The 136,973-nt window shown below is 53.2% G+C and overlaps 14 protein-coding genes and 10 non-coding genes across 25 annotated transcripts; 10 read left to right on the top strand and 14 right to left on the bottom strand.

Moving 5' to 3' along the window:
* Nucleotides 1–10,688: 10,688 nt before the first annotated feature.
* On the top strand, nt 10,689–26,034 carry LOC131206707 (talin-2). Its single transcript, XM_058199377.1, has 10 exons — nt 10,689–11,509; nt 11,577–12,080; nt 12,217–12,308; nt 12,540–12,628; nt 13,075–13,738; nt 13,803–17,846; nt 17,916–18,106; nt 20,860–21,501; nt 22,028–23,184; nt 23,700–26,034. The coding sequence occupies exons 1-10, from the start codon at nt 10,689–10,691 to the stop codon at nt 24,289–24,291; spliced, it is 8,796 nt and encodes a 2,931-aa protein (XP_058055360.1). The 3' UTR covers nt 24,292–26,034.
* A 655-nt stretch (nt 26,035–26,689) lies between these two features.
* LOC131210433 (protein melted) lies at nt 26,690–31,177 on the bottom strand. Its single transcript, XM_058203686.1, has 6 exons — nt 31,064–31,177; nt 30,756–31,004; nt 29,525–30,684; nt 27,764–29,468; nt 27,514–27,696; nt 26,690–27,442 (listed from the first exon to the last, which is right to left on the bottom strand). Exons 1-6 carry the CDS (start codon nt 31,166–31,168, stop codon nt 27,368–27,370), a joined length of 3,477 nt encoding a protein of 1,158 aa, XP_058059669.1. The 5' UTR covers nt 31,169–31,177; the 3' UTR covers nt 26,690–27,367.
* Nucleotides 31,178–32,916: 1,739 nt separating this feature from the next.
* LOC131215721 (leucine-rich repeat and death domain-containing protein 1-like) lies at nt 32,917–33,864 on the top strand. The gene has a single exon (XM_058210114.1). It carries the CDS (start codon nt 32,917–32,919, stop codon nt 33,862–33,864), a length of 948 nt encoding a protein of 315 aa, XP_058066097.1.
* Nucleotides 33,865–35,192: 1,328 nt separating this feature from the next.
* On the bottom strand, nt 35,193–37,806 carry LOC131215463 (acyl-CoA-binding protein homolog). The gene is made up of 3 exons (XM_058209856.1): nt 37,696–37,806; nt 35,857–35,903; nt 35,193–35,734 (listed from the first exon to the last, which is right to left on the bottom strand). Exons 2-3 carry the CDS (start codon nt 35,863–35,865, stop codon nt 35,486–35,488), a joined length of 258 nt encoding a protein of 85 aa, XP_058065839.1. The 5' UTR covers nt 35,866–35,903; nt 37,696–37,806; the 3' UTR covers nt 35,193–35,485.
* Nucleotides 37,807–38,382: 576 nt separating this feature from the next.
* Nucleotides 38,383–40,611, bottom strand: LOC131215720 (Bardet-Biedl syndrome 1 protein homolog). The gene is made up of 4 exons (XM_058210112.1): nt 40,601–40,611; nt 40,197–40,465; nt 38,673–40,138; nt 38,383–38,451 (listed from the first exon to the last, which is right to left on the bottom strand). Exons 1-4 carry the CDS (start codon nt 40,609–40,611, stop codon nt 38,383–38,385), a joined length of 1,815 nt encoding a protein of 604 aa, XP_058066095.1.
* A 23,720-nt stretch (nt 40,612–64,331) lies between these two features.
* Nucleotides 64,332–90,336, top strand: LOC131215719 (uncharacterized). The gene is made up of 7 exons (XM_058210111.1): nt 64,332–67,969; nt 68,051–68,130; nt 86,553–88,409; nt 88,472–89,321; nt 89,398–89,560; nt 89,618–89,822; nt 89,890–90,336. Exons 1-7 carry the CDS (start codon nt 64,332–64,334, stop codon nt 90,126–90,128), a joined length of 7,032 nt encoding a protein of 2,343 aa, XP_058066094.1. The 3' UTR covers nt 90,129–90,336.
* On the top strand, nt 78,299–81,338 carry LOC131215015 (reticulon-4 receptor-like 2). Its single transcript, XM_058209385.1, has 2 exons — nt 78,299–78,461; nt 78,531–81,338. Exon 2 carries the CDS (start codon nt 78,624–78,626, stop codon nt 79,686–79,688), a length of 1,065 nt encoding a protein of 354 aa, XP_058065368.1. The 5' UTR covers nt 78,299–78,461; nt 78,531–78,623; the 3' UTR covers nt 79,689–81,338.
* On the bottom strand, nt 79,693–81,420 carry LOC131215012 (uncharacterized). 2 transcript variants are annotated; one of them, XM_058209382.1, is made up of 2 exons: nt 81,333–81,420; nt 79,693–81,265 (listed from the first exon to the last, which is right to left on the bottom strand). In XM_058209382.1, the coding sequence occupies exons 1-2, from the start codon at nt 81,338–81,340 to the stop codon at nt 79,750–79,752; spliced, it is 1,524 nt and encodes a 507-aa protein (XP_058065365.1). In that variant the 5' UTR covers nt 81,341–81,420; the 3' UTR covers nt 79,693–79,749. The 2 variants fall into 2 exon arrangements, with proteins under 2 accessions (XP_058065365.1, XP_058065364.1); XM_058209381.1 differs by having other exon boundaries at nt 79,693–81,268; nt 81,333–81,381.
* LOC131215013 (uncharacterized) lies at nt 81,461–83,074 on the bottom strand. The gene is made up of 2 exons (XM_058209383.1): nt 82,955–83,074; nt 81,461–82,891 (listed from the first exon to the last, which is right to left on the bottom strand). Exons 1-2 carry the CDS (start codon nt 82,981–82,983, stop codon nt 81,487–81,489), a joined length of 1,434 nt encoding a protein of 477 aa, XP_058065366.1. The 5' UTR covers nt 82,984–83,074; the 3' UTR covers nt 81,461–81,486.
* On the top strand, nt 83,191–85,034 carry LOC131215011 (uncharacterized). The gene is made up of 2 exons (XM_058209380.1): nt 83,191–83,326; nt 83,403–85,034. The coding sequence occupies exons 1-2, from the start codon at nt 83,310–83,312 to the stop codon at nt 84,949–84,951; spliced, it is 1,566 nt and encodes a 521-aa protein (XP_058065363.1). The 5' UTR covers nt 83,191–83,309; the 3' UTR covers nt 84,952–85,034.
* Nucleotides 83,470–86,374, bottom strand: LOC131215014 (uncharacterized). Its single transcript, XM_058209384.1, has 2 exons — nt 86,312–86,374; nt 83,470–86,239 (listed from the first exon to the last, which is right to left on the bottom strand). Exons 1-2 carry the CDS (start codon nt 86,326–86,328, stop codon nt 84,985–84,987), a joined length of 1,272 nt encoding a protein of 423 aa, XP_058065367.1. The 5' UTR covers nt 86,329–86,374; the 3' UTR covers nt 83,470–84,984.
* Nucleotides 90,337–92,346: 2,010 nt separating the features above from the next.
* LOC131205252 (hairy/enhancer-of-split related with YRPW motif protein) lies at nt 92,347–96,184 on the top strand. Its single transcript, XM_058197270.1, has 3 exons — nt 92,347–92,579; nt 93,298–93,512; nt 95,397–96,184. Exons 1-3 carry the CDS (start codon nt 92,347–92,349, stop codon nt 96,182–96,184), a joined length of 1,236 nt encoding a protein of 411 aa, XP_058053253.1.
* Nucleotides 96,185–98,121: 1,937 nt separating this feature from the next.
* LOC131210171 (protein PAT1 homolog 1-like) lies at nt 98,122–102,242 on the top strand. Its single transcript, XM_058203384.1, has 2 exons — nt 98,122–98,620; nt 98,701–102,242. The coding sequence occupies exons 1-2, from the start codon at nt 98,122–98,124 to the stop codon at nt 101,112–101,114; spliced, it is 2,913 nt and encodes a 970-aa protein (XP_058059367.1). The 3' UTR covers nt 101,115–102,242.
* Nucleotides 102,243–102,436: 194 nt separating this feature from the next.
* Trnay-gua (transfer RNA tyrosine (anticodon GUA)) lies at nt 102,437–102,530 on the bottom strand. Its single transcript has 2 exons — nt 102,494–102,530; nt 102,437–102,472 (listed from the first exon to the last, which is right to left on the bottom strand). It is a non-coding gene; the product is annotated as a tRNA-Tyr (tRNA).
* A 496-nt stretch (nt 102,531–103,026) lies between these two features.
* Nucleotides 103,027–103,120, bottom strand: Trnay-gua (transfer RNA tyrosine (anticodon GUA)). The gene is made up of 2 exons: nt 103,084–103,120; nt 103,027–103,062 (listed from the first exon to the last, which is right to left on the bottom strand). It is a non-coding gene; the product is annotated as a tRNA-Tyr (tRNA).
* Nucleotides 103,121–111,822: 8,702 nt separating this feature from the next.
* Trnav-aac (transfer RNA valine (anticodon AAC)) lies at nt 111,823–111,895 on the bottom strand. Its single transcript has one exon. It is a non-coding gene; the product is annotated as a tRNA-Val (tRNA).
* Nucleotides 111,896–115,244: 3,349 nt separating this feature from the next.
* On the bottom strand, nt 115,245–121,401 carry LOC131205430 (uncharacterized). Its single transcript, XM_058197517.1, has 3 exons — nt 121,354–121,401; nt 116,248–117,140; nt 115,245–116,187 (listed from the first exon to the last, which is right to left on the bottom strand). The coding sequence occupies exons 1-3, from the start codon at nt 121,399–121,401 to the stop codon at nt 115,245–115,247; spliced, it is 1,884 nt and encodes a 627-aa protein (XP_058053500.1).
* A 1,767-nt stretch (nt 121,402–123,168) lies between these two features.
* Trnay-gua (transfer RNA tyrosine (anticodon GUA)) lies at nt 123,169–123,311 on the bottom strand. Its single transcript has 2 exons — nt 123,275–123,311; nt 123,169–123,204 (listed from the first exon to the last, which is right to left on the bottom strand). It is a non-coding gene; the product is annotated as a tRNA-Tyr (tRNA).
* A 201-nt stretch (nt 123,312–123,512) lies between these two features.
* On the bottom strand, nt 123,513–123,655 carry Trnay-gua (transfer RNA tyrosine (anticodon GUA)). The gene is made up of 2 exons: nt 123,619–123,655; nt 123,513–123,548 (listed from the first exon to the last, which is right to left on the bottom strand). It is a non-coding gene; the product is annotated as a tRNA-Tyr (tRNA).
* A 2,537-nt stretch (nt 123,656–126,192) lies between these two features.
* Nucleotides 126,193–126,337, bottom strand: Trnay-gua (transfer RNA tyrosine (anticodon GUA)). The gene is made up of 2 exons: nt 126,301–126,337; nt 126,193–126,228 (listed from the first exon to the last, which is right to left on the bottom strand). It is a non-coding gene; the product is annotated as a tRNA-Tyr (tRNA).
* A 241-nt stretch (nt 126,338–126,578) lies between these two features.
* Nucleotides 126,579–126,721, bottom strand: Trnay-gua (transfer RNA tyrosine (anticodon GUA)). Its single transcript has 2 exons — nt 126,685–126,721; nt 126,579–126,614 (listed from the first exon to the last, which is right to left on the bottom strand). It is a non-coding gene; the product is annotated as a tRNA-Tyr (tRNA).
* A 4,292-nt stretch (nt 126,722–131,013) lies between these two features.
* Trnay-gua (transfer RNA tyrosine (anticodon GUA)) lies at nt 131,014–131,191 on the top strand. The gene is made up of 2 exons: nt 131,014–131,050; nt 131,156–131,191. It is a non-coding gene; the product is annotated as a tRNA-Tyr (tRNA).
* Nucleotides 131,192–131,397: 206 nt separating this feature from the next.
* Trnay-gua (transfer RNA tyrosine (anticodon GUA)) lies at nt 131,398–131,539 on the top strand. Its single transcript has 2 exons — nt 131,398–131,434; nt 131,504–131,539. It is a non-coding gene; the product is annotated as a tRNA-Tyr (tRNA).
* Nucleotides 131,540–131,874: 335 nt separating this feature from the next.
* Trnay-gua (transfer RNA tyrosine (anticodon GUA)) lies at nt 131,875–132,045 on the top strand. Its single transcript has 2 exons — nt 131,875–131,911; nt 132,010–132,045. It is a non-coding gene; the product is annotated as a tRNA-Tyr (tRNA).
* The last annotated feature ends 4,928 nt before the right edge of the window (nt 132,046–136,973 follow it).

Raw genomic sequence — 136,973 nt, 5'->3', positions numbered from 1 at the left:
GACGGCATACGATTGTGTCAGCATTCTCCGGCTCATACCTTACGTCCTGGCGCGGCGCGGGTTACACGCGCGGGCGTGTAAAGTATTCGAAAACTTTCCGCACCGACGCGTAGGCGCGATTGTGTCCGTGCTGGAGGAGCGCTTTGAGGTTATCCCAAAAACCACCGAGTCGGACCCGGCGGAGTTGGGCCGGAATTTTGAGCATGGTATTTAGCCGAGCTTTCGTTGCGAGTGCTTTGAGGGTGGCTTTAAAAAATCGATCCAGAAAAGGCAGACGACGTGTCGGCTGTTGTGTGTGTGCCACTTTCTTCGTCGACTTTCGGGCGCATCAAAACTGAACCAGTGTCGGGGGTGGGGGCCTGCATTTTAATAAAATCGCGACCCAATGGTGTCTCGGCCGAGTGTTACTGGCTGGTTCCAAACTGCATTCTTGAATTCGTCCTGGCACCAGCTGGCGGTGCCCAGGCTTCCGGAGCTGGCACGGGGAAGGACGAACCGAGGAGGAAACCCATTTCGCTGTCGCTGACAGCCTTCGCCCGTCGGGCGATAAATGACCAGGCAACTGCTGGGTCGGTGTCGGTGGTCGCCTCCGGGCCGTGGCCGGCCCGAATGCTGCGGCTGCAGATGATGCTTTTATGTCGCCGGAGATCGGAGCCCGCGGCCAATCCATGTGTGTGCGGTGGTGTCAATGTTTTCTGCGGCTGTGGAGCGCGGCGGGGCCATGTTGTTTGAACATTAATCCCAGAAAGCAATTGTGCACTCGATCGGGTGATGGGAGAGAGCGGCACATATGAATGCCTGCACCCAGTGCCACCCACTGGCTGGCCCCAACTAATTATGTGGAGCTCTCTCTCTCTCTCTCTCTCTCTCTCTCTCTCTGTTGGCCGCTGTAATGGGCAATAACACGAATGGGCCATTGAGTGTCTGCGTGCTGTTTGTTTATTTGTAGTCCTTTTTCCAATCACCACGGGGATCAACAAAAACAATGCGTGATGGTTGATAAAAATAATGCCCTGTCCCAGTCCACCAGTTGTTTTGTGTCCAATTAGTTGGAGTTTTGGGCGCTCTGTTTTGGCGTCACAAACAGACGGGTGAAGGGGTGCAGCATGGCGCAGCGGGCCCTAGAAAGGGCGTTAACTGGTGTCAATCGGGTGGCAATAAAGTCAAAGTCAAGCGGTGAAAAAAATGGGAGAAAACATAAGAACCCCAAAAGCGCCCCAGCAGAAGACATAACTCTTTGCCTCGAGCCCCGTAGCTTCTCGAAGGCTCCTGTTGTTGCCTCCTTTTTTTTTCTTCTTGCCCACTCTCGAGTGTGGGTGTCTGTTGCAAATTTATAGGCTATCGAAATTGTGTTGTGTGGCTGTAACTTCCTTTTTTCTCCGGCTCGTTGGCCGGGGGGTTGAAATATATGTGGGGTGCAGCGATTCGCTTGAATCGACATTTTCGACGGTCGGGAAAATGCTTACCGAAGCTTTAAAGCGCAACCGAGAGAGCGGCAATGAGGGACAATTCGCATCCTGCTGCTGGTCCGCATGCTGTATGCAAAAGCGTTTCCATCGCATCGATGCGCATCGCCCACCAGGCGCCTCCATTAACGGCGGGCGGCTGGGTCTGAAAACGGAACGAGAAATTCGGATTCGGAATTATCCGGCGGATCTTTTTTCTTTTTGTATGGCTGCAGTGGGGAAATCCGTTAATCTCCCTGTGAGCCACAGCTTGGGGTTAATGAATTAGAACACTCGCTTTGTTGGTGTACCATCGATACTGGGCTGGAACTGGTTGATTTAAATTATTTTTCGCTCCAGGAAACTGGAAATTAAACACGGGGCCGCGCGCCCTATTCTTCGTTCGATCAAATAATTACACAAGTTCACTGAAATTTGCTACTCTCTACTCTATGCTCTCTTACACTCAGTACACTTGCGGACCAAATGGCCTCAATACACTCATCATGGCCGTGGGCTAGTCGCTCGACTGTTACCGATACGGATCTTGTGAGTGACGAAAAGTGCCATAACTTTACCATAATTATCCCACTGTTGGGTGTCGCCCGCAACAAAGAAATAATCCCAAAAATTTTCCCATCTTGGCTGGAGGAGGATCTGCCAATTAGGACGATTTCTGAAACTGGGAACAAGAAATTGATTTCCTTCTGCCCAACATCGGCATGCACACACAGGCGCTATGCGCTTCTTCCACCTCCGGGCGGAACAACTTGGCAACAACAGTCCACGTGTGCTGCGGCTCATCGATTAAGTGCGCCCCCATGGGCACTATTCCCATGGAAAACCCATACGGGAGGTGCTGGCAATCCCAATGGAAGGTTGGCTCTAATTAGGATGATTGAACTCATGAGGGGGCGACCCGATGGAACGTCGTCGGGGATCAACTTTCGTGTGCCTGCTGCACGCTGACGGACATTACAAAAATGTGACATAAAAGCAGGTCACACTCCGGGCTGGGCCAGCCCGCCGACCATCCATTCAATGCTGTGGCTGGCGGATGAATTTGGTATCTGTTTCTGTGGCTAAAAATATGCATCGGAGCGCGTGTGCGAAGAAGAGGGGATGTCCGGTGGAACCTGGGAAGACATTTGAGGCGCCCGTTGAGGCTGGCCTGTCACTCTGACAGGATGCCGCAGACATTACACAGCGACACCGATTTCTTTCGTCATCGATTACCTGTACCATGTGCCATCGGTCGCTGCTGGTGCGTTTCCAATGGCAACGGTTCCAATCCAAGCACACCCAACCGGGGAACAATCTTCATTTCTGTTCCGAAGTCCAGTAATTAAACCCTAGCCTATAGCGGATCACATCGTCGAAGAGGGTGGTCAACGGAGGGAAAAGGACTGCCTGGACACGCTCCTAGTCTCCCCGCTCTCAACGGAGGCGACAGATGACTTCACGAGTTCCGATTTGGGTAGGGCGTGCAATTCTAACCACAACAGATGATTGGCAGCCATATCTGATTCTGGGGCGCCTCGAGGAACACCGGAACTCACTTTTAATGCAAATACCTGTCTCCCCGTAGGACTGGCGTGTGTTCTCGATTAAAGTCGTACCGTGATTGACGTAAAGAGTTCTGCCATCGTCACCATCACCAACGGTGATCCGAGGAGGTTGTGCCGGGTGCTTACCATAGCAACGCCATCGAAGAGCAGTGTGCTGTGTCCACGGCAACTAATTGACCTGCACGCTCGAACAGTGGAGAACTGTGAAGAAATATGATTATTTTCGGCTGGACGCTGGCTTAGCGTTTATTGTTTTGGCTTTTTCTTTCTGGACTTGATTGGAGTGATTAGGGCAAACAAATGATCAGCTAATCTAAGGTATTTTCCTGGAAATGCCGTGGAATTAATCTTGGGTTACACCTATCCTGCAGTTCCCCAATTTTGGCACTACCAATCCAATCCGACCCAATTCGGTTCCCGTAGCTCCTTCCGAACCCCAAAAAACGAAAGTTCACTTCGGGGGAGATGTCAGGGATACTAGGGAGCTGTGCAAATAGCGAAGAAGGCGAAACAAAACAGATCTCGGTCAAGTGACAACAGCGAGCTAGCGGCCGGCGCCGCCGACAGACCGAATGACCCGGACCAAAATGATTTTAAAAGGATTATTTTTCCATTAAGTCCGGGCTCAAAATTGAATTCATTTTAATCAATGGAAACCCAGCGGTGTTCGGTCTGCCACCGGTTCTGGTCTCCTGGTCCAGGGCGTCCTGGTCCTGGTCCTGGCGTCCTACAGGGACGATCCGGTCCCCCGATGTCGCCGGAGATTGACATGCTGTGCACGCACCCGCATCGTCCGTACATTGTCGATGATTTTTCCGTTCCGTGTGGGTTTTTCCTTCTTTTTTCCGCGCCTGGCCCGCCTGGGCCCGCTCTGTGTGTGAGGGGACAAAAAAACCTGTGCAGCTCTCGCTCGCGCACTGTGCGAAAATGTGTCAATAATTATCGGGTCAAACCCGATTGGGTTTTGATACGCCACCGCCAGCAGGCATCCGGCCATTCGCTCTAATAATGGGGGGGGATTTAAGGTGGTGGCTGAGCTAAGGAATATCGGAGGTTCTTCTTCGTCCCCCTCCCCCCACAGTTCCCGTTTCGGGATAAGGCCACCCAATTAGGGCGGGCTACCGGCGGGCGGTATCGTAAGGATCGAACGGTGGCGCACCATGAAAAGCTCATTACGGATTGTCTAACTCGTAATTGAATGATTCTACATTTTTATTCCTTCGCTTATCTCATTAGAGGCACAAAAAGGGAGAAGAGAATTCGACTCGGCCTCTGGAAACTTTTATTCAATTAACCATAGACACCCCGGGACTAGGTGGAATTTGTTGGAAAACTTGCCGTTTTAAACTTAAAACGGATGCAAATGCAGGGTAAAGCAAACGACTCCGAAAGGAAATGTCGCCCCAATGACCGTCGAATAAATCATTTACACGCCACATTGGACGACGCGCCTGAACGACTCGGTGGAGCGCATTTATCCCCGCCATTTTTAGTGTGTCTGCGTGCGTCAGCTGGCCGTGGCAGGCGATTCCGCTGCGAAAAGAAATATACAGCGCGAAATTTCGCGGAAGAAGGTTACCCAATGGTCGCCGCGATGTCTGGCCAGCAGACGCGAGTTTCGCGAAATAAATAATAAGCACAGTACGCAGAGACCACTCGCCACTTGCTTTCGGGCCGCCCAATCTGTCCTCAGTCTCATCGTTATGGTTCCCCGTGCCGACGCAGCCGTCGCAGGTTTTAGCTACGCCAGGACTGCAATGTCTGACGGTCAAAAAATATCGGCCGTCTGTGGAAGTCACCCCAACGTACCTTTTCTATAGGTCGGTCGGTACAGTACGTAGCGTCCGGAGCGTCACATAATACACCCCGGCAGACACTCCAGTTAAAACGTGGTGCCTCCGGAGGAGCCAACCATTTTTAATCCTCCTTAAAACACATTCCTTCTGCCGTGGCTTTTACGTACCGCTATCGTACGCCGTCTCGAACGCGGTCCTCTGTCGCCCCGAAGGATTTCCACGAGACGGTAGACAACTGGCACCACTACGCGCGACACTGACACACTTCCTTGGCGGACTTGCACTGGCTGGCGGTTTGGCGAATTTTTAATCCGTAATGGGGCGCCCAGAATGCTACTAGAGCACCGGAGTAAGGGCTGAAGCAACCGACGACACTTTCGGTCTAAACGGACCCCAAAAAAAAGGTATTGAGCTGAAAGGAATTCCATCACATCACTCCATAGTCGACATTAATTCCGGTCGAAACCGTCGGAAATGACATTAAAAGAATTAATTAAAAGATAGAGCATTAAGCTCGAGTCTCTTCGCTGAAAGTTTACCTCCGAAGCCGGAGCTTCGTTAGAATCCTGAAGGGTTGGACTCAATGAACCCCCTGGAGTTATGGATTCCGGACCCGACCCGTGTTGGCGTGTGGAGATCACTTGGACGTAGGATTTATATCCTAGTCTTTCAATCATCGGCCCCCGCCCCCCGCATCACATTGTAAGTCGTGACAAAGTGCCATCATCGCCTAGGAAACATTAGTGTCTTCAATAAAGCAGGAAGCCACGGTTGAAGAAGGTGCCCAATAAGCCCACGAGCGCGCCGGAAACAAATATTTTCGATTTTCGGTTGGATAATCGTCTCGCCGGAACCACCGGAACAAAGACAGAGAGAGAGAGAGAGAGAGAGATTAGGGACAGACACGAAGGACGGCTTCCGTGTCTAATGCCATTCCGATTGCCGACGTTGCGCTCTGGCTTGTATTAGTATTAGCGCACTGCCTTGTATGTGTACCGTGCGCAGAATCGGTCAGGACACAGACATGCATGCGACCAGAACGAACAGAAAGGGGACTGCTGTTGCTGCTGCTCCTGCTGCATTTTCCACCCTTCCCGGTGCCGGATTTTCCACACACTTTGGCACGCTCGCTAGTGTGTGCGTGCGGGTCGCGGGAGAAATGGAGAAAGTCGCGGCCGTGGTGTTGTTCACCCTTCGGGAAGCCCTTTAGGCACCCTCAGTTGATGCTGTGACACCGTGGAAGGATAACGTGCGCCCGTGTCCGTGCCGGAATCGACCCTTCGCTGCCGTCCGTCGAGTCAATGGCCGGTTGTGTCGTGAAAAAGTGAGTTTTGTGCTACCAGCAACCGTCGGCACCGGGGGTTATCGATATGTGCCGCAGGATAATCGTTGGCCAAAAACGGATAATGGAAACGGAACTCCGACTTATTAGCCATCAATGCGCTTGGCGTAGGCTGCCAACATACAGGACACTTCGCGGGGGGAGGGCGACGGAAGGATTACGTTCCGTGTGTTGGTGCGCGACTCGGGTGTGTCATATTTCACCAGCGACCACCCCACCAGGATTCGGTTCGGTCCGTCGGCTCTCTCGCTCTCTCGCTCGCTCTGTAACTCATTTGCGTTCTCGTTCGATGTGATGGATTTGTGGCACGATGGGACGATGGGACACGGCTCTTAAAGTGTGCAGGAACAGAGTTTTTGACCGAATTACACGACACGCCGTCAGAGAAGGGTGGTGCTGGTGGTGGGTGGTAGTGTAATGGTGGCAGCAGAATGCCGCCCGCTAAACGGTGAGTTGGTCTGTGTGTGTGTTCCATTACCCGATTGAATAATCTTTCACTGGAACACTGGAGTTTACAATGCTATCGCTCCTTTTCCGAAAAATCTCACATCCGTTCGGTAAACAAATCACAATCCGTCTGCGATCGCTTTACTGCTGCGGGGTCTCTCAACCGGGGTTCTAATGGAAATGTTCCTACAAAGAGTTCAATGAATTTCCTATCGAAAATACAAAGATTCTGTGGGATTTCTTTCTCTTTCTTGGTGTGTGTATGGCCGACCATTTCAGTGTGCGCCCTTTTCCATAATCGGTTTCCGGTGGCCCAACGACAGCTTCAGGAAAAATAAGGGAAGAAAGAAAGGTGAAAAGGGGGTCACTATTTGTCTCGCACATACACTCTCTCTGAAGCTTGTTCCCTTTGGTGGAATTGTTCACGTCCGGTGAACGACAAACCGTTTTCCAGGACGCACGCAACCTACTACCTATTCGGCGAGGCGGCCTTCCGCTCGGCTTGTAATCGTTCGTTTCCCGTCGTCGCGCGCCACACTTTTTCCGACTAGGAGTTTCCGATCCCCCAGTTGCCGTTTCGCGTAGGGAAAATTGTGATAATTTCTGCGTTCCCTCGGTTCGTGGGTTTCTTTTATCTTTCCCCTGTGAGGATGAGTTGCGATAAACGAGAGTTAAGCCTAGCGGTCCCAAAAACTGCCTAAACGATGTATCAAAATATTCAACTCAGCTCCAGTGTCTGTGTACCTTTCATTATCTTCGAACACCTTGCCTTAATGCTCGCCGGTGGCGGGCATCTAACAAAAAGTCAATACTGTTGATACCGTAACGGGAATCACCTCGGTTCCCCGTCGAAATGTGTACCGAAGGCGTCCGGTGCGGTAAATTAGGATTAGTCACAATATGTGTGGCCTCCATGTCCTGATGTCCTCCAGGATGTTGCGTGGCTTGCAGAGTCGATACACGCAGAGCAAAACCCCACCACCAACACACGTAACCGATTGGGAGCGATCAGAGAGACAGGTGTGTAAGGACCGTAAGGACTCACGCACGACACACTCAACAGGTTGATCGATGTGTGTACCGATGACACGTTCCACTGCCATCCTTCCCGAAACTTTCCCCATTTCGTATGCTGCACCAAATCATACATTTGCCGCCATCGGTGCCGGGCCACTTGGGGGTTGAAATTTTAATCAACCGAACCGAAACTGGAACTCACATAAACATATCATCATCGGGGGGCGATATGCTGTGAATGTGGATCACCATCATCGGGACATCAAAGGGGGTTCACGCGTTGATTTCGCAAAAGTGGCCATCATTGGTGTTGAGTTTTTTTTTGATGAAATTCTATATCTGATCGAACGTTAGGGTTCCCTTTTTCCCCCAAATGCCAATTAATACCTGTTGAATTTGTCGGCCCAATATTATATCGAGTTACAAGCCAGTTCGTGATCGGTCGTTTCTAATAAGCACAGAAAGGACGAAACTTATAGTTTTATGAATTCCGGCCAATATCATAGAACCACTACTTTTTATTTAAATACTAAAGTCGACGATTTGTTGGTCCATGGCCGGTCCGGTTTCAAAAGGAAGGACCTAAACGGTTACAAATCAACCACCCATCGTCTGATGGGCTTATGTTGCCTTTCGCCAATCTTTCTCTCTCGGTCGGTGGCCTCGTCAAGTACTTTCATTGTCCCCGTGCATCCTGACGGACGGATGTAGCCTCCTTTCCCCGGTCTGTGAACCGGAAGCGGAAGAACGGAAGTCGTGTGGCCCCGTCGGCCACTCGGCAACAGTCTAGAACAGAGAAAGAGAGAGCGAGCGAGTTATCTTCTGCACAATTGTAGGGGATTATTATCCCTTTCTGCTATAGCCAGCCAGCCTGTGAGCTTTGAAACATCAACCACATTGCGCCATACGGCCGCAGGAGTTCCTCGGTCGTCTTCTTCACCTTTCACCAGCGAGAAGGTGTCTCTGACTGACGCTAATCTTTCACCTGAAAGCCCCTCCGTTTGCAGTCTCATCCCGGAACGAAGCGGAGGAGGTCCCTTAATGTGTGTTGTTCATGTTTCAGTGTGAAGTCAACCGCGCCCCACATATACACGGCGCAGGATGGACTGTGGAGAATAATGGGAAAGGCCCACAGACCACAAAGAGTGTCACCAGCCAGCCAGCCAGCCACATGCAATTTCAGCTTGTGTTCAAAGCGAACCTACAATGGGCCAATAAGAGTGGTGGCCCGTAAGGAAAAGAAAAGCCATTCGGGACCATAAAGGGTGGACTAAGAAAATGCCGGCACGGCACTTGCAAGATGCTACACCGTTTGAAAAAAAGCCCCCTTTAATGGGTTCTGTTTGCGGACATTCTTTAAATGGAAAAAAAGGCGCTTTCCATCGCGTTTATCGGTTTTCGATATGTTTTTTCCACCCCTGAAGCTGAAGACTGAAAGATGAATGACAGGGAAAGGGAGCGAGGCCCCAACCGTGGGGGTGGATACATCACCTTCAATCAACACAAATCGGAATCGCGTGAGAAAAGCGGAAAAGCTGCTGCATCGGCGACACTTTCTCGTGTTACGTTGGTGTTGGTGTGTGCGCGCAGGCGTCCTTTTTCCGTTGCCATGGCGACGCCAGCAGTGATGCTGATGGGGTGACGCCAACTTACACTGGCAGAGAGGCATCAGCATCCTGCTCTCTCTCTCTCTCGCTCTCTCACTGGGTGGCTTTCACTGCACAATGGCTGCTCTGTACGTTTCTATTAATTTCTAACAACCGGAAGTGTGGCACGCTTTGGTGACACTCCGCGCGTGATGAGCCCGCAAATCGAAGTAACACCTGCCGTGGGAAGCCTCTGTCATCAATCGCCTGACGGTTATCCATCTGTCGTTGCGTCGTCGTCGGTTTTCCTGCCGTTAGGCGGATTGTTGAAAGATGAATAATCGTATTAAGCCGCCCAATCGATTGCTCTCTCGCTCGCACACTGTGCGGTGTCAGATTAGGCGAAATGAAATTAATGAACTGTGGCTGAGGCACTGCCGACGCCAACGCGTCGACATCCGGTGGGAGATATCCTGGCTTAGCCGCTGGTGTGTCTGGCCGGCGCCCCGAAATCCAATAGAATAATAATAATGGCGTGCCATTTTTCAGCCCGGGGTCGATAAATGATAATGAGGCACCACCGGGCGGCTATCGGGGCGGTGGAGAACATACCGAAGGTCCTGTCTTCCCTGTAGCAGCAGCAGCCAGCACCGTCAGTATCGATTTCTATCGAACGAACGCTAAGCGCCTTTCGCGGGCCGGTCGATTTATGGCCTCCCATCTCCCGCCTGTCGCCGATGATGTGGTGGAACATATTTTAATGTAACGACTAATTTTCCACTTCGCTGAGACTCTCATCTGGAGGGCAACACACTGCCACTTCACGGATCACGAGATGAAGCGGGCAGATTGTTTCGATTGTTGCCACTCTCTCTCTCTCTTACTCACTCACCGAACTGGTAATGCGCAAATGTGTCGCCCGGCTTAGGAGCGTCTCACGTTTTGCTTATCGCAACACGGAGGGGGTCGAAAAAAAGGAACGTGACTTCGATAACGCTTCGTGACTTACGGTGCACTGCGGCGGCTTCCAGCGATGTGGCGCAATGCCAGTCCCAGAAGGCCACCGCCTCATCGCCATATTGATCTGTGCGCTCCAAATCGGTGATTGTCGGTCACATCACGGACACAATAAAACTCCACTCCTGGAGACCACGCGAGGCCGATGACAGCTTTTGCAGTCCCATTTTATCCGGAACCCATCCCCTCTCGGCACTTGCTCGCCCCGGTTGCGGAGTGGACAATAAACATTGATTTATGACCCTTTCGGATCTGCTGCAACCCGTTGCTGTGTCAGCGAATTTATGAGGCACAGTGCGATTTCGGACATTCCAAGCGACAACACTAACGGGCCTGTCTGCATCTCTCTCTCTCTCTCTCTCTCGTTACAGGGGCGTCGTTAAGCGGGAGACCACCACCCCCAACACGGTTGTTGGTGCCACCCGCCCGGGAAGCAGGAGGAGAACGTCAGCAGCAGCAACACCTCCGAGATGGCGGCGCTGTCGCTGCGGATCAGCCTCGAAGGGGGCCGGGTGACGAAGACGATCCAGTTCGACCCGAACACGAGCGTGTTCGATGCGTGCCGTATCATTAAGGAGAAGTTCGCGGAAGCGGTACAGGGCCAGGCGCAGGAGTTTGGCCTGTTCCTAGCGGACGACGACACACGGCAGGGTGTGTGGCTGGAGGCGGCCCGCAACCTGGGCTACTACATGCTGCACAACCTGGACGTGCTCGAGTACCGGCAGAAGCACCGGACACTGCGGGTCCGCATGCTGGACGGTGCGGTCAAGACGATCCTGGTCGATGACTCGCAGCCGGTGTCGCAGCTGATGGTGGTGATCTGTACGAAGATCGGCATCACCAACCACGAGGAGTACGGGCTGGTGCGCGAGGATGCGGAGTCGCAGAACGAGAACCAGCCGGACAATCGATCGTCCAACACGACCGGCACGCTCACGTTGCGGCGCACCAGGACCCAGGAGAAGGAGCGCGACACGAAGATGGAGAGCCTGCGGAAGAAGCTGCGCACGGACGATGAGATCAACTGGGTGGACGTGGGCAAAACGCTGCGGGAGCAGGGCATCGACGAGCAGGAAACGGTGCTGCTGCGGCGCAAGTTCTTCTACTCCGACCAGAACATTGACTCGCGCGATCCGGTCCAGCTGAACCTGCTGTACGTGCAGGCGCGCGACGCCATCCTGGACGGGACGCACCCGGTGACGCAGGAAAAGGCGTGCGAGTTCGCCGGCATCCAGGTGCAGATCCAGTTCGGAGACCACAACGAGGCCAAGCACAAGGCCGGCTTCCTGGAGTAAGTAAGCCAAGCGCGCTCTCTGTGGACACCGCCTAATCCGTTCTCTTTCCCTTCCCACCGACAGTTTGCGTGAGTTTCTGCCCTCGTCGTACGTGCGCACGAAGAACATCGAACGGAAGGTGTTTGCCGAGCACCGGAAGCACATCGGACTGTCCGACCTGGACGCCAAGTATCGCTACACGAAGACGGCCCGCGAACTGCCCACGTACGGGGTGACGTTTTTCCTCGTCAAAGAGAAGATGACGGGCAAGAACAAGCTGGTGCCGCGGCTGCTGGGCGTCACCAAGGACTCGGTGCTGCGGTTGGACGAGCTGACGAAGGAGATCCTCAAGTCGTGGCCCCTCACGACGGTGCGCCGGTGGGGTGCGTCGCCCAACACGTTCACGCTCGACTTCGGTGACTACGCCGACTCGTACTACTCGGTGCAGACGACGGAAGCGGAGCAGATCGTGCAGCTGATTGCCGGCTACATCGACATCATACTGAAGAAGAAGCAGGCGAAGGACCACTTCGGCATCGAGGGCGACGAGGGCTCGACCATGGTGGAGGAAAGCGTTGCCCCATCGAAGTGAGTATTCCGCTCGAGGCGGCGGCCGAGGCGGGCGGGCGCACCGGAAGCTGTGCCCGTAATATTTAACTGCCGTCGAAACTGATGGCCATTCTGACGACGGTGTCTTTTCTTTTGTGCGCACCACCCCCCACAGGGCCACCTTCCTGCAGCACGAGGAAACGAACAAATCCGGCAAGGTGGAAACCCATTCGATCGCCAAACCGGCCGTCATGCGCGGTACCGACGGTAAGTGCGGGCTACGGTTTGTGCTGTGAAATCCGGCACTAACCTCCGTTAGATTAGGTGTCCGTCTATTGTTATAGCAAGTCTTATACTTTAGATTTTCTTTCGTTTATCTTATTTCCTGTTGTAAACATTATTTGGAGTTTACTTTCTTTTCTGTGTGCATGATTTGATTATGTTTTCTTTCTTTTTTCGGGTTTCCTGGATATCGTTTGTGTTTGTGTGAGTGAGCAGGTGAGCGACCGTACGGTACGGGCGAGATGCAATCGGTACAGTACGGTGCCATCGTCGGCCAGGTCAATCTGGCCCATCAACCACCGATGGTGAGAATTTGCTTCGGTTTTCCTTTTTCAATCTCTAATTTCTATTAAACTGCCTTCCTGGCTTCACTAACTAAACTTATGCGTCGATATACGAATGGATTGAAGACGCCGATTCCCCCCCCTGTACGTGGAACTGATTCAAATAGCAACGTTTTTTCTCTCTTTGTTCCATTTCATTTCATGCTGCTCACCATGTTGCCCTCTAAATCCAAATTACTAACCAAATAACCGGAACCAACCTTCCACAGACGTAGGTGAATTACAGTTTATGGTTTCGATCGATTTCGATTCGTTTCGTTTCATTCAAGCAAACAAACTACTAACGCCCCAAAAAGACACTCACACACTCACACAGTCACACGAGGCTTTTTTAACGAAAAATCCCACTCCGTCCTGTCCACTAATCGATTACCTCTTTCTCTTTCTCTCTCTCGCTGTGGCCACAGTTACAGCAAACACGGATCAGTTCGGTGCTGTCTGAGCCGCAGCGTGCCCTGCTCGGTTACATCTCGGCCGGTCAGGATGCGATCAATCAGGCCGAGAAGGATCTGGAGACGAAGGTGCAGCTGCCACCGCTCGGCACCGATCCGGGGTCGTTGCAGTGGCGCGAGGAAACGCTCGACACGTCGAAGCAGACCGTCACGACGCACCTGGCCACGATGAACGCGGCCACGGCCCAAGTCGTAACGGCTTCGCAGCCGGACGAGATCGACCACGAGGCGGTCGGGGCAGCCGTTTCTCAGATCACCCAAAGCATTCCGGAGGTGACGAAGGAAGTGCGGCTCATCGCGGCCCTCATGGATGACGATTGCACCGGGGATAAGCTGCTCGAGGCGACGCGCAAACTGTGCAACGCGTTCAGCGATCTGCTGAAGTCGGCCGAACCGGAGAGCAAGGAACCGCGCCAGAGCCTGCTGAACGCGGCCACGCGCGTCGGCGAAGCGAGCGGCCAAGTGCTGAGCACGATCGGTGAGGAGAGTGTCGAGAGCCGCGAACTACACGACATGCTGCTCGGGTTGGCCAAAGCGGTCGCCAACACTACCGCAGCGCTCGTGCTGAAGGCCAAATCGATCGCCGCCGTCACGGAGGATGAAGCGACCCGCAACAAAGGTAAGCCTGCCGGAGCCAAAATTCCCCCTTCCGACGCGTACTGATACTCTGCTTCTTCCCGCAGTGATTGGAGCCGCCAGTCAGTGTGCACTGGCCACCAGTCAGCTGGTCGCGTGCGCTCGTGTCGTGGCACCGACCATCCAGAGTGCCGCCTGCCGGGAGCAGCTCGAAGCAGCGGCCCGGGAAGTCGCGAAAGCGGTCGCTCACCTGGCGGAAGTGTGCAACGAGGCGACGGACAACCAGCAACTTCGTGGCGATCTAACGGCGGCGGCGAAAGATGTGTCCAGCTCCCTGGCGGATCTGCTCGAGCACATCAAGCTGAGCGCCCGGGAACGGGCACGCCGCGGTGTGGAATCCGAGAACCCGGTCGATAACGTGCTCGTCGCGACGGACATCCTCGTGTCGTCGACGGATCCGCAGGAGATGATCCGTCAGGCGCAGCAGCTTGGCCGTGCGACGGCCCTGCTCATCCAGAGCATCAAGGGTGAGGCGGAGGGCCAGCACGATTCGAGTATGCAGCGGAAGCTGCTCGAAGCGGCCAAACAGCTGGCTGACGCCACGGCCCGGATGGTGGAGGCGGCACGGCTGTGTGCCGGAAATCCGCACGATTCCGGTCACCAGGAGTCACTGCGGGCGGCCGCGGAAGAACTGCGTGTTATTACGACTACGCGAGCCAACACGCCGGCCATCAAGCGGCAACTGATCGGGCGGCTGGAGCAGTGCGCGAAGCAGGCGGCATCGGCCGCCACGCAGTGCATTACGGCGGCCCAGAACTCGCTCGTCCACAGCACGGACGTGCCGGCGAAGGAGCTGCTCCTGCAGGACTGCCAGGCAGTTGCCGATCAGATCCCGCGGCTGGTGGCGGGCGTCAAGAGTACGCTGGCGCGACCGGACGACCCCAACGCGCAACTGGCGCTGATCGATGCAGCAGAAATGTTCCTCGAACCCGGCGCACAGATGGCCGGATCTGCCCGGGAACTACAGCCAACGGTGCAGGAGCAGGCGGCCGCTGCGCAACTTGGTCGCTGTTCGGTCAATCTGACGCACGCCATCCACGACCTGCGACTGGCGGCGCACCGGGCACGTGAAGCATGCGGTGGCTCGGAACTGGACGCCGCCATGGCCGCTGTTCGTAATCTGCGCAGTGTGCTGAACGATACGCGTGTGGCGGCCCAGGAAGGTAGCTTGCGGCCACTGCCGGGTGAGACGGCCGAAGGATGCTTCAAGCAGCTGTCGGCGGCCTGTTCGGCGGCCGATTCGTCGATGTGGCAGCTGGCAACGGCCGCACAGCACGGTAACCGCACGTACGCCGGTGTGGCCGGTCGCGATATGGCCCTCGCGCTCGGCGAGTACACCAAGAGCGTGCGTGGTGTGCTGGTGACGACCAAGAACCCGGCCGTCGTGGATTACGCCGACGAGGTGATCCTCGGGGCGTTGCGCGTCATCGAGGAAGCACAGCGGACTCTGCAGAACTTGGACAATCAGGAAGCGCTGTTGCTGGCGGTCAAGCATACCAAGCATTCGCTCGGCCGCATGACTGAGTGTATGCCGGGGGTGCCCGAGATCAACGAGGCGTTCGAAACGATCACCGATTTGCGGGGCGTGCTTGATGCGGGCGAATATCCGCCCTCCGATCGTCCGTACGGAACGCTTCAGAGCGAACTGAAATCGGCCGCCGAGCAGCTGAACAACGCCGGTGGCCAGGTAGCACATTCGTACGAGTCGTCCATTAAGCTGGCCAACAGCAGCCAGGAATTTTGCCACGCGTACAAGGAGCTGCTCACGGTAACACTCGAGATGGCCGGCCAAACGGTGGAGGAGCGCGCCCGGGAAGACATTGTCGCTTCGCTGCGTGGCGTTTCGAACCAATCGGCCAGTCTGCTGGCGGCGGCTAAACATGTGGCCGGTGATCCGGCCCGGCCGAACGCACGCCACGAGCTCGCCTCGGCCGCACGGCTCGTCACCGAAAGCATCAACCGGCTGGTGGACGTGTGCACGCAGGCGGCCCCCGGGCAGAAGGAGTGCGACGGTGCGATCCGGTGCATCGAATCACTGCGCCCGCTGCTCGAATCGGCCCAGGAATCGCTTACCGACCAGGGATACTTCGATTGCCTCGAGACGGTCATGGAAAAGTCGCGCACACTCGGGGACGGCATGACGGGAATCGCGAACAATGCGAAAAACTCGAAACCGGTCGAGTTTGGCCACTCGGTCGTCTCGGTGTCGGAATCGATCCGCGGGCTAATCGAATCGGCTGCCCAGGCCGCCTATCTGGTGGGTGTTTCGAATCCTACCAGCGTCGGCGGACGGCCCGGGATCGTCGATCAGTCGCAGTACGCACGGGCGGCACAAGCGATCCGTCAAAGCTGCGACGTGCTGCGTACGCCGTCATCCTCCCAGCAGGAGGTCCTCTCGGCGGCCACCGTCATCGCGAAGCACACGTCCGCCCTGTGCAATGCGTGTCGCAACGCAAGCTCCACCACCACCAACCCGGTGGCCAAGCGTCACTTTGTGCAGGCCGCAAAAGAAGTGGCCAACTCGACGGCGGCCCTGGTGCGCGAAATTAAGACGCTCGACAAGGACTACAGCCCGGCGTCGCGGCAACGTTGTGCCGCGGCCACCGAACCCTTGCTGGAGGCCGTCACGTCGCTCTGTCAGTTTGCTTCGTCACCCGAGTTTATTTCGATTCCGGCACGCATCTCGAGCGAGGGCCGGAAAGCGCAGGAACCGATCCTCGCAGCAGGCAGTGGCATCCTGGATGGGGCGGTGGACATGGTACGCACGGCCAAGGTGCTCGCGCTGACCCCGACGGATCCACCGGTCTGGCAGCAGCTGGCCACGCACAGTCGCAACGTGTCGGAGAGCATCAAGAAGCTGGCGTCCAGCATCCGCGAGAAGGCCCCCGGACAGATGCAGTGCGATCAGGTGCTGGAGGTACTGAAGGACTGCTCGCGCGAATTAAACTCAGCCGCTCTGGCCGTCGGTGTCGATGGGTTGCCCCAGCGTAAGGACAGCAACCTGCAGGGATTCACCAACCAGTCGCTGAACGCTGCGTCCGAGCTGATCGATCGGCTCGAACCGGTCAAGTCGTCGGCCAAGAAGAATGCCGAAAGTCTCGGTCACGCAGTCAACCAGATCGCCAAACACATCGTGCCGCTGACGGGTGGCGTAATCGGGGCCTGCTCGCAGCTCGTGCACTCGGGCCAGCAGACGGTGCTGATCAATCAGGTCAAGTCCGTCGTCGAGTGTTGCTCGCAGCTGGTGCAGACGGCCAAGAGTGCCGGCGGTAATCCACGGGCCGCCCAGTTGCACCCGGAGCTGGACGAAGCGGTGGAGGCGACCCGCGAGGCGATCCAGGAACTGAACGCCACCGTCGAGCGGCTGTCGACCGAGAACGGGGTCGTTACGGGCCTGATGGAGCAGGTGTCCCGTTCGATGTCGCGCATCTCGGACAAGCGCCAGTCGTTCCTGGGCGCGTCGCTCAACGACACGTACGTCGACTATCAGACACGGATGGTGCAGAGTGCCAAGGAAATCGCTCGCTACGCGAACGAAATCAACGCCAAGGCAGCGATCGATCCGTCCAAGCTGGCCCAGCTGTGCGTCGAAATGACGCACCACTACACGCAGCTGGCACAGGATGCGATCGGAGCGTCCGCTCTGACCACTTCACCCGACGTGGCGATCCGTATCCGCACCACGGTCCAGGATCTGGGCCGCTCGGTGAACGTGCTCATACAGTCGACGACCGGCATCCGGAAGGACGACAGCAGCGGACTGGTGGAGATATCGCGCGGTGCCCGTGACGTCTCGGAGAAGGTGGCCCAAGTGTTGGCCGCCCTCCAGGCCGGTTCGCGGGGAACGCAGGCGTGCATTAACGCCTCGAGCACGGTTTCGGCGATCATCAGCGATCTCGACACGACGATCATGTTCGCGACGGCCGGCACACTGCACTCGGCCGACGAGGAGGGCCGCTTCTCGGACCATCGCGAGCACATCCTGAAGACGGCCAAGGCGCTGGTCGAGGACACCAAGATACTGGTGGCGGGTGCCGCCGGCACGCAGGATCAACTGGCCGCGGCCGCACAGAACGCGGTGACCACGATCTGTAAGCTCGTTTTCGGTTGGCGGGAAAGGATACAACAGTCAATGCTCATGCCCCTTTTCTCTCTCGTAGTGCAACTGGCCGATGCGGTGAAGCACGGGGCCGCGTCGCTCGGTTCCGGCCAGCCCGACTCGCAAGTGATGGTGATGAACGCGGTGAAAGATGTGGCCGCTGCACTCGGTGAGCTTATAAACGCTACTAAACTCGCCTCCGGCAAGCCCATTAACGATCCAGCTATGAATGATTTGAAAGATAGCGCTAAGGTATGTTCGTTTCGTTACGTTTCCGTATTCTGTTTGTCCTCCCCCCGCCTGCCTGCCCAACTCCCACCTACCACCTACACACCTTCCGGCCTTTCTCCCCCACAATAACGCCCCTAATCTGCCGTGTGAATATTTCAATGCTATATGATTGGCTCTGCGCCTCGAGCACGCGTGTATTAATTGTGATTAACTGTGAAGAGCATACGTTTGCGGGCTGATCACCTGATCCCGTTCCCGGGCGGTACTGTATATAGTGCACAGACACACACTAAAACCTATCCCTCGCCACGGGTCCAGAAAAAGATTGCTCGCCTGCCGTCAAAATAGACACGCTCTAAACAACTTGATTGTGCTTTTGCACGAAGCCGCTACAACTAATGACTAAACAATGGCCACACTGCCCGCAATCACCACGATGCCGCCATACACACGCGCACACAAACACACTCTGAATGTCCTAATCGAACGACAACCCAAGCGAAGCGAAGCGATTTGATCAATTTTGAAATACTTGCGCTCTCGGAACAATGACCTAAATACTCCCGATTACAATTCGAAAGGACCAAGTGCCAAGCAATATCGCCGTGTTATTATTATCATTATTATTAGCATAATCAAAATGATTGTCCTGCAGCCAGCAACAGTGGAAGCGCTTCTCTCTCTCTGTCTCTTCTCTGTAATGGGCGAACCGCGAACGCCAACACCTTTGTTTTGTCCCGCACGGTTTCCGATGATGATGCTGAGGATCGATGGTTCTTGTGGTGATTGTTGCCTCTCCCTATCTCTGCATGATGCTGCGGCCCTTCGACTTTCTCTACACTCTACTACCTCTTTTCTTTCTCTCTCTGTCTGTTTCTCTGTTCTGTCGTTTCGTACCGTGGAGGAGTGCTTTTGGATGAACCCGCTTGAATGGAAAGGGCAAGGAGTGTATTCAGAATGAGTTGTGTTTGTCTTGTTGTATCTCGTTGCTCGTATCATCTTTATTGCAACACACTAATCGACATGCTGATGGGGTTTCCGTCTGTTCGTTTGTTTGTGGTCGTGGCCGGTTCCGTAACCCTGCATGGTAGTAGATTGCTTGCGGTTCACTTTTGCCCACCGTTGTCGTCGTCGTCGTCGTCGTTTGTAACCTAACAGCACATCATTGGCCCTGTTTTTTTGGATACCACTCTCTCTCTATATCTCACCGGAACGGTCACCGGTAACCATTGTTGTGTTGGTGTAGTAGTAATTGTAGTGGTGGTCCGAGCAATAGAACGGGTTCCCTCTTCTTACACTTACCCCGATTAACCCCGAACGGTTCCTGCACGAGGTTAAAGGATTTTCGGGGGCACCCTAAACAGTTAAAGTCGGATAATTGGTGAATGTTTTTTGGGACGCACAGTAGTTCGTCGGTATGTGGAAGATTCCGCCGCTTCCTTATTCCTTTGCCAAGATTCCCGTTTCCACAAGGCCTTCAGATTGTGGCCGATGTCTCAGCTTCATGTGGGTCGTGATCGTTCCGTTCCGTTCCTTCCACAGATGATACGCGAACTGTGCCTTACCGAGACCGAGCCCTGCTCGGGCGTCCTGGCCGGCTACCGTCCGTTCGGAGGCCAGCAATACATTTAAACACTGCAAAGACCACTCGCTCAGAGCCACAACACAGTCACCGCACCGCAACCTCCTAACAATCTCCTCTGCCAATGCTTTCGTCGTTGTCGTCTGAGTATGATTGTCGTAGTCGTAGTGCACCACCACTCCATCGCGATCGGTGTCGCGCCTCGATCCCTTTATCCCGCCTGCCTGCCTGTGCGACATATGATCTCCTGTTCCCCGTGGCCCGAACCCGAACCCTCTCCCGTAGTGCGTGTCAAGTGCACCTCGTTCTATCCCTTTGCACTTCGTCCTCTCTATCTGTTTCTTCTTCTCTTCATGCACCAACACCATCCATCATCCCAAAAACCTGCAATCGCGGGCCCCGGAAACACAGAGGGCCGCCGCTTGGTGGCTTAGCGATCACGAGGAGGAACTGCTTCACCTACTGTCCACCGTGCCGACCCTGTTCGACGGAGCGTTCTAATCACCTGCGTGCTGTGCCATAGCTCCGCTCAGTGTCCATTTTAATATATCCTTACACCATTAGCCTGTAAGCTGCGTTGTCGAATCACTATCGGTGTTTGAACCCCAAATAAACCCTACAAGCCAAATCCAACTGTGTCCACCCTTGCCGTTTGCTTGTCCGTTGCCCCCTCAATTGCCTCGTGTTGTGTTCAGCTATACGTCGTGCGGGCGAGGATCGCTCGCACTTGGGGTGGAAGCACTCAGGGGAAGAACCGGAACCGGATCCACACTGTGTGCGATCGCTATGAGAAGAGTGAGAGAAGCCCAACTGAAAGCAAAACAGAAATGAAACACGAACTGTAGGTACACATCATTTTGATTATGCTCCCGCGGCCTTGGTCCTTCAGGGGATCCGTGAAAAAAAAAAAAAAACAAAACTGTTCCTTAATCGCTTTGGAGAAATGAAATATTTTGGAGTGGCGCGCGGAGTGCCGTTCATCGATTCAGAGTTGCCGCGGCCAGAGTATTGGCCAAAATATTTCACCCTCTTCCGCTTAGTTTTTCACCCACGGAGATCCTAACCCACCCCGTGTTCATCTGTGTGTTTGTTTGTTAACGTTCCCCCCATCGAGTGGATCTCGTAAGCGCTTTAAATTTAACATCCCTTACCACGTCTCTACTTCCATGTGGCCGTCCGTCGATGCTCTCAGGTCATGGTGATGAATGTCACCTCGTTGCTTAAAACCGTGAAGGCGGTCGAAGATGAACACACGCGCGGCACGCGCGCCATGGAAGCGACGGTGGACGCCATCTCGCAGGAGCTGCGCGCGATGCAGTTCGCGCCGGAGATGCTGCGCTCGAGCATGCAGCAGCTGTCGAAGCCGGAGGACTTGATCAGCGTCACCAAGCACGTGACGGCGGCCACGGCCAAGGCGGTGGCGGCCGGAACGTCCAACCTGCAGGCGGACATTGCGGCGGCCGCCAACCTGGGGCGCAAAACCATCTCCGATATGCTGATCGTGTGCCGATCGGTGGCGTGGTCGTGTGCCGAAACGCAGGACCTACGCCAGCGCACGCTCGATGCCGGTTCGGCTGTGGCCATCGCGTACCGTGATCTGCTGGAGGGCATCCTGAACCACTGTACGGCGGACGAACGGATGCACCTGTCGCGGCGCGTGGCCATGTGCGTGACCGATCTGGTCGGCATGGCCCAGCTGCTGAAGGGCTCCGACTGGGTCGACCCGGACGATCCGACGGTGATCGCGGAGAACGAGCTGCTCGGAGCGGCCGCATCGATCGAGGCCGCCGCCAAGAAGCTGGCCAACCTGCGCCCGCGCCGGCACGAAGTGAAGGTAGGTTACCGAGCGGAGAACCGCGATCGGTGAAGGTTCTTTTATTGGCCCTGTTTAGTGTGCTGGTGATATGTTGGTGCTGGTGGTGATAGTGTGTTGTTGGTTGGTGGTAACACGGGAGATGATTTCGGTAAGATATGTTTGATATTCTTGGTTGTTAAGATTTCAATTATCACCCAGGAATCAAACATATTATTACTGTGACCATCGTGGTTCATCGGAAGCGGAAAATGTTGAACGAAGGTGGGCAAAAAGCGGTGGGCACGGTGCTCAATGTGACCCCCTAAAGCTTGTGACATTCCATTGTGGCTCTTGATTGATTTAAATTTTCAATTGCAATTCTGTTTCGATTATTTTCCGCTCAGTTTTCATTCATTTATTTTATTACATCTCATATTTGTTCCTCTATGTCCTTGTGCCGTTATTATGTTTTTTTTTTATTATAACTTTCATTTCATTTATATTCTTAACCTTTGTGGCTCAAACGTTAATTCTCCGTTTCTTTTCCCGGCGCTCTCTGTTTTAGGAAGCGGATGAAAATCTTAACTTCGACGAAATGATTCTCGAAGCCGCCCGCAGCATTATGGCGGCCTCGTCGTCGCTGGTGCGTGCGGCGAATGCGGCCCAACGCGAGCTGATCGATCAGGGGAAGGTGGCGAAACGGCCACTCACTTCGTCGGACGATGGCCAATGGTCGGAGGGTTTAATTTCGGCCGCCCGGCTGGTTGCGGCCGCCACGCACAGTCTCGTCGAGGCAGCCCAGAATCTGGTCCAGGGCGTTGGCACCGAGGAGATGCTCATCTCGTCCGCCAAACAGGTGGCCAGCTCGACGGCCCAGCTACTGATCGCGTGCAAAGTGAAATCGGATCCGAACTCGGAAACGGGACGCCGTCTGCAGGCGGCCGGCAACGCGGTCATCAAATCCACCGACAAACTGGTGCAGGCCGCACAGCAAGCGATCGAAGGCGAGGAGGAGCACACGCTCCGGTTGAACCGCAACATGGTAGACGGGATGGCGCAGGAGATTAACGCCCGGTCCGAGATTCTGATGCGCGAGCGCCAGCTGGAGGAAGCGAAGAACAAGCTGATCGCCATTCGGCACCTCAAGTACCGCCAGAAGCTGGCCGGCGGTGGTTTTACGACGGACGAAAGCGACGAGGGGGGCCCCGCACCACCACCGTTCACGGGCTACGCCATGTCGACGTCACCGAAGCCACCGCACACGCTACCGAAACCGGGCACCTATTCACCATCGATGGTCGGAGGAGGCTCGCCGGCGACGGCGACGACAGCAAGCACATTGCCCCGTCAACCGCCAACCGCCGGTGGTGGTGGGTCCCCGACGAGCCCTGCCTTCCATCGACCCGGTTCCGCCGGGGGCGGGAACCAGCTGCTCACGGCAAACGCCGTCCCGAAACCGTACCAATCGGACACGATCAAATCGCCCTCGGCCCTGGTGTCACCGTCGATGCTGAACCGCACGTACGATACGACGCGGGTCGAAAACTCGAACCTGAGTGCGTCCAAGTTCAACCGCACCCAGTTCGATGCCGCCGTCCAGGATCTGCAGAACAAGGTGCAACCGCTCAGCACGTTCCGGTCGTCGCCGACGCAACCTCCGTCGCATCAAACGAACGGTGGCTCGATGATGGTGCCCCAAACGTACGAAGGATTCACAACCAGGTGAGGTCGCACATGAGGGGTTTTCATAGGCCACACATGACACATGAAGATGCAGATTGGAAGCCATCGCGTAGCGTTGCCGAGATTCTTTCACCATTAATCTCCTTGCCTTTCTGTGGGCTGTGACTAGCTTCACTTTGGTCATCTTACTATCTGTTCAGAACTCACCTTTCTGCGTAGAACCTAAACGTACCCACGACGTGTAGTTCCCAAAACACTAAACCTGCATGTGGTGACGGTACCGGAACGTATGGTGATGGCGGAACCGAACTCTATTGCACGAAGTCTCCTGTTTTGTACCAGTTTACAGCTCTATGTTGAACTTCCATTAATGTCTTATGGTCAATGGAACGCATCACTTAACGCCAATGCCGACAGGCGGTACTTTGTTCCCCGAAAATTTCCCACCGTCGAATGTTGCACACGAAAATCATAATCGCAACCCTTAACCCTAACGAAATGTTTTTTGTTTCTCTTTTTTCTCTCTCTCTCTCTTTTGGTCCCGCGTGTAACAGATACGAAACCCGTGTCTTCCCGAATGCCATTACTAATAGCCCGCAACAACCCGCCAATCCGCTAACCACTGTGGAGCAGAAGTTTGCCAAACTAAACCTAGAAAACCACGACCTGCAGCAGCAGCAACGGTATCAGCAGCAGCAGCAGCAGCAATCGCAAGCCCGCACCTTCCATAACACTGGCCTTAGTCCGGGAGCCAACGCACCTACTAGCCCGATTAATCCTGCCGCTGCTTCCGCCGCTGCCAGCTCACCGCTACACCATCAGCAGTTCCATCAACAGCAGCAACAGCAGCAGCATCACCATCAACAGCAACACTTTCTACGCACCCCACCGAGCAACACCGGCTCGGTTCCACCGTCGTCCTCCGTACAGATTAAAAATGGTACCGTTAGTCTCTTTGACAGTGGCGCCACCGATGCGCTAAACACCGTCAGCAGCAGCACCACGCACGCCAGCAGCAGTCAGGCGATGATGCAACAGCAGATTGTGCAGACCAAAAAGATCCAAATGACCACCACGTCGTCGTCGTCGTCTTCGTCGACGGTGATGAAGTCCGGTGGCACCGGTGGCGGACCGGAGTGGAAGTAGTGGCCGTCACCTCCCCGGCCCGGCCCGGCTCGGCTTGTTGGCCTCCATCGTGGCTCTTTCGTAGCGCGCAGGGCGCGCGCGTGTGAATTTTCGCCAACTAATTATTAGCCAACCACCATAAACCAACAAACGCTAATGTGTCTTACTCTATATACTGCTACGATTCGAATGCGACGATTTGTTGTTGAGTTTGTATTTGTTACTGAGTAGAGAGTGTGTGTAAACTGTAGTTGTGTATAACTTTTAACCCGATTGTCCCCGGAGCCCCCTCGGGTCGGGTCCCTCTCGGATAGTGTTACAAGTGCCTAAAAGCAGGAAAACGGTATATTGCAGAGGAGCCCCACCCATATTCTAGCTTGTACTAAAAATGCCCAAAACGACGATAGTAGAGTGTAAAATCGGTAAAAACATATTTTGTAGTGATGAATCGGCGCACGAGAGAATGTTATTAATTTTTACAAAACTTACAACTATCTTTTTAACCCACAAAGTGCCAGGTTTGTTGAAAACGAAGCGCTCTCACCTCACAGGCTACTGCGATGGGGACAGACAGATAGAGATGCTTTTTTGGCTGAGCAAAGTGCAATTTACAGTTATATTAGATGCCAAAAAGAAAACCCTTCAAAAATCCTCACGAAACGCACCGGAAACTTGGCCTTTCGGGGGCCCCCTTTTATGCGAGTTTTATGAAACGAAATAGCTATAGGCGAAGGAAGCACGCGCTGGCGTTTTCGGTTGGCCGCAGGTATTTCTATTGCATCCATTTTATGGTAAAGGAAGTGGATAGTAGAAGTTATTCACAAAACTTGTCTCTCGACGACCACGTGCCTCGGACGGAAGAACAGAATGCCTTTAATACGAGCCAGGTTGAATTCGTTTCAAACATTAACAAGCCATACACTGGCGATGCTCTTGATATGCCAACGTTTGCCAAAAACAACTTTGCCTTACAAATTAACGCACAATAACACAGCGCACACTAGGATCGCAGCAACGGCGGCGAATGACGGCGAGTGGTGTCAAAAGCGCACAAGCCGGAGCGGAGCGAGGAGCGCAGAGCAACATTAACATAAGTGCCATTTACTTTTTGTCCACTTTTGAAGCGAAAGCAGAGAGTAGAGAACGTAAGTGTGAAGCGTGCAACAACAAATAGACTAAAACAAGTTTGCGAGGAAAAGGTGTAAAATCGATTGAGCAGCGCGCGAGACAGGCGAGTAATCGAGAGGAAGAGAAGCGAAACAAACAAATCAAAAGGACACATGGTTATACTAAACAAACACTTAACTAGAAAGCCTAGCAAATGATTAGGACCCAGACACCCGATGCGAAAGCCCTCCGAGGGGGTGTTGCGTGTTCAGGCCTCGTTCGGTTTCCCCCGGTGCCGCCGGGCCATCGGACACGTGTCGGGTGTCTGACGTAACGTACTTTAGTCATTTAGTAGCGACGAACACGGAGGGGCGTATTTTTTGAGTCGTAACAACAGAGAGAGAGAGAGTTTATTTTTTACATTTGTTTTAGTATTTTGAGAAACGTGTTTTGCTAATGAAAATGATGCTTATTTTGTTTCCTGCGTCGACGGAAAGGAGTTCTCACTCCGTTAGTGTGTGATTTCTGTCGCCTTTCGGGGCCGGCGAATCGCGGTCCACGGTCGCGCGCAAGGATCGCTGCCGCCCGAAAGGGGAGCGCATGTGCAGTGAATGAGGAGTGAAACTTGATAATGAGATAAATAAAGAAAATTTTAATTTAACACCAAAACACCTCGTTGTTGAAGCGCTTCACTTTTATCCTCCCTCGCTGGAAAGAAATTGCTTATTGGTTTGATTCCTTTATTGGGGGGTCCTTATAAATCCAACCTGGTCTGTAAACAATTTAACAACCGCATTTCGGAGTGTAAAACAATGTTTCGGAGTAACTAAAACTGATCCGGTTCACAATCTGCTCCCACGAAAATCGGTCGCGGCGCGCTCCCATGTCGCTGCGGCGTTTCAAATTTCGTGCCACGCTGCCAATTCCAAAATCGAACGATTGTAACAGGGTCGCATGAATGCGAAGAAGCGGATCCAACTCAACCGGGTCCGCGACCGATCGCTTCCGTGCAAACAACAGCCAGTGGTCCTTGTCACTCTACCGCGCCGATCGGTGACGGGCTCGTTCTCGCTCACTCTTGCACCGAGCGAACTCGGTGCCATTTAAGGAGGCATTCTACCGAAATAACTTTCATCACGATATTAAAAAATTAATAATTGTCATAATTCATTTTTTCGAAACTTTATTTCGCAATTCGCAGAATTTCTGCTTTCTTTGCTACAAATACAAATAAACCAAATAAGCAATGTTTTCAACATTAACATTAAAATAAGAAAACAAAATTCATTCATTACGTTATCATTACGTTCGCATGATCGCAGTTTATGGACGCGTCTTTTATCAATCTACCACCCCACACACTCTGCTCCGGCGAGGCCCCAGAGAGATGAATCAATAAATTATCTTCCAGAACAGAGGTTACGGCGACGCTCCACGACGGATTGGTCCTGGGCAACGCCTCGATTCGGAGCGACGGTGGTGATCGGAAAACGTTATACGTCGATCTTTTTTCAAGCACAAAAAAGAGATTATTAATATTGGGGTATCGAAAACGAAGCACAAAATTGGGGACGCACATAAAAGGTGCACGCCACCGATTGGCCGCCATAATAATTCTCACTAACCGTTGCCGTCACTAGCGCTTACCTTAAAATAGAAACTGTTTAATCCTTAACAAGCGGCGTACGCATTTCGCAACCGGGAAAGCCTAACTATTGTTTATGTAAAGTTTCGGAAACAAGTGGCGCTTTCGCTGCTTACTTTCGGTCCACACTTAAAAATCTATATCGCGGGGCGTATGAAATCTCGTAGTCTTCGTATGGTAGATAAAAAACGATCAATATCTAAAAACCGTGTGTAACTTGGCCGTTTAAGTACAAAGTGTATCATCAGTAAAAGCTCGTTCGTTTAAGTACTCTCTCCGGAAGGAGTCATTTGTGTTGATATGTGTATTGCTTGACGAGGATCCTGATCGTGCCCGATCGTTTCCCTAGAACACCGTCCGACTGTTACCAATGCTGCGCGCCGGAAGACTGTTGGTGCGTGTCGTTGGACTATCGCGTGCCTGTCGGATACGAAACAAACTGGTCAATGAGGAGCCCACGGGCAACGGGCTTCTGGTGGCCTGTGACGTACCTGTGAGTGTGCCAGCACGATGCTCAAACACTGCACCCACTCTTCGGCCTTGTTGCCATCCTTCGGCTTCAGGATCAGCGTCTGATCGCCGGTGAAAATCTCGAACGCCTTCGGTATGTTGCGGGCCCCACGGGAAACCTTCACCGAGCGGATTTGATTCACGTCGATACTTTCGCCCCCGGCCTAGTGGAAATAAAGACTCTCGATTAGCGTTCCTCCCGGGCAAAAGTTCACGCGTACGGCCCATTACCTCACTGACGGATCCTTTGCACGAGAGATGGGCCCCGGACAGGGTAAAGTATCGGGTGCGCCACCTCCGGAACAGACGCCACTTGCCCTTCTTCTCCTTCAGCTGGCCCTCGATGACGGGCTGGTTGTTGCCGTGCAGGAACCCGATCGCCTTCTCCGGGTGATGGCACAGGAAGCAACCCCACTGCAGCACGTCGCCCAGTTCCTCCTCCGTGATGCTGCTTCCTTCGGCGGTCTCTGCGCCAGCTCCCTTCCCACTCTTCGCACCCGGCTGTTCGCTAGGAATGGAATCAAGCCGCGGTGTGCCGCCAGGGCCACTTTCCGCTGTCGTCACCGGGCCCATTTCGAACACGTCGAAAAATCCTGCGTGGCGCAGTTCGTGCACGAGCGCCTCCTGTTCTTTGCAGCTCGGGAACGCACTCGTTACGAGCGTGATGAACGTACGGTTCTCGCACTTGAGCGTGTCCCAGCAGTGCTTCAGTCGGCTTACGCTCGGGTCCCAGCTGCTGAGGGCGGCCTTCGGTGCCCGGGCCTGCAGATCGAGAAACATCAGGTGGATCCAGGTGCGCGGATTGCGCGTGCGCATCGTGAACATGGTGCGCGAGTAGAGACAGTGCGGACCGCGCACCTGGCACGCAAAGTGCAGTTTGGCCGTCTTTTTCGCTCGCCGCTCCTCGATGATGCACTTCGCCGGTGGCGGTATCCGCTGCGCCACACTCTCCGTGTACGCCTTGATCTTGTCCAGGTGCTTCTCGCAAAAGTGCTGAATCGTGTCCCGCATCGGGTACGGTTCGAACACGCTGGTCCGCGGGTTTACGGCCGCCCCGGATGAGGACGACGAGGAAGCGTTCAGGATCGTCACGCTGCGATTGTCCGACCGGGGACCGTGGGGCCGCGTGGTGACGGTTTCGGGACCACACACGATCACCTGAGGATCATCGCCCGAGTGCAGCGACAGAGTGGTCGTTAGCTGCGGGGACGTTTGTTGGGAATGATTGTTGAAGAGCATCGTCGTCGTCGTCGCCGCCGTTGTGGCCGCCGCCAGCGCCGGCGATGCGTGATGCACCTGTATGCCGATCGAACCGGATGATTGATTGAGACCACCGAGCGAGTTCTTCCCCAGTGCTCCGGTGGAACCGAGCAGGGTCGACGGTGGACTAGAAGGGCCACCGTGCGAGTAGGGGCGCGGAGCACGGGACGTCGGTGACGTCGTCATCACCGTGACCCCGCACGAGGTGATCTTCGTCTGCGGAATGCCCCACTTGTTTTCGCCCGTGATCGTCACGTGCTGGCTCAGTGGTGGGGGTACCGGAGTGGTCAGACTATGCAGCAAACTGTTGGCCCCTACTGCTCCTGCGCCCTTGATCGCCACATTACCACTCGAGTTGTGCCGGTTGCTCATAACGGTCGTGCTCGATCCATCCACCACCGTCGAGGGACTCGCATGGTTCACGGTGCTGCTGCCTGCCATTGCGGTTGGCCCCTCAACAACGATCTCAGCACCGCCCGTCCCTCCACCACCACCGGCGCCGTTGAACTGGTTGATCAATTGGGATGAACCGAGCCGTGACTTGTGCAGCCCTCCCATCGATCCGCCAGCGTTGTTGAGACGCGTGGTGCTCTTATTAGCACCACCACCACCCCCTCCCGAGTGTAGGCGGCCCGTGCTTCGCGAGTCACCCAGCTTCGGCCGGTTTCGGGTGTACCTAAAAACAGGGGAAAAATGAAACGATCGTGTATGGTCGGACAAAGAGCTTATTACCCCGTGTGATGTGGCGTCGGAGAGACGACGGTCGTTCCGTTGGCGGTTGGCGGGCCGCCACCATTGGCAGTGTGCGTCGTAACGAAGTTGGTTTGGGGCGCCGCCGAATGGATCGTCGAGCTGAGCGTTGTGCCGTTGGACGTGTTAATAACCGTTTTCGTTATCGCGCCGTGCCCGTTGCTGGTGATCGCTACGTTCGGGGTTTTCGAAACGATCGCACGGCCGGTCTCGTGATGATGGTAGCCATTGTTACCAGGCAGTGGCAGTCCACCTCCATTAGCACTGGGGCCATAACCATGGGAAGCGGCGGTGCCTTGGACGTACGAAGAAAGGGGCCGCTCTTGCGTGGCGTGTGTCATCGTCGCCGGAACCGGAGTGGGCAGTGTGGCGGAAGTGTTCAGATTGACGATCGTCACACCGCCGGATGTGGTGTGCTTGATTTGGCTGTTGCTCAGCTGCCGCTGCCGCACGACCGAGGTGACCTTGTCGGTGAACAGCACCGGATACTTGGTGCACAGTTTGGTCGCCTCGTTCAGCAGGATCGTCTGGAGGGGCCGATCGGCCCGCGGAAGGTGCTCCAGCACGAAATCGAGCGCCACTTGGGCCCGGTCCTTGCCCGAGCGTCCGATCGCGGACAGGATTTGGGCGGCAAAGCCAACCGTCTGCGGCACGCTGTACGCAATCACCTTGAACGCCTCGGTGTACTCGGCCAGTTTGATCGGTTTGGCTTCGGCCAGCTTGAGCAAAACGAGCAGGGCCGCGGCCGAGAGCGGCGGCCGTGTGGCCAGCTCGAGCAACGGTGGAATGCTTTCGGTGAGGCAGGACGGTTTCTGTTTCGCGATCGTCACCAGCAGCTGCAGGATGACGAGTTGCTCCTGGAGCTCGCAGCGCGGCACAATCTCCACAAACTTTGGCCCGGCCGCCGTGATCGGGTCCGGGGTGGCCTCGTAGATCTGCGACAGCACGTGACACAGCCCATAGTTGCCGGTGAGCAGCGATTCGAGTATGACGTGCACGTGCGGTGACAGCAGGAACGAGTACTCGATGGCGGCCGACGAAAGGTAGCTGGCCAGGTTGCGGGATAGTTCCTGGTTGCCGAGATTGAGAAACTTTACCGCCACCGGCAGTGTCACTTCCATCACAATCTGTTTGTTGTAGTTCTGTAGCGAAAAAGGACGGTCATTGTTAACGGCCGCAACCCCAAACGGGCGCACGCCACGAATATGCTCACCAGAAAAATGCTCGAAATGATGTCGGAAGATATTTTCGCGTGTGGTGGATCCACATCCTTGCCGGACGGTTGCAGATTGTAGCGGAGGCAGGTTTGCAGCAGATTCACTAGACCGGCACAGTGCTTTTCGATCGTGTTCGTTTTCTTGATGCACGACGTGACGCGATTGATGCAGATCTCGATCACCGACTGGTCGTTGCTGTTCTGCAGGTAGTCCTCTTGCGAGATGATGGAAGAAATCTCCTGCAACTGCCGGGAGAGGTAAGAATCAAAACATTTCGCTGGTACGCGTCTAAATCGCTACCTACCACCTCCGTTAGGTCACTAACAATCTCGTAGTCTGCGATGGAAAACAGTTCCCCAGCGCGGGACAGATCCCGTTTCGAGAGGACGGTCGTAAACAGTTCGTGCATGTTGGGCGAGTGTCTTCACAGCCTGCTGCAGTCACTTAGTCATGCCTACACTTGTGTTTGGACGGTACTTTTATCTATGCTGCAAGTCACAATAGTCGTTAGTTCCTGCTGCTGACCACCAGCTGATTTGAGACCAATCAAGAACTAAGGAACCTAGTACGAATCCATCACTTTCCCGAACGATAACGCCAGGTCTCGGTAGAAAAAATACAACCAAGCTCATAGAAGAGACCAACGATGAATGGAAACTCATTAGCCACCGTTCTGCTGAAGTTGGCCTCGTTCCGTCGTTGGTCCTTCTCACGGAGAGGAAAGCGTATAGAACTAGAACACTTCTTGCATTATAAATGAGCGCAACCTACTGAAAAGCGGGTCGACAATCACCGACCGCCACGGGGCAAAGATTCGCAGGCCGAGTGAACCACCCTGAAGTCCTTTCTGGAGGAAAATATTTACCACAAGAAAGAGGAAAAATCAAGTCAGAAAAAGCATTTCTGACGCATTCGCTCTTCTTTGCTTCTGGATTCACACAGCTTACTTTGTCGAAATCTGAAATTCAATTTGCTCCTGGTGTTCTCTGCCTACTCCGAAAAGCATCGCCTACTCCACAGTAATTCTTCAATCAATACACACCATTTCCTGTCTAGGGGCTCCCAGAATACGCGTACAGTAGAAGTATGATCGATGCAATCGACCGGAACTCAGTGTTGCCCCGGACCCATCATCCCAAATTCGAGTTTACTGTTAGAGGCACTGAGAGTTCAACGGCATTTTGCCGCCTCCGCGGGCCGCTCAATCGAGAATAGGCGCACTTTTCCTGCGGTTAGCTGCCCATTTCTTCGGCTAGCTATTTAGCTTGGCCACACCATCAACAACAACTGGCATCATCCCAACGCCCAGCGTGGCACTGGGCAGCAACTGTTTACCGACGATGAGTAACCGCCGATTGCATCATCATTATCTGGGGGGCGCCGCCATGGACGTGTGCCACAGACGAAACCGTTTAGCAATAGCAACGGCACGGGAAGCTTTCAATTACGAACCGTGGTGGGGTGGTCTTTTAAAAATTGGAGATCGCCAACTGGAAACTCCCACACGTTCTGACCGGTGACTTAAGAGTGTGAAAAATGGTTCCCCATTTGTTGGATCCACCTCATCATTTCTGTTACAATTGAAGCAAGGATCTTACGTTTTATAATCCTTTTTTGTGGTTTGATCGACGCTACTGTTTTTCACTGTATCCGTTGCCTAACACAGCACTGGAAGCACGTTCGAGTGGTAATTGGTGAATGAATTAGGGCATTATAATCACATTAGGCCCATCGTTGCAGTTTCAGATTTTCGGCGCCAGTATTATGGTGACAGACTCCGGAGCCAGTCGTTAGTGATGGTTGTCGGCTTAACGAGCGGTACCATTTCTCTGTGAGTAGCGGTTGATAGTTGCCCTTAAGCGAGTCCTTGGAACGACTGCCATTCCTTGCAGGTTTTATGCAGTGCTGTGCTTCCAGCTAGCGATGAGTAGTATGCAAATAACTCGAGTATTTTCAAACACAACCGAAAAGAAGTCCACGGTTCCCGTCACCACAACGTACAGTGTTGAGAAATGGGACGGAACTGCATTTAAAATTCACGCCAACGATTCCTACCAACGGTACATTCTACTCACTGCTCCGGCACTCCAGCTTGTTGAGATCGAAAGGACGAACTCCGTCTTTTTGCTGATCATCCGTAACTGTCTCCTAACGGACATGCCCAACATTGTCAATATTCCGATGATTTGGAAGATTGAAATAACATTTTGCCGTTTGCGGCACCTCGAGCTGAACAGATTAGTGAACCTGAGACGATTGTTAGTGATGCAGCTCAACCATAACCAGATCACCCGTATCGAGCCCACGATCATGCCTTTGCGACTCCAGCACTTTACACTCACCAACAACCATCTTTCGCACCTGGACGCTGGTGTCTTCGCACCGATGAAAGAACTGTTCTTCCTCAATCTGGATTTCAATCAGCTGGCAGAGATCGTCCCAACCAACATATCGTTGCCAGCGCTGCAAATGTTATCACTGAACCACAATCGCCTACCAATGTTGAACTTTGGTAACTGGAGCATGCCGCAACTTAAAACACTTCACTGTAGCAGTAATCGGCTTACGGCACCGCCGGCCGAGTGGAATTCGCTTCCGCAACTTAAAGTACTCGATCTGTCCCTTAATCAACTCGCCGTCTTCCCGATGGACGATCTCTACCTGTCCGGACTCGGACTGCTGAATCTAAGCGGGAATGCTTTGACCAGCGTCCCCACCACCAAAAAGCGTCTGCACGTGCCCCTGGAGCGATTTTTTCTATCCTCCAACCGGCTCACCAGTTTGGCCATCAATCGCTGGAACATGCCGAAGCTGTGGGAGTTTAGCGTGGCGCACAATCAGCTAACCGAACTGGGCGATGTGTTTCATCGATTCGCCACCGTTCCATCGGTTCGCTACAGGCGGTTTGACCTGCGAAACAACAGCTGGTCCTGCGGGTGGCTTCTCCGGATTCATCCGGCCGACCTCTGGCAGCGAGACTACGGATTGCTGACGACCAATGCTTCCTGTTCCGATCGGACACTTGTGTTCACCGACTGGAAGCGCCCGGACTGGGAGCCACACAAAATTTGCTGCCACGAACGGAACGAATTGGGGCTCCAATGAGGACACTCGGACGTTGATCTATTAACACACGTCAACCGAGTCTCGAAATGTTAAGCAGAGGCTCCCCCGATTGGCACCGATCACCGAGGGGCTGTAGTTTTGCACCGTTACATCCGGTCTCAGCCTACTTAACGGGTGTGATCTTCGTTCGACCGATCTCAAGAATCCGGTTTTCTAGAGGTCCGTCGCGCCGTTCCGCATCGAGTGCGCACCCACGGAGCACGGAGTGGTGGGCACAGAAAAGAGCACAAGAAAACCCCGACCCAGACCACTTCGCGGCGGATCGGATCACCGATAGAAGAAATTATGCACGCAAACAAGTTCCACCAAGGAATGGGTGGCGACCCCCACGACACGGTGCGAGTGACCCATATTTGTCGGAGTCAGGCCAAGAATTTCACCATCCCAGGTCGGTGGAGGTTAATAAATTTTGTTTTCACCAGTCACACTAAGCACAACCGGTTGAAGTAGATTAGTAACATTTGAACCGCTTCCAGCAATCCAAGTAACCAAAGCTTCGATCTGAAACGTGCAGTGAATTTTCTCGGTGAAATTCGATTGCCAATCGTAGGTAGGATAAAGGGGGGGAAAAATGATCCCACAAAACAGGTTGCTGCTTACCGTTTCGGGCCGCTTTTACCAGAGCGAACCAGCGATCCGTAACGAAAAAAAAAAACGGAAACACAACACGTCGATCGCGTAAACAGGCAAGGCGAACAGGACGACAATATTTGTAAACACCCTAGGCATCGAGTGTCGGATCACAAACTGTTTCGGTTTTATCAATTAGGGTGCCACCACCGCGGTTCACTTTCGGGCCACACTTTCAGGACGATCGCGAAGCTTTCCCGGAGTAGCATTACAATTACTATATTTCTGCGTTATATTTCGTCCCGTTTCGTCGTCGGTGGTCTCTTGGGGCTCGTTGCTTTGCCACAGCCCCCATCCCTCTATCGATGGCCGACTTCTTAGACGGCCATTCAATGGATCTTTCACCGATTGTCTTACTATTAACCCTTTCACTAATCACTCCGTTTCATTCTGCAACTTACTCGCGTTGGAATTTGGAATGTGTATTCGAACAGGCAAAATTTGGCACAGCTTTGCCGTGGACTGAATTTGGCGTTTGACGTTTGGCGTTAAGCATTTGACATTTGATGTATTTCTCGCAGTGTTGCCAGCGGATGAAATATTTCATCGCAACTGATGGACGGTGTAAATTGTAAATTGCGCTTTCAATTGGCCGTTTCGTTGGTTTGAAAAGTAATACTAAATGGTACGCCGTTTAACGCTCCCTAGTGAGGTGCATCATCGAGAGAAACACCATGGAAGCTTGCTGGGTCGTTCGACTCATCCATTTATTGGGTTTTAAAGCGTGTAAAGCTAAACATTAAATAAACCCGTGTAACATCATTTTTGGTCTACGCCAAACTGGCACTCCTGTTTTTACTGTTGTTAAGGCACTTGGCACTTTAAGGCAGTTTGTGGTGCGTACCAAAACCGGAATTTTAAATCGATTGCTTTAAAGGAACAACAAAACTGGTGAAAGAATAACAAAAACAAGGTCCCCCCCGCATCCCGTTCCACCCCGAAATGTGTTACGCCCGGAAGCGGTCACACGTTACTGGTACTTGGCCGAAAGTTCCTCGACCAACTTGATGTACGCTTCCATGGCGGCATCCTTCGAGGTGCCTTTCCGGTCGGTCCACGCCTGCCACTTGGCTTTCCCTTTCAGATCGAACATGCCCGGTTTCTCGGTTTCATTATCGCCCACGGTTGCCTGTTTGAACAGTGCGTACAGCTCCAACAGCTCCACATCCGTTGGCCGCTTGGTGAACGTTTTGACCTTCTCAGCTGATTCGTTGAATTTCTGGAACGGTGCGAGCAAAGAATTAATGCCGGCTCCCGGCAACAGCTGCTACCGGGGCACTCCCCAGCAGAGATAGCCCGCTTATCAGGAATGAAGTGTTTTCGGGGCACTCCCGAACCTACCTGTTCCATTTTGTTGGGCCTCTGGGTGATGCAACCTCGGGGGGTGACTGCAAAGAGTTCCAAAACAGGGAGGGGGGGTAAAATCGATTAACAAGCTTCTATCGTGACCAAACCAACAGGCAAACAGTCGCCACTCTAGACGCCGGCGAGGCGATAATCGTTATCGGGAGATTAGTAAAAGTATCACACAATGTACATTTGCCGGCGGCCATCACCAGCGAACTTCGAACCTCGTCCGGCTCCATAAAGCGTTGCAACATCTGCTGGAGTGCTGTCATAAAGTTTGGTGCACTGACTGACTGACACCTTGATATGGGGTAACACTTTCATGGTCGACATTGAAGGTATGATTTTCACGTACGACCAATGTCCTCGCCGTGCGATTCGTCCCAATAAAATGTGTACCATGACCTTAGAAATAGCAACCGAGGCACACACGAAAAAACCATGTTCAACATGTCAAACAACATGGCTATCGGAGCCTCGATGATACTGGTACCTACCCATTTTTTTCGGCCCAATGGTTGGGTTCTTGGGTACAAAAAAAAGAAATTAAGTAAACAGCGAACACATTTGCGTCAGCAGACACGGGAAGGCCGTGGCGCGGCGTGCATTGCGCGCATCGCGGTTTGAATTGCTAAGCGGGGTTGGCCACCACACATTACCTGCACACTTTTCGTGGGGACACACAAAAACCCAGCACCTCGTAATGCTGGTTCCTGCATTTTTTGTGTCCAACTTTTTTCTACCCCGGACCATGAGCCCGGATTTCGGCGAATCATGTTACAATGCGCGTGGAGCAAGACGTAGAATTTTTGTCACTTGGCAAGCTTTTACATCCCTCGAAGATGGCGTTCCAGTTAGTCTTGATCGGGTCGTACCAGTTGCGAAAGACCCCGCACGTCTGACCGCTTACTTTCCATTCCGTGCATTGCCGGTTCGCAGTGGAAACAATTCACTTGCATGCCGGCGAAAGGAGTTTTTTGGCGGGTTGTTTTTGGGACTGCACCGTTGTCCCCCTTTTGCTTTCGGTGACCCAACTGCTCGTTAACGGTGCGCCAGGAAAGGCACCAGTTTCAATTGCACCCTTGTGTGGGATACCGATAAACGCTTTTCGACTTATTAATTTGCAAAGTTGTAAAACCTTCTTTCGACACGCCTTTTTGGAACACCCCAGGAAGGGAGCGAGCGAAATCCCACGGTTCCGCCATCCGATCGTCATCGGGGTGCGCTTCGTTAGCTATTTTATGTCCCCTCAGCGTTCGAGCCCAAGATTAATCGCTCCCATTTGCGGGCCCGTCTTCGGGCCCGATTTGGAACGATTCCAATTTCCGGTGCGCGATAAGCCACCACCCTTTTTGGATTGGTTCGGTTCCGCCAGGACTGGAAGTCTGAACTTCTGAAAGTGGACCTTCGGCTTTCGGTTAAGTAACACACCCTGCTCGGGGGTCCTATTCAATTACAGTGCAGAAACCGCCGGAAACCGGGCCGGCATTGCATTGCGGCCCTGAGAAACTGGCGAGCCGCCGCCGCTAATTGCAATTAATAATCATACGGTCTCTCTTTGTGTGCTGCCAACATAGTGGCGTACCGTGCGCGACTAGAACGCAAATGCTTGAATTAGTCAGCTCGAACGATTGCCCGCACACCGCACCACGAACTACCGACCCCAAAACTTCCTTCAATTGACCTTCAACGGGTTGGGATTGCATTTAAATTTCCCCTTGCCACACACCAACACACGCGCACCGGGAGCGCAGTCTGATAAGGGTATCAGTTCCTTGGTCGGTTCCGGAAACCACGCCACTTAGACTACCAAGACCCTCGTCTCGTACGCACCTCTTACTCAAACGCTGGTCCGACACAGACTGACCCGCAAAACGCAGCGCAACGCACCGCGATTCCGTAATCATCCGGCCGGTGTTCTCGAGAGCGGGGCCGATCACCAACATGGCCACGGAGCGACTTTCGCCACCGGTGGACCATTAAGAATGACCGATAGTGGCGGCGGATTAGCTAGGCTTTGCGCGCTTGTGTTGGTGGAATCGTTTGATAAGAGCCGTTTGAAGACAGCGATCGAGGAAGAAGATTTCGCGGAGGCATCTCAACAGCTGCGTGAAGTGGCTCCATGGGGACAATATTTACCAGCGGCTCTAATCACCCGGCAAGGACTCTTCTTCTCGGGCGGGGTGGCACCTTGCTCGGACAATCGGACAGTGTACTGGCGAGGGGCTCGACACCGTCTCAAGTTGTTTGAACAACCGAAGGTCAGACGCTCGTTTATCGATTCCCGGACTGATGTTTTAAATAATCGATAGTCACGGCACATTCTTGCGATGTGTGAGCAATTAGCTTAATAACTGTGATCACGTTCCACGTTCCTCGTGTGATCTACTTAAATCGGCATTAATATTTAACGCGCAAACGCTTCAGACACAGCCAAAGTCCTCAATTTTCTCATCACAACGCACGGCCGGTGTTTATTTCCCACGATTTATTTACATCTTTCCGCTTCAGCTCGTTGGATCAGCCGGAAGGTAGCGTCTGCGGTTCCGGTTGCGGCATCACGACCGTCGAAGCGATTAGCGGTTTTTTCTGCAGATATGAAAATGATAAAATTTCGTTAGAAAGCGCCTAATGGTAAGCAACCCGCAATGCAGCATCGCATTTCAAGCGCCGCGCGCACTATGGGGAATTTGGCAGAACGTTTGGCCATTGTTTTCCACTACAAGGAACTGACATCCTTATACGTCGGAATCGCCTTAATGTCCGCCCTTCCCCCATAGTGCACGCGCCCCTTTTTAATTTCCCCTCACCTGTCCGGCTTTGAAAACGAGCACCTTCAGATACGAGGCTTCCGGTGTCAAATCGACCGGCGGAAGACCATCGCTCGGATCAACCGACACCGTGACCCGGAAGTCCAGCCGGATCGGGGCGCCCGGAACGAGCATCGGCAGCGGAAGATACGGACGCTCGATCCGGTAATGGCGATGATCCGCCTGAATCAATACCTGCAGACCGGTCGCTTCCGTGCGGGTGGAGATGTTCTCCAGCACCAGGAAAAGCTTAAAGACCGGCCCCAGCCCAAGCACTTCGGCCGCCAGCTTGAGTGGGGCCACACCGACGTCCACCGTCGACATGTGGCTGTCGGCCGAATTGATCACGTCGATGATGGCCCGAGCCGTCGTTAGCCGCATCCGCCACAGTTCCGACTGAAACGAACCGTGAATCGTGGCCGCGTGTGCCTTCTCGCGGAGCGTTTGCTCCACGAACACCTTCGTCTTCTTCGGTATCTGCAGCGGTCCCGGGGGCGGTTCCTCGCCACTCTGCACGTCGTAGATGTTCTCGGTGGTCGCAAATTCGGCGGTCCGCTTGAGGATCTTCACGATCAGTGAACCCTCGATGGTGACCAGCACAAGGACATGCTCTTCCTGACCCAGCCGGCCGAAGCTGAGGGCTGCCACCGACTCGGGCGCGTAGAACTGATCGACCAGTCGCTTCTGGCTGTAGAACTGCACCAGGCCACCCTGCAGGGCGACACACACCAGATTGATGCCGAGATGGGGCAGACAAACGGGCACCATGCAGATGGCCGGATGGGGGAGCTTTACGCGCCACAACTTTTTACCCTTCTTCGAGTAGCACCCGAGTGCCCGGTTCATGCACACCACCACGATCGTCTGATCGATGGGCAACAGGGACAGACCGGCCGCCGGGGCCTCCAACTTCACGATGTCCTGCGCCGCGAGCCATCCCTTGCGCAGGAAGCACAGCGAGCCTTCGCGGGTCGCTATCACCACCCGGTAGTCGATGTCGTACTGGCCACTGGCCGACAGCAAACTCGGGGTGCCCCGGAACGGGCCACACTTGGCTTGCGCTAGCACCAGAAAAGCTTGCGTGTCGAGCAGCAGGATCTCGCCGGACTCGGTAGCCAGTATCAGACAGGAGGGAGCCTTCGGATCGACCGAAGCCCGCTTGATCGTCGTCATCGCCGTCACGATCGAAATCCTCTCCAGTTTCCGCTCGGCGTTGCCCTGAATGTACGCACCGCGCTCAGCCTCGGGCAGAGCCAGGAGCTCCTGGCTTTGCAGCGTCATCTGCGAGGGTTCGATCGTACGCAGCGTGTCCACGAGTGCATCGAGCGCATCTCCGCGCTCGTACGGTAGCTTACTCCAAACGTCCACCTCGAGCGGTTCCACCGACATGCCCGGGATAGTGTACTTGTAGTACGGCTTCATGTTGCGGTAGAACAGCACGGACGACTCAACGGCCACTGCAATGACTGTGTGCGGTCCGATTAGTGATCAAGTTAGATCAAACCCTACGCCAGAACTACTCACTCGGTGTCCGCGGTTCCTGGTCCGTAATGTAGAAACTCTCGACCGCGCACGGGATCCCGGGCAGATGCTGCTCGCTGGTCAGGTTCGTACCCTTGTACACCTTCAGCTTCGGTTTGGCGTCAAAATCGAACAGCGGCACATCGACCACCACCAGTTGGTAGTAGTTGTCGTTCTTCAGATCACACAGCGTCATACAGGCGGGCAGCGTGTGGAGCGCCGCGGTCCCATCGCACTGCGCATCCAGCCACTTGTCCGTCGGTTTCGGTTTGCTACTGAGAAATGCCAGACGAACGGTCTTGAGGGGTCATTATAAATTATACACCGGATTCCCTCCCACCGAACCCCGTTAGTGACACTTTGCGATCGGAACCATTCGCGGTGCAGCGTCAGGTACCGGAACTTACCACAGAAACATACCCCAAACAACCGAAGCCGATAGAATTACCCTCAAATCCACCGATCCGTGGCACTCGACGAATCGGAAAAATCCCTGGTCCCTGGTTGTTTGTGGCCGCCGTTGCCATGGTTCCTCCTGGGGGGACCCACACCTGTTGCTTGTGGTTTCGCGCGCCTCGGCGCATGATCGGCAGTTCCATCGGCTGCGACGATTTTCCGCCACGTGGAAATTCCGTTCCTTTTGTGGGCCGTTCTCGGAACGGATTCTGCAAGGAACCGCGTGAGGGCACGATGAAACCGAGAGCGCATCCGAAACTTTCTTTCTTACCCCACGAGAGCCCTGTGGCCAATTATTCATTAGTCCCGGGCCGGTCCCCGGGGACAGGCAGCCAAGGTTCCATCGCGGCACAACCAATCGATTAATCAATCGCGGGAGCGAGTACCGCCACCCGCCACTAGCCAGCTCACTGGCAGGACAGGTTTTTCTCAGCAGGCAAGTGTCGGGTGAAAAATGTCGGTCAGTCGCGTTTCGGTGTCTCGGGAGCGGTGTGGAAAGTGTGAAAGCCCTCCCGGGAGAGTGTGAGGGCTCATATTTTCCATCCTCGACGTCAGTGAGTTATTAGTGGCGTACGTGGCGGCACAGATCCTAAACCACCGCGGAAGAGGACACGGTGTGTCAAGTATCCGTACCGTTGGATGGTTAATAAAGTTCGTCCATGTTTGCCCGGTTGATTTGCAACTCCAACGCCATTTTGTCACACTTTTCCCCGCGGGTCCATAATGTCGGCGAGAAATCAGTGATGGTGCGGTAGCGATGACACATATTCGCTACTAATAGGATCCGTAGGATCGTGGTCCGTCGGGTGTATCGATCGATACTGTCACGTAACGTGCAGTGGCACGGAGGACCTATAAGCCAATAAACCGCCGATTGTGGTAGGTAGAACGGAGGACGAACATAAACCTAGAAGGAATATTCTTCAGCCCCTTGTGCGAATCTTGCACTGTATTTCAAGTGCTGACCGGCTATCGGTCGTCGCTCGTAGTGACTCGTATCGGATCCGATACGCCTCGGAAGCGCCCTCCTCGCTGATTAGCGTGGCCTTCGGAAGAAAGTAGCAAGACACACCCTTCAGTAAACGCCATCCCTTCGAGCACCCGGTCGACTGACCTACGCTGGCCTTGCCCACCGAACTGTGCCGGAAGAAAAGTGAAAGCCCGCGGACGTACGGCTCGATAGCTGGTAAGGTAACGATCAATTACCGAGCATCGAACTACCGGTTAGGTTAACCTCAAAATTCGATAAACGATCGAATCCCGATCAACCGTTTCGTCTCTGCCACGGGCGTTGAGATCATTCTCGTGGTCGTGATCTCCGCCGTGCAGTGGGGTGCGTGTCAACGGCCTTCAAGAACGTGTACGGACGGGCTGACAAAGACGAACCCAGCCGAACCAGTGGCGGTGGAACGGAGACAGCAGGGGCACGTAGGTAAGATTTCTATTCAAATTAAAGTCCGTCGCGCAAGAGCCACTCGCGGGGCGCAAATTGCGTCCCACTTGCGTTCGGTATGTCCGTGTTTGCGCAAAGCCGCGAAGGCGCTAAAGAGCTTGAGGTGGAGTCGCTTAAAGCCGGCAGCCACCCATACACACGTGGGGAGCGATCTATTGGCGTTTCAGCGTTTTTTTTTCAAGCTTTATTGATGCTGATCTCGGTACGTGGTCCACGATTAATGGGTAAAGTTCGCTCGTTTCGCGACAATGGAGAGGGAGAGTGAGAGAGAGAGAGAGAGAGAGAGACTGGAGTAAACGATCGTTTGGCACAGGGAGTTGAATTTCCATTTAGTCCGCTTACCGGGCCTTAAGGTTTGAGAAGCGATGATGGCGATGGGCTATTGTTTCTGTATTGATGAACGAATCAAAGTGTCGTCAGTGGACGGCCAAAGGTCTGAGATATTCTTTGAGTAGCAGAAGCATTACGTTGATTTGGTGGACCTTTAATCTGCCCTGGCTATGCTCAGAACACCACAACTCTTTTGAACCACCTCTTTCTGCCTCAAGATTGACCTCTCGGCCGCCGAACCGAGAGAAATCTGCTAGCAGCAACAGTCGAGCCGAGCGCTTTCGGCACAAGATACAAGGTTAGGGTCGCCTGGCCATCAGTCGGGACTTTCAATTTTTACTTTTACCTACTTATATCCTTCCCCCCAGGGCGTCCCCAATTCCGTTCCGTTCTATGTTGGCCCTACCGGGGCCGTCTGGTTTTATCTGGTCCTCCGTATCCGCACCATCCAGCATCTTCCATTCACTAATGGCGGAGACTGAGCAATGCAGGCAGTTCTCCTCCAACTTCAAGCGCATGACACAAGGCGACGGCCTCACGGTACATTCTTGGGGTTCGTCGTCGTCGTGCCGTGACTCCACTGGCCACGTTCAGCCGAGTAGTAGAAAGACGTAGAGAGACAGAGCGAAAGAGAAAGAACCAGTTCGAGGTGTACACGTTGGCCAACGATCGTGCCACGAGCCCCGGAGCACGAGGCAGTTTGGTCGAGTGCGCGAAACCGAGCGGTCGGTGTGGAACGGTAAGTCGGAAACCCCATTCTTCTTGGGACTGTTAAATGTGCCGAGGTTTTCGAACATTTACACCATGGTTTACACGAAAGAGGAGTTTACTAAATAGTGTGGCTCCGAACCGTCACCGAGTTGGAGAAAGTCATCTTCTGCAGTAACCATCACCGGAAGACCGCGCTAAGGTGCTCGCATTGTTAACAGCCAGCGCTGTTTATGCCTTTTTTATCGGTTCGCCTACGACGAAGATTCCACACTAAGCACGTGTTCTAACTAGCGTCTTACAGACGTTCCGACGACTCAGAGCGCAAGTGAGGGTGGTGGGTGTGCGGTGACGAGTGTGTGACCAGAGGGTACCGATAGCCGATAGTGTTCCGGTCCGGTCCCAGCGTATCAGTGAACGACGCGCCTTAATGACGGTGGTGCCGCGTGGTCAATCCGTTGGTGGAAAAGTCTCATCACCGAAAACGAGAAAGATCGCCCTCAGCCGCAGCTAATGGAACCGCAGCAACGGTGCTTATTGGGCTGTACCGTTAGGCTTCTTCTGGGATTGTGCCTCGTCGTCTCGGAGATGGTTTTAAGTGTCAACTTACTGCTCTAACCTAACCTTCTAGTTTCCGGTTTACTGATAGTGCTGTGCGCGTTGAGAGTGGAAACCATTTTTGAAAGAAACAGAAAAGAAAACGGCGAACGAAGCAGCCGTTTGTTTGTTTAGTTTTCCCCCAGCGAAGAAAGTGAAAAGCGTAAAAAAGTTTCCCGGTCGTAAATTGTGAGAATTAATTGTGTTCCTCGGCGCATTGTTTGACGCCGCCACAAGACGACGCCGCCGACTGGATCAAATCCGCTCGTCCAAATCCTGTCTGCGATCTGGAAAAGTGAGTATTGGAATCAAATTCAATGAACATATCTTATCGTAGCACTCCATGCACGACTGCAAATATTTACTTTGATACGGAGCACCTACTCATTGTAAATGGCGCAAAACGACGACCGGAAAGAGAGCGAAATAAAAGCAGGAGCCTGCTAAGGTTTTGAACCGATTGTAGTAAGTCATCTCTAAATCTCCGTCATCATTTGATACTTTTGTCTTGCCGTTTCGTTAACACGAAAAAACCCGAAATGCGGTGCGTAATATTCACTTTAATTGCTAGAAAGTCCGTTCCATTAACGATGGTAGCTACGCTACCAGGAACTACACATTGTCTGATCACCTGATCGAGATGAGTCATCCGATCCCGGTGCGAGTCTGCACGGCAAGATTGACACTGTCCAGCGGCTCTTTGTGGGCACAAAACTAAGAGAGAGAGAGCGGACAAAGAATATCGATAAGAAGATTAAACCAGTTTCTTGGTGCGCTTAAGATTCCTTCCTTTGCCACACGCCAAGAAGAAGCTGCATCGGGCGGGGTGAAATGACTCATAGGTCTCCCCCTGAAGATGCACAAAGTGTGCTCCAATTGCAGCACTGACCACAGGATCCGGAGCGCTCTTGTTAATGGCTAGCTGCAAAGCACGTACCGTATCGCGTGTGTTCTCCGATGGCATCGATCTGTGCCAAGCTGGTGGCATTTGTCGCCACTTTGAAAGCATACGCAATCGCAAAGGAATGAGCCTCCGTTCTTAAGGCCACCTATAGGCGCAATTGCACTAAGCGTGCCAAGCAATTTGCCCGACCTTTCCGGCGCAACCCACTGGCTACGGGGGCTGACAATTGAAAGGTACGCACAAACCTGCCTGCTAGACCTGCCCCACGGTGGACGAGTTGACGGAGCGACAGTTTAGAGTGAGCCAGCCAGTGTAATCCAAAATAATTCCCCAAAGCAGCTATTTTGCAAAAGTCGTAAATGTATATAAGACTTATCATTTATTTATTTAAGGCGCACACGTTATGGGTTATCATTTATTCAGTCACGGTGCGCACCGCAGATCAGCACAATACTGGGAAAAATATATTATTCACATAAAGTCAAAAAAAAATTAAAATACATTCTTCACGAACTCCGCTCCGGTTCGCATCATAACTTTCTTAGTACTAAAGATTGACGTTTAAATATATCGGATGCACTGAGCGCTTACTGAGCTTGTAGTTGCACATCGGGCACTTCTTGGAATGCTTTTGCACATTCATAATGCAAATCTGGCAGAATATATGGCCGCACAAGGTCGACACAGCCGGTTGTCTCTTCAGAGAATTGTAGCACACGGGACAGTAGAGCTCCGTTGTTGCGGGTTCGCTGGGTACCTCGGTAGTCGGTGAATCGCTAACATAAATCGTAGGGCAAATATTGTCCAATAGCCTTGGCCTATCTCGCCGTCGCCTTGTCCCGCTATCGGTAGCAGGAGGAGGAGTGTTGTCTTCATCCGAAGAAATTTCGATAGTTGGTTGGATCGTGTCATCCAATAAGATGACCTCCTCATCGTTTGAGTTTTGGGGATCCGGAGGAGGTTCGTCGGGCATCGGCGGAAGATTCGGAGGAGGTTCGTCGGGCAGCGGCGGAGGATTCGGAGGAGGTTCGTCGGGCATCGGCGGAAACGTCGAAGGGCGGATGGAAAGGTTTAGCGGGCCACTGGGAGAGTCACATGAACGGATTGAAGCCAGCAAAGCATCCGCTTCGTCAATAATTCTGCGCATATTCGTATCTAATTCTTCTTCCGTGGAAGTGTTCATCTTTTCGCTGCAAAACAACAATAAGTGAAACAAGTGCAATACGCTGTTACCGCGAATCCGATACTTACAGTATCCCGACAAAATTGTGCGTGAATATAACTGCGAAACTGCGAAACTGCGAAACGAAGCTTTCCTTTTGCCCGCGGAACGAGAACACACAAAAACATAAACCGGCCAGTAGCTGTCAAACGTTCCCGTCTCTTCACGGTGCTGTCAAAACCTTCGTGGCTGTCAAACGGTAAACAAATTTGAAAATCGTTTTCAAGCCGTTAATGTTCGTTGTTGGGAAAATTGATTTGTTTCAGTGGATCACTTCGTCAATCATAATTTTTTTTGCTCACTTTAACGTTTCCAGTCAATTTATTGTATGTGCGAAGAAAAAAAAAGACACAAAGGCACTCTCAAGGTCACGTTGGGTCTTTCGATCAGTGCAATTTAACTTGTGCGCCTTTGTGGTGGTCATAGTTTTTTACCTTCTTAATAGGGTACGCTGTTTTTCCTTTAATTATCTTGCCAGCAAATGATTCCACCACCGTTGGCGTACATTTTGGACACACTGCCGGTGTAGGCAGCTGTGTGATTAAACGGGAAACGGTCACCTAACTTACATACGCACACTAATTAGCCTTGTTTGGCGTAAACCGGAAACGATTGTCGGTCGGGAACGAACATGGCTCAGGTGCTATGCTATCTCATTTTCTCCTTCGTTTTTGCACATCCTTGCAGAGAAGGTATTATGTCAGCGGTGCACCGCGATTTGTCTTCGTTTTGGGGCAGCAAGTACCGCATTGGTTCTTTGGCATTGATGGACACTCTTTTCTGCGACTAATGAAGCTGATGAAGACTCCAAAAAGCGAACTGTGTAATCAGTTGTACACTCATCTCGGACCCGGCCTAGAGAGGCGCTGCTGATGGTATAAGCGCTAGAAACCAACAACCACGGTACGGTCCCTTCGGCGATGGGCCCTTCCTTTGGGAGTGAATCCAGCGAAGAGGCCAGAAATGCCACCCGAAGCACGTTTGTCCGGTTCTACGCTGGCGTGACCTTAAACACTGTGAGTGAAATGGAAATTCGAAAGGTAGCGCTTCGCTTTCTTTAAAACTTGATCGGTCTCCCGGGCGCAGTGATTCAGCTCCGTTGTAAATCGAACCAAAACCCAAGTTTGTGGTAGTCACTTGTCACGGTTTTGCAAACATTTTCTTCGCCATCTCTCTCTCTCTCTCTTTCTTCTCTCTATTGCACAATTTCGCACACAACCGGACATGGAATGGTGAATCATTCCTTCGGTGGCCCCGTGGCCCGCTGGTCTTCAGATGGTGTGGTCTGATTTTCAGCCATCAGCACCAGGTACAGTGTTATGTGACACGCATTAGTGGCCCTCTGTGGTGGTCGCATCGATTACATAAAAACGTGGCGTAGATTTGTGATCACTTAGAGCGATCTACCATGATCGCAATGTGTGTTCTGCTTGCACCTAAAATCTGATAGGCATCGTGGTAATTTGGGTGAAATTGAAGCTGAATGTTGGCGGCGCGGTTGTTCCGCTGGGAAGTCTCGGAAAGCCGTCCACCGTGCGCTTTTCCAGAGAAACATACGTGGGAACAGTGTAACAATATGCACTGTACAAAGCTCGTTAATTTCGTCCCAACGGCCCCGGACGGAACATTATGCTTTCGTGTGTTGGTGTGTGGGACCGTGAATAGTGTTGCGGGAAGCAACATAAGCTTTTGGGGGAGGGTAATAATGAGAAGTGAGTACCGGTGTGCTTGGTACACAATATCTCGTCTTGGAAACCTTCCTTATGGGAGGGTCATTCGTTTGTGTAACGAAACGGCTTAGCTAGTGTTGGCGTAGTGTTGTCCAAGGTGCCCATAAACTAGACCCGGCTCGGATCAGATTTTGGCAGTAAAAAGAACAATTTCAATCATTCTCCAACAGCGATCTGTATAATGTTCAACTCCACGGCTCCTCCATGACAGAGGGACAGCATTCCTTGCAGTGGTCTGGAAGAAACGTTGATAGACATCTTCAGCACCGCGCCCGGATATTCACAATTCCTAACACGATCTCTCACTTCTTCTCCATCTCGGGCGATGGGGTTATTCGCCTCGCCTGTTTACAGATCTACACCGCAGAAGTCTCGGGAGTCACACCGTACCGGAACCAGTTTTCGGGGACTGCTTCACCAGACGTGCTAATTTTAATCGCACGGTTTCGAAACGAAGCTCTAACGGAGATTTTCAACGGAGTCGCGCGTGAAGAGCGGAACCCTTTCAAGATGGCGTGCTGTGCTTTATGAAGGCGTCCGGTGATCGTTGTAGTGTCGTTAAATCTTCGTGTTACCGAGCGGTACAGATCATCAGGCGGTTTAGGTGAAAATAAGTGCGATGTGTGTTTAGTGTGCCCGCGGGAAGTTAATTGCAAGCTGAAGAATAAGTTGATTTGGTTGACAAATATCAGAAGTGAAGTGTTTGGGACGCGGTGTAGTTGGCAGACACCGAAATTAATCCATCAACCTGTGAGCTGCAGCAATTGGAGTTACTGATCGGACTTCGAAGACCTGACGCACTCAAAATGGGGTAAGTTAGTAAATGATCTGCTTCAAGCATAGAACACGAATCTCACACTAGTGACTACGCCAAATAAGTTGATAGACCGATTTGGTGAAGGTTTGCCGGCGACCACCATAAAGGTTACTAGGTCTCCTCCCATTTTGAGCCAGCTTGTCACTCTCGGGGCACGCAACCTTCAAACGATCTACCGATCTGTCCGTATGAGAGATCAATCGTAACACGCGTTTGAACCAGATTGCCACAGCTGCATTGCGTGCTTGCCAGCACATGGATTCAAGGCGGCGAAGTACCGCCAAGAGGTCAGCCACTACACTGCTCGGCGAGAGCCCTAGAAACGGAAGGCCGTTTTTTGCGCCGTACAGAGCAATTAAGAACTGAACCAGCTCACCAGCTCTTTCCAAATCAAGCCAGCGAAGTGTGCCACCGCCGAAGAGACCAACGAACTTCCCATCGTCGAACTTCCCCGGGTCTCCAGAACCTGGGTTTGCCGAAAGAAATTTGAAAGACGCCAGCGATCTGCCCACGATCTGCCTAATAAGTAAAGCCCCGCCTCACCTCTCCCCACTTTCGCTACCATTCCGGGCACGTTCTGAACGATTCGCGGTTCCGTTAGTTGACACACACGATCCGGGACTCGCTGACGACGCCATATTTCGTAAACTTCTTTTTTTTCTTGTCGAGTGGACCCACGAACCTTTCCAGCTCCCTGCTGCGGTGGTCCCATAATCCCGTGTTTGAATTTCTACCGTTTCATCGATTTTTGAAAGTGGGACACACTCCCGATCGGTTACGGTCGTTTTGGTTTGGTCTGTGGGGTCCGGTTTTCGGTGAGCTCTAATTGGAGCGAGCTTCATAGCACCCAACTCTGCGTCAGCGACTTTGACCTTCTGCTTAAGCGGGGCCTTCAGGCGGTCGGGAGGTTGTTTTTGCTGTTGGTTGGTTGGTACACCGCTCCGCATCAACCGGATTCCGGGTTTTTGAGGCCGCGCGTGTGACATAAAATCGTTTTCCGCCTGCACCGTGGGCGATGACTGCATTCCACGATGCAGTCACGTTGGGTTCTGTGGTGACACCATCAGTCATCGCAGCCTTCGGTCTTTAGCTAGTGAAAGTTTGCGGGACTTGGAAGGGCTATTGGGCTGTGATAATCTGGACAGAACCGCGAGAGCCCCGATGGGTTGGCAGTCACCGACTTGAGGTCCTACGGAGTAGGGCCGTAGGCTGGCGCATCAAACTGGCTGCCGGCAAACAACAAACAGTTCGAAATAACTGACCATTGGACAACCGGCCGATTGTTTAAGTGTTCACATTTACTTACCGCGATCCGCAGTACCTTGACTGGATTTACCTCCACTCCAGACGCCGTTATTGGTGTTTTGATTTCGATGATGATGATGGGCGATGATTGCACTCTTCAAGCTCCGATTCGTTTCTCGTTTCGAAAGCACCCAATTCCGAGCCGGGGCAGGCTCGTAAAAGTGCTCTCAATTTCATCTGCCAGAGAGCCGGCGGAATGGTCAAAGTTTAGACAAGTAATTTTCAATAATATCCCCACGGACAAGTGCCGGTGTGTGCCGTAATGCCGTTTCAATGATGAAGGCCAAACTCACAGCAAACCGTCCAAAACTGCTTGCGGCCAGCCAATAAAACGGTTCGTTCAAATTGGAATAGGAACCATCTACATTAATTTGCACGACCGGCCAGAGCCAAACAAATGGGATGGCGGTGTGCCGTGGCCACGCAAAAACATACGCGTAAATAAATGGCATCCAAACAGGAAGTTGGTGAAATGGTTTGAAAATAAAAGTGAAATTTCTTACACGTGATTGGCCTGCACCAAACAACGCCCGGGACGGGGAGCCCTTCACACGTGCTTCCGAGGCTTGGCGTGATCGTGACGTTGACTGCCGAACGTGGCATGATTTGCAAAACGAATAGGTTGATATCTGTGTTGTTTTCGGCTTTTGCCCAGAAGTGGGATTGATGCGGCCCAATCGTCAGCAGCACGCTCTTTTGGAATGATACTTCCCCGGCCTCGATGGCAGCATGCAGCACTCAGTGGAATCGATTTCTCCGGAATGCAGCTTCAGTTTTGGGCCGGGGACCTTCTTTGCCGCTGACAACTTCCGAAAATTGTTGCGCCAGCGGTTGATTGGCTACGATCGTTTTACGCTCGTGTGCCGGTTCATCCCTAACAACCTTTCACCGTTGGTGGCGCAAAATATTGACTAACCGTTTTGCCGGGGTTTCTCCGGCTCCGGCATTACTTCAGACCTCCGGAGCAGCTCGATCGCACACGAGGCTCCTCGAGCTTACGGCCAGCCGGCGAAACAAGCGCTGATTACTGTTGGTGAAAAAAACCAATTCCGACAACATTCACCAAACCCCGAACGAAAGGCGTGTTTCGAGCATCGATATTTCATTTGAATGATGCTTCCGAGAGTGATCGAAATTGACACCGTTGCCCCCAGCAAGTCTTCGGCTTCCCGCGTTTTTGGGGGGAGTGAACGTAAAAATGAAGAAACCAAATCGGAAACGTGTTCAAAAAAAGTGAAGGCCACTTTTGGGGTCGCTCCGGACTTTTGCAACACTCGCCGATCGTGTTTCGCAACACGAGGCATCGTACGTCCGGGTTTTTTCGCAACCATTCGTAGTGCTATTTTCTGTTACCGACTGTAAAGTGACTGCTTGCTACCGACGGCCAGATGGCGCTGGCAGTCGACGATGCGCAGGGTCTGAAAGTGAGACAGATAGCGCGCTCGTTGTGGACGAGAGAAAGAGACCACTGCAACGTAGGTCGCGTTTTTGAAACGCGAATTGGCCGTTACGCCTTTTAAATGCGCAATTGAGGAAATTGCAAGTTCGTTTGTTCTGTGCTTTTCTTCCAAACGAAAGCTACTACGATCGGAATCACCCTAATCAGCTGTGCCAGAATTCTGTTGAAGATGGCTGGAAACGTTCTCCAAATTTGTTTATTTCCCAAAATGTGGCTCGTCCGTAGCATATCGCACCGATTAATCATTTTCTATGCGAAGGACATCAATTGGAATCAACTTGAGTGCAAAACTTTGAGTTGGTGCTTAATAAGGCTCTGTCGGTTCGAATAAAATTAAACAAAATAAGCATATAGGGAATACTTTAGCACGTGAGTCGACCAGTGAGTTTATTAAAATGCTTAGTCAATGACCACTAAACATCTTGAGCCGGTGTTACGATATCAAAGTTGATGTTTGGACAGTGCTTTAAATGGGCAGCGCAATAAAATCATTATTTACAACACTTCCTTTTCCGGAATGCCACTACCGTGGGTCGAGCGTGGACTGTTATGCTTTCAATTTTGGGTTCGATAGTGCAGTTTGCCCACCCGGTGGCCATCGTCCCGGGTGGGCTTTGGGTCGCCAACGTGGGCCCGGTTTACGATTGTTCCGCCTCATTCTGCATCTAATTGAGCCATCAGTGAGGTCCAATTTTGAGTTATGCGTGTTCGTGAGGTGCTTAACAATCTCTCTCTCTCTTTCTGTATCTGGTGTGTTGCATCATTTTTGGAATAAACGCTTTATTTTTATTCATTCCCAAAAAATCCCATATCTGTCCGTGATCACTTCGCGTTCGCGAGTAGTATCTTGACACTAATCCTTCGGCTTCGATTCCATGGTTTGCGCTGCGTTGCGAAGTGCATCAAACCCGCCCTTCGCAGGTTGAGGTTCGTCTTCTATTTATGCCGTCGTGCTGGTTGAAGTCTTTTGAACTAGTTTGGCCGCTTCTCAGCTAGCAACCAAATTTGCTCCCATGCCAATGCTTGTTTGTGTGTTTTCTTTCCGCTGTTTTCACCGGTGAGCATAAATTATGGAAATATACGCCGCGGCATGATTATGCGCGTGGAGACGCGCGTGTTGATCGGAAAGGCGCACTCTAATCAACCGTAATCGGCGACGTTAGGAACCGAATCTTCCGCCAGCCAGCCAGCCAGCCTCCCTGCGAGTCTGCGGTGTGATTAGCGATTCGGTGTGGGTCGCTGTGTGGAATGCAGTATACCTGCTGCGGATCGTGAGTGATGCAATCGCCCATTCGGCCACGGACGGTGCTTCCCCACTGAGCACGGAACTGTGACGAAAGAAGTGTTAATGAAAAGTAAATACCAGGACACCCCGGGCCCGGGATTGTTAGTCAGGCGCAAAGTACTAGCATATTTTCGGTTGGATAATGCACCTGCTAAGCAGCAAGACTCCGCACCGTTCGGCTCTTGTAATGATGAAATTATGAGCCTCTAACGTTATTACTTGTTTTCCAGCGCGCAATCATTATTGTAATGAGCTGAAACAATGGGAAGGGCTCCCGAAACACGTGTTCGATGTGATTGGTGGAAAGGTTTTTAGTTTTATTGGCTTTTTGGGCACATTTTGTAATCAACATTATTGTTATTATTATCTTGGGTCGAGGCTACATAATAAATCTTTTAATACAAGGCTACCGTCAATCAGTGCGTTATTATCGGCGCCGACAGCATCAGGTGTTGAAGTCGATTTCGAAACCGGCCAATTTCCGGGTTTTCCAAAATTTCACCCAAAACCGAACCGTTTACCCAATTTATGTCACCGAATGTAGTGGTAGGAAATCAATAAACCTCGTGCCAGTGGTTGGTGAGAAACGTTCGCACCAAGCTAGATCCGTTAGTTTGTCGCCTGTTCGGATTCCGCATTCCGCTTCGGACGTCTTCGTGCAAACGAAACGACGCTTTTCCTTCCTGCCTTCCCGCGTGGCCCGGCTTTTCCTTTCCCTTCGCTAGTGAATCTTCGTTGAATCTCACCGCGTCGGGGTGAAAACTAAACTCTCGCTTCCGAGTGACCTTATGCATGGGTCGCCATAACTTGTTGATAATTTATTTTTCCCCCCTAACCCAGCACCAACGGCGAGTAATACATCACCCTGCGATGCACTCGGCGGAGATATCGGGGCACACGGTTTGGCATGATCATGATTTATGCAGGGGCTGCGGTCTGTGGGTTGTTCTCGCAGGATGTTTAAAGATTCAATATGCTAAAAATTTGTCCCGCGTAAGGTTGAGCAAGCCGGAGATGTTTCACTCGCGGTCTTCCCAAACACGGCGGTCAGTTTATTAGCTGAACGTTAACAAACAGTAAAACCACACACTCGCTGTAGCTATTGGCTTCGCGTTGTGCATGACTTCGCTTTCGCAGCCACACAGCTCCTTATGGGAACTTGAATGACTAGGCATTGCAGAGAGGCTAGCTCTTGCTTTCAATGGCCACCAATCAAGCCACCACGAGTCGGTCGGGATGTGTCCGTGAAAACAATTAAAAGACACTAATCACTTAATCAGCAAGCTAAGTTTTCGGAACATTTTCATTCATAAAATCTCTCTGAACATAAAATTTCTCTCTGTAACGAATTGGGATCGCTGAAAGGCACTGAAACCAAGCCATTTCTTTAATCAACCAAATGCTAATTAATTCAATCAAGTATTATTTTAATCACCCCAATTCAGCTCCAGCGAGTCCATACGCCACCAGCCAATACCGAACTCTGCGAGTCGGCTCACCCTAAAAAACATAACAAAATGGTTGCCTTTTCTCGTGGCTTACAATTCTCATTCCATGTTTTGCAAATCGGTAACGGTAGCATCATCTTTCGGTTTGCTTGCTTTGCCGTTCGCCTCTGTTCTGCTGCTTATCCTTCAAGATCGGTCCGTCCGGCACTGATCTTCGCGAAACGTGCGTGGCGATGTTCCGCGAACCCTTTTCGTGATGGATGGTTTTGAGCATTTCATTTTTATCTTGCCGAATGACCATTCCAATTCTTCGGCTCCCTTTTGTTGTTTTGGTTTCCGGCGCTTCCAGGGAATGAAAACGAAATCTTCTTCTAAATACGTTTGTCGATGTGCCGTGGCGTGCTTTTTTGTGTGGAGAATTGCAACAGCATACTATTTTATATTTGGAGCTTTAGCTAAGCGTTTGGGGGCTTTAAAGACCTAACGCTACCATCCTAACGCTCGACAGGCACACATAAATCTACCGACTTAATAGACACTCGACACTGTTCCGCGGTTTCTTCCGTAACCCGTCAGACAACTCCCAGCGAGGAGATTGTGAACTTTTCGATCCAAAATCACGGCGGTCTCCTCTAGGCCTTTAAGGCAGTGGCGGTGGTGATCGGAACCGAAACTGGATGGCAACTGAAAGATCGCGTGGTGTGTAGCGAGGAGCTTCAACGATCATCACATTCTGGCTAGAGCACGTTCGCTGCTTGTTGATGGTCGTGTCGAGTCGTGTCATCGCAAGAACCATTCAAACCATCCATGAGATCATACTGAAAATGAAGTAATAGCGAGTAATGATTACTCAACCTTCCGTAGGCCTCTTCTCAATAAGACAGCTACTGTACTTTTATTTTCGAGTAAACGATAAAGATCGTTCGAGTTGAGCCACGCTCTTCGCAAACTGTCAAACTGCGTGTTTACAACAATTATCACTCAATGTAGGCCACATACGGCCACTACATACTGGTGTGGGGGGCTCCGGTGAAAAACTCCGTTACGGTGGCTCCGACGGACCCGCGAGCCAACGAATGGAGGCGACATTATTTTTAGCGACGACGTCGTCTTCGTCACGATCCGCGAACCATTCTTGTTTTTTTTTCGCGATCGCGATAGAACGATCTTCCACGTTCGCTCTGACTCGCGACTGTCTGCAGCAGTGTGTGCGCTCTTATCGTGTACCGTGTGGCCACTGACACTGCATGTGTGCGTGATAGCGACGCTCGCGGCCCCAATCTTTGGAGAGAAATTTCTCTGCACAACGGCACGCAAAAGCTACCACCATAAGCCTTTCTCGCATTCGCATCTCATGCGCGCTCTCTCTCTCTCGCACACTGGTGCTCGAACGGTTCGGGTTGATTTCTCCGAGGCGCGATCGAGCGCGGATTAGTCCGCCGCGTTATTTCACTGAGATTGGATGTGGCGCCGTACGAGTCGAGTTCCTGCCAGCAGGGACATTGCGCCCAATGATCTCCTGCGTGGTGAGCGATGGTCGTGTCTGTGTTTAGTTTCGTGATCTACGCAGGTGGAAATCCTTCTGCGAAGTGATACTTTGGTGTGATTTTGTGCAGAGACCCCCAAAAAAAGAAGGTAAATCCGGTTTGTCTGCCGGAGATTGTGGATATCGAGTTTTTGGGGCCAACACGCTACGGATCCATCCTGTGACCCGGTGGGCAACCTAAAGTTCAGGACGGAGCAGGAGCGGCTATCGTTGTCTCTGTTTTTTGTGGAGGTCCGTTGCCGCCGCCGCAGGGTGATCGTACCCGTTTGACATATATCGTGTGTGTGCCTGTGTGCATGGTTAGAAGAAGGAGCAGAAAAGGCGTTTGGTGTAGTGTGATATGGGAGATTTTGTGATAGTTTAGCGATTTGATTGATTAGACGAGAGTGTCCTTGAGTTCCTACAGTCAGTGTACATTTCTGTGAGATCCTGTTGCTGGGGCGTTGCGATTGTGCTGCTGTGAATTGTTTTGCAAATTGCATAATTATCTACCCTCACGCAGCAATCAGCCAACACCCTGAGGGGTCACCCTGTGTCTGTTTATCGTGCGTGCGTGCTCGGCACTCGGTGGTCATCGGCAGGCGGTGTCCTCGCCGGCATTTGGAATGCGCCGTTTCGAGCTGCCAATTTTGGCATCCAATTACATTCGTATTCGAGCTCGAGGCACAGGTAATCTATTGAACGAAACTGAAATGAATACGCGGTGAAATTTTATGAAAATCTAAACAAATTTTTTTTCAAACAATCATATGCGTTATGCAAGGCAACCGTAACCGTTACGAGGGGCTACGATCTGAATAATCCCGTACCGGAACTGACACTGGCCGAAGCCGTTCCGTAAATCATGCGGCCCAAAAGTTCCCAAGGCGACCAGTGTCATCGGGGCCCACGGCGAAGCCCTAAAACGACACTAAGCATCGCGCATAAACTCCTAATGCGATGGGGCTGTGCATAAAATTACCGGAACAAGTCCTGGGAACCTTCCTGGGGCCTAAAAGCGTGATCCACCAGGTGCGTGATGTTTCACACGGCATGCAGACGAAAAACGGTTTCCGATTCGATTTCCGTGAGAGACACTTAACAACCGAAGGTATCCGTTTTCATAGGGCCCCACATCAGGTTGGTGAGATTTTTATCGATGGTATTTCCGATTGGTTAAGTTTTCTCGATCGATCATTCGATCAACGCACCACAATTTAATGCCATTAGGACGCAAGGCAAACGCACGGCCAGTTCGCCAAAACAAATCATTAGAAGGCTATACCTTAGGCCTCTCATTTTAGCCAGATCGGTAGCCTTCCAGCATGTCCCAAATAAAACCAGCTTTTCTGGCCAACGAAAAGAACCAGTCGGTGGCTTACCTTGCGAGACGCAAACCGTTCGGTGTCAAAAAAGAAAGTAATGCTCAATAAATTAACACCGGCCCGTGAAACCCGTGGCACGTGTTAGAGGCCGTTACACATTTTTCAACTAAGCCTCAAGAACGCCCCGGGGAGAAAGAATGTCTCCGGCCGGACGGACGGGCACGACGCCGCCTAGTTTTCACCAAAACAAGAGGTGTGAAATAGTCTCCTCAATTAATGTGCTGCTTCGAGGCGAGCCAGCGCCGATACGGCGAACGTGCTCCGGAGGCCGAGTTGCTTGTTGCCGTCGGGGGGCATGTTGAACAAGTAAACAACCCAACCCAAGTCCTTCAGCGAGGTGGGCTCTGGCGCCCCGGGTAACGGGATGATGGTGTCCTTCCGGTCTGGATCACACTTGAAATCATAAGAAACGCTTCAGCTGTCAACCCGGTGCCTGCCTGTGTGGTCTAAAGGGATTTTCTTTCTTAACGGTGTTGTTCGGTGCAATAGACGCGTCACATACTGCTGGTTTCTCGGTTACGTGACGGTGGTTGCAGGGCTGCTGTAACCACGCTCGTGGGAGCAGCCCCCGCCGTTCCCGTTATGTCTTATTTTTCCTTCCCCAATTAATGGCACGGACTGAGCGAGAAGTAATTTTAGGCCTGTTATGTTACCCATTCTCACGTGATAAATAGGGCCCGGTGCGCCTGTGTAACGTGCGCCAATCTCGGTGCGATTGCCCAGCCCTTCAGTGGATGATAGGAGGCTGGGCCAGCGACGATCAGCCATGATCCGTTACATCGACATCGATGAGATTTAATGTCTGCATTTCAAGCCGAGCCATCCGAGAAGGTGACACGAGGCGTAGATTTATGGCGCGTGAACTGCACGCGCCTCTCTCATTGTTGCGTGAGAAATCTGTCACGATCGACGGTGTGATTCCGATGCTGACATATTTTCTCAAACCGACAATCGCTGGAACGGAGAACGCCCCCCAGAGCCGAGAAGGAGCTGGAGTTGGAGGAGCTTTGCCTCACGGGCTTGCCGCTACCGTTGGAGTGCATGGCAAACATTTGCAAGATGCCGACTCTCGACGTTCCAATGTTTACGTGCGAGTGTGTCTTTAATAAAACTTCGATAGGTCACCACAATGGATGCTTTGCGAAATCCTTCTGAGGCCATTTGCAATATGAGAAAAATACTCCATCGTTTTTGGAGTCAACGGCGCTGATCTGCTACTGGCTCGGCCACCGAGCCAACACGCAAAACTCCAATTTCGTTCCAGACCGACGAGTGTTCTGGAGAGTGGAAAAGAAACGTGCCGTACGTGGGACGTGTCGGCAACGCTTGGGCTGCTGCAGGACCCCCGCGATACACGAATCACCAGAGCGATCGGGAAATTCCAGAACTGCAACTGCAGCCCCTGTAGACAATTATTCTCTCTCTTTCTGTGCGCCTTTCAGGCCCCATCGGGTCCGGTTTTAATGTGCTCCGTTTGTTTGACCATTCTTCTCGGCGGCAGCGGCGGCCACCATCGTCGGCAGACGCCGCAAGCAAAAACCCAGCATCTTGTGGCCGCGAGAAACGTTGCGTGACTTACGAGGCGGTACTTTGGGCACGTCGGTGAAGCTGCACTCCGCGAAGCGATGCAGAATTCACTTTTACGACCATCTTCCCTCGGTGGCAGATGCCATTCACCCCACCGGAAGCAGAGGAGAGCGTGCGTCTTCGACGGCATCAGGCGGCCGGTTGTCGTTCAGATGAACCATAATTTGTGCGCTCCTCGCGTTGGTTTCGCCCTTTTTGCCTTCGTGCCAGCTAAATTGCCGGGTTTCGTTAAGCACCGAAAAACGGGGCTTGGTTCGGGGCTGATACAAAGTGTAGCGTCACTTCCAATTGAATCAACTTCAGGGGCCGACTGCACGAGCTGCTCTTTGTATCATAATGCGCTCAAATCCTGTTGAGCCAGACTTGAATCATCTTTTTACGAACGCGATATTTGGATCCGGTTGACGAGACGCTTTGGAAGTCCATTGATAAGACGCTGAAGGCGCACAATGACAGGGTGTTTCACTCCGTATCTTATCAGCGGCTGATCGCTGGAATCGAGAATAATTTATTGGGAAGGAACATTTTTTTGCCCTGGCTACGACATTTGATAATTTTTTAAAGTACATACGTGGGCTGACCAAACATTTTCGCGAAATTTGAATTTCCGTGGGCTACGTGTATCCGATTTTTTGTGGCGTTAGGTTGCTACGCATGAGTAATCAGTCTTTATCAAAGGATCTTTATCAAATTTTGTGTGGAAAAGCCTGCGGATGCGGATTCAAACGTCGCTAAAATTTTTGTTCAGCCCACGTATAATGGAATTTACCTTCCAACTCTGTGTCGTTGCTGCATCGGGCTCCGGCCTAGTCGTAACACGGTGGGCATGAGGCAATTGTGACCCTCGCCGTTTAAGACATTCCACCATTACGACCACGACTCCCAGCCAGACCTTCATCTACAGCGGTCCCACAGTTCATGGTCCCAGTCCTAAAATTTCCAAAAATGCGAGTTAATGCAACGGTGCTGCAACGGTCGACAGTCGATTGTTGGTTTATCACCGGCCCCGGTGATAAACCGGTCTGCGACACACTTCAGGTCTACGATGCCCGGTGCTTGAGCCACCGTGCGACACTACTTAGCGTGGCTACTTTTTATGTTAACGGCAACAGTTGGGTTAAATTGTTGACCACGACCACGAAGGTCACGGGGTGGAAAAATCCGGCGCGCGAGAGAAAGTTTGACACCTGACTCGGGCCGGGTTTTCCGGCACCGAAAACCCGCCGGTCGCCGGGGGAAACTTTCACGCAGCCGCGGACAGCGGGCGCATTTTCTCACTCCGGCCTTTTTGGTCCAGGCATTACGTTTCGTTTTGATTCGTTTTTTTTTACGAGTCAGCGAAGTGCGCTCGGTGGCCGGCGTATATTCTGCCGGTCCACAATTATTGCGGCAATTAATTCTAATGTGTGTGGCACGACGCCGGCGGAGCTTCTTCACGGGATCAACGCCACCAGCCACCACGATTCCCGCTTTCCATTTCATGGGGCTTCGGTGGGAGAGGCGACGCCGGCCATTGACCATTTTCTTTTGGCGGGTGGGTGCGCTGAGTGAGATACGTTTTCCGGGCAGAGCAAAGGTGACGCGCAGATAAGTTGATCAATTTTCCGTCCCAAATACCAAACTCTGCCCCGGGGGCTTTTGTTGAACTCCGTTAAGTGGTGCCATTTTGCAATCTGGAAAACGGTAACGGAAGGAGAAATTTAAACGACTCCAATTTGTGAAGCATTATGAATGTGCGCACGTGCTCAAGATGCGTCCGATGCTTATGATCTTGATCTCTGCGCTTTGTTTGTGTGATTTAAGGGCTTAAGCTTACCGTTTTTTTGTGGCCACTTTAACCAGCAATTCACGAGATATGGAAGGCCGCGATGGAAATGAACTATTGTGATGCTGTCGCTTGTGAAATGGAGGTCGTTTGTGGTCAACGCCTTCTTCGAATGTATCTGACAATCGACGCGGTGCTGATGGTGGGCTGGATCGCATTGCAAAGCTTACTTCGTTGGAAAACTGATGGTGGCTTCGAAAGAATAAATTGGCTCTTGAATAATATTATGTTTTTTTTACTGAATTCCAGAACATAAAAAACATATACATAAAAAAAATTAAATATAAGAAATGTGTGCCTCAGGAGGAGCTGAAATTTATAGAGAACGTCATTGGGTCCTTAAACTCTCCGCTGTACTATTTAGATGGATGAACATTAGAAGCAACAACTTTTGACATTCAAACATATTTGAATGTCAAATATGTTACCAGAAGAAGTTTGCTACTGTTTTTTGTTTCTTCTTAAAACAACACACAAATATTTCACGGCTCACCCCAAAAAGCCAAAGGTTGCCAAAAAGGCGTTGCCGCTGTTCGTAAGCGGCGGCCCCGTTCATCCTTGGAATGCACTCGACACGTCGGCCACGCGCGACGTTTGGCCTTATTGTATGGGGGCTTCGAATTTTGCATACTGATTCACGGCACACTGATCTTTGTGCGGTGAGTGACTGGAAAGCAGAGTAGCTGGGTATCATCTTTCGCGTGGACCGTGCACGTCGTCGTACCTTGCGGCCACCACGGTGGGGTATCTTCGAACGAGTATCGTAAATTACTCACATCCACTCGACGGCGATCGCCGATGCATTTCACAAAGCAGTAGGTGGCACGGGTCAGACCAACCTGCAAGGTTCCCTCGTGGTACAGTCTTTTCTGGGAATTCCGAATGTCAGTAGCGGACAGAGGTGGTTTATGAAGTTGCGAGTGCCTCCGGCATTAGGTATCGCGGTTCTAGTGACTCCCCATGATCAGTCTGACCCACTGAAAACGTCGGCTGAAATCACACCATAGATGCTCTACTTCATTCGGTCTGCACGGTTGCCCGGTCTTCCAGATAGTCTCGATCGTCAGCGAACAGGTTTAACCGGAAGCTACGGCCGCAACCGGACGCGGATGCTCTCAATAGCTGCTCTCCAACTGCCTGCTGGACTCTTGGACGAGGCGGTGTCCTTGTACACCACCGATGGCCGATCGATAAAAGTGCCATGCATCAATGAACGCTCCGGCGAGTGAGTTTCTCCCGCCCAAGAGCCGCACTTGTCGGACTTCCCGGTGCCCTGGAGTCTTTGCGGAAATTTCTCTCCGATCCGATGGAATGCCTTTCCCGGTTTGGGTAGCCGATCTGGCGCGTGTGTGCGTGCGTGCATGTGACACACAAAAACCTGTACTCTCCGACGTCTGCCGTCCATGTGAGTATGTGTCACGCCACGGAATGGAACTTTCAACACGCTTCACGACACTGATTTCGCTTTTTTCTCGGACCCCCCCTGCAACATGGGGCATTCTTGCAAGTTGTCGAGATGTGTTTGATGTGTCGAGATGTGTGTTAAGTGCACCACAAAACGTGGTGGATCCACACTCTAGTTCTTTCGCCAGCTTCGCTGCTGGAACTACCGGGACAGCAAGCAGCTAGCGTGGTGGTAGGCAGAAAACGGGTTCCACCACAGCAAAAACACTAACCCCACAAGGGTAAACTAGAAGTAAACATCGTTGGCAACATCCCTAGACAGCACAGCGCAAACGATCACCTGCCGCTAGGGAGCAGCACCTTTTTGCGCTCGAGCGGACCTGGGGTCCGGCGCCCGGTTTGGCCACTTCGACTTCAACGGCTTCACGTTTCCTCATTCCCTTGGCCGGGCGAAAGCGTATGCCTTATGTTGCCCCTTTCACGCCGGCGCCGCCCGTTTGGAGTGAGTTTTGGAATTTCTGAGAGCGGCTTCGTGTTTGGGGTAAAATGTTCGGGATAACGGGACGGGCTCGGAGTGATCACTTTATCGAGGCCATCGCAGCGTGCGTTACTGATTGGCACGGGGATCTCGCAGAACGCGAGATCTGCCCCAAACGGGCCACTAATTCTAGATATTGGGCGAATCATTCGCCCGTGCCCGTTCATCGTTGATGGGAGCTCGCTGATTAAACGCTGATTGTGTGCACCCATAGACCCCCTCCCCGGGGGAGCCGGTCCCAACCGGGAACCGGTTCCACCCCGAAATGGTTGTTAACCACGGTGCTGCGGCACGTCTCGCACAATTTTAACGCCCTTGTTTCAGCATGACTTCTCTTCGAGGTATCGAGTGCCGCTTACTGCTGGGTGCCTGGAACTGGGTTACCGATTTATTTATTTATTTATTTATTTGTCCCCCCCCCCCAGCCATTCCTTTCGCCGGCGTTCGATGATTTCCTGTTAAAAAAACCGCTCCCCGGTGGCTTCGTTTGTTTTTTCTCTCGCTTTTTTCCAACACCGCAGCATCGAAGTAAGCCGCTCAACTAAGTGCCCAACGAAAGTGACACATGTCGTCAGTGTTCGACGGTGCGATTGAAGACGACGTCAACTTTCCTTTAAAACCGGTCGATGGGTTCCGCGGTCGTCTGCTGGGGGGATCTGCCGCTCATTGATCGTCGTGTCGTCGTCACGACGGTGTGCTGTGGGCAAAACATATCAGCAGATCGTACGGTGCTAAGTCAGCCGAATACGATATGGGCCGAGTTTGAGTAGCGAAATAATCACGAAACGATCACTAAAACTTGAGGCAGAATCTTCCGCTTGATACGCAAACCAAGAATTGTCTCTCCAAGGAAGGAAGGCCCGTTTGGAAGGAATTCTTAATCCGAGACCCGTTTAGTCGAATCGTCCCCGAAAATGATCGTCTCACCATAAGACCCCGCAGATATTCGCGACGTAACCGTGTAAGGATGGCCGATTGAAAAGGATTTTCAAAACTCGTTCGAACGACGCGCTAAGACACGAGGAAGTAGAGCACCCTTGTTGGTTCGCATCGCTTCGGAATCATCACGAAATTAGTTATGGAAAACCAGCCCCCCAGGCTGGGGAATTTATGCATGAACCTATGTCGGGTGACCTTTTCGGACGGGGGGACCTCAGCGCTTCAGTTTAGCAAATTAAGTCATGCCACCAGTAAGGATAATGCCATCGCGATCGATCCCCGGGGTAGGAAGCGATTGCGTAACGCTTTTAACATTAATGCAGCCCGTTCATCAATCCCCGTTGAAAGGTGATGGTCCACTAGAAATTCCGAACCGATCGCGCGACGATCTACGCGAAATGGGGCCGGTTATGCTTTTTGTCCTCCCCTTGGGTTTTTTTATGTTGCATAATGTGGCCACCGATATTGGCCACCGGGGTCGGGTTGTGTTCATACGTCGGCGTGTGACCATTTTATCAATCCACAGCACGGCACCGTTTTCAACAACACACACGTGCCGCTGCATCGGAACGCAACGGGACGAATACGATCGGATCGCGCGCAAAACGCTTGTCACGGCCTCCAGGGAAGCCTTCGCCGTGCCGTGTTATCCGGGGAGCCTCCGCAGCCCAAAACACTTCCTTCTCGATTACGCAACGTGGACCGTGGACCCATGTCGGGGCACGTCTTCGTCGCCGCCGCCGTTGACGGTTGGTGCAAAATATTTATCAGCCCTCACGCTCCTGTCACTGAAACAATCAATCAGCCAGCAACGGACGCATATTACACATCCCGGGTCTGACTCCTGTGAGACGGATTGGTATCTAATATTGGCCACCGCTGGTTCTGCGGGACAACTTCCACGTGCACAAGTGTTCCCAATGGAGCCGTGAGGAGTTTGTAAAAACGCGGCGTGACGTCAGCCATTACCGCCGTGATGGACAATTTTGGCAGAGTGCGTGGCGCGCGGTGCATTAACGGCGTAAAGTGGCCCCTCGTGACCGTGACTTTGCCACGAAATAGCAAAACATTTGGGAACACAAAAAACAATATGAAGAATGGCGGTTAACACTTCGGGTTTCTGGACACGATTAATAATGTTTCTCTCTCTCTCTCTTTCTCTGTGTCGTTTTAGGTCCCGAACTGAGCTAATTATTGAGCCGGCCCAAGCCACGAGCCGAGATGCACGTCACAAGCAACCTCAGTCCCACCACCACATCGGTGGTGGTTGGTGAGAAGCGTCCGGGCTGCGAGCAGAAGGACGCCGGCCAGGACACGCGCAAAGTGTCCAGCTTCATCCAACGATTCTACTTCTTTGGCAACCGGTCAGCGCCGGAGGAGATCACTAAAGCAGGCTCCCAGGAAGTCAAGACCGAGTCCCAACCGGCGCCGAGGTCACCGAGAAACTGGCGCGGTGGCGCAGGACTGGACCAGTCCCAGTCATCATCCTCGGACCGCTCGTCGTCCGATTCGCCCGTGCCAGCGTACAGTGTGCAGCGATTGCGGCAGTTTTGGAACAACCGATTGCTGGCCGGATCTACGACCACCGGGGCGACCGTCGACACGCTGACGAGGAAGGCGAAAAGTGCCACAATCGGTGCGCCGGTGGCATCGCGCGCCCTCCACCGGAAGTCCCCGTCCCCGAAGGCCACGTCCCGTTCGTTCCAGCGCAACGGATCGATCGGACGCTCCGGGAGACGCCATTCGCTGCTGGCCGTCGATACGAGCCTGCTGGAGAGTGTGGCCGGCCACAAGCGATCCTCGCAGACGGCGGTGCTTAGCCCCGACCGGAGCGCACCGGTGATCGTGGAGAAACGGCAGTGTGTGGGGGCCTCGGCCACGGCCACCGGGGCCACCGGTGGCACCGTTCGTCGTTCGTTTCCGCTGGCTACGGCGAGCCCGGCGGGCAACCACATACACTGGGCCCGCAGGACCGAGCTGGCCGGCATTCGCGCCTTGTCGCGCGAAGAACAGGTGCCGCATCGCGACAAAATGCCCCTGCGGGTGGAAAACTACGTCAACAATTTTATCGGAGTCGACATCCAGAGTGTGACCACCGGAGCCGGGGAAGATGAGGTGCCACCGACGGAGGAGCCCGGCCCAGCTCCGGTCACTCTCCAACCGAGCGCATCACCCACCCGGAAGGGGGGTAACACGCCGACGCGCAAGATTAGCTTCCTGAACAACGGTTCCCCGTACCGGCGGCGGCTGATGGCCGGCAACGGCACGAAGGTGGCCGCCCTGACCAGCAAGTTCAACCAGATGATCCAGCAGGATGCCCGGTTGCTGGAGGAGGTCAAGAAACGGGGCGGCTACATTCACCGGGCCGGCAACGTGGCCTACAAGGTGCTGGAAGATACCCGCGCTAGTGGCGGCAGTGGCCTGGGGGCATCCGGCGATGGGTACGGGAGTCTTTCCGCACGCAACACCTCGAGCCGTTCGAGTTTGCGCAAGAAGCATTCATCCGCTTCTAACGCCGACGCCGAGAGCTCCGACGAGGTGGCTTCGGTTTCGAGCAAAAGTTCGTCCCTCCGCCGGACCGGCGTCCGGAAGCGGCCGAGCCTGCGGAAGAACCTTTACCGGCGGCCCGAGTGGGCCGAGACGGGCCGCAGCTCACTCGGGGTTCGGAAAGTGCTGGAGATGTTTGAACCGCACCGGAACCGCGGCAAAACGGACGCGACCAGCCCGTGCGGTGATACGGGCAAACCGCCACCGGGCCGGAGCAAGCCGAAGGTGCCGGACAAAAGCGAACAGGTGCTGCTGCTGAAGACGACGAAGGACCAGTCGAAGAGGGCTCAGGGTCAGGGGGAGGACCGAACCGAAGCTGAGGGCGAAAGTGTGGAGCCAGCGGCCACGACGGAAGAACTGGCAGAAGATCCTACCGATCCGCTACCTTCGGAAGGCGATGCCACAGATGGACAGGCGGCAGAGGAGCCCTTCAGTGCTGCCCGGGCACCGGAACCGATCGAAGGTGAGGTGATCACGCTTCCAAGTATTCCACCGAGTGCGGAGGGGCCGCCGATCGCTGAAGTGAAGGAGAAGAAAAAGAGTAAAAGCACCGTATCGAAGATCTACGAACGGTTAACTTTTCGCTCATCGAAGAAGATACAAATCGAGCCAACGGTGCCGGATGCCGACACAGTTCCGGTGGTGCTCCGGGACTCCCCGGAGCCGGCACCGAAGGAGGCTCGCCGATCGTTTGTTTCGTCCATCGAAATCCCAACGATCGTGATCGAAGAAAATCCGGCCCCGGAAGCGGCGGAAGATGCTTCGGAGCAGAAGATCCTTGAAGCGATCAGCAAGGCCAGCCAGCGGATTGAGAATCTGTCGAAAAGCTTCAACGATCTGTCGCTCGCAAACGGAACGGGATCGGTACCACCGGTTCAGGAACCGAAGGAGAAGGAGGAAAGCGGCCTCCAGGTGCGACCGAATGCCTCGTTCCTGTTCGGAAGCGCCCACGCTAGTCAGCGGAACTTTGTCGAGGCCGTCAACACGGTCGTGATCAACAAGTCCGTGTCGATGGACGATCACCAGTTCCCGTGCTTCCGTGGGACCGTGGGCCGGCAGAGTCTTAACGAACGTACCTTAACGCAACGCGGCCATCCGGAGAATGACTACGAGTTGGTTACGCAACCGGACGACGGTGTCGGTTCGGCAACGGTGGTCGGCTCGTCGGCATCCGTTTCGAGCCCGTCGATCGATCTGGTGGAGCTGACCACCAAAATTGAATCGTTTATCCACAAATCGAAACGAGACTCGGACAACCTCTACCAGTGTATCGCGCGGATAGGGGACCGCCCTTGCCAAGACTCAACGCTCCGACCGGACGATACCGTCAGTGTGAACAGCTACGAATCATTCGAGAACTATGAATCCATCGAGCACGGTGTACCGGACGGGTGCACTCAGGCGGCGCGCGATGAGGACACGTACGAAATATGTAGCCCTCCGCCGCCACCACCACCGGGTCCGGCCGGCAGCAACGATCTTACATTGCCCCAACCAAAGCGCAACCTATCGGCGTCGCCCAAAACGTTACCGAAGCACCTGCAGGTGACGTACCAGTCGAACTACGAGAAGATCAAGTACAGCAAGATCCCACCGCGGCCACCGAAACCGGACGACATTCCACTGCCACCGCGCAATAATCCTTCGCTCGGTGCGCCTACGCCCTGCACCACGCCGGTGGGCGTGAGCGAACCGACGAAAAGTTTCGCTGCCGTCGAGTGTGCCTCCGAGGCTCCCTCGAGGCCGGGCGGAGATTTGCTGGACAAATCACCCCACGGACACATCTACGAGGAGAACATTTACGACACGATTCGGAGTGCCGACGATGGGCTGGATTACGACGATCCGGCCAGCATTGGGGCCGGCTCGTCCGGTGAGCTGGAGGGCAGTCTATCGGAGGGCACACCAGCGTCTTCCGCTACACGATCGACCCGATCGCAGCAGCAGCAGCAGCACCATCAGCAGCAACGACCACAGCAACAGTCTCCGACCGGAGACAATGTGTCGTTGGTGTCCTCCAACTGTTACGAATCGATCGGTTCCCGGATCGAGTACGTGCGTCAGCTGGCCCTCCACCACCAGCGGATCGGTGGGTCCACGACGACGCTGGCCTCCGATCAGATCACCAACAGCCTGTACGGCACGACGGGTGGGTTGCTGCCGAGCCTGACGCCACCGAGTGAACGGGGTAGCGACACGAGCAACAACAGTGCCGAATGGACCGACATTTCCGATGACGATTATGGGACCACCGTGACACCGAACGGACTTCTAGTGCCACCGACCGGGCCGAAGCGGCCAAACTTTATTGTGTAAGTTATGCGTGTAGCCGCCCTCTCGGAGACACACTTTTCTCACAACACGAGCTCTCCTTTTCTTGTCCCCCCAAACAGCGTACGGGAACGCAAGCGGACGCACCACACACCGTTAAGATCGCGAAAAGTGGCGCGCATCTCGCACACGAAGATAGACGGTAAGTGGCGCAGCCGTAGCTTCTTCTCGTTCTGTTATGCAAATCATTTCCCGGGCGGCTGGGCGTCACGAGACACACTATCCACCGGCTGCCCTTTTACGATCCCGTTACGGCGGAACGGTATTCTGCGCCGCGCTAATGAAGCGTCGCGGCGCGTGAATTCCTTTCAAATTCCTATTCGGTACGCGCGCATCGCGATTCGAAACATTATTTTGACCGCCCGTTCCGTTCAAATTCGTTTGCTTCCGACGGCCCGCCGATAGGTGGCGCTTTAGCGGAGACACACTGCGCATGTGGAAACGCCTGAAGGTATGCAATCCGGGCAGCGCGTTGGAACGTTGGTGATTTGCGATACAGCTTTTGAGTTCCTCTTTCGAGTCTGAGTATGGGGGGTAATTCGGGCGGGTTGTAAAACATGAGTTTAACTATTGTTTTTCGTGATTAATGTGTCATTCTCAAACCGCGAGCGGCTCACACCGCACGCAACGTACACGCAATGCACCGTCATCGCTCGTTACACGGTCAATCGATGAGAGAGCTGCCGCTGGGAGAAGCAATTATGATTCTTCGCGCGTCGAGTCATGCTTGGGGGTGATGTGAAAAGAAAGCTTCACGATCTGACGATCTTTTCCCAGCTTAACCGGCGCACGGTTGGTGGCAACTAAATTTAATGGAGAAAAACTCTTATGTAAGTCAAACTTGCAGGCACATCTTGTCGGGGGAAAACAAACATAAATCCTCCCATTGGCAGCCTGCCTTCGGCTGGGAATACGGGGAGAAATGCATGCGGTTCCATCTGTGCCGGCACATCTGTTAATTAATCTAATCAGACCTCGTCTCCCCGGGGCGGGTTGGACGACGAGAGTGTCTCTGGTCGCGCGGGTGCATTGCGCCACCGAAAAGAAGTGCACTTGCACCCATTGTCATCCTGATCGTTGTTCGGGATGAGCCGCAGCATACGCAACACACGTGTATGTGTGGGTCGCGAATGGTGTGACGAGAACGCAAGCCATTTTCTGCAGCTTCACAATCGATTACGGAGGCACCCGAGAGTGCGTCGGGAACCCCTTCTGCTGGCGACGGGAGAGACATTAAGAGGAAGACCGAGTGACTTGAGCAATTAATTGACCCCGCTGATTGATCTTCCCGCTGGCACAATGGAACCTCCTTTCGGGCCTTTCAAATTTCTCAACCGATCGCGCCGTTGATTGACGATGCGTTTGCGATGCGATGGTCGCTGCTGCCCACCCACCAAAAAGTGATCGAAAGCGGTGCAAAATGGCCGCCGCTCACGCGTGAAGATGATCGGATGGAGTGCTCTTTTTCGAAATGTCAGCGAAAAAAAAAAATGGGTGCTGCCCGCTCATCAGTCGCACCGCATCTAACCACTAAACACACGCTGTGCTTGATTTGATCTTTTCACAGTTTTGCATCATCTAATGACATTGGCATTGTCCGAGGGGGGAGGTGGCCGGTGTTTCGGTGGGTGCCTCCGGCCAGTGTCTTTGGAGGATCGTTAAATTGGTCTTTGGCGGTGAAAGAACGCGATTCAACTCGGAACGTGGATTTGTCCTGCAAAGTGGCCGCCCCGTGGGGGTGTGAAATTTCGCAGTAACCCCTTCGATGCGGGGGCCGGCGCGGTAAATAAATTACCAAATATTAAATCGACAAAAAGTAACGCATCATCGTGCGGCCACTCAACGAAGGCGTTCGTTTGGAAATGGAAGAGTTTATGTAAGAAAATTGGCAGATCGTGCAGTGTGAAGGAGGGAATGGACGCGTTAGCCATTAGACTAACGCATTGTTGAGGCTGCCCACCCGTTGATGTGAAGGATACTTTTTCTTATTAACCTGTCGTGTCTCGTCTGTGAATCCCCACCATAGGAAATTAAAGCAATGGGGGTACTCTTTAAAGGTCTGCTATTTGGCCGCTGGTTTCAAATAGTCAACTCTCAGCCAATAATACCAAATGAATCAAGAAGGAATTCAAACCAGACTTTAATAGTACCAGCTTCAGAATTCTCCCCAGAATAAATGAAGCCACATAGCAACCATCCAAAAGTTGTAGTTAAATGTCAACTGAAAGAAGCAGTCTCCGTGCACGACACCAAAGCAGGCCGCTATTGCTCCGCGTACACCGGACGTCAAAAGTTTGAGACCAGCGACACTTTCCAACCTCAAAAGTGTTAGGCTACCAAATTTAAGACATTTGAATTGGCTCCAATGTTCAATACCGTTCGGCGCTTGTAACCAGGAAGCACATGAAAACCCTCTCAAGGAGGTCATTCGTAGAAGTAACCGATGCCCGTTGCATAGTATTTGCCCCCTCACAGCCGATGGCCACTGTCACTGTTTGCTCTCCAAAACGGCTCCCCCCCAATAATCTCACTGCCTCACACGGATCACGGCCGGTGGCCTTTAACCGAGCGCAGCTTCGAAGATCGCTCGCCGGCCGAAGCCCCATAATCGGCCCGATTTGTGGCGCGACAGCGCGAGAGACGGTGGTGTGGCCTTCGCGGACATCGCGACTCTCTCTCCCTGACTCCCTCTCTCGCCCTCCCTCTCTCTCTCTCTCTCTCTTTAGCTAAGTGTATCCCCAGCGATCACGAGGCTGTATGTGGCGGGCCACCGAGCGCACCATTTTAGTGAGCTTTTGCGCGTGACGGCGTGCGCACGTTTCGTTGTTTCGTGGTTTCAGTTCGCCAACAACAACGCGTTTGTGTTTGTGTTTTCGAATAAAAAAGGTTTCATCTTGAGAGTGTGAGTCTGCGCGCTTGATCGAGGCGCAACGTGACCCTCAACACCATCGGCCGGTCTGCGTGTATGCGTTGTTACTGTGTGCTGAACGAATGTTTATTCGATTTGAATCGCACCGTGTTTTGTCGAAACGGCTCGAAACGCGAAAAGTAGAGTTTACGGAAAATTAGTCAGCTAATAACACCCCGTGCGTGACACCCCTACACCGTGACGAAAAACTGCATCGCCGGATCTGGGCGAGCAGAAACCAGAAACGCGGTGCGCTTTGTTGCGTGACGAGCTCTGCGCCAGTGTGGGTGTTGCCGATTGTTTGCGGAATGCGGCGCTGTGTTTGGGGCGGCCCAGTAGCGGAACGACACATTATGAGCTGATGGGCTGCCGAAGTGTGTTAGAAATGTGTCTTCCCAAATGCACACCCCCCGTCAAACGATCGTGATCGTGTTATGTAACGATCCAGTTCTTCCCTCCACTGCACCGGGCTTTGTGAGTGTGCCTTTAAGAAGGATTTCCTCAAAATCCGTTGCTGCCCCAAAACACGCTCCTGCGTCACGTGGCCACATTCGAATGCAGAAGAGCCGACCGTCGATGGCAATAAAATACTGGCGACGCGGGGTGCATCAGCACGTTAAAAGTGGTCATTTGTGAGTCGGGCGTGAAATCTGCATCCCGACCGGCCAAAGGCAGCGAAGAAGTGCAAAACCAGGAAAAGAGTCACCCGGGTCCTGGAACTGGAAACACCAGTTCGAGTGGGGCCAATTAATAACGAATGTTTACTGTAAACAACTTTCAGCCCCTTGCTAAGCCCCATCCGTTTAGGACCAGACTCGGCGAGGCTCTTAGCGCTCGATCTGTTTATTCGCAACAATGTGTACTGAAAACAAACAGCTTAAGTTAAGCCACGCAACAAGAGAAAGATTGTTGCCGAAATGGCTCTCCCAAAGCCGGTCGTTCCTTCAAGGTCGGCCACTCAATGGGTTGCCTCCGCTTGGGCTGCCAATTAGCGACAACATACCACCGAAAACCTGCCTCTGGTAATTAGCACTTTTTTGTGGGTCCAGCGCTCGCTAACCCTTTGGTTTCGGGCAGAGTGGTTTATCGCTTACAATAATAACCCACATCCGGTGCACTTCAGAGCGGCCATAATGTCCACAACCCAAGACGGATTCGAGCACGATCTCGCTCACCGCCTCCGGTAGTGTGCGGATGCCAGCTTAACTGTCTGGATCCGGATCGTTGGCCTAAATCCGGGCCACAACAACACTCTCCAGCACACGGTGGAAAGGTTGTCAGATCGGATTTTAAGCACCAAGCGGAAGTTGTGTCATGTTTCCCCAAAATTAGTACGACCACTGGCCGTTCGGGGAGCTGAACATTCCAGGGGGGGCCGAAGGCGGACTTAATGAGGAGGGCGAAACATAACGGACTGGCAACTTTAACACGGCTGCCGAGAGTAAGATGAAGTGGCCAGATGAAGATCGGTTTATCCACTTGCAACTTCAGTTGGGACGTACACGACGACGTACTTCCAAGAAGTGGTTTGTCAGGAAAAAAAGGTTCGCGGATAATAACCGGTGGCGACGGGTCGAGTCGCGCCAAGGCTAACCACACCGCAAACTTGTTCTGCATCTGCGATACATGTGAGATTCGTACGGTTGTGAGCTAGGCTAGTGTACCGACGTGTATCAGGTACTATCGATGCGCCAGACCAAGAATTCATCGCCGTGGCACAAACACCAGCACCAAGGCAGACACTAAAGGTCAACCAAAAGCTGCTGCGTGCGATCATTTCACGCGATGAGATCATACGCAAAGCCCTCCCGAAAAGTCAGCGTAGGAAGTTTTGTCATGGCGATCCGCAGGAGAATGGAACTAATGTTGCCCCGTCGAATCGGGGAAACGACGATCGTAAACTGATTGAAACGATCAGTGGACGGTAATAAATGGCGCTGGGGTGTCCAATGATGCGTGCCGAGGACCGACTCGCCACGGACCACGGAGCGCCGCCAATTGAATGCTTAATTCGAATCGAAAGTGCATCGGGAACCCGGCGCGAAAGTCAACCAGCCCGAGACTCACATTAATGTTCCGAGAGTTCGTTGTCCGATGCGGGGCGTTATGGGTCAGACAAGAGGAACTTCGCTTCAGTGGCGACGTCGGGCACTCCCCGACTTGTGGTTAACCCATGACCCCGCGAAGACGCTCGGCGAACGGAATCATTTCTTCTGGTTAGAAGACTCTTCAAGGGCCTCACTCTGACGTAATGCGGTGCCAAACGCTTGGCCGACCAATAATAAGCTGCTCGTGACTGCGAGCCGGAGCCGTGCGTGAGTCACTCTGGATCTGGATCAAGTTTCCTTAAGTGGATGCTCCACCGTAACCGGTTCGCCGCGTTAGTCGGCACTTTTGGTTCCAGGTGGTCCATTTATTTTTAGGGTCCAACACCAACACCTACGACGTGTGGGACTTGTTTTGCACATGCGTGAACTTGTTTGCCTACCGGAACCGGTTTAGTACCTGTGTGCCGGTGTGGAGAGGTGGCCACAAAAACGGAGCAAATGCTTGTACTCGAACGAACAGCTTTCGGACACTTTTCGGACACTTCTCTCAGAGACCTTGGGTGTTGGGATTTTGTAAGGCCTCCCATCCTCGAGGATCGTTACTCGATAAGTGGCTCTCGAAGTGGCTCGGCTGGAGATTACTTCACCGTCCACAATAATAGGGCCAACACGGTCGATCATCAGCTACCGGCGCTGATGAGGCCTGGCCTCGTCAAGGTTAGCGTCAATCAGGCGATTAGTTGGGGTCTTCGTGACGGGTTTTTGATTTTATTTTAATTGACAACTGCGTGACTCTTGGCGACGAACCGCTAGCACCGGAATTGTCAACTAACTGACCCTAACAAGCTTCCTCACTTCCTCGAGCATTCAAGTCTCTCACCGTCGCGCTGGGAACGGAAGCGTTGCTGGCCCCCAATCCCGAAACAATACGCGGAATGTGGCGTTCTAAACAATAGGCTGGCAGGATGTTGAAGGCAAGGACACACCCGGCGCCACAATTAGTCGTGCCAGTCGTTTGTTTGGGCACTCCAAAGGCCACAAAAATCGGCGAGTAAATCGCGCCTCCCAAGAAGAAAGCTCCCAATCGGATCGGAAAGAAGCGCCACCGCTCTTTATGTAACCGGTTCCCAACCTGACCGGTACTTGATCGCATTAAAATTTGATTACCAATTTTTCAACTGCTGCAATAATTTCAGCGGCTTTTAATTTCCCGCTTCCTTCCCGCGGCGCGCTCACGATCAATTCGACCGGGGATTATCAATTAATTGTCCAATTTCATTTAATACGCCCGGAGATTATCTCCTTTGCGATAGGCGCACGTGTGAGCTGCGTGTGTTAACAGGAAAACGGTCCACATTTAGCCAACCGACGAGCGAGCCTAAATCAATCATTGGCCCTCCCCCAGCAACAAACAATCGATTAACACCATTTTTGGTCCCGCGAAACCAAATCCTACGTCGGGCAGCTTTTAATGGCTTGTGGCAGCGTGAAAGTGCATTTCTGGTGCATTTGCGTGCCACGGTGCGATTGATGCTTTTTCTCTCTCCAATTTTGTGACCGGCCCCAACCTGTTGCCTAAACCACGTCATGTAACGCCCGCGTGAAAAGAAATTAGTTTAACTTACGGTGGAGCGACCGCAAACAGCACAAAAAACGAGAGCGTGTCGCGGCGCCCTAATGCTGAAAGAAATTTACCAGACCGCAGCCCGGCCGTTTTTCTGTGCCATCGTCTCAAAACAATCGTCGTTAGACCGACGAGCCCGTTGTCGACGGATTCATAATCATAATTTACCGAAGCGCAATTTCTTTCTCTCGGCGACGGCCCGGGTTTTTGCGCGGTTTCGCTTTCGCTTGCTAATTCCGCGTAAGATGCGCTCCTTTTCTGCGTTACGCAACCGCAACCGGCGGCGTGTTTGCGAAGTGCGCGAAGAAGAACCGCGTGTTCGATTGGCAAACACAACGGGCAAGCCGCAAAAAAGGCAGTGTTTGAACACAGCAGCGCGAAACGATCGTCAGTCGTTCGTCGTCGTCGCGTGTGAATTATGCAGCCCCAACCAGATAGCATCATCGGCCGGTGGGCCCTTTGGACCCTGCCGTTGTTGGAGGCTAGTCTGCTGGTTGGTCAGTAGTGTGCATTCAAGTGCAACCCGCGTTGCGCATGTGTGGTGGGCGCGCGTCAGTTACGCCGATTCGCCCTAGCGTTAGGTCCCGGCCACGCAACAATGGGCCGCCACCACCTTCGTATGCTATCATCCGTGGGATCGGCATTCTCGGTTCCAAGGCGTGCTAAAGGGCCGCAATCTGGTCCGCGACAATGCGAACGAAAGTGCCACCAGTCACCGCCGAGGTTTTGAATTTATTACAATGATTCGCGAGGTCCACCTGGTCCCAATTTCCTATTTGGAGGAATTTCAACAAGAGTTCTATGAGAGAGACTTTCCATTAGCTCGGAGCCGTTTAGTTGGAGGCTCATGCAACGATTCCGATGTAAATCGCCCAACACTGACCTTCGCGGGATGGTTGTTGCGTGTGCCTAAGCAACAAACTCCACTCGAGTGCATTGCGAGACCTCCGGGCCGCGAATTGTCATCACAATGCAGTGGTGAAAACCTGGGCAAGCAACAGTTTGGCGATAATTCTGAGGCTGTGTTTTTTTTTTTGCTAAACCTTAACACACATCGCGAGCCCCTTTATTATGTTGTCGCAATGGATGTCACACCGGATGCGCGGGCCTCATCATCATTTGTGGTCGCGATTTTATCATTCGTGGCCTACAAACCTCTAACCCGCCAGCGGTGACACCAGAATGGGGTTTTAATGTGGTTTTCTGTACAGTAATGGAGACTTTCGCTGCGGACGATTGCGAATCAAATAGTTTACTAAATTTAGAAGAAAAAACAGCTCCGCTAAGCGATAGGAGTCGGTGATGGTTGGCCCCCTGTTTCTCAGGCCCGATCTCACGCAGTGTTTCGGAAGCCGGACAGGTAACAAAAACTGGGTAGCGGGCGCCGTAAAGCGAAACCCGCCCGCCCCATTGCAGAGTGTGCTCCGGAATGTAATCAAAGAGATCACACCTCTGGTGACCAATCCGTTGGGTGGTGGCCACCCCTTTCACTGTGGCCCCCAAATAGCCCTGGCTCGAATCTGGGCCAAACGAAACAAAAAGTTAATTAAGAAGTTTAAAAGACGGCCCGGGCCTGACCTCGAGCGGCGACGCTAATCGCAAATTCAAATCACAACCGACGTCGGTGTGGAATAGAAACGGAATGGTCAGAAGACATCACGACCTTCGGCCGAGTGAACGCTGGAAATGGGAAACTTTTTTCCAACTTCGAGACCGTCAGAATGATTGCGGTTCGAGAGACCATCACAGGTGCGAGAACCAAACCGGAAGCTGCCCGTAATCCGTAGCGAATTTGGACTACGTCCCCGGTGCGCAGTTGACAAACAATGTTTTGCCGCCTCGTGGACGGCGATCATTATGTGATCTTTTTTTTTCTTGTGGGCCACGTAATAATCGAATGATTGCCTTTAAATTGAACTATTTTTGCCGTTGCGGCAATGACCGGTTGGCGTTGCGTAAGGACCGACGATTCGGACGACCGACCGACCGGCCATCCGTAACGCAAAACGGATGCAATCGGAAACGATCATTTTCTCCGGTTGGGTGAAACTATTTTGTTTACAGCCTGCGCGGGGTTTTATCTCTAATAGTAACCGGGAAACTCACAGTGAATGGCCACGGTCCAATTAGGTGTGTGGTTTGTCTGTGAACGCTACGCCGGTCCCGGTTCGAAACATTCGGAAAGCAGCGCCATCCGGGCATCGTGCGAATCCAGAACCGTGGATCTGTCGGACACACCGGGCAATATAAAATCGGTCGTGCATTTTGTGACGTACCGGATGGGTTTATTGCACACTTCACATCCGTGCGCCTCGTGCTTCGTTGAGCGAAAGTTTTCTGCAGCGGCCTCAAGGGCCTGGCCAACACCCCTTAATCGGACGAGCGGTAGGCGATAGAAATGATTAAAAAGTTTATGAAATTGATGATCGGTTGCCAAAACTCGGGTGACGATCGGCCACACTGCACCGGGCATACTAATTACCGCGCACCACCATTACACTGGGCGCCTTTTGAAGGCAGAGAGACTGGCTTTCGATTCCGGTGGGCCCCCGGGTTTGGTAAGGAAATCCGCGTTTCGTGGCGGTGGCGCAAGCGAACTGTACATTCTGTCAAATAAGTACCGGGAATTTGTGATTTAAAAAAAATGCTTTATTTGATTTTAGATTTTGTTTTTTGGTGCGTAATGTTGCTACATAAGTCACTCACTTATGTTGAAAATTTGCGCTATTTTCAAAGCTCAGTTAATTTTTTACAGCTTTTTTGCGTGAAAGAGTTTTGTCTCACCCGCGATTTCTGCCTTCTCATGATTTAATTGACCAAAAGGCGGTAATTTGAATTTTAGAAACAAGAAAAGGCCAAAGGCATAGCTTCACCATTAGCCACAGTCAACATTTTGAATGCGTCCGCGCTCTTAATTTCGTTTTCTACACAAAATTTAATATAGATTTCTTGCCATCCATTTTTTGGAAGAGCAAAAAATCGCCGGTGGGCCAAGACACGAACACAGTAAAACAGCTGCCAAAGATTAGGTGATAATTTAAAATGGCCGAACTTTTCACCATAAGTCATGTGTAGCAATCTAACGCCACAAAATAATTGGCATTGTTTTGATCACAAAACCACCATTAGCATTGTTTTTATCACAAAAAACCGATCCCCCCATTAAGTGATCCCCAGTTAACGGAAATGATTTAAAAAAAATTATAGCAAATCCCGTCCTTTATGGCTGCCTTTAAGCCATAACCCAGTGGTGAGTGAACGCAGCCCCCGTTTGTGCGCGAAATAGTGCTCCCAATATGAACGACTCCGTCTGGTGGCGATGCAGCCTCCTCCAACAACGGATTCCGACGGGTTCCGTGCCCAGATGGCGCTAGCGTGGCCAACGAATGCAGGTGGCCGACTTTCGGCGGCCACCGAAGGGACAGTGCCCCGTAAGCGCCGACCCCGGGCCGTCGGTGAAGTGTTCGTGTCCTCGACGTCCTCCGTGTTTCTGTGCGATCCTGCCGCCCTGCCGGAAGTGCCAGTGGACGGTGACGTTGCTGGTGCCGGTGCCAATCGACGCCGTGTTGTCGCGAAAAGCGCCAAAGGATCTCCGGGCGGCCGACTGGATCCGGTGTACGAAAATTGCGTCCAATCCGGTGAAGATCGGTGGAGGTCGGTGCGTCCCGTGCACCTAACCTCACTGCGCATTCGGCAACCGGACGATCGGTGGCGCGGTGCCGGGTTGTCCTCGAAACCGCCGGACCACCGTCCACCGGATGTGCCGCCGAGAAGGAAGCACGCGGCCAAAGCGACCGCCCCACAACCTGTGATAGCGAGCGAAGACGAGGACCCGGTTCCGACGGCGACGAACAGTGATCGGTTTGAGCTGCAGCTGGTGTCCGCTTTTCTCGGTGAGTGGAGCTCGTGTTCGATGCATTGTCCTGCTAACTGCTACCCTTTGTATGCCCTTGACTGATAAGAGAGCACCCCACCCCGGGGCAACATCGTCGGCCCGCGCCAGTTGCATTCTGTCGCTCGCGGTAAGTTAGCGTGAAAAATCGGAACGCGGCACAATGGGCCGTTGGCAAGTGGTTCTCGCGGTGGCTGCAGTTTGTTCCGTGGCGGCCCCGCCGGCTCCCGGGCCGGCCCAGTGCGTGGAAACGTCCGAAGGTTACTGTGTGGTGGAGAATGTGATCGCACCATACGGACCGTTTCCGGCGAACGCAACCGCCATCTGGATTCGCAACAGCACCCTGCCGACGGTCGATCGCGCCCTGTTCGCTGCCCTGCCCACGGCCGAGAGTCTGATGATACACCGGCTGCAGGTGGAGCACCTCTCGCTGGACGGTTGTCCCCGGCTGGAGATCCTCTTCGCGAGCTACAACGCGATCGAACGGATCGACGCCGTCGAAGGGCTGCCCCTACGGCAGCTACATCTGTACCAGAACCGGCTCAAGGACATTGGTGGCGTGCGCCGGCTGACTGCTCTCGAGCAGCTGTATCTGCACGAAAATCTGCTCGAATCGATCGCCCTCGAGCAGCTGGCACCGCTCGGGCAGCTGAAAATCCTGACGCTCCAGCGCAATCGGTTGACCACGCTCGGCGCCCTTCGTGATCCGCCCCTGGTGATGCCCCACCTGGAGCAACTGTTCCTGCAGTTCAACCAACTGCCCCACCTGGACACCAGCCTGTGGCGGATGGAACGGTTACGTGCGCTGGATCTGAGCCACAATCGGCTCGGCTTTTTGCTGACCTTCCTGGAGGAGCTACCGTCGCTGCGGACCCTGGAGCTTCACCACAACCCCTGGAACTGTGCCTGGCTCGCCGGAATGCTGGACCGGGCCGCCGGTCGCCAGATGGCACCGGGCGTGCGGGAAGATGAATCGCAGTGCGCGGCAGGACCACTGCTCGATGGGCGGCTTTGCTGTGCCGAAAACGCCACCGCTCCGGATCCGATGCTACTGCTCGTGACCCGCACCGGGATCGTCGATGAGCTGCAGCAGCAAGTCCGGGGTGCCCGACACCAGATCGATGCGCTCGAGGAACGGGAACGCAAACAGGACGCCCTGTTCCGCGGGCTGACGAAACGGTTGGACCAGATCGAGCAGCTTTGTGCGGCCAACCGGCCAGAAGCATAAGTCCGGCGTATGCCCTGTGTTGTGTGTTGTTGTACCGCAATGAGTTTATTGGAACAAAGACCTAACTGTAAACATGCATCGGAGAGGCCGGGTCAGCGTTCACGAAGCGGTACGCCGTGTCGACGATCTTCTCCATCGGCGCGATCCGTTGCTCGAGGGCCCGGTTGCTCGTGTCCAGCTGCGTCACCAGGGTCCGGAGCTGCGCGGCCCGTTCGCCCAAGCTGCGCAGCCGGCTCTCGTGCTGGTCGGTCCGACCGGCGTACACCCGGATAGCCTTGCGCAGCCGATCGACGAGGGTCCGCGCCAGGTCGATGCTTATCCCGAACGACCGCTGGTGGATCGCATCGATCGACGGTGTAGGCCTCGTGTGCCGCCGGTGCAGATCCTCCGCCGACTGCTGCAGGTCCGCCAGCGACCGCTTCACGGTGTCCGCTAGGCGCCCCAACCGATCCGCTTCCTCCTTGACCGCGGCCTTCAGGTGGACGAGTGAGCTCTCGAGCTCCGCTTGCACGGCGGTGGCCCGCTCAAACGGCTCCCGCAGCTGATGCTGCCAGTCGGAGATCCGGTCCTTGCCCGTGTTCGTCTCCGTCTCGAACGCGTACTGCAAGAGATCGAAGCGCCGCTGCAACCCGCTCAGCTCGTCCCAGTGCGCCCCGAACACGTCGGTTGAGAAGTCGTGCTCGGCTGGCTCGAAGCAGCAGACACTCTGTAGGTTCCGCATCGAAAGCCGCTCACAGCGGGCGGGCTCGTCACGATCACTGACCGTGACTCGCTGCTGCTCCTCAAAGTAGAGCTGCGCCTTGCTGAGCCAATCGCAGCTCCACTCGTTCCCGGCGTACGAAATACGCTTCAGGGCAGCTCCGAGGTCCTGCAGCTCGCCCTCCAACAGGTAGAGGTTGTTCCCGGACAGATCGAGCGTGGTGAGCGAATCCAGGTGCCAACCGGTGAACTTGAGCGTCACCAGCCTGTTCCCCGCCAGCGACAGGTGCCGCAGCTTGAGCAGTAGCGCCCCGTTGCCCCCCGGCACATCCCCCAGTTCCACACTGAGCAGCTGGTTTGCGGCCAGCGAAAGGCTGTGCAGTTCGGTCAGGTTGGCGAAATCCGACAGAAGGACCCTCTGGAGCAGGTTCCCGTCCAACGAGAGCACCCGCAGACGTTGGAACTTCCCGTCGAACCGGGGCACGGCCTGCAGTCGGTTGTGGGTTAGCACCAGGGAGCTGAGCTGGTGGTCAACACCACCCGGCTCAAAGTCCACCGCCTCCAGACCGCTGCCGTTGACGGTGACGTGCCGCAGACCGCTCCAGATCGTAACGTTCCGGATGGCCATCGCGCTGAGGGTGAGATCCTGCACGGTGGGTAGTTTCCGGGCCAGTTCCAGCGAAAAGTGCGGTATCTGGCCACCCTCCATACTGAGCACCGGTTGGTCCGCGTCGAACGAAGCATTCCGGACGGATTCGTCCGTCAGAAGCTGAACATCCTTCAGCACACACGCTCGATCGGCCTTGGTGGTGGCCGGCTCACAGCCGTAGTGGACAGCCTGGACGGTGGCTAGGGCCAGAACCAACGCAACCACACTGCTGCTGACGAGATGGAACGGAAGCGCCAATCAGTACCCGTGACGTACCTACGTAATGTGGTACCTACCAGAGCATGGTCCGGAATGAACCGATCACTTGGGCGACTCACTCGCTACTGGACCCTGTTGCCAGCGCTAGGGACCTCTTGCCTTATCTCGTCCTTATCAAACAAATGGAAACAACAACGAGGCCCCGTATCAGCTACACCGATCGCTCGGACTCTACTTCTTTATTGTGGAACACTTGTCGTTCACGTGGGCCCTAAACATCGACAGCCTGGCCTGGACGTCCCGCAACTTGTCCGCACCGCGCTTGACGGCGGTCCGCATCTCGTGCCGGATTACTTTCGTGTGCAGCGACAGATCCCGTTGGGTGAAATCCATCGCTTTCCGCGTGCGTTCGAACTGATCCCGCATTTTCCGCATGTCGTCCTGCAACTGCTTCAGGTCCTCCGTGCAGTCAGTGTACGGTGCGGCCGGAGCTGACGCTGCGGGCGCTACCCTGACGCAAGTTGCTGTGGCTTTCCCGCTTGGCTGATCCGGTTCCATTCCCGAACCCGTCTCTAGTGGTTCGTCGCCCGAGGACTCCACCTCCGACGAAACGTTACACTCTTCCGGTCCCTTCGCGATGCTCTGCTGGACCTCGCGCAGTCGCTTGCTGAGGTTGGCCTCGATTTGTTTGCAGCGGTCCTCTAGCTCTCTGGTCTTGGCCATGTACTTGCCCTCAAGCGTATCGTACTTCTTGAGCTCATCGAAAAGCTCACCCTCGGCAGTGGCGGACTCTTGCACCTGGCAGCAGATGCTGGTGTCGCCGATGCCCTCGCAGTTCGCGTCACTATCCGCAATCCGGACCTCGTTCGTCCGCAACACGGTCAGCATGGACCCGAGCGCTGCACACTGCCAATCGTTGCCAGCCAGGGACACGCTGCTCAACTCCGTCAGCCCGTCTAAGCCTTCGACACGCGTCAGGTTGTTGGAGGCTAGCTGGAGCTGGGCCAGCGATTCCATACTCCAACCGGCCACCTTCAGCACGGTCAGCGTGTTGTTCTGCAGACCCAGCTCGGTTAGGACGGGGAGCGACAGAGAGGGGGGAGAATTCACATGGTTGATACGGTTGCCGGCCAGAAGGAGCCGCTCGAGCTGGGCCATGCTGGCAAAGCATTCCATCTCCAGGGTGGACAGCAGGTTGTGCTCCAGGTGGAGCTCCCGCAGGTTGTGAAAGGCGCACAGATCTGCGACACTCTTGAGCCGATTATTGGACAACTTCAGTGTCTGAAGTTTGTAGTCCTTTCCATCGATGGTGTCCGGGTGGATCGTGTGCAGGTGGTTGTTTTCGGCCAACACCTGCACGAACTCACGGGCGATGCACAGCTCCTCCAGACCGGTCCGACCGATCGTCACCTTCTCGAACGTACGGAACCGGTCGCAGTGCTTCGTGCGGAACGCCTTGATGGTTCCAGCTTTGATGGCGAGATACTTTCGACCACTGGCATCCTGTAGCGTCAATTCCTGGCTCGGGTCGTCAAAGTGCAAACCGTTGATTATGCACGCCAGGGACGACGCCGATGCGCACTTGAGTGCAATTTCTGGAGTGGTCTGTGGCCGTACAAACGACACCACCAGACAGCTGGGAAGTACACACAGGAGGATATAGGCGGTCCCAAAGGTAGAGGCGGCTCCAAGAACTTACCAGCACAGGAAGGAGTAGCGTAGTAACATTGCGCTGCGATCGTTGCTGCGGTTCCGCGCCACAGCCAGCCACAAACTGGCGATCCTTCGGCGGGCCCAGCTCTCCCTAGGCCCTGTGGCAACTTTGTTTGGCACAAAACTTACTGGAACGGTTTACAAAATCGTTGACGGTTGCCGGAGGTCACAAAATGGAACGAGGTCAGATTACGCCGATCAGACAGATTCCTATCAGCAACCGGGATGAGACATTGTAGCACCGTGAGTGGCGGAGATAAGCCACCGATCATTTGGATGTTGCGACTCAATCCGCGTTCTCCATCGGTCGGTGGCGCATCGTATTAACTCGCCCAGAAAGGATGACTTCTGCTGTGTGGTAAGTAACTTCGACCTGCGCACGGCCACATTTCCTTGTCGGCGAGAAGCTTTACGATTCAACCCGTTCCTGACAGTGCGGCGACGGTGCTGGTGATCCTTTCGTCGGTCCTAGCCCCAACTCAAGGTTGGTTTTCGAACGAGTACTTCTGCCAATCGCGGGGAACCGAGTGCCAAATCGAGGAGCTGGTGCTGGAGACGGATGCCGCCATCGGCGACGCCCGGTTTGGTCCGATCAAAGGATCCCTTCTGGTCGAGTCGGGACGCATACCGCACGTCACGCGTGCCCTGCTGAAGAAGTGGCCGGACGTGAACGACTTGACGCTGGACCGACTGGGAGTCCAGAGTTTGTTTGTCGGTCCGAAACTCATGCACCTGTCGGCGGTGGGGAATGCCATCGAGTCGTTGGTGGTGGACAACGACGATAACGGCACCTCGTTCGGTCTCAGGACGCTGCAGCTGTCGAACAATCGACTCACGGCCCTGACGGTGGTCAGTCGGTTCGTGCAGCTCCGGGTCCTGAATTTGGACCACAACCAGCTCACCACCCTCGACCTGGGGGTGTTCGGCAAACTAGCCGAACTGCGGGTGCTGTCGGTGGCCCACAACCAGCTGACCACGGTGGTGCTCGCCCCGCAGAGCGCTCCGCTACAGCTAGACAAGCTGCGCAGCCTGTCGTTCGCCGGAAACGATCTCATCGCACTGGACATGCAGCACTGGGAGTTCGCATCGTTGGCGGACCTGAACCTGACCGCGAACGGGCTGAACTGGGTGGAGGGAAAGTTGGATCAGTTCCCGGCCCTGGCGCACGTTGAGGTGGCCCGCAATCGCTGGAACTGTGACTGGCTGTTGGTGCAGAACCTATACGCAATGGAAGTGCCGGATCAGCGCTTTACGCTCGACCAGGACCCGGCCGGACGCTGCGAGGAGGAAAAGCTGACGCGCATGGGCCGGCACTGTTGCACCTCGGAGAAGGTTGCACCGGGCGCGATGGACGTGTACGACAGCAAGTGGTCCGAGATTGGCGCTCTGTCGAAGAACATCACCAACCTGAACCGCACGCTTCTGGAGAGTGCCAACGCCACCGTGCGCTTGATCGAGGCACACCACAACACACTGTCCGGTCGGCTCGAGGATCTGCTGGAGCGTCAGAACCGGACGGACACCGCACTCAAGTCGTTGGCCGTGACAGTCGACGAACTAAAGGACGACGACGTAAGCCGGCTCGAGTCACGGATGAGGGACCAGATCGAACAGGTACGGGACGCGATCAACGAGCGCTGGAATGGCACACAATTGGCGGACGCAAACACAACCTTGGGGAGCAGCTGGCACCAGACCAGCGTGGCGCACGAGACGGCCCTGAAGGAGCTTCGGGGACTGCTGCAGCAAAGCACGCAGCAAATGCAACTCTACACCGATAAGGCCTACAAACAGCAGGCCGTGCTGGAGCGACAGTCGAAGGACATGGACAGCATTCGGGAGCTGCTGGACCGAGCCGTCGCCCAGAGCAGCACGCTCCAGGCACGTGTCACCGAAAAACTCGAACGGAAGGTGGAAGCCCTGCTCGAATTCCTCGCCCAAATAAGCGAAGACAACGGCGAATCGAACACGGATTTCTTGTGAATCTTTTTCGTTTATTAATAAACTTGTCGTCGGTTAGTTAAAGCGCCGGGTCAGCTCGATCCATTCGCTGCCCCACTGTGCCACCAGCGCGTCCGTTTCGATGGCCTGGCCGAGTAGTCGGTTTTTCATGTCGATCATAAAATGAACCAATCGCTTCTCGTTCTGTACTTTTTGGGCCATCGTGGCCTCCAGTTCCTTGGCGTGTTCGACTAGGGTCGCCAGTTCGCCCCGCAACTTCTCGACATCCTTTCGGGTGACCGGTGCACCGGCGGCCAGCGCTTTGTTCAGCTGGTCCTGGAGTTTGACCTCGAACCGCTCCACCAACAGATCCCACTCGCGCGGGAGCCGTTCCTGAAGGGCTTCGATCGTGCGCATCTTCTCGCGGGCGATCCGTGTTTCGGCCACAAACGGCTGCTCCGCGCTCCCGGGGGTGGCCGCCGCGAATTGACAGCATACGCCGGCCACCTGCTCGAACGAACAGTCCACCTGGCTGCGGTCGATCACGATGGTGCCGGCGTCCGCTAGTGCCCCGGTCAGCCACGGGCAGCTCCACCGGTTACCGACCAGATTGAGTCGGGCGAGACTCACAAACTGCTCGAAATTCTGGAGCCCTGCCAGTTCGACCAGTTGATTGTCGTCCAGGAGCAAGGTCTCTAGATACGGCAACTGCCACGTGCCCATTTCGAGCACCTGCAGCTGATTGGAGGCCAACGATAGGTGGACGAGCTCACCGAGCTCGAGCGGTGGCGATGGGACCGGCACGACACTAGCGATCCGGTTGCCGGCCACCGACAGCCACCGCAGCCCGGTCATCCCTTGGAACGGACCCATCTCGAGCACCGAGATGGCGTTGCCATCGAGCCGTAGCTCCACCAGCTTCCGGAACGGGGCTAGCTGCGATACGTTCGCGAAGCGATTCGAGCGCAGATCGAGCACCTTTAGGCGGTGCGCTGACGATGAAGCACTGACCCGGCCGTCGGTGGACAGGTTCACGATCCTGTTGCCACTCAGCCGGAGCTCCTCAAAGTTTGCCCGCACGAACACACTCTCCAGCTGCAGTCCTTCGAGCTGCAGCGTACGAAGTTTCTCCATCCGGTCGGTCATCGGACGCGACAGCATTTTAAGGTGCCCGCTGGCCACCTGCAGCTGGGTTCTGTTGGCCAGATCCGGCCATTCAGATCCATCGTTGAGCGACTTTACAAGGCACACTTTACTTCTCTCGCTGGCACAAGCCGCTGTTTCGGTGGTGGATCCGGCAGCCGTCGCAATGCCAACGGCGGTGCACAGCCTGTAATCGAAGGTGGTCACAGGTTGCGATTGGCTCCAAAATGTGTTCCCGCGGGTCCGAAAGGATACTCACAGGACGAAGGTGTACATCACGGCACGGCGCTGACGTTGTACTGAAGATTGAGCTCGGCCTAATCGCAGCTGTTGTCGGCGCGATCTGCGAGATCAAATCAGGGTCTTATCAGGGGTCTGGGATGTGTCGATAAGGAAGCGAGACGTGCCATTCTACTTTGTCTCTAATCGAGTCGCTAATCTAATCGTCTGATGTGCGCAATCTCTAATCTCTGTCCCACACCGTTTTTGTCTTCTTGCAGATGATTCCGATCACCATTATGAGTCACTGTATTCGATCGGATCGAACGACTATTACCACCACCACCGACCGGATGGCGAACGATCGCGGGTCACCGTGGCCAGCGGTGTAACGAATGCCCACCAGGTCAACTTCCACGAGCACCGCGGGATCCCTGCTGTTGCCGAATCGGACCCAGCGCTTCTTGCCAATGACGACGAGTTTGATTCGTTCGATTCCGACGATAGCGACGACGGTGACGAGAATCACCGGAACCGCACCGATAGCGGCGTGGACATCCGGAACGCCAAGCTGCCCGATCCGCCACCCTCCGCCAGCCAGGTCTACGTGCTGGTGCAGAAGATCAAGAGCCTGGGTAGCACCCTGTCCAAGTCGGAGATCGCGAAGGGCTTCAACAAGTTCTCGAAGCGGAAACAGCAGCAACCGGCACCGGCACCACCAGCAAAGGCCGTGGCCGGAGTGGCCACGTACGAGAATGCCATCCTGCCACCGAAACCGTCGTCGAAGGTGGCGAAAGCGAAGGCGTCGGCGTTCAAGCTGCCGCTCCCTTTAGGCGGGACGGCCGCCGCCGCCCCGAAGCCACCGCCGGAGGACTACGTCAACAGCGAGGTGGCCGGTGGTGGGCGGCAAACTCACTCACACTCGTGCTCCTCGTTGCTGCCGTCGCCCTCTGCACCCAGCTCGCCTTCTAGTGGCCCTCCACCGGCACCGGTGTTGGGGGGCACCGCCGATCTCCGGAGTACGAGCGAATCGAGCAACGTGAGCACCGTTCCGACGGTGGCCAGTGGCGGTGGCACTCCGCTCCAAACATCGAACCGGACCAAGAAGCCCAAAAGCAGTAAATCGTTACGCTCGAAGCTCCGCAAGACCCTAGTGTCCGACTCGACGAACCTCAACATTGGCAGCTCGTTCAACGGTTCGCGGAGCACGTTCTACGTGACCACCACGGCCGGTGGTGGCGCTTCCGGTGCGGACGTGGATTCGGGCATTTTCAACGGTCTCGAGGCAATGCCCGGTGCGACGGGAACGCCAGGGTCACTGCTGTCCCCTTCGTGCGAGGATACCCGCCGCCGGTCGATCGCTTCGGTTGCGAGTGGTGGGCCAACGAATCGGCCTACGATTCCACCGCCACCACCACCCCTATCCCCGGTGGTCTCACCTATCGTCGAAGGGACCCACAAATCGTGCCCACAACCGGCGGTTGGCCCGAAGTTCCCGGCACGCAAACTGGGAGCCACCTCGTGGTACGCCGAGTGCGGAGTGTTCCTGCAGTCACCGTCACCGTCACTGAAGGACGGGCCGACGATGCCACTGCTGGCATCGCCAACGGCCACCACGAACGGTTCGTCGTCCGCGTCGTGGTACGCCGAGATCTACCAAACGAGCGGGGCCTCCGTGGCCAGTTCGAACGAAAGCTCCGGCGTATCGACCGGTGGCGAGGGCGGCCCGGGTGATGACCACTCGCACAGTATGTTCGTGAACGAACCGCTCTATCAGATCTACAACGCGGCCAAACTGGAGTCGATCACGCGCGACATCGACGCCGAGATTAACGGCCAGGCGGAACTGTACGACGATGGGTACGAGAAGATTTCGGACCGTGGCCGTGGAGGGGATGCAGACCGCGACGATGACGCTGGTGGCGGTGGCGATGGCGGGGTTGGTAGTGGCGGTTCCAGTGGCGATGGCTCGACCGATGGCAGCGAGTTCTCCGCCCACAATGGTAGGCATCACCGGCATCACCCATCGCTTCGGAAACCATCCCGACCGACGGCACTGGAACTGATCGAACCGCACGTCGGCAAACTACGGACGCTCTGGTGCGAGATTCCGGAGGTGCGCAACTCGGAGATTCTGGGTAAGTTCCGAATCCTGCGGCCCCCCTCAACGGTTCACTAATGTACTTTCGCTTCGTTTTAGCGACCCTCACGCCGACGGAGAAGCGGTTGCAGGAGGCCAAGTTCGAGATACTGACGTCCGAGGCATCGTACCTGAAGTCGCTCAATCTGCTCCGGACGCACTTCGTGAACCACCCGGCGTTCCGCGACGTGCGCATCCTGTCGTCGGCCGAGCGTAAGACGCTCTTCTCCTCGATCATCCCCGTGCAGGAGTGTTCCGATCGGTTGCTGTGTGATCTGGAGAACTGCTGGCAGGACAACATCATGCTGCTCGGGTTGAGCCACAGCATCTACAAGCACGCCGAGAAGCAGTTCCACGTGTACGTCACGTACTGTGAGCACCAGGCGAAGATCGATCGCACGCTGAAGGCACTGAAGGCCAACAAGTCCGAGTTTGCGAAAACACTGGCCGAGCTCGAGTCGGATCCGGTCTGCTGCAGCCTCAGCCTGTCCTCGTTCCTGATGCTTCCGATGCAGCGGATCACGCGCATGCGCCTCCTGCTCGACGCAGTCCTGCAGCGGTGCCGGACGGACGACGACGAGTTCGGAAGCTGGGAGAAAACGTTCGTCCTGATCAATCGCATCCTGACGCGCTGCAACGATGCCGCCCACCGGAGCGAGCAGATGCACGAGATGGAGCTGCTGTCGCGGCAGATCGAGTTCCCGACCCACATCCGGCCGCTTCCGATCGTACCGTGCGGCATCGGGGCGGCGCCGAGCAGCATGCACCGGAAGCTGGAGAAACGCGGCGAACTGGTCCACCTGCTGTGGCGCGGCGACGACGCAAAGCTAACGTTCGGCAAAAAGTTCTCCAAAAGCAACGTGTACGCGTTCCTGTTCACCGATTTGCTCGTCCTGACCAAAAAGAAGAGGTAATGACGCGCTCTCCTTCCCACGTTTGGCAAGTTCTTCATGCTTACCCTTGTTTTTCGCTCCCCCTCCCGGCAGTGATGAAAGCTACCTAGTGGTCGACTACTGTCAGCGGGCACTGCTGGCGGTGAGTTCCGGGGACGTGGTGCCCGGACTGCCGGCGAAGGAAATGCAAACGCTCGGTAAAAACCTCATCATCATGACGCTGCTGGAGAACCACGAGGGAAAGACGATCGAAATGGTAAGAGCGCGGACCCAAAAGAAGCGCCACGCAAACTCACGTTATTCACTTTCACAGATTGTTAGCTGCCCGTCGGAAACGGAACGCGAGCGGTGGTTGACGGTGGCGGAACCGCCCGCTTCGGAGAACCCCGAGGAGAAGATCTACGAGCAGTGGGACTGTCCGCAGGTGATCGCGGTCCACCCGTACCAGGCGCTCCAGCCGGACGAGCTCGATCTCGACATCAAGGATGTGGTGCACGTGCATCGCAAAATGGCCGACGGTAGGTAGCAGCAGTTACATTGGGTGGCGCAAATCGATAACAATGTGCTTGTGGTTCCAATACACAGGCTGGTACGAAGGTGAACGCATCCGGGACGGGGCCGTCGGATGGTTCCCGAGCAACTACACGAAGGAAATTCCGTCGCCCCACATACGGGCCAAACACATCAAGCAGCGCCACATGCTGCTGACCTATACCTCCAAATACATCGATACTGCCAGCAAGGGCCACCACCAGCAGCATCATCATCAGTATAGCCAGTACCACCATCAGCATAACCATCATCAAGGGCAAGGCAAAAAGTGATCCCGCAGGCTCGGTGGCAGGAAGCATTTGAAGATTGAGTTGTGTAAAGTAGCGCGCTGTACAGGGCTGTTAAAGAGAATGCTCGAATACGGTTTTAGTCAGTTAGAATGCATATATACTTAGTGTTAGTGTTTAGTGTAGATAGTGTATGTAAATTTGCTACTTACTTGTTTCATCCTATTCTATTTCTCCTTTTTTTTCGTTGTTATATCGCATGGTAAATGTATATTGAATTCGAAAATTACTCTCCCGACGGTGTCGGTGCATTTAATTGAAGAAAGAAACTCAGCCGTCGCAGCCGCAGGACGAGTGTGTCGCCTTGTTGAGAAATCTACTCTACTAGGCGTAGGCTCCTTGGACGGCTAGAACAGTTGCACTGTCAAATGCTTGTGCTACACAGCCCTGACTAGCATTATTTTAGGCCGTCAGGCAGTCAACCTTTCTGCAACCTTTTCACCGTGTGAACTAATTATTCTGCGAACTTAATCACTTTCACTCACTCGAAGGATCGGTGTGTTTCTTGAAGCCGCCCGAAAAAAAAAACACTGTTGCGCCAATTGTAACCTTTCGTCGATGCGGCTCACCCAAGGAGTCAACCGAGGAGGGAGCGCCCCTTCGCACCAGGGCTTGCTGCGACCGCTCGTGCCACGCACCGATTTCTTCACCGATGGAAATCGTGGGAAATCAAATAGAGGCTCGGTTCACACACGAGACCGGCACGCGCACCGGGCCCCCTCCCGTAAGTAGGGTCAATTCGACCGCAGGACGCCAGAGCGGAACAGAAAAGCAGTGCGAAAAAGGGCGATTGTAAGAGGAGAGCAAAGTACACTGCGTGCGTGAGGGATAATTCGTCCTTGTGTCCTGTCTTGGTGCTGGAATAGGTCGCACAGCCACCAGACCAGACTAGGGCACGAAGGATGCGAGTGACCCTCTCTCTTCCTGAGCGGTGCTTCCCGCGGTGGGAGGAGTTATGTCGCACTCGGCGAGCGGCGGGTGGAAAGGATTTTTCTATTGGTGGGCGAGAGCATCGAAGGAGGCGTCTGTTTGGCGATTATTTTTTACCATCGCAACCATGAGGACCCAAAACGGGAACAATCCGTGCGATCCGTGGAAAACGGTTTACGGTTGCGTTCCCACGCTACGTTTGGTCCCTGTCCCGTGGCGCACCTGCCAAATCGCCCATCATCGTTGATGAGCCTCATGCCGATTGTTTTTAGGATGGTGATTTGGAACAAGCGATGGGATCCCGCTCGAAACAATCGAATATTTGCATCAGAAACAGCTACTTGGATCGAACGCAGTTTCTGCGGCCGGCTGGCCGGCAGCATCGATGTCCCCGCCAAGGTCAAGTGCGTGCATCCTGCAACAGGTGAATCAACGGTCTCTCTCCACACACACGCGTCCTGGAGCCTGGATCCCAAAAAACGGAAACTGGGAAACGGAGCGCGCGTGGCGCGGCCATTTGGGGCCACACGCCGGACGCCGGGTTGGCCACGTGGCCACGGGTCGTCGCCAGCGAAGCGCTTCGGGTGTTCGTCGTCGCGTGCGGTCGTTCGTCTGCCGGTCGTCTGCCTAGACACGGACGCCCGATCTGCCTCTCTCGTTCTGGCAAGCGAACGGGACCTACGTCGGATGAACCCGCCGGTTCATCGTCGGTTTTGGGTGGGAGAGACCAAATGAACCACCGGCCGTACGATGGTGTTCTCCCACCACCGAAAATTGGCCTCGTTCGGGTGAATGGTCGAACGTACTCACGGGCACGCCGTTCCGTTCACCCTTCCGGGCGTGTGTGCGAGCGAGAGCGCCGAGCGAGGGGGAAAGAGATGCCACCGGCGGTCGCGTGGCGTTCGTGCGTGCGTACGCCAAGCGCAAAGGGTCGGTCGCGCGACCATGCGACCGGCATGCGTTTGGCGTACGTTCATTAAATTCAAAAATTCAGTTGAACGCCGTTTGCGCACGAAGCAGTCACGTGTACGCGCGTCGTCACGTCGCCGCCCGGAAGAGAAACCGCGCGACGGAACACAGGACAATACAGGAGTACAGGACCCGGGGGAGGAAAACACCACTACGAACGTCCCACCACACCTCCCGCACCGCGAACTTTGACTTTGCGCAAATCCGCCCCGCAGGAGCAAGTGAGAGTCGCGCAAAGTGCAAGTGCGCGCGCCAATTTAGGTGCAAGGACACACTTTTGGGTTGGGTGGCGTGGTGCCTCAATATGGAGCACCATCTGCCGCTGCACCACCATGCGGCCGCTCACCACCATCACGGGACGCCGCTGCACTGGGGCTACTCCACGCCCGGTGCTACCTCGACGCCGACGCACGCCGCCGCCGGTGCCGTCGGCAACAACAACACGTGGACACCGCCGTCGTCGAAGGGCATCAAGCGGACACTTTCGGAGAGCGACTGCGAGGAGCTCTACTCGGAGGAGGAGTCGTCCAAGGAGCAGTAAGTATTGGCTTTTGCCGGCCGGCCCGTGTTCGTACCGGAAGTGTGTCGTGTGCCACAAGTGTTTTCGGGTTTTTTTTCGGTGCAGACGGTGCACCGAGACAGATCTTCGTTCCGATTCCCATTTAACGGCGGAAGCTGTCTCATTTCGTGCGAGGTTTAAGGATGACGATATTCTTTACTGTTTTAAAGTTTGTGGGCAGAAGTGGAAGTGTTTTCCCTTTTCAAAGGCAACAAATAGGTTGCCGTTTAACCTTGGAAACTTGATTTACTGCTTACTTAGTTTTTTGTAATGCAGGCCAGCACTAAAATCAGTCAAAGGATGGTGAATTTAAACTCGATTGGGCCAAAACGTTGCCAAACTTAAGATCGATAGTTGAGGTTGTGAAACCGAAAACAACATTGCCCAAATGAGGCCCAACTCTCTACCGAGCGAGGCCTCAAGAGTGATCTCCACGTTGCTGTGCCATTATTTAAAAGGAAGGAAACACGAAAGAATGCCGGAACATCCAGCCATCCATGCTGGCGCAGGACTCGCCATGACAAAAGTGCCATCTTGGGTTTGGGCCGCCGAGCACGTCCGACTCCGACGGATCCTCGTGAGAACAGCCCGGAGGACCGCATTCCCACAGGGACCCCGACCCTGCTTCATGCCACTGATGAGATGCTTTAATGTCGTGTATCCCTTTTTCTCCGCTTTATCCCACCCCTTTCCCAGCACGTCGCCGGGTGAATCGGATAGCTGTCAACTGTTGAGCCGCAAGCGGCGCCGGGGTGTGATCGAGAAGAAGCGCCGGGACCGGATCAACTCGTCGCTGACCGAGCTGAAGCGGCTGGTGCCGAGCGCGTACGAGAAGCAGGGCTCCGCCAAGCTCGAGAAAGCCGAAATCCTGCAACTGACCGTCGACCACCTGAAGGCGCTTCACGCACGAGGTAAGAGTAAGCGCCGCGCGTTTAATCATCCTGCCGTTGTTGTTGTTGTTAGCCGAAGAACCCATCAACATCATCATTAGCAGCGCAACGATCGGTTGAAACTTGAGATCGGACCGCGGGGCCTTAAAAGATGACTTCCCGTTCGACTCCGATGTCAAACTGACCAACTGGCTATCGCACGGCACGGATCCTTGGGCTCGTTCACAGTGTCATCTGCAGGCTCGGATACGGGATACGCGCCGGTTCTTCCCGGTGCCTAATTAACCGTAGCCACTCCAGGGGTCTCGCCGGGCCTTTTCATCCCATTGCCGCGCATCCCGGTGAAGGACCCCGTTAAGGGCCCTGTTGCTCATATATTTTACTTCCGACATCGGCATCCGGTCGACCTCCGGTGTCCTTTTACCTTCGCGCTGCGTTCGCTTTTCTTTCGCCGGCAAAAAGTGGTACACCACCGGCGCACCGGTAACGGGACGCGTCTTCGGGGACGGGCGTTCTCGTGCGGTGCGTTCCTGGGGTCCCTAATGTTTCCCACACTTTAACCCCTCCGGCTGAAGGGCTCCGGTCTTGAGAATATGGAAGCGCACGAAAGCAGACCTAAAAATAGTGCGTTCCGCCCCGATGCCCTCATACCGTCTTGCGTCTTGCGGGCCCCGACGGTTTAAACGTTTTCTGCAATCGGCGACGATCCATGATCCTAAACGTGAGTCGTGCGCTCTGAGGCAGATTAGGCTACGAGACGTTCCGAGGCGTGGTTTCAACAAGTACTCGAGGCTCTTTCGACCGACGACGGTTATTGAAAAATTAGATTATAAACACTGCGCGCAGCGAGTTATTGAAGTTAATTTCTCGACACCACCGGAGCACCGCAGACCGGAGAATCCTCAACGACTCCTAATTGACCGCGGTGCGGATTAGGGCGCGTTGGACGCGCTATGATTCACTCCGGGTTCGTCCGGGAGAAGACAAAACACACAGAGAGTAACAGGTTTCAATCTCGCGATAAATATCAATTTATCGGGGACCCTAGCGTAAACGCCGCACCCGCCGCCGCTGCCTCCGCCGGCCATTAGCGCGTTAGAACAGAGGGTGCATCCGCGCGCGCGGCTCTTTCGTCGGATGTTTTTTGGGCCATAATTTGACCGATGCTCGCTCTCGCTCGCTCACCAGCACCGCGCTCCGAGGGGCCTTTCCCACGCCCGAACCCTTGCACTCCGCCGGGCGGGTGTTCCGGAGGCAATCATATCGCCGCGCTTCACGCGAGGGGTTCCCTCACGAGTGCGAGTGCGCACCGGGCCTATTACGTCGAGGGCTGCGCCGATGATTTAATCCCCCATTTGGCCCCTGGTGTCTGTGTGGTGTCGATGTGTTTTACGGGCGATGATGATGATGACTCCATACTCTGCCCGCTGTGGGAGGAAGAAGGAAATTATTGCGCGGCAGCAACTTTCCCACACGTACGCGCGCGAGGGCGCAGCGATCCGGAACCACGTGGAAGCAAGCGGAGCGCGCAGGGCCGCTTCGCTGCAACACGCACACACGCGGGGAGACCTTGAAGGACCCGTCATGCGCGCAAACCGTACTTCGGGACACGGGAAACAATGGTCGATTGGGGTGGACACAGGACGCATGAAACCGTGAGAGAGTTCGTTCCCTGCCGGTTCCACGCACGCCACGAAGGACTCCGGAGCCGCCTTTTGACTTATCGACTTCGGCCAGAGGGGTGCGCAATGTTTTGCATAAACATATTTTTGTTGTTGGCCGGTGTTGACGGGTGAATTCCTGCACGCTCACCGGGGAAACGGACGATCAAGGATGTTTTCAGCATTACGTTTACCGGACGGTTTGCGGACCAATTTATTAAATTTTTCGTTTCGTCTCCCGTAGGAATCGACGATGCCAGCTATGACCCGCAACGGTTCGCCATGGATTACCACATCATCGGGTTTCGTGAGTGCGTGGCGGAAGTGGCCCGCTACCTGGTGACAATCGAGGGAATGGACGTACAGGATCCGCTGCGGTTGCGCCTGATGTCTCACCTGCAGTGTTTCGCGACGCAGCGGGAGCTGTCAACGAAAGCGAACGCCGCCGCCACCAGTCCCGCTTGGTCGCACGGAAGTGCCACTGCTTATCCGGTCGCCGCTGCGGCCGCGGCGGCTGCCGTAGCATACCCGGCCACCCACCACGGGACCAGCGGATACTACCATCCGCACCATCAAAATTACAGCCCACACCAGAGTGCCACCGCTCCGTACATTCCGCAAGTGGCCACCATTCCCCCACCGCACGACCATCTGCAGCAAGAGCAACACCAACTGCAGCATCACCACGCGCAGCAGCAACATCAGCAACAGCTGGCGTCCTCGGCGGCAACGGCGGCCATCTACGCCACCAGTGCGCCGCTGCACGAGCTTTACAGCAGTCAGCACGATTCCGAGGCCGCGGTTCAGCAGCAGCAGCAACAATCGGAGCAACCGTCAGCGGGCTCCTCGAACGGCGGGCCGCCAACGTACACGGAACTGTCGAACCACAACCCGAACCGCGGTCTGTCGGCCTACGGCAACCCGCAGTACCCGGTGAGCACATCGACCCACGGGTACAGTGCGTCGACCAGCTCGTCGTACAACACGGCAGCGAAACCTTATCGTCCGTGGGGCGCCGAGATGGCCTGTTGAAACCAAAAAAGGAGCAAACCAGAGAGTGCGTGAGAAAAGAAAACGGGTTTCCCATGCCAGGAATCGAACCCAGGCCCTTCTGGGTGAAAGCCAGATATCCTTGCCACTAGCAGCCCGGCGCAACAAGCACAATGAGTTCAACGGTGACTTCTTGCACGGAACGAATTTTAACTGCCAAAGACAATCACGCCATTTGAGAGAACTAATGATTTCCATCCTGTAGGAGGTAGTGACAAGGTAACAAGAAAATATGGCCAAAAACCATCTCAGGTACTTTTGTAAAAACTCACCAAACCATATCTCGCACTGACGGGCAGGTAGAGCAAGAGCGGAACTGTTGCGAAGCTTTAATTAGGAGATTAGGGAAGATGGTCCTTCAGAGGTTTACAGTGTCACGTTGTCGGTGGGATGAACCGTGCCGGAGGAGGTGTCTATTAGTGTAAGATGGAGAACGAGATGACTATTTATTGACCACAGGAACCAATTCCAAAGCCTACCATTAACACCATCGTGTATCGTCGTCAGGACGGACGTGGCGAGTTTCCCAAAGGGGCGCCCCAGAAAGGCGCCGCAGCCGGCCCTGGACGACGCTAGAAACTGGACACCAAGCGCTACAATCATCCCTCTTTAGCTTGTGCTAAGTGAAACAAAATCGAGTCAATTAGTTTGTAAGAAGTTTTTTATTCTGATACTAGAATTTACACAGTTTTGAACGGATTTTACTCACGTGTTTTGAAACACCCAAAGAGAGAGGTGGTAAGGTCTAACAGCGGAACGGAAGATGTGATTTCAGTAAACATATTCAAAGAAAAAGCTACCCAGAATCGTATCACACAGGCAGATGGTATGTAGATGAAATGGGTCCTAACGCGACCGCCCAAAGGCGACCATATTTTATATTTTTATACACTAGCAAGTAAGATCGATTACCGAGCCAAATTAAAGAATGAAAGTGCGAAATTGTACATGGTTTCAATGAAAAGCTAACATTTTCAAATTCGTTAAGATTTCACGTGGTCGTTCTTCGGGTTCACAAAAGTACGCAGCCACTCGCCGGGTGTTCGCAGCCGTTTTCGTTAAACTCAGAGCCCGTTTATAACTCACCGCTGTACTTTGCACAGTACGCACGACGGAGATCAAAGTGTCGTGCAAATCGCATCAGATGCAGCGTTTCGCGTCGCCGATTTTCGTTTGTTCAATCGGAATATTGGTTTCGGGCTCAACCGATGGTCTTCGATTATTGCCGCACGGCCAGAGTGAGTGGGACTGGTGTGTTTTCAGCGTCGCTTACCAGGTGCCGGCACACGGTACCGCTAGCGCCGTACTGAACTCGGTCGCTTAAACCGCGGTGTGTGCGGCGAGACTGTGAAACGTCAAAATGTCGCTTTGGCCGTCAGACAAAAATTTGCCTGCTGTCGTGTGATTTTTTCTGTCCCTTACCGGATTTACCGTGTTGTCGTTCGGTCACCAATTTCACCATCGCGCATTGCGGACGGACCGGACAAAAGTGAGAATCTGTGTGTCCCGTCAAAGGTTTGCACCAGGTAGCTGTTGTTCCGGTGACGAAAACGAGCCGAGCGCAGCGGCGGCGACGGGTGACGGCGGTGTAGAGTGGCACTTTTGGAGTGTTGCGGCCACCTCGTTGTTTATCGCAATCCGCGTCCGCGCTGCAACAAAGTGGATCATCCCATTCCGGTCGCTGACGTGCCCGCGGGTTGTGCGACGTTGGCCGAACACCGACGACGACGGCAACGCTCCTCGACGCCTTCTGCTGCGCTCCTCGAGAACAGGTGACCGAACAGGGCTGCGTAAGCTCGGTACGGGTGGCGGATGGTGGAATTCCGCAGGTGGCCGCTAGTTTGCCATTGCCGCTTTAATTCCAACGCGGATCAGGCGCACTCCCTCGGACAGGTTGGATAAACACGGTAGCGGTCGAGATGTCGGATTCGTTCTTTGGCTTTGACGCGGCCCTGCCCGGTGAAGAAGACGATGGTGGCGGTGGAGCCAGGCGTGCCAGGGGTTCCGGTGGTGCTGGCGGTGGCGGCGGAGGTCGAAGAGTGCTCGGCGGTGGCAGTGGCAGTGGCGGCGGCCTGGAAACCGACTCCGAGGAGGAGTACGATGCGCTCAACGATGAAACGTTTGGCCAAGCACGGCAAGACGATTGGGAAGATTTGCACGAAAATCTAGTGCGAATGGACCAGCGAGAGGGAGGGGACGGCGACTCAGGGCCGGATTCCGATCTGGACATTAACTTCTCGTCGGTTGGAATCGATAATTTCGAGCTCGACAACGACACGGAACCGGAAGCACGGCTGCAGCTGGATCCGAGCGTGTGGACCATGCCGAGCAAACCGGAACCGACACGTTCCGTACCGGCTCCGCAGCCGGAGGCTCCGATAGCGGCCGCAGGCGCTCCAACGCCAGTGCCAGGCACGGGTAAGTAGACGCTTTGTTACCCTTTTGAAATGAAATGGGATGTTTCAATTTTGCCTCTCTGTTCCTCTCTCGGTCCACAGATCGGTTCGGTGCGTCGATGGCCCCGAATAGGTTTCCTCTGCCAAACCCGGGCCAGATTCGCATCTGCTCGCTGGAGGAGATCGAGCAAAACATGATCAAGCAGCAGCAGGAACAGTTGCGTCGAGGCATGACACCTCTGCCGAGGCCACCGCCCGGATTCCAACCGCCTTCCAGTGCATCGAACCAACAACCACCGTTGCCGCCACCGGTGGCTATCGGAGGCCAAGGACCGCCACCGGTGGGAGGACTGAATCGGCCGCTACCGGTTCCGATCGGGTTTCCGGTAGGTGGTCCGCCACCAACCGGTGGCCCGATGTTTCCTCCGACGAACGTACCGCCACCAACGACGGCGGTGCCACCACCTCCGGGGCCACCGTTTCCCTTCCCGATCAACTTCCAGGGACCGCCCACGATGCCGCCACCGCCGGCCGGAGCCCCGGGAACTCCAGGGTCAAACAACAACAATAACAACAATAACGCCAGTTTCAGCCAGCGGCTCGTCGAGGAGATCCAGCAAAACCACCCGATGCTGCCGCACTACCGCCAGCAGCCTCCGCCCGGTCCGCCACCTCCGCTCCCGGGGATGGGTGTGCCACCCCCGGCGGGGCCGCTCGGTCCGTTGCCACCAGCGCACGGTAACTTTAAGCATCCATTTCTACCGTTTCACCCGTTTCCGCCAAACTGGAACCCGCACAACCAGCCCCATCATCATCATCCGCAGCAGCCACAGCAGGGCGGTCCGGCACCCCATCACGGTCACCATGGCCATCCGGGGCATCATCATTTTCCGCACCAACAGCATCATCCGGGACATCCGCACCATCATCCACAGCAGCAGCAACACCATCACCACCAACACCAGCAACACCACCACCATCATCCACAGCAACAGCAGCAGCAGCAGGGTGGCCACCGGCTGCAGAATGGCAAACTGAACCGTAACTTCGAGTACGACGAGTACGCGAACATGATGAGCGAACGGGCCAAGCACTGGCTGCTCGGCATTCAGCTGTCGCAGCTCAACAAGGAGACGGCGTACTACAACGACTACTACTTCTGCGTGTTCCGCGACCGGAAGGAGCGCGAGCGGGGCGCGCAGCGCGAGAGCAAGGCACACAAGGACAACACGTTCTACCATCCGTTCACGCAGCAGATGCTGCACCGGAACGGGCTGATTCGTGAGCGGCGCAACTCGGACAACATGTCGTCGAAGGACAACATCAAGGAGATTCAGCCGCGTCGCTACAAGCCGGTCCAGTTCGAGAACTCGCTCGGCAAGCTGCAGTGCGGTAGTGTGATTGCGCCACGTAAAATTATCGATCAGGACGTGGTCGTCGATCGGTCGGTATCGGACGGTACCAATGGAGTGGCTGGCGGTGCCGGTGGTGCTGGCAACGGTAGCTCCGAAACGGTCCACCATCAGCGCCGCTCGCGCCAAATACTGTTGCACGTGGAGAACCTGTACCGGTTGCTGTTGCGCCTCGAGGACCTCGCCAATCCGCTGGCGATCGAAGCGAAGCAACAGATGAAGGAGAAGCGCGCTAAAGAGCAGCTGTTGGCGCAGGAAAAGCAAAGCTCTACGGTGCCCGACGAACAGAACAATGTGGCCGCCACCGCCGGACACGCCGGATCTGCGGCGCTCGTGACCGTCACGCCGGTGTCGGAGGTCGAACAGGACACGCTGAGTTCGCTACTCGAGAGGATACTGCCCGCGCTCAATGCGGAAGGTGTTCAGCGGCTGCTGTCGGTGCGCAAGGGCAAACAGCTGTTGACGCGCATCCAGAAGGCCCTCAGTGCGCACCCGGCCCGCTGGACCGTCTGGTGTACGGTGCTCAGCACCCTCGTAGCCCTGCCGAGGCGCGATCGGGACGATGCGGACGAACAGCTCAGTCCGCTGTTCGCGCAACTGGAGCTACACGTGAAGTACGCTGCCGGTGCTGTGGAACTGTTGCCACTGTTCGAGACGCTCCTCAACACCGATCAGCTGCTTGGGCTGGTGCCGAAGTGCAAGTTTCTTCTGCTGACCATCCTCACACTGATCGCCCAGATGGAGCAACTGGCCACGGATGACGACGACGATGAGGACGACGCCGACGACGGCAAACAGCGGCAGATCGTGGAGGTTCGCTGGCGGTCGCTGCTACGTGAGCTGGCCCGTGTCTTCGCTAATGCCGCCACCACGGCAGACACGGAGGGGGGCAACAAAACCGGTACCGGCAGTCCCCCGAAGGTGATCGTGAAACTTGACTCGACCTGTGGCTTCGTGAAGCTGCTGCGAGCCCATCTACAGCGACACCCGGAGCTCGATCTGGAGCGGAAACTGCAAACGATCGTGTCGATCGTGGACAGATCCGAGCCAATCCAGCAGCAGCAAGGATCACGACAATCGGACACGCCGGATAAGCCGGAGTAAGCTGCGTAAGAGAGTTATCTTTTACCTTTTCTTGTTTGTTGCGGTTACGGTGGAAGTAGGATTTGTTCCGCGATCGCCGACGATCGCGGTTCAGTTTTGTTGTTGTGGCCAATCCCCTCCTATTATTTTACTCCCCCCCATTAACGTCGTCATTTTTTCGTGTTTTTGTGTAATTTTTTGTCTTTTTTTATTATTTTATATCCTATCTTTTCGGTGCCACCCCGTAAGCCTCAGATACACCACAATAATCTAGAGAGAGAGAGAGAGAGAGAGGTTCTCTCTGGACACTCCGCACTGAGAGATTGTGCGGAGAGATTGTCGGTTTTAATCGATTAATCAAGGAATACACGTTTCCCCTCACACGGGGAAAGCCACTGATAGCAGAGATAGAGAGAAAGAATTAACATTAGCAAAAACCAATTGTAACTAACTACACAATAACGGTGGGCCACGGCGCATCCCGTCGTCGTCGTCACCGTCATCCAAACAAATATGGCAATCGTGTGTCACCGAGTGCCAGGGCTGGCTGGTGAGCGAGGAACGTAAGGAATTATGTTGTAATCTATGCCCTTTTATCATAACGTAGCTCAACGCAACACTTGACAGAAGACCGCGACCGTGGGCAGTGTTTAATGTTATTAGTCTCTTCATGCATCTTTTATTAGATAACGTTATTTTTCTGTCTTTATTTTTGTTTTTTTTTACCTCTTAACCATTCTGCTGACCCACGACGACACGCGTAATTAATCTACACTATTTGTGCGTGCGCCCCGAAAAGCTGAGCACCCGGGAGGGTATACAATTGAAAATATTCATTATAGTAGAACAAAGTGTAAGTAAAAAGCTGTATGTGGCGCCCGGCCCCCTCTTGAAAATTATGAGATTTTAGTGGTCTCTGGCAAAATTGACTCAAAATATTAAAGCATATTAATTTAGGTATTGTTAAATAATGGACATCAAGCGAGAGAGAGAGAGAGAGAGAGGGGGAGTGTGCTTGTGTGTTGTGTGTGCTGTTGCTGCGTCACCGATGACGAAGTGCGTCCTCTGCATCCGGTGGTGGCCGGCAGTAGCGTCAACACACGACGCACGAGAGGTTCATAAGTTAAAAATAAAATTATAAGCACTTATCAGCAAAAGTCTCGTTGTGGCGCGTTCCGAACCGTTGGCAGGTAAATCGCGTAACGCGCGATAATAAGACACTCTGGAGGGTGGATTGTGAAAGAAAACAGACTCATCGCTAGTGACTAAGAAAATGGCTTCAGTTTTCGACAAGAAAATCAAAATAGACTGTATCGCCGAATGTGAAAAAAGTTTCTTTGTGCTCCTTCGAACCGGATTTGAACCAGTGACCTATGGATTACTATTTGCTTGGTGTGCCTCTACAGTCCACCGCTCTACCAACTGAGCTATCGAAGGCGTTGGGAGATGCACGTCAAGTGCCGTATTAAAGTGACAGCTCCCATGCACAATCTGCTGATACCGAATTTTATGAGAACGAACTGAACGAAGATTTTGCGCGTCTCGTTTATTGCTACGCAACTGTCAATAAGCACATGTTTTCAACAGTCTATTGGCAATGAAAATATTGTCCTATGTTCAGAGTTGAGCAGACTGAAGTAGGCATTTTTTTGTTTTTATGATTGGTAAGAGTAATATTTGAAAGTTATTATATTCCTAACTAATAATCGTATTTGTTATCTTATACATTTCTCAAGTTTGGCTTGCTTTTAGGTTTAACAAAACTTCTTTTTGCGTTACTAACGATTCGTTCGAAATATATGATGTATTCACAAGTGCAATGTTTCTTTTTTTTTCAGTAAGAAAATATGTTGAAAATAATCGAGGAGACAAAAAGTGCAAAATTTCTACCGAAAGAGACTCAACCCCGTTGGAAAAAAGTGATTTTATCTTCTCCTTCGAACCGGATTTGAACCAGTGACCTATGGATTACTATTTGCTTGGCGTGCCTCTACAGTCCACCGCTCTACCAACTGAGCTATCGAAGGTCGGTGACAGCTAAGCGTTTAAGGCTGGTTTTATAAGTAACGGCTCGTAATCGTAGCTTTAGTGAACATCGCAATGTTTGTTCGCTGTTTCAGATGAAATTTCGGTTGACTGTTTCAGTTATTGGAAAATCGTCCAAGAATTTTCCTTGGATTTCAGATATGCGAGAAACTTAAGAGTCTCTTCTTCTCACTACTTTCTATAGAATGTTTCAAAACTTATTTATATTCACCACCTCAAAACGGGTTGATTTATCGGGCTTTGCTCGGAACGAAAAGAGTGATCGAAGCAATACTTTTGTAAGTGTTCTCTAACGACTTAAAACTGCTAGGTTCCGTTCGTCTGCCGGTGACCGAGGCCAGGCGGTTAGGTTTGTAATCGATCAGGACATTTTCCGAAGCAGACAGTCAACACAGGCCTGGTGTACCACTTGACTAACAAAGGCTTAAAGTCAACAATTCCTTCTCAATCGGCAAGGACTTCGTACTTCAGATGTCCAGCGGCCATTCGGGCGAGTAGTAAAGTGATTTCTCCGTTATTTATCCTGCCGTTTCTTATCTGTTATACTATCACACAATTGCACACAGGGCAGGGTAGAACTACTCCTTTTCGTGCCGTTTTTCCGATAATTTAAAACATAATGCCAACCAGTGGCTCGCCCTTTCGGGCAGCATGGAGCCGGCCGGCGAATCGATATCGCTTGGAATTGAGACACAGTGGCATGTGGTTGTGTGTGTTTGAATAAATGGCTGGCTTCTGGTGTGGCCGTTAAATTCGAAACAAAAACCCAAACGTCGCCAAAAGGCAAACCGATGGCTCAGTGTCGCCTTAGATTTAGCGTTGAGTAAACATAAAACGGACACATTGGCCTGCCAATGGCTGGCTGAAGGAAGAATGTAAAGAATTGTCATTCCACAACCGAAGGAACCGGTTCGCTGTCGCCATCGTCGTGGTGTCCATTTTGGCTCCCATCCCAGGAAACGTCACAGCAAGAAGTCAACTTATCACCGAAACCCTGCGCCGGACGGTTGGGTCACGCAAAGGATCGCACGTTGGCGTCGGCACGTGGTCCCGAGTTGAGACACTGCCGCTCGCTGTTTGCTGTGCGTTGGCGGTGGGCTACTGCAAACTGTGGAAATTGAAATCAATTAACGTCGCGCGGTTCGCATCCAGCCTGGATCTTGCTCTCCCCCGGCTCCCAAGTAGATTGCCAATATTTGTGACCGAGCATAACTCACCCGGTTCCGAGATCGAACTTTTATTGGCCTGAGGGAAGACGGTTGCCAAATGGGTTTGTCGTTTGTCATCTCTATTAAGCGCACCAAAACATTATTTGACTGTCCCAGTATTCTGTGTTTTTTTTTAGATTGAAACGAAGCCCACAAAATCAGGAACTGCACAGATGGCACCTCGTATGCGGCATGCAAAACCCTGGAGGACCCTGGAGGTCGGTGCTGCATTTACATAAATTATCCTCTCAAAAGCCGACGACGGCGATCGTTAAAACTGAGTGTTTTGAGGGAAAACTGTCAGTTTTCGGCATTACTGTTCGGACTCCCGACATTTCTGCGCTCGGCGACCGGAGAGGGGTTGTTGCCGGTTTTATTGCGTTTTTGATGCCCCGGCTTTGTTTGTGGCCCATCGATCGATTGGCGGGCCCTTTTCCCTGGCAGCTGTGTGTGGTAGTTTCCCGCCCCGAGAGTTCCGGTTCGCAGGGATGGCAGGCAGGTAATCGATGCTCCAGGCCCGCAGGATATTACTGGTGTTTGTTTTCGATTCAATACGCTTTAATCGCGCCGGCGAGAAGGGAAAAAAGGCCAAAACGCGGTTTCTAGTTTTACGCCACCACAAGCCACACCACTTACAGAGGTCCCTTTTTGTGCAGAAACCACACGCTTGACACCACGCGATAGGCCGGCGGTTTTTGTGACGCTCGGCCACAGGCGCTAATAGGTTTTGCGACAAATTACCGTCTGGACTATAGAGGTTGGTTGTTGGCGAATCGCTGACCGCGGCTTATGTTGCGAGAGGTTGTTGTAACATTGCTTCCTCCGCCGAAACCTATTACCACCCCCGGGAGCGGGGTTTTGGGGGCCCGGAATGGTCTCAAAACACGCCACAGGCGCGCGAACAACAACGACCAGCTTGGGTTACTATACTGCTATTCTGTATCGACCAAACGGGAGCCTGCCTTTCGCACGGTGAAGCGACGCCACAAAGTCATCATCGGCGCCCAGGACGACCGGATTCGTTCGAATGATGAATAATTAACCTGATGGCCGATGATGGCCGAACGTTACTGAGAATTGGTCAGGTAGTGGTCGCCGGAAAAAAGGGCGTTACTCGATAAGTGCCTACCATTGCGGGCTCAACATTACACCAAACAAATACGGACAAAACGATTACTTTGGAAACAGATTTATTGAGCCACAGTTTTGAACGTGAAACTTTGTGAAAGTTGTCAGGCTAACTTTGTGTGTCCTGTGATTGATGGGGAGAGGAAAAGACGACACACCCCCCAGCCCGTGACTGCTCCTTGGTCCTTGGTTGACGTGGGCAACACAGAAATCGATTCCACATTCAGCCACGGGGAGCGGTTTTTTTTGTGTGTGATTGTTACCGATTGTTGAAGCCCTGTGCCCATTTCGGTTCGTGCGACACACCCTACACACGGGGAACGGTTTCATGTTGGCCAAGGTGCCGTGCCGTGCCGTGCCGTGTGACCCCTGGGAATGTAGTTCCGATGTTGGAGGTTGGCCTTTTAAAAATATCCTTTGAATGCTTTTTCGGAACGATGATCGACACCGATTTACTCCCGACGCCGGAGCAAAGGTGTTGACGCCAAGAACTGGTGTCGCATTATGAGCCCGCCCTAATGCGTTATTAATCGTCCCTCAGAGATGCGTCAGGAAGCGATGGCGTTAAGCGGTGTAGAAATGGTACCGCGCGTGGTCAAAAATAGGTGTGCGCCCGTTGCTCCATCTTGAAGGCAAAAAGTCCTCCAACTCCGATCGCTAGATTGCGGTTCGAGCTGAAGCATAAACTTCCTTGCGGTGTTTCGTTGCTCATCGGTCTCTGTGTTTGGTTTTTTTTTCTTGCAGGCTACCTTGTCATGTCCTGCCGCCGAAGGAAGCGGATTATATAGCCGGCCTGTCGCGCCGGGTAACGGCCCCGCTCATCGTGACATGACAACAACCTTACCGCTGCGTGCTTCCTTACCTGGGCAATCAAAATTTCGCCGAAGCAGCCAGCAATTGGTGTGGATCAAAAAGAACTTTCGTTGTGCCGGGGCGGGGTTCACTGCGGATTTGTCAGGAATTCCCCGAAAAGACGCGCAGGACTCGGCCGACGGTCCCGGGATGCCGAGTATCGCCAATTCCGACGCCGTGTGTCGTCTTCCTATGAGCGCACATTAGCTTTTATCGCTTTTCCGGCCGGCTCTAGGCAGTGGCTGGCACCAGGTTTGACTTCTTCCTTTTTTAGTACCACATCAGTCCCGGGGACAGTTGTGTCCTATTATCGACTTTCTGCGCATTGCTGTTGCGTGTTATGCCCGATATTATTACTTGCACGTTCTGGCCGTAACCGAGAGGATCCGGTGCCGGTGTGTTTCGCTTCTCGGAAAGTAGGCAGCCCGGCGGGCTAAAAGTGTCTCCGAAAGTGCGCCTGCCGGCGACCAGGTTGTGCATGACCAGGAGGATGTGCCATGGTTAAAATTAGGCTCTCCCGGTACGGATCAACCCCGAAGGAAGCGACGAGATATGATAGCTTTTCGTGTGTTTTTCCTTGTTTTTGTTTTTGGACCGTGGACCGAAAACACAAAAATGCCACATTCACGGCCCGCGCACGGATTGTCGGATTGGAAGGTCGCGTCGTGCGGAGTCATCACGCGCGGTACTGCTGTCTTTAAATATTTATCAACTACCACTTCAAACAGCACCCAGAGTGTGTGCTGTTTTTGGCCGTATGTGTCGTCTAATTGAATTTACGCAGGCTACGGAGTGTTGCGTATTTGCATGTTTCTTGGGCTGGCACTAAAGTGTGGACACGAAATTATTAACATTTCAAAAGCTAACTCACCGTCCGTATGGGCGTTCTCGGGTAGTTAAGCAGTGCGACTAGGAAACTAAACTTCCGCTGTGTCAAATCACTGAGGAACATTCGTCGTCACTATAGCAACAGTACAATTATAACGTCGCAATCATATTATACGCGTTATTAAAATTGTTTAAAGCTTTCACCTGTTTCGTAGGTTATTAAATTTCTGCTCGAAACTCGTCGTCGGCCAATGGACTCGTTCAACGTCACACACGAGATGTCGATCGCTTCAACTCGAACAAGTGGTTTGTGCCATCGTATTAAATTGTACCTTGGAAGAGGACTACTTTGTTCTAACTGAAGACTTTGGACTTTTTTGGAAATAGTTTTGACAGTTTGTTTTTGCCGGAAAATGGTATGAAATCCCTGTATAGCTCAATAAGGCGAAGAATGGCTCCAAACAGTGCCGAGGTGTAGTAAGAATCCTGAAAACGTTTGTACTCACCGTTATAAATTGTTCCGAATGGTAAATTAATATTTTCTTTGGATCTCTCTCGTAAATTTCCTATTAAAGGGAATGTTCTAGTGTTTATCTTTAATTCTTGTTAAACTTTATTATGTGACATTGATATTAATAACCGAATTTTCCGTTGACCAAATTAACTTCTTGTACAAAGGAAGAAACACGGTCCGCCTCGCCAAAGTTACTGTTGCTTTCATTTAACTTTTTTTGTGAACCAAAAGAGCAAAGGATCAAACAATTTTCCGCTCGAATCGATGCGAAAAATCTTAACAGACAGCAAGGGCGGCGTGGGAGCAACAAACCCGAGCGAAACAGTTACGCAGACAATTTTTTCTTTCTTTTCTGAAGGGCACCGCACAGCATTACTTTCCACGAAGAAAACGATATCCCTCGTGGGGACCGGGAACCCACGGCGCTTTTTGATTTGAAGTCCAACGCGGCCCCAACCACTGCGCCAGAAGGCTCGGTAGTTGCTTTTTGGACCGGATCCTACGACGTCGCCGGTTCCAAGTGGCACGGAACGGAACTTCGGACGCTGAAACCAGAAAACGTAGGAAAACGAGGACAGTGTGTCGCCGACCTGCATTAGCATATTTTCTTTCGCCGTGCCGTTGTGACCACTGCCACTGTGTGGGCACCACTCTTCAATCGGAACCGGAAAGAACGGACGACCATAAGGACAAAGAAGGAACAAATTGGATGGACACACGGAGGCCATTTCCACTTGGTCATTGCGGGGCCCCGATCCGGTTCCGGCGGGATGTGACCAGTAAAGCGGCACTAAGGGAGAAGGGTTTACCGGTCCCGATCGATCCTCTAAAACCGTTCGATGACCATCGGTCATCCTTCGATTACAAAACGGAGGGTGTCCACCCGGGGTTGGCGCTGTGCTAATTGGTGCACACGAGAAAAACGCTCCCCTCGTTAATCCTTCCGAGTGTCCGAGCGGTCCGAGGAGGATTTACATAATTTTTAGATCCTCTACGGTGCCTACGGTGATAGCGGGGATGGACCAGTAACCCGCAAGCCGCAGTACGCTGAAAGGGTGATGGCAAGCGACGCGTTAGGATTTTAATGAGGAAGTACCGTTCTTTCTTTTTAGCACACAACACACAAATCCTGTGGCGCGTGTGGCCGAGGTCAGTTCGCCAGCCAGCCAGCCAGCCAGCCAATCGTTAGAAGCAAGACATAAACCGGATTTTCAACGGAAAAAGAGACGTAACGAAACGAAGCGATTCCAATCCGTGTTCTAGTGCACGAGGACCGCCAACGCGCCAGGACCGATTACTTTCTTGATTGGGAATCTTTGGCAGCCAAGGACACTCCCGGGAGCGTACGCCGGCGTACGTAAGACTGTCGAGACGGACTGGAATGTAATTTGCTCCGTCCGACACGCGAACTATGAACTTAAGGCACCGACCGAACGACCAGCAGACCGTGGATCGGCCGTGGAAAATGGTGCGCCGCCACCGGGACGACGGGACGTGTTTTAATCGTAGAAATCGTACGCCTCGCCCAAGTGCGGACTAAACCGGGAACCCGGGACTCTGGGAAGGAACTTCTTCGGTAGCCTTGTGTGCATTGTGTGGTGGCCGCCATTTAATGCTTCTTTCGCATGCATATTCATGCACTTCTGGCATGGATCGGATTTCAGGACCCTTCAGGCCCGGGCGGGCGGGCTATTCCTAAAAGGATCCTGTTGTGTGCGCAACGGGTCCAGTTGGAGTCCAGCTGCTTTATGAATTTGACTTTTTGACCACTCTATTTCTCTCTCTCTCTCTCGCCGCCAGGTCCTTTTATTGCGATTTTGATCCGTTCCTTTGCAGCGTGATCTATGCGATCCTTCCGGGGACGGGTCGCCTGCCGAAGGTCATTGTAGACGCCTGCTAAGGCTGACTGGCGCCCAAACCCCCCGCCGTCCCGCCCCGGATGGGGGGCTTTGGGGTCCTTATGCAAATTTTAATCACTCGCTTGCGTGCCGGCCGCACATTTGGTTCGTGACGGAGGCAATGACGTCGTGCCTGCTGGTGGTGGACTGCTAAAAAGTATTGTGTGACCTCGCTTCGAACACGCAGCACACACCGGGGGGGCCAGCTAGATTGAGGAGGGTACCGCACGTCGGCCACAGAATGTTAGGTAAAACTATGGCAGTATATACCGTAGGCTTGTTGGTGCTATTGATTTTTTTCTTTGTAATACATTGCGAAGAATTTTAATTCCAGAAGCTTTCCGACATTGTTCCACCATTGGATGATGGGTTGTGTTTTACATTTTTAATATTTTTTTTCCGTTGCCTTCCGTTCGTTCATCAACCGAGGGAGGATATAAATGTAACGTTGCCACTGGCCCGTAGCTTCAAAGGGAGGCGCACCCTGCGTTGTGGTGTTTTCGCACCTTCAAGGTTCCAGCACCTAAGCAATGTGCGGTCTTCGGTTCGGTTCCCCTCATGCGGAGGGCGCCTTCTTATGTGCTTATTTGCATGGAACGTTGACGGGTTTACTAATCGAAGCGCTCGCACTGCGACAAACAATTATTGCCGTGCTCGTCCTGCGCCATCGATGGGGCGCGTTTAAGCCACCGACGGAACCACTTTCTTCGAAATCTATAAATATGCTGGCGTCTGTCCTCACATTGCGCCGGATTAAAGGACGCAGGATTTTGTATGTCAGCACCCCCCCCCCCCCCCCCCCAAAAATTGTCTGTGAATTTAATTACCCAACTTTATCGACTTGCCGGCTCGCATCACTCGCATCAGCAGCTGTTTGACGCTCCTCCTCAAAGCCTTCTTTAATAGTCTGGCAAACAAACCGAGGTTTCAAAGTGCCGTTAGCTAAACAGCGACCTAAACTCGGTCGCTCTAGTAGGCTGAAAGATTCTTCACGGAGAACCACAGACAGGTTTTCCTGGGTACGCCGGGTCATTAATGAAAACTTTTGTGTAAAAATAAACGGCACAGAAAAATCTACATGGCCCTTTCCTTTCCGTGGGAACTGTGTCAAATTACAAAAATGACGCTAGTTGGTTCCAACGCTGATCTGACGACCGCGCCATGCGATGTTTTGTTCGGTATGGGTTGCTATGATCCTTACAAAGTTTCCCCTTCTAATGGGGCGGTTCTATTGCGAAACTTTAATCGCTCTTCGACCTTTTCGATGTTGATGCCTTACTCCTACTTACTTTCAAAATCAGTTTCAGCATAACTTTTGGCGTGCGACTTAATTTGTAATAAATCTTCCAAACTGCACCAAAGTATTGGACCCTGTGTGTGACCTCCTGTGGCCCGCGCTGTGATACAGATTTTTCCCGCCGGTTTAGTTTCTGGAACTTTTTACAACCGGCGGGGGCCCCGGGCTCTGGCAGTACTTTCCTTGGAGGCCGCCCCCCGGCAGTCGAAAGGAAGAAAAAGAATGAAACGAGCAATCATCGTCAACGCGCACGATTTCTCACGGTTTTCCGTTTCACAGTACCGGTGGAAGGACGGTTCTGTTACGCGCGGAGCGTGTGAAAGGCGGAAGTGGGCAGAGTAGTAGTGTGTTGGGAACAAAGCGAAGAATTTGCATGACGCAATGAACGCAGGGGGGGGAGCGAGAACGCAACGTGGGACACGGCCACCGACGTGTTCCGCCGAGGGACGCACCAGAGAGAGAGCCGTGCTCTGTTGTTGTCGGGCACAGTTGACGCGCTCCTTTTGCTGTGTCCCCGCCGTGCTTCCTGTTCGAGAAGTTTGTTGTGTGGACGGAAACTGTCACGGAAACTGTCGTCTTGCGATGAAATTCCTGGACTCCGGCATCCGCTTAAGATGCAGTGGGTTATCCTTTTTTTAGGTCAGTCGGTGAAGTGTTGCTCCTTTGCAGCGTGGCCTATAATTACATTGCACGAATAAAAGGCTATGATTTTGACGGTGCGGCGTAATCGGAATGAATAGGACATTCTAACGGGTCTAACCTTGGGTTAGGGACCCGCTCAAAGGCGGGTCTATCCGGAAATTTCTTCAAAACCAGGAAACCGAAAAGGGTTACACTTCCGGTTCGGTGCCACAGGAACAGGATTTTCAAAACGAATTAGAAAAAAACGCCGGTAATTTACAGCACAAAAAAGGACACTACCTTTTGTCGGTGATGATGTAGTAAGTGTAGGTTCTTCTGTTTCCGCCCGGGATCGAACCGGGGGCCTTCCGCGTGTTAGGCGGATGTGATAACCACTACACCACGGAAACGTTGATATTGACATTGTTGCACCCCACCACTTACCGGCGCCCACCCGGCAGCAAAGCAAATTTGGGTCGTTTGGATCCAAAAGAGGGCCATACGCGCACCCCTCATATGCTCACGGTTTTGCCGCCAAGGAATGCACCCCATTGACCTCCGGACCCGGGTTCGCAGCCAGGGTTAAAAATTGGTCGTTCGACAACCCCCCCGTGCTGTTGTTGTGTCCCGGTAAATTATTTTTAGTCAGCCACTAATGTTTTGTCGCAACGTTGGTTGACGCAACGGAACCCCACAACGCTGCACTGGAGAGCGACGAAGACTAAACGAGAGAGAGAGAGAGAGAGAGACAAAATTGGCCTTGCACCAAACACCACCCGAGCGCCCGAAAGCGATAAATTTAATGCTCTACTGCAACGGCCAGTGCTGCGTGGCCCGGAAACCACCCGTTCGCTAAGCCAAAAACGGGCCATTTTTAGCTTGCTCCTGTTGTTGTTGATGGCTGACTGCAGGACCTGCCTGCCCTGTGGTTGTGGTCCTGTCTGGTTCGGTCTGATGTCCGTTTTGATCCCCTCCTCCCCACCCGTTGGTCCTCTTGGTTTGTTTGTCCCGTTTATGGATTAACCTTTCGTTGTGCCAGTTTTATTTTGGGTCGGGTTTTGTTTTCAGAGTAGGCCACCGGGGGAGTCGGTGGTGCAAGGGGAAAGGATAAGCGAGGTTTGTGCGAGTGCTGTCGCTGATCGCTTCTTACGGTGGTGCCAAATAAAAATGAATCGTGTTTCAAAATATTTTGCTCCTACTTCTGAGCCGGCTTTCTGACTAATTGATCCTCATTTTTTTACTCCTTCTTTTGTGAAGGTTTGGGAGGAGACGTAGAAAAAAAACCGGTGTTTAGAAGAAAATAAATCAACCAATATGTAATTGTTCGTTTTAGTTTACAAGAAATGTGCTTCAATAAAATCTTTAAAACAAAAACCTTTCAATATTATTATTATTTTCTGGTCTTATTCACAAATAACCGCATCCCCTTTGAAAGAACTCTTCGCCGAACGATAAGCCGCTCTGCGCGTGACTAAGAATCGAACCGGCGACAATAAACCGGCGAGTCACACACTTACCTTAGTAATTTAGTACATTTCTTTCTTTCGTGCTATCGGCAAACGCTAAACGGTTTGTTTTTTATTTATCAAAATAATTTTATTCGCGTATCAACAAAGCTCTGAAAGCGTAGTTTTAGCGAAATGGGGCGCAAAACAAGAATTAGAATCGCATAACCCGCTCCCGGTGAGAAACGTTCCGTTCGGCTGTTCCCAGCCTGTTCAGGCCGCACATTCCTTCGCCCCGGACACGGCGGCGGCTTCCGCACATTCCAATTACCAGTTTGACCGAACCGTCCAGGAGTCGAGCGCTGCTGCGTGTGGTGCTGTGTGTTTGCACTTTGTGAATTACGTGCACCAGCACGCCGCCGCCGCCGGGCCGGGTCGGGGCCATAATCCCCCCCCAATTCTGCGACCGAAATTCTTTTCAACCATTTCTTTCAATCAAAGCAACCGTCTTCTACTCTCGCGAGCTCGCGCGCGCTGCATATCAGTGCCGAAAGAGCGAAAAGCAAACTTCGCAGAAGGCCATGGCGAACCGCGTGAATCATGGAGCAGGAATTTCGAAAACCCAAAACGAACCCCCCTCGACGATGTCCAGTCGTGGTCCAGATGGGAACGTTTGGCTGCAGAAAAGTGGACATCAAACTGAGAACTGTGAGAAGGAGGGGAGTGAGTAAATAGAGAAGAATTTTTCATTTCGATCTGTGTGTGTTGCTTTTAATGCTCTTATGAAGCTTCTCGCGACTTCTTTATACAATGTTGAAATGTTATAACTAGCTCCGTCCTATGTGCGCTATGCTGCTGCTTCACTCTCCTACCGCACACACCATTCACACGATCACAATCGGAAAAATGACCCCCTCGAATGTCCTTCGCGAAGCGAGAATCGACCTCTGCAATAAAGCTCGAAGCGGCCCTTCTGGTGTATTGCGCTATCCTTTGTAGGGGTCCCTTCTAACACTACGCAAATGATTGATCTCTTCACTGATGCGTGCCTGCAAGCTGCTGCTGCTGCTGCTGCTGCTGTAGTTAAATATTTATCGAAAGATTATGTTGTTTCTTTTATAGATATGATGATGCACACGATGCCGACTCCCGGAAAGGAGTCGGTTCCCACGGGTTCCCTCCAGCACGAAAAGCTGAGATTTTGCTGCCCGCCTCGTCTCGATCACGATCAGTAATTACTTTTGTTCGTCTTCTTCTTTGCCTCTGGGCCACACCTTTCCGGGCCGGGAGGGATGATGCGCGCGGGCAGCAACCCTTTCACTCCTGCTGACGTGCAGCAGCAGCAGCAGCAGCAGCAGCAGGAGCAGAGGTGCAATCATCCAATCATCTCCCGACCGGACTGTAGCAGGAGCGGCCCGGTCCATCCCGGTTAATCGTACGAGAGATCGAGATCATCGTCATTAGTGCGGTGCCCACCATTATCTGCTTTTCGTCGTCCTGCCAGCCTCGTCCCTCTCGGCTCTCTGATTGCCCCAATCGATCGATCGTGGCTTTTAATGCCCTTTTTGGACGTTTGTACTTCTGGTGTGTGTATTCCGTTCTCCGCTGTTTTGCTGCCCTCTCTCTGGGGTGGGTTCCGCGGGGGGGCACTAACGTAATTATCCTTTCTCGTCCCGACTAGGACAGCTCGCTGCTAGCTAACCGAGCTATCTCACGTTGGTTGCTGCTGTTGCACCCTCTTCCCGGACTGATAGCCCCCCTCCCTCGCATCGCCGTCTAATTAAGTGTGTTTGTGGTGCGCGCTTCTCTAGAAGCTTCTGTTTTGGGTCCTATTTGTTTGTTTGTCTGTCCGTCCGTCCGTCTGCCTTCGGGGCCTTCACGAGAACCAAATGAAATCTAATTAAAGCCTTTTTTTCCCACTCGTTGCCCGCCCTGGTTCTTCGGTCCAAGCCGGGCCGTCTTAAAAACGAAATAAAGAACAACCAAAAAACTAAACTTAAGCAGCTAAAAGTGGCAACGAAAACTAAATAATAATTCTAGCTACAATATAATCGGCCGGTAATTAAAGCGCACTCTAAGCATATAGTATCACAACAAGGCTTCTCTCCTGCACTGGTGGGTCTTAAACAAAACATACCAAACAACCAAAAGCCCGTATGGCCCCGAATTAATACGAATGAGATATGTTGCCAGGCGGGGCCCGCTCGTGCCCGCTAACTTCCTGCCTCCGCTCGCCGGCGGAAGAGAAGGAGCAGGCGCTGTCGGGCCCACTGGGACGGAATTGACGGACGCGCCTCCCCGCCGTTCGGCGATCCTACTCGCATATCTGGAGGGTGGCACAGCGGCGCTCGAGCTCCTCGTTGAACGAATTGTCAAACGTTTCGTCATCGATCCACGTCTCGACGGTGCTGGCGCTGGTCCGGCGGGACGAGCAGCGCGTCGAACGCCACACCACGTCCGTGTCGATCTCGTAGTGCTTGTTGTTCAGGTTCTCCCAGACGTCCGTTTGCACCTGGAACGCCGGTCGGTACTGCGGATGCTTTGGTTCCCCGCCGCCCGATAGGTGCTGCTGCTGCTGCTGCTGATTGCTGCTAGCGGGCGCCAGCCGGGCCAAATGGGCCGGAGAATACTCGAACGGATTCCAGTGAGATCGGACCGGGGTATAGGACGTCTGGACCGGGGGCGCCCGTACCGCTGGGGGTGATGCTGGTGCTGGTGCTGGCGGTGTCGAGTGAGCCACCGGGCTAGCCTTCACCGAAGCGGTCGAATCCCAGGGGCTTTTGGAGACCTTGTCCCAGCACGCACCGCCCCGGATGTTGTAGTTCTTCCACGGATCGACAAAGTCTTCACTTTTCGCGGCCGCCGCCGCCACCGCCAGGTGGAACGGGGAGGACGAGCAGGACGACGAGAGACCCTGGAAGGCCAGGGAGGCCGGTGAACCGGGACCCCCGGACAGGGACGTGGATTCCGCCTCGGTGAGCTGATCGATCAGATAGCGCTTGGTGCGATCGTACTTGACCTTCTCGAACAGGATCGCGGCGGCCGTTTCCGCCACCGTTAGGCGCTCCAGCACCGACGGGGCGTTGTGGTGGTACTGGTACTGGCCACCGCCGGCCACCAGTGTCGTGAGGGTCGTCTCCTGTTCCTGCTGTGGCCGGAGCTGCTGCTGCTGCCGATCGGTCGCCGAGAACATGAGGGCACTCGTGAGGGTTATCGCCTCCGTCTGCGGGTACGACCTTCGCCACCGCCCTTCACCGCTGCCCTCCGTCGTTGTCACCTCGCTTCCGAGTTCCTCCACCGTGACCACCTCCTCGTACTCATCGTCATCGTCATCATCGGCCGCGTCGATGTGGTTGTAGTTGCTTCGCCGGTGCTTCTTGGAGGTCAGAAACAGGGGTTTCGATATCTTTGCCAAACCCCCGTGATAGTGGTGCTCCTCGGGGCCACCACCACCGACCCCGGTCCCGCCGACCACCTCGACGCCACGCATCAAACTTTTGCTGATCTTATCCAGCCGCGCCCCAATCAACCGGCTGCTGCTGTTGTTGTTGGCCAGTGTCTGCGAGTCCGGCACCTCCACGTCCACTGCAGGGGCCGCCACACCGCTGCCCTGCACCGGTGCACTGACTTCCTGCGTGACGGCAGCCGCCACCACCACCGGGGGTCCTGCCGTTCCGTTCGGGACACCACCCGGCACCGGGGCCGTCGTGTCGAACGTTTTCGAGCGCAGCCGGAAACATTTGCGCAGATTCACGTTCTTGTTGCTCGTAATGTTGGTGCGCTTCTTCGGCAGGTTCTTGGCGTTCCGGGCCGCACTGTAGTTGTTTTGCGTCTCGGGAATGTTGTCCGCCGGCGTCGGTGAACCGGCGAAGGATCGCCGGAAGCTTAGCGACTCACCGGCGATCGATTGCTCTTCGGCGAGCGGATGAAAACCGACCGCTTCGTGCGGGTGCTCCAGTCCGGAACCGGCCGACCAACCGAACGTCGAGTGGCGCAACTCATCGAAGCTCGCGGTGGTGCCGCCTCCTTCCGGGCAGCCCGGCTGTATTTTGCAGCGCGTCGGTGTACAGTTCTTGTGCAGGACGTACTTGCCCGGGATGCGATTGTTGAGGCCCACTCCGGTTGCCGTCGGTGACTGATCATCGTCGCCGCCGGAGGACGCACCACCGCCACCGGTCGTGCTCGAGTTGAGCGACAGTTTGCGAATAATCTGACGGGAAGAGATGGAAGGGAGGAGAAATTATTAAAAATCGAGTTTCACACGATCGCGCAGACAACAAGCCTCCCCACCCCAACCCAACTGTCCAGTCCAGCTGTCACGAGTTTCCTCCGAGCTCTTTAAAGGATCGAGCGGCGAAGCGATCGTGAAAGTCCATTTATTTTCACTTGGCCAAGCAACAATCTCAGTGCACGCGGAGAACCGGTTCGACCGGACCCGGTTCCTCCAATCCAGCGGTCGATAAAATGCGTCCATAAAATTACGTCGACCATCCTTCCGTTCTGAACCCCATTTTCGCTTCCTCCAGGCGGAACCTGGGAACCAGAATTTTTCGACTCCTTTTTCTCCTTGTCTCTCTCTCTCTCTCTTTGAGACGATCATCGTCGTTGGACTTTGTTGCACATTTATGATGTGCGACATTGCGCCCATTGCGGAACGATCTCCGCGCGGGCGGGTACGGGGCTGCTGCCGTTCTTGATGGGAAGGAAGTGGAAATAAGATACGATGTGAACACGGACACACGCGCAAGTTTGCGGATCCCTTGGAAAGTGCCGCGGTGTGAGCCAGGAACAAACAGGATAGAGGGAAGATTGGGACGATCCTCACGGAGGTCCCAAAAGTTGGGGACTAATGTTTAAAAATGTTCCGATTTTTTTTTCATACACGTTGCTTCGCATTAGCATTGCAGGAACAGGAGTCCCAGCAGCGGAAGGTTCCGGCCTTGCTGATGCTTCCAATTAGTTAATAACGAGCTAATTGTGGGTATTACAAACGAGTTCCCCACTTGAAATGGGTGTTTTGGGAGAGAAGTTTTTGGGAGACACCGCCAGCCAGCCAAAGTGTCGATCGAAAGTGTACTTTCCGCTTTTATCACACCCTTCGTGGTGTGGCGTGTGCAATAAAAATCCTTTCGAAACACTTCCCCGAACCGGGGAGGAGCCGGAGTAATAAACGAAAGTTTTTACTACCTTCGCTGTGGTAACGATGAGTCCTTCCGCGGACACCCGCAGTTTGATCTCCGATTTGGCAAACCGTCCAGCCGATGCAGCGGGTGTCAGACATCGCAAAACACGACAAAACATTCCACCAAGGATGTGTTTGTATGTGTGTTGGAAATGGAGCCCGAGAACAGGGGGGAAGCGCGATAACCATCGGAAGACCGGTGCCAGTCCATTAACGGAGGAAGCTGGCGGTGGCGAAGAAATCTCGGCGAGAGGGCAACGGAAAAATCCGGTTTCGGCCCGATGGGAACCGCCGCCCGCCGACGGTGTTGGTGTGTCCGTTTGTTGTTTTTATGCGCCGCCCCGTTCGAGCACTAATGCACTAGTGTGTGCCCTGAGCTGAGGTGAGCTGAGGTGAGTGTCTTTCGAAACGGTGATGATGATGCACTTATGACGTGGGCTGCGTGTCAGCAATCACGTCTGGCCCCAACCAACCAAACAGTCAGCTGTCGGGTGCGATCCCACGAATGGATGGGGAGAAACTCTTCTGAAAAGTCCGGTTGCCGGTTGTTCGCCCTCACCACTGAAGGATCATTATCTCCGGCGAGGCTATTTCCATAATTTCAATATAGCGCACCGTCTGCGGGAAGCGACGGCCGGTCGCGAGAACCACAAACATAATAAATAACAGCAAAGGGCTTAAGCTTCAATCAACTCCACAAGATGCTGTCTGTTCGGCTGCCGGACGGGCGGACGATGAAGAGGAGTTAGGCCGGACGAATGCGAGAGTCAGGGGCGCGTGGGAAAGATAATATTTTTCTTTTATCCACCATCAAAAGACGTTCCGCGTAGGCTCCGCGGCCTCGCTAACCGTAAAAGGATAATCATCATCATCATCTTTCCAACGGAGTCCTGGAGAGATGACTCACCACAGCGGTGCGCGAATTCCGGTTAAGACATGACTCATTTAGACGTCTGTTTTTCCGCTGTCAAAAAGCCTTGGCAGCGGAGGCTCTCCTGGAGGCCGGGCAAACGATAAACGGACGGTACTGACGTGAGCGAAATCGGAAACACACATGTACCGCCTGTGCCGTTCCGGATGAATGTTTCGGGTGGCGGCCCAGCATTTGCGGGAGATTTCGGAACGCACAAAGTACCGGGGCTTAACCGGGGCTCCGCAGTGGATTTTATTTGCCGCAGAACGATAAAGACGACGCCACCGCCGCCGGATAATCTGCCTTCCCCGAAACGTGTCTTAGGCATCGAGGAAAAAAAATCGAAAGACTTTCAAATCCTGTTTCAAATCCACCGGCGTGGCACCGTCAACCGTTTTCAAAATACGAATTACACATTTCCCCGACTTGCGTTCCGGTGGCCACCGATCCGCATCGATTGAATCGTCAAGCGCAATTTTTCCTGTTCCGGATCGATCGGTGTGCGACTGAAACTGAATCCACCTAGCCGGGGAACCGTGGGGACCGCGGCACGCCACGTCGATGACCCCCCCCGTCGCAATTGTAAACAGAAAAAAGGTCAAGGACTCTTGAGGACGGGGTCTTGGACGGGCGGTGGACATCGAGCATTAAATATTTGATGGCAGAAGAAGGAAGGGGCCCAGGACAAAGTTTGCCCATGGCCACAGGACCACACTTCCGGTTGCAAATGAATTTGCTGTTCGCTTGCCACTTGCCACCCGGCGATGCTCCGGGGCCATTCTTACTTGACTGGTGCGTTTCCCTTTTTCCGGGCCCAAAGTTCGGTGTCCCCTCGGGGTGCTCTAGCCGCTTCGTCCTGGAGAGCTTTTGGGATGCCGGACACATACACGCACACGGCCCAGGTCGGGTTGGGTATAATGTAATAAAGTTGCACACTTCCGGGGACGAGAAGCAATTCCGAGTCGAGCGGAGATGGGTTTGGCTTCTCGAAAATGATACGATTCTCAGGGGGACGGTGGCGCAATTTTGCTGATTGAAGCACTTTGGTCACACTTCCGGACGGGCAAGAAAAAAAGGATACCAGCACCAGATAAGCTGGACACGCGTTCAAGCATAACCCCGTCGCAACACCGTAACGCAATCCGAAACCCAAGCACCCATGGCAACACCCATAGGGTAGCCGAAAGTGGACCCAAAACGCGTAAAGAATAAAATCAAACATCCCAACGAAACTCTAATTCAATCACACATCGCTGAACCGAGGAACCCGAGGACACACGTTCCAATGATGACAACCAAGATGTTTAGTGTTAAAAAAAAAAAAACCAAACGAGACCTTTCACAGCGTGAGATCTTCGGAGAGAAGCCAAACATCACCACGTTCGACGGACGGACGCGGGGGCTCGGACCAAAAGTGTGTGAAAGCATCCTCGCATCCTCGCATCCTCAGGGGCCTCGAAGGCTCTTGAAGTGCGTACGACCAGAACTCTCCCACGAGGCTCGCCCTACGCCCCGGGCGGAGGGCCCCGGGTGGATGGACGGATGTCCTCGCTTGCCTCATCCCAAAAAAAAAAGAGAAAAAAACTAGTTCCCCTCGGGCGGAACACGGCGCGGAGGGTTTCCTAAATAATAAGCTCGCCCTAAAACCGACGGCCACCATCATCACGGCGCACGGGGAACCCGTACCGAGGAGCAGGTGTGCGGCGTTTGCCTGGCTTCGCCCGTCGCCAAGGGCTCCGCTCGTCGCTCCGTCGTCGTCGTCACGCTCGTCGCAGTTGTTGGCGTGGGAAAGTTGGAAAAAAATCCTTCAGCCCACTCCTTGAGCCCGGTCGGTCGGTCTTCCCCGGAACCCCGCGCGCGCAGAGAGGATGCGGAAAGAGAGAGAGAGAGGGATGCGAGTGAATCCGAAAGAAACCCCGAAAAAACAGAAGGAAACCAAACACAAATCGCACATCGCTCGGGACCCTCGAGAAGCCATCGATGGAAGGGGTCCAGAGCAGCTGTTTTTCGAATCCGAGTGGAGGAATCGGTGGGATTTTTATGCTTCTAGCCGCTCTCCTTCGCTTCAGCGGAACAGCTGGTGAACAGCCGCCGCCGTCCTCAAAGCGAAGGCTTCGCGAGCCATTTCTGAATCTCTATCGCGCCCGGATTGAATCGGTCCTCTTTTCGCATTCCTTCCGATCAACAAGTTGGCCTCAATTCGGTGTCGTCCTGCGGCATGATAACCGGCACTTTTTAATCACAATCAGAAGCCATGTCCTCGCGGTTTGCCTTAGTCTGTCTGTCGACTGTCTACAGAAATAGGGGAGGACGCTTAGTACTACTCACCTTAACGCAACACTTCTTGGTTTGCTTCAGTAGATGCGACATGGTCATGGTATTTTAATGGTCGGTTTCGGGTTACTGCACCACTCGGCCTTGGGGAACTTCCGGACACCCTGACACCCGCAGACAGACACAGGCCAGGGCAACTTCCGGGTGGATTGATTGATCACTGATTCGATTACCGACCGTTGCCGAGGGTCGGTCGCTGCACTACTGTCGCTCCACAATCGCTCTTTTCTTCCGATCGATCCTAGTTACCATACGCCGAGCAGCTCACAAGGAGGTTGCTAAGGCCCGGTTGATGCCCGCTGATGTGCAATTGCGTTGCACGGGCACTAAAAGCACACGGTTCACTAGTTTCTCTCTCTCTCTCTCTCTTCCTGGCTGCGTGTCACCAAATCCAATCAACCTAATGAGGCAAATTCAATTCCACTTCCATTCCGCGTTGGTTCGACTCACGGGGCGGCTCGCAATTACTTTGCACTCTCCAATTGGGCGCTTAATGCCTGCTTGATGGTGTGATTTTGGTAAACAAGCTTTCCACTTCAACGAGCACACACAACGGCTAATTTTCCGTTCGATATGAGATCACTTCGTTTTCACAGCCTCTCCAATTATGCACTGCTGCACTCCGCGGCAATAAACTGCACTGCTGCTGCACTTGGTGGTTCTGGTGTTTGCCGGTTCGAAAATCATCGCGCGTTCCGCCGAGCACACGAGCTCCTCGAAATGATGGCCAACGAATGAATGGTGGAATTTGTCGAAGCAACTCACCACCAACCCGAAGCGAAAGTTGGATGAACGCGAGCCGCGGTAGCGCGAACACTTCTCCTTTCGCGTGAACACCAACAGTCGCGAGTTTTCCCCTCACTGCGGATGAACCTGGCACATGCTCTGGCTATTCGCTGTCGCTCTCTGTCGTTCGTTCGCGGGTCTCCTTCTCGCCGGTTCCCACGCTACAAAGCGCGCGGTGACGTAAGCGCCGGAGCCGGAGCCGGAGAACGAACGAACCACAACAAAACTTTCGACAACCACACGGCACGGCACGATGCTTATCCTCCTCGGTGGTTGTTGTCGATGCTCCTGCGGTGCTCCTGCACCCCGCTCGATCAGCTTGCTGGTCTCGCACTCTCGGGGCCGGTTTGATGAACTCTCTGGCCTGACCCGTGTCCTGATGTGGGTATATGCACGGCACGTTCGTTGTGCAACGGCGAACTTACCTTTTCTTATCACGCCGAACAGATCGCCGTGGTGGCAGCTTGCGGAGACGGGGGCGCGACGCGTACCCTGCTACTTCCGACCGGAGGGAGAGACCTCCACGGCGCCAAGGGAGCTCGGCACAAGAACTTGGACACTGGAGTGGACTTTTCTTTCGACTTCCTTTTTGGGGCACGTTTCCGCCCCAACACACGCTTACCTGGTTTTATTATTATCATTACACGTTGGAGGGGGATGGGTGGCTGCTTCGTTTCGCTTTCCCACGATGCTTATCGGACTCGCGGGGAGGAGGGTGGTGTTGTTGTTGTTGCACCTTGTGTGTTTCAGTTTTCCCATTTTATTGCCCCGATCCACATACGCAGTGCCCCCCCATAGGATGCTTCACTTTTGCTCTTTTCCTCTGGGTTTTGCACTCTTGGGCTTCGCGGCCGGCGAGTGGTGAGTCAAGTGGTTTCCCGGGAGCAGGAAGTTGAAGAGCGAACGGAAATGATCGTCAGGGCCGTTTCAGATGCTGAGGCTGAGACGGATCGTTTACGGGGAAACAAGCCCTTTAACTATGTGAGGATCACACAAAGTTTGTAAAAAAAAGGATTGTTTTTCTCCTTCGAACCGGATTTGAACCAGTGACCTATGGATGTCTATTGTTTCTCGTAGTGCAGAAGAGAGACTGATGAAAGGATCCATTGCTACTACGATTTCTACTACGCTACAGTCCACCGCTCTACCAACTGAGCTATCGAAGGCTCTGAAGAGCCACGGCTTATCTGTGTTTTAAACTTAACGATCCCGATCCCAAATTCGTGGAGATAGTGCTCGTCATACAGCTGGGAGTAATACGAACTCATATAGGTTAGCTGATTAGTTTTCAAATAAACATAAACATAATTTGAAGTATGAAAATCATAAGAAGCATGATTTGAACAAACAAAAAAATGACGCAGACTTCCTTCGAACCGGATTTGAACCAGTGACCTATGGATTACTATTGTTTGTAGTGATGATCGTGTATATTGTTTTGTACCAAACAGTGCCCGATCTTGACCACGCCAGCTACAGTCCACCGCTCTACCAACTGAGCTATCGAAGGCTTCGAGAGAGGCTCGTGCCGTTAACAATAAACTTTCGCTCCACAAAGCAATCCACGAAGCAATAGCAGCGAGCCAATAGAGAGACAGCGAGGAGGTGGCATTCGATCTTCCTTCCCTTAAAGCTGCGATATAAATAATAAAGTGAAAGCAAACTCTGCAGGTGGGCTAGGCAGTTGAAGTTGAGTAAAACACTGTAGCCTATCTTGAGTTTCAAATCAGTAAAGTAGGTTGAAATAGCTATTAAAATCACAACCCCAAAGGAACACAGAAATATTTCATACCAAAGTGTGTCGAAGCAAAGCGAGCTCTCCTTCGAACCGGATTTGAACGAGTGACTTATGGATAAATGATCCTCGCTGCTGCTGCTGCTCGCAGCGAGATTAATGATCGTACCACACACAGTACTGTGGATCTCACAGCAGCAGCGATCAAGCGATCGCCTATGTGCAACTTATTTTTCTCACGGGTCCATGTTCTGATTCCCAGCACACCGCCCCGCCAGCCAGTCCATCGCGCGCTGCTAACGGAGCTATCGAAGGTCCAATCTGATAGCGGACAACAGTAATAGCAATAAACACTTCACGATGCCACGTTTTGCCACGACCTACGACGCCCTGTGGCGCATATGGACGCAACAAAAAACCATCCCTCGTTACAATTAACTCGAAGAAGCGGTCAGCAACACTGTCGGGTGCAGGACACACGCAAACCTTGGGGACAGGAAACGGATCCTGCGGGTCGCGCCAGTCGCGACGGATAATTTTACGCTCGGACGCTCTAATTGTCTTACTTCTCTCTTTCAAAAATTCACGCCAAAACGGAGCCAAGACGGTGGCCCTCCGCCCGCCCGCCGCTACTGTCACCGTCGCCGTCCCGTAAATGTACGAGCCGTGAAATGAGTAGCTTTCTCTTTTCCCCCTGTCCGTCCGTTTCGGTCGGACTCAATTGTGTAAAGATTAACGATGGCCAAAAAAACCCCGCAATTCACACTCTGGATTGCAGGAAACAGAAAACAAAAACCCAGCTTAAAATTACCAACGCGAATCATCGAGCGTCCTGGCGATTTCATTGACGGTTTCCCACGGTAAGCGAAATAAGATCAATTTTTTCGCGGATTCCACGCGTCAACGCGGGCCCCCAAAGGTAGTTTGTCACACGAAACGCGCTAAGAAAATATCAGATCGCAATATCAGATGGTCGAAGAAGCACCGCAACATACACCTTAAAATCGATATACTGGGGCGGACGATTTAAAACAGGATAACGAGCACCAGCGGGGGGTCCCTAAAAGGGGTGCACTCTGACGAAACACAATCAATATAAACAAACCTTAATTGCATTACGGAAAACTCGCCAACAAATTTTCTCCGAATTTGCTCGCTCATAACCGACCGGGCACAGGGATAGAAATAAAATGGACGACACAACACCGCCGCCGACATGTTCCGTTAGATCTCTTCCGGCTGCTTTGAAGGCTGGCCGTGTATGGCCAAGATGGAAGATGAAAAAGGGAAGAGGGAAAGCGAAGTACAGCAACCTGGGGCGAAGATTTCAGCCATTCCGAGCATCCGGCATCCACGGGGCCGAGCAACAAAGTGCATAATCCGCTGACTCGAATGGCGAAAGCAAACAGAACCGCACGCGACATCCGCCGGGGAGGGGACGCACCCCGCAAAACACTGTCCAACGCGCGGTTGTGCGGATGATCCTGGCAGCGGGACCTGGCTGGGGCCCGGGAGGAGCGTAGCGCCACGTGACCAAAGCCCATTTCGAAGCGCCGCACACACACGAAACGGCGGCTCTAATTGCGATGGATTTGGACAGGAAGGCACGGGCAAGGAGAGAGCCTTTCTTCTGCACCTCATCAGACCCCTGACCTGCGTCTGTCCTCTGTCCGTGCGCCCCCGAAACGAGACTCCCATTTCTGGCACCAAAGATGACTGATGAGTGACGTCGGCATGCGTCCGTTTCAACACCCCTATCGGTCGCACGGGGAGATTGTCGGAGCCATTTTGCACCGTGTCCTTCTTCACTTGCGCAACTCTTATTGTTCCCGAAGAGCACAACCATACGCACACATACACGCACACAACACAGTTGAAATTTCCAATTATCTCACCAGGGAGGGATTTCAGGTTAGGTCGGTACAAGGGTCGCCTTCAAGGAGCAGCCAAGGATTAGGATAGGATAGGCTTGTTTCCAAGGGCGAGAGGGTCTTCGAATCGGCCAGGAATCCAGCAGGAAAAGTAGGAGGAGACTAAGGTCACGATCCGTCGAGTACGGTGGACTATTGTTGCCCGAGGACATGATGTCTGGACGCTATCGGTCGACCGAATCTATCGGTTGGATTCCAATCAAACTTCACTCTGTCTACAGGCGAAGCAATCTCATCTTAACAAATGAATTTAATTTGTACTAAACGAAAGATCGTAGGTTGGAGATTCACAAATAGAACAGCAGTTAAGGGGTGAATTGGGAGCAAACAGGAAAAAGAATAGTAATTGCGCGCGTGTATTCATCAATTCCTATTTCACTCTCCTTCGAACCGGATTTGAACCAGTGACCTATGGATTTCTATTGTTTCTTCTCGTAGTGCAGAGAGATCGATGGAAGGGGATCCATTGCCACTACGATTTCTACTACGCTACAGTCCACCGCTCTACCAACTGAGCTATCGAAGGCTTCGAAGAGTCGCGGTTTATTAATCAAGGTTTCAAAAATTAATAAGCAACACAGACTCTGGCTGTCTGTTAAACGTTTCACTCAATGATTTCGTCTTTTCACTCTATCTATCGAATGCCTGGTGATAGTGGCGATAGAAATTCAATTCGATTTACTGACCAACTTTCACATTAATATAAAAGTAAATCGAGGAATCGTAAGAGCCATGTTTTGAAGAAACAAAAAAAAATAACAACGACTTCCTTCGAACCGGATTTGAACCAGTGACCTATGGATTACTATTGTTTCTAGTGGTGATCGTGTGTATTGGTTTTTAGTAAACACTGCACGATCTCGACTACGCCAGCTACAGTCCACCGCTCTACCAACTGAGCTATCGAAGGCACTGTACAACTGTGGTCCATGCCTCTACAAACCTCCTGATGGGTCCTGATTAAACAAACATCAAACAAAGTAATCAGCATGATTAAACCACCCCAAAAGCGCACATCAGTATGGAGGCGCTGCTTTGCATTGGCCCCACCATTTGAAATTAAAATCATACCTCAGTGAAAATCGAACGCTGATTTCCCAATCATCATATCCCTTTCTCTCTCTCTTTCTCTCTCTCTCTTGTTAAGTTGGTTCCAAAAGGACCAAGAGAAGCAAAAGGAGCAATCGCAGTAGCCAACGGCAGTAAACATTCGAAATGTCAGTGGGACGCGTCAGCCATATTTGTAAGGAACATAACCATTTTTTTCTCTTTTATTAAATACCATGCCCCGCAACCGCGCGTCGCATTATGCTGCTGCCAGCAACATTTTTGCAAAAAAGGAAGTGATCCACGGTGGCCCCCCGTTTCGCGCCACACATGTCTTCCGGGAAGCACGCACGCCATGGGAACCACTTCAACTGGTCGCCCCCCGTCGTAAAATCGACGCATAACTTTTTGATGTTCCCAGCTCTCGCTTTCCGGCACATGCCTCCCAATTCGGGACTGTGTAAAATCAATTTTAATCATCCCTGTCGGTGGTACTCCAAACAGGGAAACAAAACCGGAAAAAAATCCATATTCGACACGGACGTGGCGCCACACGGATTTGGCAACGAACACGAACCCAGCAGCAGTTTGGGGCGCCGCCAAATGAATGTTAAAATTATTCGGGATCGAGAAAACGAAGGTCCCCGCAGAATGGTAATTAAATCTTGTACCGGAGTTCTTCGGCTGTGTTATGTCCCTTCCTTCTGTTCCCAGGAGCAGGCCAACGGTGCGTAAATTTTGATTTCACGGATTGTCATTGGCGCCCAAGGGGACGACGATCGGAGAGGTGCAACGCGAAGCACATCCGATCGATCCGCCCTGTCCACCGTCCTGGCTAGTGATTGAGCATTCCGGATGCGTAGTACCGTAACCGGTCCTTGGTGGTGCTTTTGGGCTTCAAAACTGGTTATTCTTTATCTCCGGAGGGGTTTCTCTTGTTTCTGTTCGTTGCATTTAAAGAGCCCTCAATATGATGGTGGCTTCAATTGCAGAAAAACACTCTATCGGGCTGCCCCCGGTTTGCCATTTGTTTCCGTTTGCACTCATTCCCCGGTTGGTTTTTGCCAAAAGGCTGGACATCATCATAATTTCGCACCGGCGGCCCACACGTCCGTCGGATCGTAAAGAACACGGAGCTCCAGCCCACAAGGAGACACACATCCGTGCAATAAAAGTCCATCCACCCATCTCGTAGCTACCGGTCTTCCGAGCTGCGCGCTGTGAGAACCGGTGCCGGGGGGAGCTGTGCAGGTTTGGTGCGTGATTATGCTTAAGTACCGGTTGCCGAATTTTATCAAGGTCACGGGGCGCACCAAGAGCACCCCGCCCGTCGCCCCCCCGAAACCCACGAAATCAAATTAAGGGTCTTCGCCCTTACGACAGGCCCTGGGAAGGTAATTCGATGAACAGGCCCTTTTTGCATCGGCGTTTTCTCACGCAGCGCCCGACGACGTTCTCTCGATTACGGCGACGACGACGACGACACCTGTGTGTAAGGCTCCGGGAGGGCCATCAATTTCCTACCGTCCATCGCCCACAGGCCCCACACGGGCCGGGGCAGATAAATTAATGAATGAAACCATCGCACTTCCTGTTCGGTTGTAAGGCCCGACCGGACGACCTGGGTTCATTCACAAACGCGCAAAACCTGTTCTGGGGAGGACCGAGTCCCCGACAGGACACACCTACCTCCTGTCGTTGTTGCAAGCGATGGGTGAATAAAAACAAAAACCCCACAGTAGCAGCCGTTCATTAGGGCCCTCCGCACTGCACTCGGCACTTAACGCCATTACGCCATTTTTAGGCACTACGCAACAGGGAGACGGGAAAAAAAATCCCCATTTCCTGTGATACCGCGTCCACTTCTTAAGATGTTATTATTTACTCTTCCCGACGCCGGTCGACGCCCGACAAGAACGTGGTTTAATGATGATAGCACAGAGCAGCGTCCGTCCGGCCCGGATGGAAAAGAAATCTTTTCGCTCGCTTGTTGTTGCTCAACCCGCAACATCCTTCCTGAGAGTGGCATTATTTTTACCCTGTGCCCTTCACAGGGCAGCGCTTCACTTATTTAGGGCTTTCGGAAGGACGGCACATTCAGTGTTCTAATGGCAAAAACCTGTGCTGCAAGGAGTTCCAGCACATCGTGATGACTTTCGTCAGTGGTGACAACAGAAACAGAGGACTTCCCTTTCGGTTCGCTTCTGCCCGTAATGAGGTCACTGGCGACAAAATAAGCTTCAGCTTTCGTCCCACCACAGTCATAAGTGTTGATGGGATGCAGTAGATCCCTTTAATGTAGTGCCTGGGGACCTACGGCAAAAGCATCTAGGGGGGGTTGGGGTGCGCACTTCACTCTGGTGGAACAATGGTTTCACACTGGAACCTCGCCCGAGTGGCACTTGTTGATTGCCGAGCGCAGAATGCAAATGGATACACCGATTCTCCTTGCGCCACTGTATTATTCAGGGGCCCAGAACAAGTGCTGGGGCTCTTCTCAGTTCTCGAGAAGTGGCGCATGAAAAATGGGCTGACAAAAGTGAAGGGTTTCGAAGTTAAATATATCCTCTGGCACACCGTGTAACGAAGGGAACGAAGCTCCACCGCGGTGGCGTACTCGTAATTCAAAAAGGCTCGCTTGATTTTACGGCTGCTATTGGCTTATGGGACGGAACAAAACTATGCTTCAAACCTTCGCCTTCGTTCTACAAAATCGTTCGCACAAGATTTGAGGACGGTTGGTTTATATATTTTCTTAATGGCCCCAGTACGGAACGCAATATAAGGAGCTGACGGGAACAAAATTAAAGCCCACCGTAGAGGCCCATAAAACATTACACTCCACCATTTTGGTGTCCCAACGTGCGTGTCACAAAGAAGCACCCTCCACATTAATCGTTCTGATGACGTTGCAGATTCTTCAACCGGTAGCAGCACTTCGTTCTGAGGTTGCAATCGGAGACCAGACCGGGCCAGGAGAGATTCGGGACAATGGTGCAAGAAAATATTAATACCGAAAGTGGACGCGGCTGATTTGTATCGCCCCCTTCCGGTTGAAATTACCATTAAACTATTGCTTCTTCGCGGGGTTCCTATTCCGCTTCCGTTGACACTTTTTTCCATTCCACCGGCTTAAAGTGCGCTTTGGACCCCCACCGCGAGCGACGGGCCGCGTTCGCCTAACGAGTTAACTCTCGCACGTGACCGGCACGCGATCGCAGTTGAAAGCCTTTTCTCCGTTTTCTTCTTTACTATTTTGGTTCCTGACCCTTTTTTTTACCGTGCGGTCCTCTCTGCGATTATGTTCGGTAGCGGGAAGAATACTCGTAAGGAGCCGGGAGGAGGCATGAATCGTTGGTGCAAGCAACCCCATGAAAAGGCATAAACATAATTTACAAATTAAAAGAAAACTGTAGGGTGAGTGTCATCCATGAAGGTGACATTTGTTTGGAAATTTTCGCTGAATAATAAACAACGTAAAGATTTTGGGTTACACACGGTTGCTAGGATCGTGTGCTGCAAAGTTGATGCAAAGTAAAAGCTTCACAAATGCGCAATAAAATGCACTTTGGCTTGTTGGAACACACTGCCATAGGTCACTGCTTCAAATCCGAAATTCGAAGGATTGCTCTGATCTTTTTTTCAGTTCGGAACATCATTCGAAATAATGCACCCATGATAACAAGTAAATCATTATCTACGCAATGCACCAACCGTTGCCCAAAATCCCATCCTGTCATCCTGCGGGTGGCTGATCTATTTATAGTGCCTCCAAAACCAGTCCAGCAAACCAAGCAAAATGTAAAACCACTCGTGGCCACGACCACTACAATCTCCATTCGCTTTGAAGTTCGACCCCGTTGGGCCCGGCCGGCCCGGCAACAGTTGGGTCGGGTCGTAATTTGCAATCACTGCAAGCCGAAGCTCCGTCGGCGACCAACATAATTATGATGCAACATTGGCATTATCGCACCTCCACCCGGGGAGGTAACTGATACGACGCGCTGGACAAACCCCGGGAGGCACTGATTTACTTTCGCCCCCGTGGCACTGGCAAGGTTTCGGGTTCCTTTCAGTATGCACCATTGTTTCGCTAGTGTTTGTGGGCTTCGTGGGGCGACTTTTGTAGCCAAAACGCTGAGCTCAAGTCACCAGCCTTCGATAGCTCAGTTGGTAGAGCGGTGGACTGTAGAGTTCGGTTGGGGTGATCATCAGGCTTTCAGCTGTTGTTGTTGTGTTGCGTGCGCTGCGCCACAAGCGAGCGAGAGAGGGATGATCAGCCCCAGAAACAATAGAAATCCATAGGTCACTGGTTCAAATCCGGTTCGAAGGAGAGATCATATGAATCCTTTTTTGTTTCCTAGCATTTTTGAGACATTTGTTTGCAATTCTTTGAGGTTCATCGAGGCTTACTTTCTTAGTGTGGACTCAAGGGAGATAGTTTTCCACGCGTCAGATGCCTTGGGCTGGGGCTATTGTTTTGCGATCGTTCGTTTTGGCGCCGAAGCTGGTGACTAAAGTGACGAACCTCTTTCGAAGCCTTCGATAGCTCAGTTGGTAGAGCGGTGGACTGTAGCTGGCGTAGTCAAGATTGTGCAGTGTTTACTAAAAAAACAATACACGATCACCACTAGAAACAATAGTAATCCATAGGTCACTGGTTCAAATCCGGTTCGAAGGAAATTTCTTTTTAGCACAATCCCTTTTACGAGGGACGTGCGTTTTGCTGGAGCTTTGTGAAAGTTGATCATGGCATAATAGGGATTGGGCTCTTGTGATGTTGAAGTTTCTCCAGTTTACAACGAACCTAGCCCAGTAAACTGCCCTACTCCCCTAACTGGGCGGTGAAATAACTTTCACTTTGTTATTTATAGCGCCATGGGAGGGACTTCCACTACCAACCGGGCAACTCCCTCTCTCTGGGGCCATTGCTTCGCGATCGCTCATGCAATGAATCGCTGTGAAAAGTGAAAAACTTTGAGCTTTGTAGGCAAAACGCTAAACTCCACTCACAAGCCTTCGATAGCTCAGTTGGTAGAGCGGTGGACTGTAGCTCGCTTGTGGTGTTAAAGACCGTTGTTGTGTGGTTTGTGGTTCGTGCGCACCACCACCGCGTTACAACGGCCCCTTGATCACCACAAAACAATAGAAATCCATAGGTCACTGGTTCAAATCCGGTTCGAAGGAGGAGAGCACGTCAAGCTGCTTTTTTTTATGCTTTATGCTACGCAATTGTATACAAACCAACACAGTAAAGCGTCTTCCCGGAACCCATCCGAAAGGCACCTACTCACTGCGGCGCCACCCTTATGCACCCACACCCGGGACGGATGCATAAAACAATCGCAATAAAAATTAGAATCATAATTTCGATCCCGGGGCCAGCAGCGGACGGCCATGAAATAAATGCGCCAGGCTCGAAAATCACCCAAAAACGACCAACACGCGCTCGGTCACGTGTGCGCCAAATGAGACCGTTGATGCGCGATGCGTGGTGAACCGGGAGAAGGATACGAAAAGAATGCGATTGTAGAATGTTTCCAATTCACGGAAATCAGCCGGCCCTCGCACTCGTGTCCTTTACCTCGGCCAGAGCCCATTTAAAATCTCCTCGACCTCGGCGGCAATGGGAGACCCAATGCTACATATTGTAACAAAAACCCAACATGGGCCGGCGGATGTTAATTAAACTTACAACTTCCTTTTCCATCCCGTACGACCCTTCCACGGGTCGGGGCCCGTTTTCGTGGACGAGGGACGAGGGACGAACATCCACTTTAACACGCGCACCGCTCGTCCTGTCCGCCGCCGCGTGCCGCATCGCCTGTCGGAGAGGTTTCATTTGTTTGAAGTCTCCGTTCGAACAGTGGCGTTCTACTTTACTTCGCGGGACAGAGAATAAATTTAAAGCAACTTTATTATTTTTTCTGAATACTCAAGATACATTATTAGATGGCCACCAAAAATGTGCCAATTAATTGTTGCACGAATAAAGCCTTAAAATAATATTAAAAAAAAATCGGCCACGTGTTGCTAAAACTCGCCACCGACTGTTTTGAGTGGCCCCGTTTCGAGACAAAATCGCACCGATGATGATCGACCGCTGGCCCCTTTAATCGATTGTCAGCGCGCCGAAGGACCTCACCACGTCCCCGTTCGGGATTGGATAGTTTGTAATAATCAAATTTCAATTTCAAACGTCGAACATTCAGCATTACAGTGCGAAGGGAATACCCTTAATGAATGGCTCCGCTTATGCGGCACGCAGTGAATCTTGCGGTTCCCGAATGGGAGGAATCGGTTGATACTTGTAGCCTGATTTTACGATTATGCCCCCGAACCGCGATGGTCAATAATTGTTGGCCGATGCAAATTCGATTCGAAAACGCTTTGCCCCGCACAAAGCTTTAAATTATTTACGATCCAAAATATTTTCGCTCGTAACTCACTTCAATGGGATGTTGATTATTTGCACCATTACGGTCCCCGCCGTGGAGGAAGGTGTCCTTTTGTCTGGGGTCGCGTATGCACGTGGTAAGGTAAGGCAATCGCATGCAAAAGATGGACCTCAGCCCTCGGGACGGACCACCGATTGTCCAACGGATCGGCTCTGAGGTAATTTATTTGTCCAACCAACGTCGTGCTGAGTGAAGCAGTTTGCAGATTATAACTGTCGTCCGGACTCGAAATGAAATAAATTCAATCGGCGGACGTTATGATCGAGAGACCACGCACGCACAGAGGGCGTTATAAATGTTGCCAACTGTGGGTGAAATTATAAAATTCGATTTTTATGAGGGTTAAATTAACAGTCCATTTCGTGTGCCGTGCAATTCGTTCCACGTCCACGTTCAGTGTCGCGGGACAGTTTATGGTCAGTCGTCAACATATCAATAAAATTTACAAATATCGCAATCGACCACCCTAGCCACATTATCATCGGATTTTAAGTTTATCGCAGATTGAACAACAAGTTTCTGATATTTTACGCCAATTTCAGTACTAATTTTATACGCCGCAACGAATCGGCTGACGACGGGAGGGATCACCGCTTTCGAATTGTCCTTTCCAGTGGTGCAACGTAAAAAACGATGCATGAATAATCGGAACATGAAGTGGCTACCCCTCACAAAGTGTATCCTCTCTCATGGCTGAATGTGGCGCTGTAAAAAAACACATCGAACAAGTTGATTGCAAGTGAAAACATTTGAAAATTTGGCAGAGCGGAACTAATTCCGCTATAATTCTCTAAAAACACTTCACCCAACCCAGGACAGGCGGCCGTGAATAAATCTTCACGGCCCATTTTCGCAATGACTGCCTGCCGGGGAAAAAGACCATCCCACAGTTGCCGCAGAAAAACAATTCCCTTTACGGTGGTGGTCAGCTGTGGTCATCCAGCACTTTAAAACCAGAACCCCGAAGGATGATGATTCGCCACAATCAACAACACAGCAATCCACTTAACGTCAAGTTTCGCAGGATACGCACAGTCTAGTAGGCGCATCATCCCACTTTAAAGCAGCTGTCGACACAGAAGCCATACGGAGGCGTTTGTAATCGAGTGACCACTGCCTGTGAGTGCCATCAACCTTTGCGCCATTCCGTGGTAAGTTGTCCGCCCACCACGGTCACCAGATGGTCAACACGTAGGCGTCAGCGAAGAAGACAATCGAATCGAAAATGAAGCTCAAACAACAAAAGACGACACACGAGATGGATCGATCGGTGGCAGTGCCTACTACGGCATCAGGGCCCGTCGGTTAATTGGTGGCGTGTGTCCTTGCCCGATTCCTTTCTATTGTGACAGACCAGCCACGGTGCGATTTTAAAGGTGAGGGCTTTAAAGCCCACAATCTCGCGCACAACCGAAAATCCTAATGATTTCCGCATGACGCAGGACCTTTCGTTGCATTACGATGTGGTAAGGTGGCCATAAATCAACCAGTAATTGGCGATTGACGTGGCGCCCACCTATTTCATGGTCACACACCGATGGGCAAAAGTCATAGGCGGGCATCCCGAGAACATCTCGTCATCGTTGCAGCAGCGCTGAAGGCACTGGTGTCCGTCACAGTGCGGATCCCACCGGCGCGCGGTCCAGAGAATAGAACTCCGAGCACAAGGGCTCCTGGCTTCGAACCGAACCGGCCGCCGGTTTTTCCCAGTCACACGCTTATCGAGCGCATGGGAAACACGAAAGCACCTCGGTCTCGCGGGAAGATAGTCGTCGCGGTCGCGGTCGTCGAAGCAGGAAGGAAGCGCGCGCAGCGGTTGTGACAACGACGGCCGTCTCAGTGGCCAGAAAAGCAGCGAAATGTGTCAGTCAGCAGCAGTCGTAGGCCCAGGCGGCGTCCAGACGCGCATTCAAACAGCACTTTTCCGCTCCCCGCCCCTCCCGGGGACATTCCCCAGTGAACATTTTCTCTCTTCTCACCAAAAAATCCAATCCTTATCCGGTCCTCATTCGGTTCCGAACGGCTGTCTCGAATACCTTCCCCCATATAGCGTTATATGAAAGAATCGCTGTGAGGAGCCGAAAGGTCCATGGAGTGAGGAGCCGTTTAAATTCTCTCACCGAGCGGCCCCCTGTCTCTCACGTGTGTGTTCTCTCGCTTTTTTCGTTTTCTTTCTCCCATATTCCCCCTAACCAAAATGAAACAGTTCGTATTTGGGCGGTACATTTCGATATATTTTCTCTCTCTTTTTTGGCATACACTCTTCACTCTGCACTAGCGGTTCACAATTTGGTGCGTAGCTGCCTTCGGCGCCTTAGAAAAATGCATTGCATCGTATCCTTTGCATCCCATCTGGACATCTGATTGGACATCTGAAACGAGCAAAGCGAAAACATTTCAACATTATTTGGTTGTCACTGAATACTGTCCAATAAACTTACCTGGATTATTTCTATCAGGATCACCCGACAGAGAAGCACAAGCACTTGGTACTTTACACTTGGCACTTAGAAAAAACAGAGGCAGAGTTTTCGTCCCGATTCACCAAAACTTAAAGAGAGACTGTCGGACCCTCGGTACTTCGGGAGTTTGCCACGATCTCGCTGTCTCTGTTATTTCTATTCCTTTTTCTTTCTCTCCAACGTTCGTCTTCCACCAGCAAACTCACGGCGATTTCAAACTCACGGGGATTCCTTCCGTTCTTTCCCCGGCAACCAACGAACGCGTCTCATTCTCACTTCGTGCGCTGCGAGATCGCCCTTCCTCGGCCTCGTCGCAGGCAGAGGGGCGTTCGATCTCACTCGTCTCAGCCTTCCTCCGCCGCGTCGCAGGCAGAGGGGCAGCCTCGGGCTCTCAAAATTGTTCACTGGGTCGGTCGTCGGGTGGTCGTCGGTCTCCGGAGTCGGCCATGCATGACTCGTTCTAGCGTTCCTTCGCTCGGCTACAATTGACCAGAAAAGTCACATGAGTCGAAATCGCAATAACAGACACACAGGGAACATAATTATCTCTCCCGAGAGGGCCGAGGCCACAACACATCCTACACCCTTGCGATCGGCCCCGCGCTACCCGAACGGAAACTTTTCCCATCGGCTCCGGTCGGAGTAATAAACTTTTTTTTCCGATGAGAAAATTGTTTACCGATTGGCCAGCCGGGAGAGAGAGAGACCGGGAGCCAGGTCGGGATCCGTCGAGTGTGATCTCCGGTGTCGTGGGATTCGCCCGTGAAAAGGGCGAGATTTTCATGGCGCGTGCAAGGGGTTCCGCCAGGAGAGAGAGCTTGTTTTCCCAAGGATTCGCTTCCCCTCGCGGGTTCGCGTGTTCCCGTGAAGGTGTCCTGATGGAACTTTCTGCACCAGCGCATTGGTGTGCCTGATGCAAATGCATCGTCATCCCCTGTCTGAAATCGTTCCTTTTTTTTTGTTGTTTGTTCGGCTTCTCGTTGCGTTTTATTGCAGCGGGCACCGGGCACCCGGTTGTGTGCGCAATATTTAAATGTCACCAGGCCATTTGGCCACGATTTGCAAACGATTAAACGGCTTCAAGGGGTGCAACGAACCCCGTGAGAGTGAGCCATCGCTCCCGGTCACATTCCGGGCCGTGGTTGCTTAATTCCACCGAGGGAAAACAACCTGTTCCCGGGGCCAACCATAAAAA

This window comes from Anopheles bellator, chromosome 1 (genome assembly GCF_943735745.2).
Source record: "Anopheles bellator chromosome 1, idAnoBellAS_SP24_06.2, whole genome shotgun sequence".
Lineage (NCBI taxonomy): Eukaryota > Metazoa > Arthropoda > Insecta > Diptera > Culicidae > Anopheles > Anopheles bellator.
The sequence above is the reverse complement of the archived record's forward strand: the minus strand, read 5'-3'. Positions and strand labels throughout refer to the sequence as shown.

Excerpts from the sequence above, each read along its gene's own strand:
- LOC131215720 (XM_058210112.1), bottom strand. Across the intron at positions 40,139-40,196 it reads CCAGGAACCGCGGACACCGA|TCATTGCAGTGGCCGTTGAG; the intron begins GTGAGTAGTTCT and ends GACCGCACACAG. Across the intron at positions 38,452-38,672 it reads TCGTTTTCAAAGCCGGACAG|AAAAAACCGCTAATCGCTTC; the intron begins GTGAGGGGAAAT and ends TCATATCTGCAG.
- LOC131215015 (XM_058209385.1), top strand. The coding sequence starts at position 78,624 with ATGGGCCGTTGGCAAGTGGTTCTCGCGGTGGCTGCAGTTTGTTCCGTG.
- LOC131210171 (XM_058203384.1), top strand. The coding sequence starts at position 98,122 with ATGTCGGATTCGTTCTTTGGCTTTGACGCGGCCCTGCCCGGTGAAGAA. Across the intron at positions 98,621-98,700 it reads AACGCCAGTGCCAGGCACGG|ATCGGTTCGGTGCGTCGATG; the intron begins GTAAGTAGACGC and ends CTCGGTCCACAG.
- LOC131215721 (XM_058210114.1), top strand. The coding sequence starts at position 32,917 with ATGCCCAACATTGTCAATATTCCGATGATTTGGAAGATTGAAATAACA.
- LOC131210433 (XM_058203686.1), bottom strand. The coding sequence starts at position 31,168 with ATGCACGAACTGTTTACGACCGTCCTCTCGAAACGGGATCTGTCCCGC. Across the intron at positions 31,005-31,063 it reads TTAGTGACCTAACGGAGGTG|TTGCAGGAGATTTCTTCCAT; the intron begins GTAGGTAGCGAT and ends CTCTCCCGGCAG. Across the intron at positions 27,443-27,513 it reads TCGTGCTGGCACACTCACAG|GCACGCGATAGTCCAACGAC; the intron begins GTACGTCACAGG and ends CGTATCCGACAG.
- LOC131205252 (XM_058197270.1), top strand. The coding sequence starts at position 92,347 with ATGGAGCACCATCTGCCGCTGCACCACCATGCGGCCGCTCACCACCAT. Across the intron at positions 92,580-93,297 it reads GAGGAGTCGTCCAAGGAGCA|CACGTCGCCGGGTGAATCGG; the intron begins GTAAGTATTGGC and ends CCCCTTTCCCAG. Across the intron at positions 93,513-95,396 it reads GAAGGCGCTTCACGCACGAG|GAATCGACGATGCCAGCTAT; the intron begins GTAAGAGTAAGC and ends CGTCTCCCGTAG.
- LOC131215013 (XM_058209383.1), bottom strand. The coding sequence starts at position 82,983 with ATGTTACTACGCTACTCCTTCCTGTGCTG. Across the intron at positions 82,892-82,954 it reads CGCTACTCCTTCCTGTGCTG|CTGTCTGGTGGTGTCGTTTG; the intron begins GTAAGTTCTTGG and ends TGTACTTCCCAG.
- LOC131206707 (XM_058199377.1), top strand. The coding sequence starts at position 10,689 with ATGGCGGCGCTGTCGCTGCGGATCAGCCTCGAAGGGGGCCGGGTGACG. Across the intron at positions 12,629-13,074 it reads TGGCCCATCAACCACCGATG|TTACAGCAAACACGGATCAG; the intron begins GTGAGAATTTGC and ends CTGTGGCCACAG. Across the intron at positions 17,847-17,915 it reads GAACGCGGTGACCACGATCT|TGCAACTGGCCGATGCGGTG; the intron begins GTAAGCTCGTTT and ends TCTCTCTCGTAG.
- LOC131205430 (XM_058197517.1), bottom strand. The coding sequence starts at position 121,401 with ATGACCATGTCGCATCTACTGAAGCAAACCAAGAAGTGTTGCGTTAAG. Across the intron at positions 117,141-121,353 it reads CCAAGAAGTGTTGCGTTAAG|ATTATTCGCAAACTGTCGCT; the intron begins GTGAGTAGTACT and ends TCTTCCCGTCAG. Across the intron at positions 116,188-116,247 it reads GATGATGACGATGACGATGA|CGGTGAAGGGCGGTGGCGAA; the intron begins GTACGAGGAGGT and ends GACGGAGGGCAG.
- LOC131215719 (XM_058210111.1), top strand. The coding sequence starts at position 64,332 with ATGCACGTCACAAGCAACCTCAGTCCCACCACCACATCGGTGGTGGTT. Across the intron at positions 67,970-68,050 it reads AAGCGGCCAAACTTTATTGT|CGTACGGGAACGCAAGCGGA; the intron begins GTAAGTTATGCG and ends CCCCCCAAACAG. Across the intron at positions 89,322-89,397 it reads GTCCTGACCAAAAAGAAGAG|TGATGAAAGCTACCTAGTGG; the intron begins GTAATGACGCGC and ends CCCTCCCGGCAG.